This window comes from Solea solea, chromosome 5 (assembly GCF_958295425.1).
Source record: "Solea solea chromosome 5, fSolSol10.1, whole genome shotgun sequence".
NCBI lineage: Eukaryota > Metazoa > Chordata > Actinopteri > Pleuronectiformes > Soleidae > Solea > Solea solea.
Window position 1 is genome coordinate 13,958,229 of NC_081138.1, and position 113,067 is coordinate 14,071,295.

The following is a 113,067-nucleotide window of genomic DNA, read 5'->3' on the forward strand; positions in this document are numbered from 1 at the left end:
ACTGTATGTCAAATCCAGAGAGTAGTCTCTGCTGCCCCTGGTGGTGGTAAAACAAATATATGTATAACACATGAACTGGCACAGTCAGTTCATGCAAAGATACATGAAAAACAACATGATCACTTAAACCTTTAAAAAAACATTTACCACAGTGATGTGAAGAACTATACTTCATTGAAAGCATAAAGATGTCAAAACTGCATTATAATCTATCACAGTCGTATAATCCACCACCTCATGAGCAGAACGGCATACAGTGTTTCCTGTAATTGGAGAAGGTACTTGAGCAGATCATTTCAGGGACTGTCATAACTGTAAGGTCTTTGATTGGAAGAACCTAAGGGAGGAGAACAGGAGTCACACCGTGACCTCTGATTTAATCTGAGCTCCTGAGAAAATTTCTCTTACTGCTGAGACTTGTGCATCCCTGGTGACTGAATCCAGACTGCACACCGTTTTGCACACCTGACGCTCTGACAAGAGCATGCAACAACCAGGTCGGCTGAGGCTGAGGCCATGGCTGGAGGAGCAGATTCATTCTGGAAGGTATCCTGGTGTGAGCTGGCTGGACCAGGTAGACTCCTAAATCTCATCCTTATCTCCCCCATACACAAGCTCACACATGAACCTACCAGCTGTCAATGTACCTAGATGCAAAAAGCTTATATACCTTTGGCAACAATGTAACCTGTCAAACACTGTTTTATCCTACAGTCAGCACAAATCTTCCAGATCCCATGGACCCATGCTGCTCGTCATGGCTGGAGTATTGATCGTGATGCTACACTCTTCAGGAGCTGGGCCATGCACACTGGTAAGATAAACACACAAATAACAATTGTGACTAAATACATCTTTGCCCCATAAATTGCACTTTAAAACATCAAAAAAGAAACAATGCATTATCAATAATATGTTAAAATAATATCAACAACAGTGGAGCATTATTTTCTCGATTAATCGAGTAATCGTTTGATCCATAAAATGTCAGAAAATGTTGATCAGTGGGTGGGAAAAAAAATGATGTTCCCAAATGTCACATTTTGTCCACAAACCAAAATGATTCAGTTTTAATGATTTCTTTGTTATATGGAGCAAAAAAAACAGAAAATGTTGACATGTAGAAAGCTGAAAAATCTTGTTTTAATTCTTTAAAAAAAACACTCAAACGAATGCTGTTGATAGTCAAATATAGACAATTAATTTAGTCAATTAATCAAGTAATTGTTTCAGCCCAACATCCTTCTCGCCAAATTAGTTTCGAGTGATGAGCAGACATGATTGTATTGTTATGCATTACTTTGCCACATTCACATAATCATAGTTTGCAACCTTAGAAATCATCATAAATAAGATAAATGGTAGATAATAACAGATGTCTGTAAAAGAACAATAATAATCTCAGTGGAATAAATGTAACTTCCCTCAGTGACAGTTGAACAATGAATACATTGATGATTTAAACTGGAACAAACTTTGTCACAAATGAATGTGACAAAGCTGCAACACATTTTCAGAACCTGTAAACGTATTTGTAAAAAAAAAAAAAAATATTGAGTATATATCTTCCTAATCAGTCAGTGACTGCTTCGTATCAGCTTGATACGGCAGCTGCTCTTGAGTCCCAATTTTGATATGTTGATCTGTTTTTCAAACAATTGTTTTACATATCTGATATACACATTACCAGTCAAAAGTTTGGACACACTAAATGGAAAAGGTGTGTCCAAACTTTTGACTGGTAGGGTATAATATGTCGTATATATGTCGGAAATCTGCATTTACATTGATTAACGCTCACCATAGAGCGAGCATTACAACTGACCCTAAAATGATGAGTCGGCCAAAATGGAAGTGAAAGTGGTGCAATTATGAAATCCTTGCTCTCAAGGCTTAAAAGGCAGGAAACCTCAGCATGAGTCCACTGGTCTGACCCTCGTCCTCCATTGCACAGCTCAAAAAAAAAAAGAGTCATGTGATTATAGTTAGAGTGCTCACATCATTCGCCACGTCCTATTTTTAAGGAAGCAAGTCAGGGGAATGCCTCATCTGTCTGCTCACATTGTAATGCACAGGTCTGATTCATATCTGTTAGGAACGGGGAATACACCGCTTGGACCCAAATGCACGAGACAGGAGGCACGATGACTTTATTTCAAGAGTCTTTATTCTCCTCTTGAAAAGGCAGGCGAAAACAAAATCACTTAGAATATACGAGATAAAATCAAAATCACTTCTTTACAGAAGGAAAAAACTAAACTAGACTATGCTAGGAGAAAACAAAAATCACTTTTTAACAGAAGGAGAACAAACAAGACTGGACTTGACACTTGCACTAGAGCGAAACAAACTTGACTTAGACCTAACGTGAACTCTAGGAGCATAAACGACGCACTGGCAAAAGACAAAGGAACTGGGGACACTATATAGGGAGGAGGGAATCAAGGGCAGGTGCCAGTGATTACATAAGGATCACCAGGTGAAGTGCATGAGGGAATTAGGGGAGATGTGTCAAAACAACTGAGGAAACTACGAGACAGGAAGAAATGACATTTACCAAAATAAAAGTGGAAGTGAAAATCAAACCCACACCAAAAGTGACATGAACTTGTGACGACAAAAACACTAACAAAGCTGACCCTTCGTGACAATATCTCATTTATTCCCACATGCGAATGAGGCCTAAATATGATCGGATGATATCTGTATCCATGTGGGTTTTTTTTTCGTGCCTACACTGTCATGGATCATATCTGATTTGTGCCACTTGTGAGGAAAAGATCAGAATTTACACTGCAATGCACATGCAGTGTAAATGCAGCCTTTCAGATGTGGGCAGGTACCCTGTGTGCCTGTAAGGCGACACGGAGGGAAGAGACGATGCTATGATGCTCTTGGAATGAGAACGGCTTGGATTTTTAGCAAAATCACATCACGCAGGAAAGCGGCAGTTCATTGGCTGTGAATGTGCAGGGAAAACATGTTGGTGAACAGTGATGATACTCTGTCTGTTGTCTGTCCACGCATCGTTTCTACTGCTTATTCTCTGAGGGTCGAGGTTCAACCTGGACAGTTCTCTTAATAAGCCCTGTCTACAAATGTCTTTGGACTGTGGGGGAAAAAAACAAATGATATTAACAACAAAAGCAAAACATTGTAGTAATAATAATATGAAAGAATCATCGTTGAAAAGTAACGTTGCCACAAAGTGAGACAGTCTTTTACGACTGTGAGGCTTCATGAGTAAAACATGCCCCTAGTTTTCTTGATAGTCCTTATGTGTAAATGATCCACAACGGATCTTTTCAAGCTCCAGTGATTTTTATGGAAATCACACTTAGAAGACAGTCTGAGGTCCACATCACAGTGCAGTGCTAAATATGAGACAGGACTCAGCAGTGGAGGATGAAGTCACATGACTGTGAAGTTGATGATGGATGAGCTGCCACTGATATCTCAGTAAAACTGGACCATGGACTCATGGAAATCCCTCTTGATGCAGTTATTAAGTTTAAAAAAAAAATATCCTTAAACACAGGGATGGAAACGTGCCCACTTTTGCAACAAGTTAGGTGTAAACAAAGCAGCTGAAATACAAAAGTGTACCATTGTTGGGTGTGAGGTGCAATAAAGCTGATCAAACAGGTTACATTCTTGTTGGTTGGAAGATTGTCTGTGAATATTAGAAGCAAAAGGTTAGTTATTCATCAAAAACTGACTGCATTCACCAGAGTTCCTTCCAAAATATGACTGAAAGTTCATTTAAACATCAGAAGCAAGAATCCACCCCTGCAATATGTATCTGGTTACCACAGTGACGGCCAACAAACATTCAGACACACAAATGGAAAAAAAAATTAAAAATTTGAGGTAAAAAAAACATACAATACAAGCTGTGTGACTCCAGTGTGACAGCAATTCATATTTATTTGCATTTCACGTTGCTGACAGTTACTGTATTTGGGCTGCAGTTCACAGTATACTGGATGTTTTGTGATCTTACATGTTGTTTATGTTACTATTCATAAAATGTATATCAAGGATCCTGATTTGTTGTTGAATAGAATTTTGTTTGTATGTTTCCCCAAATTACATCACTGGAAATCTGGGTACCAAAATGTCCAAGCTGTTAAAAATGACAAAGAGTCAAAAGAAAAACACATGCTTCCAGATGAGTGTTTGTCTCCTTGCTTGTTTGCTGTAGGACGGTACCGTCCGGGCAAAGACAAGCCGGATCCCAAGACATGGAAAGCAAATTTCCGCTGTGCTTTGAATTCTCTGCCCGACATCTGTGAGCTGAGGGAGCACAGCAGGAAGAGAGGCATCAATGCCTTCCGAGTCTACAGGATGCTGCCCAGCACTCAAACACACAGACGCAGGAGAGGTAGGACACGCGCAGACAACCTCTGCGTCACTACACACATTTTAAAATGCACAGTATACTCGAGCACCTCACAGTGACCGCGCTGTCCTGTCCTGTCCTGTCCTGTCCTGTCCTGTCCTCTGCTCTCTCAGCACTGCGCATCAGCAGGCCCAGAGCGAGACAGGCGAGTTTAGGGGATGACACATACATGATGATGAACACTTGGCATCCCACAACAACAGAAGCCAATTCGGACACGACACTGAAGGTTGACACTCCTGCAGAGCAAACATTCAGCAGCACTCAAACGCATGGTGAGGTTTGTCGAAGGATGTTGTCTCTAGTCGTACTCGAGTAGTTATTCTATTATGTTGTGCTGTTGTGCAGGGATGTGGGAGGTCAAACCAGAGGAGCAGGAACAGAACGAGGCCGTATTTAAGGTATTAAACATTTGGACGTTTAAGCTACTGACTGACCACAGTTCATTTAATTTTTCTGACCAGATTTCCCTTTTCTGTCACAGTTAATGGACCACTTAAACAGCACTGATCTCTGGAACCAAACCGGGGAACAGAAGAAATGGAGAACACACACACTGTGGGACCACTGGCACTGTATGTCTTTGGTACATGAAATGCATGAACCAAGTAGAAAATAAAGCTGTCTTTAGTTTACGCTGATAGATAGAATACTTCCAATACTTTTTGAGGTTGGCAAGTAGACTGGCAACTACTTGTTGCTGTTTTTGTTCATCGAGCTAGTGGAAATGTTAAATATTACATGTCAATATTCTGGGGGAATTTTGATATAAATTGTTTAGAAGGATCTCAGTTCTTTTTGCACTGGCAGTTTCCAATTCTCTATACAGGTGCTCAATCGGACCTAAGTCACAATTTATTGCAGGTCAATTCAACACAATTCAATTCAGAAGTTATTATAGACCAAGTAAAGTGAGAATAATAAAAAATAACGTTTTATATTTTTATAATAATAGTCATGTTTTCTTTTCAAACTGGTTCACCCTTTGTGACACATTTTGTAAATGATTTAAATGTTGTGCTATTTACAATTTACGGTTTAAATCCTTTTTACACTTGTGTTTAAATGTTGTTTTCTCCCATGCAGGTGCTGGTGATGATAACCTGTACTCTCTGCACCCAGAGAACTACGGTGAGCTGTTGGGTTCAAACTGCTTCAAGGATCTTTCTGACTGGTCCTCCAACCAGCAAACACTGATGCCATAGCTTCAACACAACAGCTTGTCATTTGTACCATTATTGTCTCAAGCTTCCTGTCTAACCTGCAGCTGTTTTCCTCCTGCTGTTTAATCGCTGAGCTGAACATTGAGAGGGAAACAAGAGATGGCGAATAGACGGATATATGGTCGTTCCAGCCTATCGCTCAATTGTCCTCTGTGCTGACTGTGCTGCGATGAAGATCCTGTTCCAAGCCAAGCTCAGCACAGGGCGTCCTCATCATCACTGGGGTTCACTTTATGTATCGGCGCCCCAAACTCACTGAATTGAGACCAAGCTTCCACCACAGCTACAGAGTAAACAGATTCATGTCAGCGCAGGATCAGTTACTGCTGTAGTAGGTTTTACATACAGTAAAATACAGTGAAGACCTCAGAGGCAGGACGTGTCTCTGTGCTCGTGCTTTGTGTGAGGTTTAACGCTGACCCACAAGAAAAACCAACTTGCTGAGTTGTTGTTTTAGAGTTTCTCCTTTTATTTGTTTGCTCTATAGATTTACTGCACATATACACTCACAATATGTTGATGAAAGGCCAGAGGAACAGAGCACATTATCCACTGTTTTTAACTACTGTCAATTCTTCAGTGTGATGAAACAGATCTACTGTATAACGCGCCTTAAAGTTCCTTTTTAACTGCACGAAGCCACCGTTCCTCTGTTTGTGTGTTAATGCCTGTGACTCATGACGAGAAGCACTTAAATAAACTGTCATTTGTCAGAGGAACTTTACGTGGCCAGACTCATCCTGGAACTGTTCAAAGTACTAAATAAATGCTGGTTCACTTGACGACAGTGGGATCTTTTGAAATTTCATCTCCATGGTCTGATTGCAAAAAAACACTGCTGTTAAAAAGCTGCTGACAGGTTAATGGAGGCTATCGTCTTTCATTTGAAACTCTACACTGAACCAAGGTAGGTGCTTATTTTATTAAATACTTTAGCCCAGAACCACAACACCAAACATACTAATTTCTACACCAGATTTACCATGTGTGTCCGTGTTTAACATGATTTCTTTCTTTTTCTTAATGTCAGATAGTTTGGTAAATAATAATCAGATGATGATACATACAGCCCCATGCTCCTCCCACTCTTTTAGTTCACATTATTCATTCCACGACCCATGTGGCCTGACTTCACCTCCAGCAGCTACAGTTGCGACACACTCTTTAGGCATTAATACACATTGTATATTAATTATGTATGCAAGATAACTTTTATTTTTGACACTTTTAACTCTCAGTCGTTCTGGGTCTAAACCCAAAGTGAAATCATGGAACACACACACACACTCTCAGTCAAATGTTAACATTTAATATTTATTTCTCATCATTTATTCTGAAAAGAGAAGTCAGATAGATTTTCCTCAACGTGGTGACTACATGAATCAGGTAGATCTTCAGGAAAGAGGGAATTGCTCCAACCTCACCTTCCCTGTGAGGTTACATAGGGAGTTCAACCAAAATATGCATGAAGTAATACATAGAAACCATGGACCCATTGCATTTATGCCATGAATGTAAAATATAATCTATATTTTAAAAAGAAATCGCTGCAAGCCCCGTGACAGGATTCCCAATAGGAAATGAAAGTTTATAATAACATTCAAGCAGTCAAACAACACAGCCTGCTGGTCACATGATCATACTGCAATTTCTGTATGAGTGCACATTGAGTAAAACATTTAACCCAGAGCTTGAAAAACACACAATACACCAACTGGTCTATACATATTTTCTACACAGGAATTAATACAGAAACATTTAAACAAAAACATTATATTTTTGTGCCAATGTGTTAGAAAGATGAGTTACATCATTTATTATGTCAGTGAATGTGGGGGGGGGAGGGGGTGGGGCGGAATGGCTACCAGCAGTTTCAAGGCTGCAGATGACATCACAGATATATATATATATATATATATATACATACATATATATATATATATATATATATATATATATATATATATATATATATATATATATATATATATAGATACATATATATATAAAATTAACAATTACTTTTGCTTTGCGTGTTACCAACAAAGACTTCATTGTGGTGCGGTGAGCAGCTTACAACACTCGTTCTACACCTGCAGTCATTCATTCTGCTGCTGAATCACAGGAAGGATGCACATGGAGGACAAACAGTCATGTTGTGATTACAGGTGCAGGCCTGCTGGTTTGCTCGATACATCTGACCTCTCTGTTTAATTCTATTTTCAATGGAAGCTGGTTCAGAAACTGGACTGCGTTTAATAATACTAGAGGGCGAAAGGATGAAGCAGCCAGTCGATAAAAAGAGAGAACATTAACGTTAAGCTCACTACGGACATAAGCAACGACCAACATTTGAGCTGAAGAATCATACATTTTGTGACATTGCAAGACTTAAAAAAATAACAAAAAAACAAACAAACAGTGAAGCAATGCAATCACACACACCACTGTGACAGCGAGTGAGTTCAATGTCATTTTAAAACAGCTTAAAGTGAACAAACGTTTTTAAAGAAACATGGAACTACTAAAACCGCAAGAAGGGACAAAAACATTGCTGCCATATGACAACTAAAAAAAAAACAACTTTATGTTAAGAGAAATTATGCAAGTCATGGCAAGTTACAGCATGTATCACAAACTGCCCTGGTGGCAAAAAGGAACCCAAGTTTAATGTATTCAAAGGGGATCTAATGGACACACAGAATGTAAACTAACTGTTTCAAACCTGACCCCAGTGGAAATGTAGATACTTTCAAGTTTACTTCTTAATCTTAAAGCATTAAAAAGAAGACAGAAATACATATAAAAAAAATGTGAATATGTTTTTAAAGCACTAAGCTACAAATCAAAGTTGTAAAACAAATAATGGAAATGACATCAGAAGGCAGATTAGAAAGTTCATTGTTTATTAAAATTCTATAAGGTTTGATCTAAATGAATATTTAAAAAAAAAAAAAAAACAGTTGAAATCAATGCAAAATTCCTAAGCAAGTGTGAGTGTACAACGTATGGTCCAGTGTACTCTACGCATTTCAAGTTTATTACAAAACAGCGATTTTTAACCCTGAAAGCGACTCGGACAATCATGAGTGTTTTTCAGATTAAAAACAATGAACGTATCGCTTTTGCTCTGCCACCTGTTCTTTGATAAACCTCTGAGAATAAAGACAGAAACTGAATGTTCCAAATCTCCAGTGTGGCCCAGCCACCATGAGGTCCGTTTACAAATCAAATAATAAATACAGGCATCCAAATGAGCTACGACAGCAAATATTTTTGAAAATATTTTCCTCATGCATACACACAAGCATACATCTGACTGAGATTTATGAGCTTTCTAACCCCTCTTATCCACTATTAACAGTTACTCTTTACAGTGCAACAGCATGGCAGCAAATGGACAGCAGTGCTTTCATTAAAAAAAGGAATGGAAAATAAAAATAAAAATATATACAACATTATGGAAAAGCAGTTGTTTCATCTTTTGGTCCTGCATCCCATCATAGACAAAACTGCTTTTGGAAAATGCTTCCTCATATCAACAACAGTAGTTTCCACAAGACTGTGAAGGGCTGTGAGGGGACAGAAGGGGAACACGTGTTAACTTTGTCACTTTCCTCTTTGTTTCTCATGTTTGATACAATTGGCCTGAAGCTGTTCAAGCACCTGTAGAGTGACAGGACCCTAAATTGAAAACTGAAAGTAACCATGGCCATAGCAACCAAGAAAAATAACATGGCATATAAAGCAACATTGACCATTAGCAAGTCACTTGAGGCCAATGGAAAGCTCTGGCACGTCCCATATCAGTTCATGTTTTGAAAAAAAAGAATAAGTAAATTCTCAATTAAAAAAACATCCAAATTATTGTCATATCAAGAGGAGGACGAGTTCCTTCAGGAATGGATTCCAACAAATGAAACTTGAACATACTGTTGAGATTACAGTAAAACACCAGATATGCGCCGTTTCACCAGTTTCTTTTCAAAACCACACGTCAGGTTTTCTGCTGTGCAGAGCACGGGTGTAACGTCACATGCTTGAAGTGACAAACAAAAGCATGTGCTGTATCACAACTACAGGGTTAAAGCCACAGATCATTTCTTATGACCCAATGAGAAAGAAACACTTCTTGTTTTCTTGATACTGCTGGTTATTTATCAATGTTTGTTCCATGTTGCACTGCTCTGCACAACAAATATTTTTTATATATTCAAATAGCTCCACATTTAAAATCTGGAGGTAACTGTATCCCTTGAAAACAAACTTTATAAGTTAGAAAATGGCTTCCAAATATTTTACAATAGGCACGGAAATGTGGCTGTGGCTGAAATCTCAACTCGACAATAAGATGAATTAGCGTCTCTCACCCTGTTACAATTGAGAACCTTCCGAGCCTCCGTGTGAGTAGCCCCCTTTAGATTTCATCTGGGCCTGAACGAGGTCCACCTGCACATCATGGCAGAAGTGTTAGTTTACATTTGCACTGTTGGTTCAATATTTTGAAGACAGGACCAAAAACTTACTGATGCCAATCCTATGCCCATGTCCCCGGAGCCTACATGTGTCGTGTGAACAAAATTTGTTGGTTCTCCGATCATGGAGCGATCGATTCGTCGCCGTCGTTTCTGAAAATGAGTGGTCATCAACATTAGCCCCCAAAACAAACAATTTCTAATTCTGTTTCTAAAAAGTGTTAACTTGCACTTCCACTTCCATACAGAATATTCAATCAAAAAGGGCAACTGTTATACATTTTATCACACATAACCCTTTTTTTTCATAAGAAATTGTCTAAGAATAAATAAATAAATATATTAAATGGTATTTACACATCTTGAAACAACCTAATGTATTAATCTATACACATCAACAGCAGAACATTATTGCAATTGTACTGGACATGTCAGAAAAGGGGTTAAGGTTTGCAGATGTTCCATATTATCTCACATAAGACAAGTAGAGATTATCTAAAATAGTTGGGCTGAGTCATAAGGACCAATCAGGTTGCACTACAGACTGACAACACTCACTCAGTCATTCTTGTCCTCTCTATTTATACATTTCTTTCTTTTTGTGTTGTGGGCCTTTAGTGTCAGAATGTAGTTATGACTAAACTGAGAATCACTAAATAATATCAATCTGGGTCTTTACTTGTGTCCTGTAGAATAACATGACACAGGTCTTCCCGTGGAAATGTTCCAATGACTGAAACATTTGAGAAAAAAAAACATTCAAATTCCAAAGTGTATAGGACTGTGTGTGGTAGTTATACACTCAGTTAGGCCCGTAGCATGAAACAAAGTGAGAGAACCAGTTTGTCTCCCATATTAATTCAAATTAATTTCAAACTTACCGGTTGTGGCTGCTCTGCAATGCAGCAGCTGAAACAAACCCAGAACTCAGTCATTCTGAGGCTGACGAAGAAGCCGCAGCAGTTTCCTCTCTCAGTCCAGACGTCTCGTTGCGTGCGTCTTCCTGTTCAGCGTTATCAGAGCCCCAAACACGCAGGAAACTGATGACAGACACACGCCACTGGTTCCTCTGGGGTAAACACTGAGGCACTAGAGCTGCACTACAGGACAAAATGTGGAAGTTGTAGCTGGAAGAACAAAAAAATCTTAATGAAACACTGACTGTTGTCAGCTATTACGTCCCAGTGAGTAACCATCTACTCTTTTGTTACCATATAAATTGTGTAAAATGCATATATTATCATGTGACTAGTAATCTCTGTGTATTTGATAGCCACAGTTTCACTTGTTAGCATGCTGTCCATATTCCATAATAAAACATTGTAAGACCTTTTAATAAGTAACTCCATCGAGTCCCCAAGAAACTTTTCTTCCTTATAATTATAACAGGAATGCCAATAATTGATTGTGCAGTTTCAGACTATGATCAAGTGGAGACTCCAGGTGATGATGCAGTTCTATGACTCATGTAAAGCTGTGAGTACATGACACGGCAGTGTGGTAAGACATTTTGAATGTATCATTTCAGGGAATTTGACATTGGCAGCAGCAAGGGGGAAAAAACACATTATTAATGGAGGTGACAGGAAGATCAAATTCACTGCCAAATGCAAAGTGCTCGCTGACAAAGTAGAAAGTCTGGCTGTGGAGCTGACGGCACACAGCTGAGTTGACACAGAACGGCCACTTTGCATCCAGTGGCAGAGAAACAGCAGAGGTGCTTCGTGTCGATCGTAATGACTGTTGAAATCTTGAAAGAATATCAGACTCTAAACTCGGATTAAACCACGGTAATCGCTATTTACAAACAAGTGACGTTATGTAATTTAACACCGCTGCGGCAAACCCTGTAGTCCTCACACAGGGCGCCTGACCCAAAATCACAGCTGGATGCACATCAGCGTAGTTACGGGTGACGCCCAGGCGTTTACGACGTGATTTACAATGAATGGCTTTATAATAAAACTCCACCGATGTAACATTAACAGTGTCAGTTGCTAGCAGAGTTAGCTCGCATGCTAACGTTCACTAGCGCGCTAATGGCAGCAGCTCGTTGTTTTTTCACTGACAGCTAACTAACCAGGCTAACCAAGCCCTATTTCCGAAAGCCCGACTGAAAATGCTCATCAAAAACTGAATGTAAAACAAACAAACGCCTCCGTTTTTTGTTTAACCGCAACACAATAAACACATTTCAGAGGTTTATTGAACATTCAAGTAAACGAACTCACCAGATTACGGCCGGTTTGTCTGAGCAGAAAAAAAACGTACGACCGATTGAGAGCTAAAGGATGTCAAAAAAACCCGGAACTGCGCTGGCTGATTACGTCAGTTGGCTTCCGGTTCCACAGCGCGATAACTTCCGTGTTGACCCACGTTTTTTAGCAAGGAGGATAAAACAGCTCTTCTCCGTTATAACGTGCTTTTTTAAAGATACAAGATGAGACCATTAACCGACGAAGAGACAAAAACGATGTTTGAGAAGCTATCGAAATAGTGTGTGATCTTGAGTACATTTTTTTTCGACTGAGACTGAAATTGTAACAAAATGATTAGCATGCTGGTTTGTGAGCGTGTTTGTGTGAACTTCTCGTCTTCTCTCCACAACAGCATAGGTGAAAACATAAAACTACTGGTGGACAGACCTGACGGAGCCTACTGTTTCAGACTGCACAATGACCGTGTGTACTACATGAGGTAAATTACATTTAATAAAATGTATTTTTATATGTGTAGTTTGACTCTTATAAAAGATGTTCACGTGTCCTCATTTTCCTGTTTTTGCATAGTGAAAAAATTCTTAAGTTGGCCACAAACATCTCCCGGGACAAGCTCGTGTCGGTGGGAACGTGTTTTGGAAAGTTTACAAAGACTAACAAGTTCCGCCTGCATATCACAGCTCTGGATTTTCTTGCACCTTATGCAAAGGTGAGTCGGTGATTTTTAAACAAACTTTGCTCCCATTATTTGCAAACCATTGTTTTTTAGGAGGCACAAGACAAATGACAGCTGTTACTACAGCATGATTTCAGTTATTTTCGTTTAGAGTCAGTCTGTTGCACATTTGCTGATGGTCGTTCTAATTAAACAATAACCCAAATTAGTGCCCTTCAGTTTCCTGGAGCCTGTAGATATTTTGTCAAGAATAGAACTTGCTCCTGAAGACTGATTAATATTTTCAACTGTTCTCCGTCTGTGTATCCTAATTTTTCAATGGTGCAGGTCTCTTTTGTGTACCTTAATGTGATGCCACTGATGTTCCGCTTGAAATTGTTCATGTAGATGCTCAACTGCTTGTCATTGCAAACGTCTAATCAGCCGCTTGCATAGCAGCAACAAACATTCATGTAGTCATGGACACAATTACCTGCTGAAGTTCAAATGGAGCATTAGAATGGGAAAAAAAAGTGATTTCAGTGACTTTGGGTGTAATTTTCACCATTTGCACTTTTTGCATGTAAATGTAAACATATGAATAACTTGAAACTGCTGGTCATGTTTTCAGTTTAAGGTGTGGGTGAAGCCTGGAACAGAACAGTCTTTTCTTTATGGGAACCACGTGCTGAAATCTGGGCTTGGGAGAATCACTGAGAACACTGAACAGTACCAGGGAGTTGTTGTCTACTCCATGGCAGATGTGCCTCTGGTAAGTCCTGTAATTTCAATACTGTGTGGCTCACATGCTTGGATATAGCACTTAAGTCCTTGCTGAGGCCACAGGTTCTGTGACATTTACACAAATAAGTGACCAACATAAGGGCGTACTCTGCCTTTGTTAGAAGTACAATTTATTTAAACAGTCTCATCCCTGAATTGATGAAACCCATGTTTTACACTGCTGCACGTCTAAACCAGATTTGTATTTTCTTAGGGTTTTGGAGTTGCAGCCAAAACTACACAGGAGTGCCGGCGAGTGGACCCCCTGTCCATTGTGGTCTTCCACCAGGCTGATGTAGGAGAGTTCATTAGGAATGAAGACACATTAACATAAAGATGCATCAACTGGACTATCAAATCCCTCTGTTTTATTTACAACTTTTAAAATAAACAAGTCATTGAAATTCAGAACCGGATGAGGAGCTTTTCACATTTGAATGGCTGCATTTAAAGTCTGGTTTCATTGGCTCCTCATGCTTTGAAATCAAGCTAGGGACTGGAAAAAAACTTAAACATGACAGGATACTGCTAGAACACCACGAAGCATTTCTTTGTGACAGCCTCTTTCTAAGACCACCCTGATTTTGAGTTAATTTATCAGAAGGATAAATGCTTTTTTTTGTCTTTAAATGCCAAATAAACTCATGTCTTTGTATTTATTTGTCTTTGTGAGCTGCATTTATCAGAAACGTATCCGACATACCACCATTGCAAACAGAACTCTTCAACCAAATCCCTAATTTTAAGTTAACTGTACAGACAATGCAGTAAAAGAAATTACAGCTGAAAAATTAGATTTCACAAATGTCCTAGACCAGCTTTGACTTCTTCAGCGTTCTCCATCTGTCCTTCAGGTTGACGTTTGTTCGACCATTAAAGGTGTAATATCCCTTGATCCTACTCCAGTTCCCCTCTCCAAATTTTCTGACCCCTTCTATCAACATCTTTGTCTCACGGTCGCTCCACATCTGCAACAACAGAAAATGTTGTTAGCCATTTTATTTTGCTGCTGTGACACGAAATTCCGACACACATATACATGCCCTTTTAATTAAGTAACTGAGCAGAATGAAGTCCTTTTACACTTTAGCTGATTGTGCACGATGTCTTACTGCCAGAAATACAAATTCTTGGCATGCTTACCTTCCTGTGGCTTGAATTTGAAAGGGTGCTGTCATGTGATCCTTTGGGAAAAGCAAAATATATAACTATATTAATTTGTAAAATAAGTAATTAGAAGCAGTTATTTGAGGGGGGTGGGCGAAGTACCATTCTTCTTTCTGGAGGCGACAGGTGACTCTTCGTCGCTCCACCTTTCCTTACTTTCCTTTGCATTATTGAAAAGCTGTTTCCTAAAAGAAAAAAGAAGGCAACAGGATTTCTTTTCACTGATGAGCAATTGTCACAACATTATTGTGACAGCAAAACAAATGACTTAAATCACAATTTTATGTACGTTTGTATAGTGTACTAGGAATCATTTACATCTTGTGAGTAAATCTATTTTTGGTGAAAAAAAAGTTCTAGTTTAAAGTTAACTACCATTTTGAATGAGGAGAGTCTTTGTATTGAGTGGAGTCCTTGTGTGGCGTGGAGCTTGTCTGAGGGATGGGGTCCTGAATTGCACTGTGAGTGCCTTCCGATGACGAGTCCAGGTTGAACACGTCATCTGGATTGCTGCATACATAAAAATGGTCAACTGTTACCAATCTTTGAATCTTTTTATAATAAATAAATAAATAAATATGTATTTGAACTTACTCGCCGAGAGGATTGCCGGGCTGTTGATGCATTTTCTGTACTGGGGTTTTGATGAGGGAAGAGGAATCTTGTAGGTTTTCCTCGCCATCTGATGAAGTGACTATACCATGTGACTTGGAGGAGTTGCTGCATGATGAGAGTTGGGTCATCATTTCTGATAACATTACAACCTTATCTTAAAGAAGTCAAATTCAATAGCCATGCTTTCAATCTCACAAGGTAATAGTCAATGTTTTCTTGTTATGATCAAAAGAGAAAATTCTACATAAACTGATCTACATTTCAGCATTGTTTGGCTTGATTCTTGTGTCGGACGTCTCTTCCTGTGAAGGCACTCTGACCAATCAGTGGCCGGCAGTCTAGCGACGTCACGCATAGTACCTACTCGGTTTGCTTTGAACCTCGCAAGAGCAGGTACTAGTGGAAACACCATAAGTGTGAACTAACAAAGAAAAGCTTTCATCTACAAAGTGTAGAGTGAGTTTAAATTGACTTTAGCAGTGACAATATTGCAGTTCTGTCAGATCTGGTAACAAATATTCACTATGCTAGATCAATGCATTAAGGCAATAATTCAATAAAAATTAGCATTTCTTTAACTCTATAAATGCTTTTAGTTATGTTTTCTGCATCAGGTATCATTTTCACTCAAAAGCAAACACAATAATAAAAATTCTTATTCATTATGCTGAAGCTTAAAGCTTAAATGCAAAAGGAACTTTAAGGGGAAAGGTATCTGGAGTAAAAATGGCAAAACATTGTTATTTATACAAACCTGTGTTCTCACTGACATGGCTCAACATAACACAAGGATAAAAAAACTGTACGAGGTGATTTACCCTCTGAGTGAAGTGTAGGACTGGTCATGGTGTTTCCTCACACAAATTTGCTTGTTAGCTGCAGGAAGATCATCCTCACTGCTTGTTGAGGACTCCAAACTAGTTGCGGCTCTAGAAAAAAAAATTATAAAATCAATCAATATGAAAACAAACAAAAAATAACCATGCGACTTAAAACCTAGACCATACAATAACAGCACACAGTTAATTAATTAATGGATCAGTGACTTGTAACTGTAAGAGTAGTGCTCAATCCCACTCTGAATCCCAAACCTCAGTCTTTGCACTGTTTAGGTTTGGTGAGCAAGAAGGAGCACTGTAAGAAATGTGCACAGCACATTCAGCAAAGGTTACATAGTTTTATCATTTACCTGCTGCAATGACGCTTCACTCGTCTTTGGAGTTTCCATGAGGGTTTGGTAATCTCATTGTCTGTTAGTGGGCTCTGCGGGACTTGGTTATTGGATATAGTCGGTGACTGTGGTGACTCTTCTCTGATTTCATTCTCTTGCTCCAGAGAAGCTGTTGTGGACTGTGAGCTCACCTGGCTGTCTGGCTCAACCACCAGTTGTGCCACAGTGAAATGTCGCCTGTTCCTCCGAACTGCAGGTGACTCTGAGAGTGAACCAACCTGTGTGTGAGGTGCAGTGTCTGTTCGTGGTGGTTGCTCTGCTGGGGAAGCCTCCATCGGGCTCCCCGAGCCTCTCTGAAACAGCTTGTTCTGCTCCGAGTCCTCACCAATGTCTCCAATAGGACTAGGTGATAAGCGTAGAGAAATGTCTTCTCTTGCCTGCTCCTCTCTTTCCACCTCTTCCTCCAGCTGAGCAAATGTTCTTGTATCGGATCTTTTACTCAGAACATTGAAGGCTGCTTCAAGTCGGGTCCTCTGGATAATTTTATGTTTGCTGAAAGAATGACAGATACAGAAAAAGAGCTTGGACTGAGTTCTTCCATCTACAATAAGATGGGTTATTGTTTGCTCTATAATTTTCTTATAATTTTTATTGTTTGCTCTATAATTTTCTCCTAACAACAGTAGGCAGGCAATCTGATGATTGTGGCAAGAACTGGAAACAGAACACACACATATTCCTGCCAGATTTTCAAACGAAAGTGGTCTTTTTACTATTGACAGATATTGACGATTGATACTGATTGTATCCCTGTGATGAACAGACCTGAGACAATTTTGCTTTAGCAAATTTGGATTATAACAGTTACAATGTATCTTTGAAAAAAGAAAAAAAAGAAGTTATCGGAGTGAGAGAATGTGAATGCCTACCAGGGTACAAACAGGGCAGTGTCTGTTTGTAAACTAGAGGATGGGCCAGGTTCTTCTTGCTCATCAGGTCCAGCTGCATTGTCGTTCTCTCTCCTGAGTCTCTCAGCAATTAGTTTTTCTGCAGCCTAGTAGACATTAACAAATTAAAATGAGAACAAAGACATGAACTAAACCAATAAATCTAATGTAATACCTGTGGATTGGTTGAAAAATGTTTTCAGACAATGTTACAACAACATAGCGTCACACTGTTAAAATAATCGCCGAAGCATTTTTTGTCAAAATTGTTTTTTTTGCCTAAATCATCTCCTCATGACGCCGGCCACCTATGGTAAAATCGCCTACATCCTCAGTTGATCAGATCATGTGATTTTACCCCTTTAAGATAATGGCCTATGTCAAGTGTGTGACTTAAGCGGTGAAGTTTTTTGTGTTTCCTGAAAAACTTGAAAAAATAAGTTAGGCGATTATATTAACAGGGTGACAATAGGCATAATGTAGTCAACTATTGACTATGCTCCTAAACAGCTTCAGTTGTAATCTTATTAGCTTAAAAATACCATTCAAGCTACAATCACAACAAATATCTATCCATGTTTATCTAACACATAACACACCGTGTACAGAAAAGGAAATCCAAATGGGCAGAGCCTCTGGCAAAAGGACAACATTTCTTTCTTGAACTGGGGGAAGTTGATATGTTCGATGACTTCATGTGTTTTACTCCTCTGATTGATAAGACCCATAAATATAGCTTTCTGTGACACAAAGAAGAGAGTGTCAGTTCTGTGACATATGTAGCAAGTACACAAACAAACACAAAAATAAGACAAAGCACTCTACCAAGGCGGTCAGTTTCATACAGTGTCAATACAAACGAGGTCTTGAACAAAACATTTATAGAATATTTAGACAGAACTATCTACAGCAGTACAGCAGTTGTATGCATCTACATTAAAAAAGGCCACTGTAGTTTTGTTTGACTTCTCATTACCTGCTGATTATTTGCGGGTTCAACATCATACCTGCGGTGTTATCATTATTACTATTAAATATAAAGGTTGACATCATGTAATGCCAACTATTTATTTTTTATTGAAACTATGGAGCTATTGAGAGAAATTATGTCACTGAACTCACCTTGCCAACCATCGGTTTGGGAAAGTGTTTGGTCAGCATTTTCTTTGCTTTGTCAAAATTGTTGTTCTGAAGGAAAATCACCATGATCTAAAATGCAAAAAAAATAACAATAAGTTAAGTCAAATCCCTGTCTCCATGAACAAAAACACAACTTTTTGAAAATAAAGATGTTTACCATCTCTCTAATTGAACTGCATGCATTCTCAAAATCCTGCGGTGGGACACTGTAGTCCTGCCTGATACGTTCCAGCAAAATTAAGGCCGTTTCCAGAGGAGTTGTAGACTGGTCAGACACAGATGACACATCTGTAGACAAAGTAGAGCTCATTGAACCATGACTTGAAGACACAGTCTGTCAGCAGAACTAATGATTTAGGGAGAAGTATTTCTCTGTGTGATTTGTGTACTATATGGGTGGGAATCACAGGGTACGATGGGTGATACATGGTCCTTGATACCAATAACATCACAATACAACGACTCTGTGATAATCAATATATTGCAAGACAATCGCATAGCAATACATCACGATATCAGTCTAACTGAAGAAAACAAAACATCTGTAAAAAGTTAAAAGTGCAGGATTATTTATTCACTACATAGAGAACAAAGTCCATAAAGTCTATATATTGAATGTGGATGGGGCACAGAGCTCTCTCCGCCATTATCCTGCTGTAAACTCCCTCTTCTGAAGTAGTGACATCTGGCGAGTGAAACTGGCAGGGATCGTTGACTTTAGAACGCCTTCATTTATTAATTAAAATATCAATATTTGTCTCGTTATCGTACAAGGATTATTCGCACAAGGAAGGATGACAATATATCACTCAATTCATATTTAACTTCAAAAAGTTATTGGAAAACATATTATCAAGTACTTTTGATTCAACTGCACTGAAAATCAACAATTGAATTAAAGTTACTGAGATTATATGCCAACACATTAACCTGGCTCTCACCAAATTGTTCACCCTCATATATGCAGGAGAGGAAGCGCAGTACTTGAATCTTTGCCATGGTAGGAGTGCACGACATAGCATGGTCCAGGACCCCTATAACAAGACAAGAAAAACAAATAAGTAGCATACCTGTAAAGAAATGTGGCATACACACTCAAAACTGGCTCTAGACTCTGGAGTTCATTTAAATCAATTTATTTATAGACAATATGAAAAGAGTATATAATACAAAGTTATGCTTCAATTCAATATTCAACATGTAATAGATATTGAAAAAAAATGATGGAGTGCTGTCACACACTCACACACACTCCATAACAAAGATGAAAACATAAAGATATGAAATATTTCATTTCAACATGTAGGAGTTACATTTACATTTACAGAGGAAATACAACAAGCACAAATAGAAAAGTTTAAATTCAGCATTTGCAATTTGCATTGTTCCAAGGAGGAAAATGGTTAACTATTCTGTCCTTATATACACACAAACAGACTAGGGCTGCACAATACATCCAGGGATTCAGACAACGTGCAACAGAGAACCGAGAAGAGAACTGGTTAGCAATTGCAATTAGAAAACTGTGACAGAAGCTGTAGTAGGAATTTGCATTTGGTGTTTACACACACACTCATGTATAAATAATTGTGTTTCCAGATTTGCATTTATTTTATTCAACAATCCAGGTATAAGGATAGCTAGCACTAAATTAATTGTGGTGTTTTCAAAGGCACGGTATCAGGGAACCCAATAAAAAGCAACTACACTACAAATAGTTGCTTATTTCCCAATATTTAGTCTTTCTGATATTTGTCCCCCTTATATGGTGCATACCTAATACAGTGCAAGTGTTAATTGATTCTAAGTATTTTAAAGTGCTTTTTACTGTATGTGATGATCTGCAATCACAGCTGTGGTTACAATGAAAGTTCGTCATTAATTTTATAAGTCACTTCCACCATTAACGTGCACGATAAAATTCCAAATAATGCATACAATTGTTGTTTTATATACTCAGTCAGTTATTATTTAGAGCTCACATATTTCAAAACAAACACACACACACACACACACACACACACACACCAAAACAGTCCAGTAGCCAAAGTCTCATGAGCTAACAAAACAAAGCACAGCGGGCAACGAGCGAACGTGTGACAGTGAATCACTTACCGTCGAGTACATTTTTGATACTGCAGAAGTCCGTATACTGCTCCTTCTGCAGCGACTCTAGCGCTAGAAATGCATAATAATCCACTATCCAGCGATTAACGATAGTTTCAACAGCAGTTTGATGACATTCTAAACTGAGATCTGTAGTTTCCATTGCCGCCATATTCACACGGAAGCAGGCAAGCAGGGGGGAACTGAAGGGTTTTCTGAGCTACAGCGCGTTTGTTCCTCCCTGAGTGTTGTCTTTCAGGGAGAAGTGAAAGCGTAGCCGTGTTGCGCCACACAAACACAACAGTACATTATTTAGTTTACGTTATCAGTATTTGTATTATGAACTGGAACGACACGGGGTATGACCAGGACCAATGGAAACATGGGTGCTACTGCCTGCAAGTCTTCGCACAGAGAACAAAGCTGCCCACAGCAACTGGTGTTTATCGTAAAATAACTTGCAGATTGTACCAGAACAAAATTATTATACTGCCACTTACTGGACATATTGTGGATAGCACTGTTTTTGAAGATGTATTTGTTTATATTGTTCTTTTCATTAGGCTTTGTTCACTTACTCCTGGAAACGCAGTAGTATATTAAAGCTAATCATATTAATAATAATAAATTTTATTTATAATGCATTACATATAATATAATTACATTAAAATTAATCTCAGTGCTACAGGGATACAACTCACTTTTAAAGAAATAAAAAAGGCTAAAAGTGATTAAAAAAAAGAAGCATAAAACAATCAGAAGCCTGAGAGAAGAGAAATAGAGAAAAAGTCACCAAGGCTGTATTTTCCCATGAGCACTTCATGTTTAAATTGTATTGTTAGAGATTATTTTGTTTTTTATTTGCCATATTCCATGTCCCCCTCTGATCAATGGTCAATTAATTGCTGCAATTTATCAGAGGTCTTACATTTAAAACAAAAAAACAACCCAACTTGCTTCACAGTTGGCCCGGCCCCATTACGTGTCTCAAATGATGAAGGGGGCACAAATGCCACACTTAGTGCATCTTGTTTATTTGATGCTGCTGCCGCCATTTTTCCAGTTCCCCAATTTAAGATACTACATCTTGATATCCCAATTTCAAGTAATTACAAAACAATAGATTGGCAGCATATTGTATCAATGTGAAACCCACAGCCATATCAGAAACAAAGCACACAAGAAAAGGGCAGTGACTCACAATTTGAAGCTTTATTCAAGTTTATTATGCAAAAGAATGACATCAAAAGAAGACATAAGATTATGACATTAATTAAAAAAACTTGAATTAAAACATTCCATTTATATACTGTTAATATTAACCTCTATAGATTGTTTGTAAAGCTGAAGGGCTTTTGTTCTTGAAGAAACGCTCTATGAAATTAAACCTTTCTAATCTTTTCAAGGCAAAGTTTATGTTGTCTGTGATTTAACACCCAGTCTGTTCAGGAACACTCCTAAACATCATAAAACACTCTTCAACCTACATTTTCTGCACAATCTGTAACTAATACGTCAAAAGCCTTTGACAGAATAGTGTTATTGGTTTACAGTTTTGCACCATATACAGTTTTCTCTCCATGTTGATTGTTGTTTTTCTTGGTCATACTGATGAGTGGAGAATGACTCAGAATACATTTAGTGGTATTTACTATTTAGAAATGACCATTCATTAATGCTGCTGAATGTACATGTCCTGTGACGGAGTACCTATTTTAATTTTTAAGATTGGCTTCACAGTTTGGTCGTACTACAGAACCATCCTTTTATGAAGTAGTTGTACACATCAACTAAGCTTGAACAAGTATTTGTTCCCACTCAAAACAGTTACAATGATGTGCTGCTTTTCCTACAAATACAAGTTAAATATCAGCACTGTTACCTCAGACTTCAGATGTTTACTTGAATCGTTGTGTTTTTTGGACCAGGCCTCTGACTGGCTCTAAATGTAATGTTATCATTAATACCTGCAACTATTTTTTTTTTTTTTTTTTTTATAAATAACAGATGTTGCCTGATTTACTAAGATATTGGTGCAAAACATAATGGTATGATTTGTTCTGATTTATGAGAAGCCTTACAGTATAATACAATTGGTCTTATGCCTATGCTTTTTACGTGTTTGACTACTCATACATTACACAAAGTACACTAAGCATGTTAGGTTGAGGGACTTGCTAAATGAACCAGGCTGAATACAGACAAAGCACATTACAAGAAGAGGAAATTCATATTCTCAAATGAAAGAATTTAATAGTTACTGAAGTCATGGAGTTTCTAACGGAACAAAATGAAAAATAAAAGACCAACATGATTAAAAACCCATGACATCAATTAGCTTTCAGTGATGTGTCCCATAGTCACTTACTAGAGAAGTTTTACATTCTAATGACAGCATGCGTCTAAAAGCATCATTGCCATAGAGCGTCAGATATCATTATTTAGTGTAAACAGCAGAGAATTTCTTCTCCTGACAACCACAGGTGAGAACAAACAGTAGTATATTGTCCAACACACCATAAAAATGAAACATTGACAAGTCAGCCTAAGTCAGAGCTCGGCTTTAAATGTAATACTCCTCATTCAAAAAGCCACATTCACACACAGTGCAAACAGGTCCCTGACAAATGCAGAGGGAAAAACAGGAGACATTATTGTTACAAAGTAAGAAAAACACTTTCAGAAATATGGCAATAACGATATGATCTGTCAAGCTAATAAATTCACTTATCCAAATGATATTGAAGGCTTGAATGAGTGTACTCGTAACACCGGGAAAGTATATGCTACTGTCCTGAAAGGCCTCACAAGCATCTGCTGGGTGCCCATAGACTTTGTTTAGTGCTAAACTCTGTATAATTACCCTGGTGCTGCAGCCTCATTCAGCAAAGCAGTCCCTTTATAATTCTACAAACCAGCTGCACAATGGAGCTTGGCTATGCACACCAGAATGAGCTCACCACGAGCCGGAGGAGGTTTTACGTGTATTTTAAATTCTCTTGTAAATGTTGCACCTCTCAGTGGCCAAGGAACATACAAAGCCACAGTGCCTGTGATTTGGCTCGTTCTTGGGAGGTTTGTAAGGTTGTTTTTCAGGGTTTAAATGCTATGGAGTTTAATCAGATTGTTGTTGCATATGGATTCCTACTATACAAAGAAGTAGCCTTCAGTTTTCACATAAAGGAGAACTGTAGAGGAGTAAAGTTATTCAAACGTGATAAGATTCTGTCTTCCTAGCAACCAAGTTGTTAAACCAGAATCATTTAGTTATTAAAAAAAAGGGGGGTGGGCAAAAATGGGAGGCTTATAATTGTTGTGTGGGTCATCGATCACTTGTAAATAGTGAGGTGTGGAGCAGCATGTAAGAGCGGTGGAATGGCAAATTGACCACACATGATATATAATACAAAACTCTGACTCTCTCCCCATTTCTGTCAACTAATGAGTGGTCACAGTGATAAAAATGACACAATATTCAGCAGGTTGTCAAAAATGGGATTCATTTATACTGGCTTGAGTAACAGCAACTGAGAAATTTCAGCCCAAGGCAGAAAACACCGTGACAAAGGAGATGAACAGATAGGAAAAACCACTCAGCCCTCTTGAATAAGAATGAGGCTTGTGTTCACAGTAGCCTGTTCATCCATTTGAAGAAAAAGTCTAATTTTCTGGCAGAGGAGCAGACTGATTGAGCTGTCATACATGCAAATCAAGGCAGCACAGTTCAATTTCTGATGTCTGTGTTGCTTTATATCCAGAGTATTTCTCAAGTGCCATGAGAGTAGTGCGTTTCCTTCATTGTAATTCCATCGACTGATTCCAGCGCTAGTTTCAAGCCTTTTCCCATTCACTTGTCTGGGTCCAGTGATGATGGAGGATATGTTGCCGAGCTCTCAAAAATTCAAACACTGGTATTAAATCTCATGTGCGTAGTAGAAAAAAAAAAACCAAATGGATGAAGTTGTGTGTTGAAGGTGCATAATCTGAGTTCAAACAGCACCTTGCATGGTCTCACAAGGAATAAAACACTCCCTTGCATTACGGTCGACATGCTTTACCTAAAACCGCAAACAAACCATTAAAAAAAAAAAAACAATATCCCAGTTCTTCAGCATATTCGTGTAGACCAAAGGTGTTGGGTCTACATCAGCATGTAAGTCTGAATATATGAAACCTCAGTGGTGGTTGATTGGTTCACTGGTGCTCCACTGGGGCAGCCTGTCTCCCCGTCACCCCATAGTCTCAGGGAGCAGAGGTTTATCTTAGCCACAGTCATGGAGGGCGTACAACAAATCTTGCTTAGGAGGCAACCAAGTGTTGATGAGCTGGATCACTCACTGACATGCTCAGACAGCAAACTCCGATCCGCCGCGGCGACCATGGGTCAACAGCAACACGCGCCGCAGACGCAGGCCCGTGAACGGATTACACCACAGCAAAGAGGGCGGACCCCCGCACACAGCTTTCATTCCGTCCCATCTCACGTGACGCTCCCACGTGGGCTTCTCGTTTTTAAGACGTTCAATCTCCTGCAAAACATTGAAAACTGTAAATAAAAGACGCGTCATACTGATACTTTGTTTGACACTTTGTGAAGTATGAAATTAAACTGATTCATGCATTCATTTATACCTGAAGAGCCCAAGTGCTCGTCTGTCTTTCCTTTCACAGTCACAATCTCATCGCCACACACACACACACACACACAGACGCACACACACACACACACACACACACACACACACACACACACACACACACACACACACACACACACACACACACACACACACACACACACACACACACACACACACACACACACACACACACACACACACACACAGACGCACACAATTTGCTGAAAAAAGAAAGCTGGTAGGGCGCTGTTGATACTGACCGTCTCATCATTGCAGATGGAGTGGATTTGCGTACCAAACATTACAGCTGTGAAGGTGAGGAAAAGGATGGCTTCGAGACAAAGGAAGATCAGGAGCAGCACAGACACTCCTGGAGAGAATTCACTGCACTCTGTTTACAGAAAGAGAGTAAGAACAGCTTTAACAACTGAAATATGAACTTCATTTTAAAGAGGACATTTTTGGAGACTTTAGTAGTAATAGGCCACACAGAAACACAATGCAAATGGAAGTCCAATTGAGTTGTATGGGCTAAAAATCCAGAGAGTGTATTTCCTATTTTTTTGTCTTGCTCATGCTATAATGCTGCACATTGCCTAAGAATAAGACTGCATGTAATTCTTATGCAATCACTTCTATTTAATTTAAATGGAAACACAGCCTGGATTACTGGATTGGGAAATATTAACCTGCTCAGTCAGAGAATCATCCTATGGAGTACAAGAGAAGAGTACGAAGAATGAAATATCATCTTTGATTTCTACAGAGATCCACAGGGGAACAGGGAAAGATCAATTGCAGCTCTGTGATACTTATGCTGCACAACCTTACCTGACCCGTGCAGAGCAGCTTCTTCTTACAACAGGATGGGAATCAGTCACTTCCATGAGCAAACTTGTTTCTAAGTCAACAACTACATTTCTACTACATTCCCCGTTTGTGTTTTTGACTCCGAATCCTATTTTAGTCTTAAGTGCCACAGAGAAAGGCCTTACCATTCCACTGTACTTTAACACAGCTGAAGAAATGCATTCCACTGAGACCCAGGGCATGGGCCGAAATCATGGCTATGTACATCTGTGAAGAGAAAAACAGAGTTGATAATGAGAAATACAGTAGTGACAGAGAAAAGGCAAAAAAAGGAGGAGCCATTCTACTCTCATCTCAACTGGGTGGTTTGTATACACAGTGGTCGCACAGACTTCAGTATTTCTTTAATTAATATTAAATTAGTATATTTTTACGATGGTCTTTCTATGTATGCCTTGTACAGCTCAGCCGTGTGCAACAGCTTAACATTTGCACAAAAGTTTCCTGTAGACATCAAAAAGTGCTATAGAGTAGAGAAAGCTATTTAATTCAGACCAGTGCCCTTTACACTCGATCACTGGAGAGACTAAATTGCAGCTGGTTATTTCAACTTAAAATACAAGTGAGGATGATTCCAAACATTTATATTTTGAATCCTTATTTTAGAAATAAAGTCCCCTAACACTTGTGTACTCACAGTGAAAAGAACAAAGAATCTCTGATTCTTTTCTCCCACACAGTTATTGACCCAGGGACAGTGATGATCCATCTTCCGGATGCATCTTTTACAAATACTGCAGACAGGGGAGAGAAGGCGTTACTGCATAACACACTGGCTCATCAACTGTATTGCCATTTACACAAACACATTCCTCGTTTATTAAATCACATTTGAGATACTTAAAAGGTAAGGTGTGGTTGATTACATTTTGTCATTTATTTCCAAATAAACTTGGCGACAGCAGCTATAAGCCTTGCTTCTGTTTCCACTGCAGGGTGTGTGGGCTGTATAAATAAATCACATAGCTCCACTCTCAATGAATTGCACAGCATACCAGTGCGACACAGAAAATAAAGTGCAATAAAGGAGGACATCCAGCATTCCGTGTTATTTGTACTAGGCGAGTGGCCGTTTATAACAAGAAGAAAACAACTTTGTTTCAGGTAACGCTGCAGGTTACACAGGGACGCCACCATTTTTCCCTATTATCAGACAAACACAAGTTTGCCAAAAACTGGGACGGTATGGATAAGTCCTTTTGGTACTCTTCTCAATGTTTAACAGACATGAACTAGTCTGAAGTTGTTGGTGGAAACGGGGCTTTACAGACCTGCAATGATGTGCCCTCTCTGGCTTGATACTGCAGCACTTTGGGCACTTGTAGATGACCTCACCAGGCTTCAGCTGCAAGCTCTCCATATACTCCTTGGTTGCGTTTCCCTTCGGAACTGCCCCCTGAGACAAGCAGTCAAAGATAAAAGCTGTCACTGACAAATAAGAGTCAAACTGTGTCTTTGTAAATACAGCAATTTAGCAACCGTTTTTACCTCTCTATGTTTGTGAAAAACTGTTTTGAACTAAAGCATTGTAGCCTGGCAACCACCAACACTGCAACATTAAATGGACACATAAAATGTAGATCTTTAAGGTTCAGTTAAACCCTTAATGTTCACAGATAAGTGCACCACCCTTCTGTGTACTATTATGGGCTTTGCCATGGAGCAACAGTTAATGCTGGGCTGTTGGGTGAGACAGCAACATGTGGAGATGTGCAGACATGCACAGTATTTTGAGTTTGAACAGTTATCATTGCAGCTGCATCAAAAACAATTTTTGCCATAAATTTGCTGAATTCAGAGAGGAACAAACACAGTAACAATGCAGAATCATCGCTCTGGTGGAAGAAACTGAAAACTGAAAAATAGAAAAAAATAACCTCTGAACACTCAAAATTAACATTTAAACGATGCCGAGGGAGACAATGCTTATTGTCGGACACATATGCAATGGGCACAATAGCATTTACAGCTATTCAGATGTGGTGGAAAAGTAAAACGTTTTCTCGGAGTACAGAAAAAGGGTGCTTTACTTTCTTTAACGTCCTTACCGGGTCAGTCAACATAGTGCGCATATGTGAGGCCAATGCGAGCACAGCCAGGGAGTTGAAGGTGGCCCCATTCAGCAGGGAGTACCAGAAGTTCTTGGCGGGAAGCAGCATGACAAAGTTTACCACAAATTCAGCGTAAAGCACCAGGAACCAGGTCATGGCTGCACACACCATACCACAGCTGTCCTGAATGAACCATAGGGTGCGATTGCCTGCCGTGTGCCCCGCATGGGTACTCCCAACTATAACCCCGGCTGCCAGGCTTCCCGTCTCCACATCTGCACCTGCCGACAGCAGTGGGTGGTGCTGCTCCATATCCCGCAGTCGGTGATTCGAAGACTGCATCCTGGTCTAGAGAAAGGAGAAATGAGAGAAAACAAATTTTAGTCCATTTCCCAAGAATAAAAAAGGAAAAGATATACAGATAATTATTTCCATAATACCCATCATTTTGTAAATTTTGTTATAATTAAAATTTGGAAAGGTATACAAATGACAGGCAAAGCCTGCAGAATAATGTCTAAAGAGGGGAACTGAGTGCAGACAGACAAAGTTAGAGAGGATTTTAATTACATATAATTAAAAAAGGACACAATGATGAACATGACAATTAATGTCTCAAAGCCTTGAACAGACAACCAATAATTCAACTAACATTAGCATCCTTGTGTTACTCTCCCACAAGTGGGGTAGAAAATGTACAAGCAAATGTGATTCAACAAACGTAGTCCCAATGGACGTGAACAGCATCAAGTACAACTGTTCACACCACATAATTAAAATGTGCACTGATGCATCTCTCGTGACCACTTGGACGTCATTTCTGTTTGTCGGGACAAAATTGTGATTTGAACAAGACTGACTGTACAGATGTGTCTGCAGTCCATTTGTCTTTGGGAGTGACAGGTAGAAAGAGGAAACTGTCAAGAGCAGAGTGATGCAAGCTTTCCTCACACTGCTGTAACATGAAATAAGAGTTCAACAATTACACAAAAATTGATCAAATGAATGCAGAAATGTCCCAAAACCAACTCTGTTTTTGCGACGGGATCTATAGACAATGTGCTAAGCGCTGTCATTTGTGATCAGATCTCTCAGGAAGGATATGTAAATGGTGTCTTGTACTTAACTCATTGTGCCCCCAACTTTGAACCAAGCAGCTGTTGACACACCTCAAATGACACAAAAAGTGTATTCAAGTCAAGGTCACAAGAGAACTATGTCCATGGTTTCGAGATAAATCAATGGCCACCCAAGCGCTCTCTTCAGGAAACTGATCCTGCAGCTGCATGAGCTGCAATACAGGCTAATAATAATCTGTAGACCCAGTTATCTGCTGCTGGCAGGCTTCACTTGTGACTCTCTGAGACAAAGCAACACAAATAAAAACAATATTCACACTTCACGCTTTTAAAATGACATGAATCACGTGACACATCGCCCCTTAATTTGGTGAGAACACATGCGTTTTCTCACTATAAACTTGGATCTATACTAAGATCCATGTTTCCAACATCCTTTCACGCTTTGTGTATGCCTGCCAGGCAAACTTAGAGCTGATGCCAAAGAGGCTTTGTCCCAATGGCATGTGTATAACATATCCATGAACACCGACAACCAGGTGGATATGAAACATTTATAGCTGTCATATGTATGGTGGCCCTGATGGCTCAACACAAATACAGAAAGCACAACGGAAGTCAGCGTTTTTTGGTTTGTCAAGGGGGTGTTGGCCGGCAGGGCAGCCGGACCAAGAACAATCATAAGCCAACAGGTAGCGCTACAGATGCAATAGTGCATAGACAGTTTTCACCTAATTTCACTCCTTTGGGAACGTCTCCTGGACGGCTAGAGAAAGCTGATCATACACTCATCACAGTGAAGTTACATCGAAAAAACAACCCAACGCAAAACACGATGCTCAAACCTAACAGAGGGACTTCTTTGTTGTGAATGTTGTTTTGAGTATTTGCTTTGCATATTCTAACAACTCCCACAACAGTCGCCAACACCACTAACCTCTTTGACCACCTACACAAGAAAAACACCCACCAGCACTCTAGTCACTAGAGTCTAGTGTCTGAGACTGTGGAGGAGCCATAAAGATACAGTTGAGAGCTTAACTGTCAAAGGAGAAAGAGAGGGAGAAAGAGAGCAAGACATCACCGTTTCATTCAATAACATGACGGGGCAGGACATTTTTCAATGAAGGCTACAAAAAAGAATTGATTCATAATTATATTATATTATATATTATCAACGATAACGATCACTAAATATTTTGACAAATTTGACAATTGTTGAGATTTTCACACATTTCCTTTGTGGACCATAATTGATGAATAACATATCAATGGTATCAAACATCAATCAATAAAACAATGGACAGGTTTATTGAGAATGATAGTGACAATAAGTTGAGGCCCTGATTGAAAGATGGAAGTAGGGCGGAGCGATTTTATATAAATATCTAATTGCGATTAATTTGACTAAAATTGTAATTTTGATTTGCGATATGAGAGGGAATGGTAATGTTTACATAATTATTCTCATTTTCATTTCAATAACATGTTTAAAATTATAACTGTATGATATTTGTGCAGAACTATGTGAAACTATGTAAATTACCTAAAATGGTAATTTGACACAAAGTTTGGCTTTCAGAAATATTGCACTTCCTGCGAGAAGGCCATATTGTGATTTTGATTTGACAACACATTTTTAAAATAAATAAATAATTACCATTGTTTCTAAAGAGGGCAGAAAACTGCTCTCAGCTAATTTAAGAGATTGATTTCTCTGAGGTCAATAAAGGCAGGTCCATTAAAGCCACAGCAGCTGCTTTTCCAGCTGTCTGCACTGAACTGTCAGAGGGCACAAACACAAGAGCCACTGCCCCTCCACCCACCCACCCGCATCTCCCTCCTTCTCCTCTCTCCTCTAACACACACTACTAGCAGTCAGTTATACTGCTCAATTCACTGTGCTGGGTGACTCCACTGCAGAGTCGCCACTTACTTAAACCTCCTTCACAGTGAAATTAGCATGTATACTCAGGATTCATAAGCTCAGGTGAACCCACTTAAAAATGGCAGTCAACACCCATTGCCAGTGGCTGTTCTGTCCTATGGTGTTTTTGTTCAGTGTGCAGTGTGCGATGTCACAAGCATGCTGGAAACAAAACGAGTCAACAAAAAAACCACACCACCACCACCACCACCACCACCACGAATTTCATACAACATAGAACATGGTTATGATTTTGTATCTTTTACCTCTTGAGCCCTGATTTCGATCACTGTTAGAAAGATCTGATTGATTAAATTAAAATTATTGAGCACTGTCCAAAGTCTTAAAATTTAGGTTCGCCACAAACATTCATGGCCAACAGCTAAGAAACAATTGTGCATCATTGCTTGGGTCGTAAATGATGCAGGAATTTGTATCCCTGCCAGAAATTAAGCAGATAAAGAAAGAAAAGAAAGAAATTTGTGCATTCAAAAAACCTGTGTGCGTTGCTAAAGTGTTACCGGTGATTTAATGTAGTCACATTTCCAATGGCCAACATGATGTAATTCTTTCAGAAAATAATTTAAAAAAACAAATACTTGTGTAAGAACACTGAGCCTAATTAATGACAACAGAGTCCAAGTATACCAATATATAAATACCAAAGGTTAACTCACTCCCCACTCTCCAAATTCAATTCAATTTGTTCCACAAATTATGTATCAATTTATTCAGTGCCCCTTTCATCATCTATCCTTGAAGGCCTGTTTTTTCATTTGTGTAGATTAATGAGAGCTCTACACTTTTATCTCCATCATTTCTTTTCAAACCACTACTAAAACAAAACACAATGTAAAGGTTTGTGCAGAAATTGTTACTGCTAACATTGAACATTTTGGAGTACTAAAACAGCATGATTTCAAAGTTGTTCGTTTGAAACATGATGTTAAAATAAAATATTTATTTACAGAACCTTTATTTTGCGCAGGACGATTATCTGTAGCGGCTACAATTACACCAAAATGTTGACCATTCACTTGATTTGTGATAAATACAATATATGTATATACTTGAAAGAGGTCTATGCTCAGACTCAATCAATTACTGAATTATTTACATATTTATATATGTTCTGAATAACAGTTGATTTAAACATTTTAGACAGAATTCATGTACAGATAGTTGACTAATCGTCACTATTAACTGACTCACTGGGACATGGGAGACGTGCTACGAGCCTTCAGTTCTCCTGATAAAGTGGAGTGTTTGTGTGTTCATTAGGCGCTTGTAAAAGTAAGAGTATTAGCTTAAAGCAGCAACAGCTCTTCTGTTCTGGACTTTCTCCACTGTGACTCAGATTTGGAAAGAGTGAAAATCCTTCATAGACAAACTGATGACCAGGAAAGTCAAGGGGGACTGGGTTCTATTGACAAACAATGGACCAAACCGCCTGTACAATGTCACGCAGTTAAGACAACTGCTGGTTTGGGGCAGTAGATCCCCGAAACGAGCACTGACCAGGAAGAAAAAAAGCATGGGGAAGAAGAAAACCCAGCTCATTGATTAGCCAGGACCGAAAACGGAAATCCATTCCCTTGAGTTGGCATGTTCACCACAAAACCAAAAAATGGAGCAACACCAAATGTATGCAGTCTTGTGGTTTCTGTTTTTACTTTGGTGTTCAAACCTAATTTTTTTTCACAAGAAGCTGCCCAGAACGAGCAGCAGGCGAGGCAGAATGCTATCCTCACTTCCTCTCTTTGGATCGCTGGATAGGATTGCATTTCCCACTGTAAGCGAACTGCACCAGGGTTCACTTGCAAGCGAACCGAGACCAACTTTTACGGGCGGACCAGAGTTAGCTTGTTTGGTCTGCAACAGAGTTCAGATGAGCTTTCATACCTGCCCAAATGAAGCGGACTATCTGAGGAAATGAACTCTGTTCCGTTTAAAGCGGTTAACAGCTCTGGTGTGAAAGCACTCTTAGGAATGTCACTCTTCAACCTTTCAAGAAAGTTTACTGTTCGAGTTGAGTTGACTTACCTAATAGCTTTGCTCTTCACAATAGCATGATGTTTTGTAAACCTCCTGAACCAGCACTGAGGATGGAATACGAATGCAGACTGACATGTAGATCATCACCTGAAAAAGACAAATGAATTTAGTCTAATACAACTCAACAACAATTGACAGCTATAATGTTTATTGATTCAACCCCTTAAAAACCCTCTGAAACTAATAAATAACTTTGCAAACTACAGTTGATTAAACAACCATTATTACTATTAAACAACAAACTTTAGGAAAAGGAGGGTACTGCAGCAATGTTGCATTCCACAGCCAGTTTTTTACTTACAAAACTGGAAAATAAGCATAAGAATGGACAAACGCTTAGTTACCGCACATTACCACATTTTATATAATGGTGTTCCCCGCAGGCTGAATAAGACTGTGTGTTTGTGTTGCAAATGTTCCTCATTTCACTCCAAGAAAACACGCCATCATGATCCTGCAAGAACAGTCTACAAATAGTCTCTACTCTAATTAATTTGGTCTTTTTTAGTGACTATGCAGGTCACTAAAATAGAGTAGTGACACTGATGTGCTGCATCTATGGACATAACTGACAAATACTCTATTTATTATCTATCCCCATCTATTGATTTTCTTTGAGTGAATCTGTGATTGTCTTTTTATCGTTTTGAAGCCAAACAAACTGCACTGATGCTGTTGGCTGCTGTTGGCAGAAATATGCAAGTTGGTGATATGTATAAGGTTACCACACTTGAAATGAATATGTTTTGGAGCAGCGTAATATAACAGAAAATAAAATGTCATCACTAAAATATGATATGTGCACAGTATTGTCGCTGAAACAAGTATATGATTAAACAATTATTAATTGATTACTAAGTTAATCGTCAAATATTTTGATAATCGATTGACCTACTTGAGTGTTTTTGTCATTATCACAGCAAGTTTTCTGATTGTTTCAGCTTCTTAAATGTGAGTACTTACTGGTTTCTTTGCTCCATATAACAAAGGAAACATTGAAACTGAATCATTTTGGTTTGTGGACAAAACAAGACATTTCCAGGTTTTAAAAACACTAAACATTTTTTCAACCTTTTCTGACATGTTATGGACCAAATGATCACTTGATTAATCGAGAAAATACTCGACAGATTACTCGATGATGAAAACAATCCTTAATTGCAGCTCTACGCAATATACATTTAACAAAGACTGAACTGAGATGAACGTAGATCGTTCCTTTGCTGTAGTTTTGTTTGACCAATTGTTTTTGTTTTTATAGTTTTCTCCCACTATGGGGTCTAACACACTTTCCTGAAATCCCCCTCTTAATGAAATGCACTCATGTCTCATGTCATGACTTGATGAGAAAAGAACTGGTATGACAGATGCAATGAGAGACATTGTAGTTATGTTTACATATGGAAACATATGGAAATATATGGCAGGTCATATCGTCATCACAATATTCAACGTTACTGCATATGGCAAATGTTCCTAATACAGCACATATTATAATACTATAGTTGCAAGTAATTGCATTATAAATGTGCTATATTTGTATTTCTGTGTGGTAGCAGAAGATAATACTGTTTAAATTGTGTAAACCTTATACCCAATCAAAAGAAACCAACTCAAGAGATTAGTGAATGGGGTGATTTGAGATTAGAGCTTTCACAAACAATGACCCCATGAATCATCAGCGCCCTCTCGTTTATAAATTGCCATCTGTCTACATGTGAGGCTCGTTCCCTGACCTCACCGACCCACAGCAAGTGGGTGAGAACCAGACCTGGGTCTCCTTCCCCACTGCAATGATAACTGTAAAGGTCGTGACTGAAGCTGGACACACGATACACACAGAAACACGCGCACGCACGCACGCAATTATATGCGCGCACACACACACACATAGAGCAGATTGTCAGTCCAACACAACACTCTCAGTCGATCTGGATGATGATAAATCTCGCTTGCTCACTAGCCCTTTACGGAAGCTAACAGGTCTGCTCACATGCTAGCACTGCATGCGAGCGACGAACGGAGATTAAAAAAAGGATAAGCCCGTGACAGACGAACTACATACCTTAGTATTCCTAATTTATTTTGTTGCGGTCTTCTTTGTTAAACATTTGATGTCAAGTTTCAGCAAAACCTCAGCTCCTTTACCGCAGCAGTAACGGCAACACATCGCTCTAATGGACAGCGGCCACTAACGAGGGCGCTTCCGGGGTTGGTTTCGGGTTTCCCCGGTACTGTTCGTGACTCTCCGGAGAAATAATATTTTGTTAAACACTGCCACCCCTTGGAAAATCCCCTACTTACATTCACAAAAAAATGCGATAGTGTAATCTAATATAATTATTATCAGAAGTATTTCCACTGGTCAGATAAGTCCAATATTAATAGTTAAGATGGCAGCTCTATATTTTATTCAAGAAGCACATGTCTGGATTTATGATGGATGTATGAGCTTCCAATAATTTCAATCTAAACTGTTTTTTCCTGTGTATGTAAATAAAAACTACAATGTATAGTGCACTTGCAATTACATAAATATTACATATTTAAGTCATCACACATTGTTTTAGGTCCATAAGTCCTCCATGCATCACTGTTAAACTACAGCAAAAGTGGATTTGGACATCCCCAATATTTGAGTTGAATGTTCCTTCTTGTAGCACCTTGTCCCCAGCAGAGAGCAGCAGGACCTGGTAACACATTCTACTGTCACGTGTTTCTCAAGAGAGGATTACAGAGTCAAGACAAAGCAGCTTGGCCCTTCCCTGCCCTGTGTCTGCAGCTGCGCAGTGAAAGCTCAGGGACTCTGCCCTCTCCTGCTCTAGTTCAGAGACAGTATCAGCTGTCTGTTTGAAAGCTAGGGAGAGAAAAAAAAATACCCAGCAATCCTCTAAAGCAGCTTAAAGGCTGAATCAGGGGACTGAAGCCATTTCCAGATCTCACACTCTCTCTCTCACTCTCTCTCTCTCTCTCCCTCTTTCTCTCTCTCCATTATGGCTGGATGAGCATCTGACTGTCAAACGAGCAACCACTGCAACAACATGTTAACTGTCTGCTGCATCGTTCTTAAGGCCATCCACACCTTGTGTACCCTCAACCCACCAAACATCCCCAAACACAAAAAACATTAGAGACTGCAAATACCATCGGAGACAAGCTGAGTTATTTCATTTGATCTATTGATGTAATCAGGACACTTGCATCCAATTATATAATGAATGATAAGTGCTCATGCAACAAAAAAAAAAAATCTCACGCTGAGGGCCTTGGATTCCCATGCGCATTATTATTTTTTAAGCGTTCCCCCAATCACACTTTATGGACATGCTGAGGTTTGCAGTGAAATGAAGTGAAGCAAAGAGAGGAAGGAGAGAGAGGTTTGTGTTGGTGCAGGAATTAAGGAGAGAAGAATACAGAAATGTGTCTGTGGTTTGAGGCTGTATTATTTCACGCTGGCCTGGGAACAAAGCCACAGCTGGGCCGTCCCACTTGTTGGCAATTTCCGGAGCAGATCTAAATAATGTTTTTTATAAGATTTTATGGGTGTTTATAACTGTTTTAGTATTACCTCACTCATTAAAACCTGAGCAAAACACTTCATCTTGATGAGAAGCATACATTTGTTATGAATATAAATATAATTGGTGCAGTAATATTACTGACACAAGGGTGTAGCCTCCTTTGCCCAACATTATAATGACAAATTATACAATGAAGCTATGAAAACAACACTCAGGTTATATGAGGGATTATGTCTTGGCTAGGAGAGCTTTGTGTCTCAATTAGTGAGCTTTGCATCTTCAAACAGAGCCTGGCTAGTGGCTACCCCTACATGTTACCTTGTTACATGGCACAGCGCCCCCCGCCACCCTCATGTGGAGGATAAAGTGGTAGAATATGGATGGATGGATGGACAAATCTAACTATACAAAGCTCAGCTGTGTTGAACCAGGCCTGAGCTACTTTGATTGACTCATGTGATGGCATAGGTCATAAGAAGGCATATGCAATGTTTGGAATTATATGGGATAATTACACATAGAAAATATGATTCTGCTAATCTCAAAGATTATACTTTATATTAGCACACTGAATACTTAACAAACATGATATCTAGACATCCCTAGATATATGATTTGTCTTTTTTTTTTATCTTTATTGTTATTAGTAAAAAGATAGAAATAGAAATTGAATTCTGAATGTAGCCATTGTCAGTGACACTGAGTCCAACCATCACATGACCCAATGCTCTTTAAGGTCTAATTCTGTTAATGCACACTCACACACACTGTGGTGATTGTACACAACCATCTGTCTGCAGTGTAAAAAAAAAAAAAAAAAAAAAAAGTTAAAACTGTCCCTCAACAACTAAAGTGACAGAAAATCTGAGCTGACATTTTACTGTTTTGACCTTTGTGACTCTTGTCGTCAGTGGTATGAAGAGTGACAGAGACCCAAGCCATGATGGAATGGCCTCTAACCTTGCACAGGCTTATCCTACGCCTCGCATATGCAAATCCAACCTAGAAGCCTTTTACAGCGGATTTTCTCAGAAGGACAATCTGTTGGCTGTGCTAAACCTGCAAGAGTAAAACAGACAAGGACCCGGACCTCTCCCCTCCTCCTGCCGCCAAACTGTGCTGTCTGTGTATGTTTGGTAGCTGAGTGCACCTAACAAAACGCCTAACTGGTAAACGATGACATTTACAAAAACAAGATTACATCCAGATTATGGCCACTAATGTAGCTAATGTAACATATACTGTATATCTATTTATGTACATTTCCACCTAAATATAGCCTATTCACTACTCCTGTTGGATCTCTGGAGTTTAGCTTGATGTGACAGTAAGAGGTAAGCCTTGACCTAACAGATGCCACCGCTAATTTTGGCTCATCTCAGTTTAGCTGGCAAGTGTACTATATACTGCAACACACCAAAGAGGCTTTAAATGCCTTCAGTTTCAGTTCATTCTTTCTGACACCTTTCTGAGTAAATACATTGTTCAGAAAGGTTATTGATACACCTGATTTGATTTTAACTCATGAAGTTCCTCATGAAGTGACACTTCCTGAACATCCAGTTGTGTCAGATGGAAATGTTGTTATGGAAACCCGAAATCACATGACCGGTAAGGTCATGTGATTTCGGGTTTCCATAACAACATTTCCATCTGACACAACTTGCTAAATTTAGGAAGCCCTTTGACTTTTGCTGCTAAATATAAGATTCATGCCATTTAAAAAAAATACACAACACGTTCCTTGTTACATGTATTGAACAAACTGAAACAAATCAGTTAAATATTGTTGTGACATACCTAACGTGACATATGTCACAATAAGAGAAAATGATAATCTGCTCAGGTAATTCAGGCAAATCTATTATATTTAGTTGATATATATTATTTTGTTTAATTCAAATCATAAATGCAAAATTATTTTACAAAAATCAAATCGTTCATATAACTGCATTAGGAAAGTAATTTTTCACCTATCATTAAAAAATAAACAGACATGGTACATTTTTATAGCATATAACAGAAGAGGACGCAAGGGATATGGCAAGATGGAGGCAGATGATCCGCTGTGAAGGTAGCTCAGATGAAGACCTACAAGACCCTGGCTGCGCTGGGCTGGGTGTCAACTTGAAGATTAGAAAACTCTTGCCAAGAGACAAAGAGGATCTTTTGATGCCAGGGTGTAGAAAGATAAATGCATGGCCATTGTAAAGTGGTATTGCAACAGATGTGTTACCCTGATCTTATCCTACTGTGCAGTCGACCTTTAAGACAAAGCTCGATGCTGGAGCAAATCAGACAAAACATTTGTGGAAGTAACCAGCAACTCACAAAAGTTATCAAATGTAATGTAATGTCTTATTTGTTTAGCCCCGAGTGTTTTTGATTTGCATGTAGTCACAAATAGCATGCATCCAAATATATTTTGGTTTTTGTGTGGATTTGTTTACTGCATCTGTAAGACGGCAGATGTAGGTGCAGATAAGCACACACGTACACTAATGCTCCTCTCGCAACTCTCTATTAAAAGGCAAGCTTAGCTTACCTTAAAAGCCCTTACATAAACTTTGTATTGATTGTGGAAAATGTGATGCAGCACCCACTGAGGGTGGAATGGAGAGAGGTGATAGGTGGTATTACATTAGGTTTGTGTTACTGTAAGGAGTCATACTGTAAGGGGCCATACCAGAAATGCATTATGTCACCGACAAGCTCCCACAAAGATATTTTGATGAGAACGTGTGTAAGTCAAGGTTGAATGGAGATCCTCTTTGGTTTGGACCTTTCATGAAGTTGCGGCATGACCCACGGCTGCATGCTGTGCTGTGTAAGAGACCACACAGTGGATGAGGTCCATCAATAATTCAACAAAGACAGACTTCCTCTTTCTCTGGTTCTCTCCCCCTCTCTTTCCTCTGCTTCTCTTTCTAACTGACTGAATCTTTCTCATACTGCAAACACCGTCGCTCTCTGTTCTCCCTGTACTACCCGTCCAAAAACCACTTAAAACAAGCTAAAAACCACCTTTAAATCTAAATCTGGGGCCCAGTCAAGTCATATCTGGCTTTTCTTTTTTTTTCTATATATCTGTAGACAAGACATCAAGTCAGCTTTTGTGAGCAAACAGGAACTATTCTTTTATTAACTTTCCAGTTGCTACAGGAGACTGCCCTCCATGTGGAACAAATCCAACATCCCTTTTAGTGAAACAGATCAATTTCTGTGCAGGCATTTGGTATCAGCACCAGCCCAGAACCAAACAGTGTGGGCCTTATCTAGAAGGGAAGAGGAAATGTAAGAGTAAAGTGCAGTCATTGAAGGAGATAAAGCAGAATGTTACAAGTCTGGTGGCTTTTTCCCTTTTTCTCTGTGGAGCTCCCCCTATACTTTCATACATATTTTTACACCATAAACATCCATCCATTACTTGTCAACACTTATCCTCACTGTTGTAAAAACTCCCTGCTGACACTCCACCCTCCAGTTCCCTATCACGGCCATGTGCATTTGTTTTTGGATGCATCTGTATTTTTCAATTTTCGCCATTGGGCAAAAGGCGGTTTGATGTTTACTGTGTGTGGCCCCTCACTCGGTCAGACAGTGGTTTCCCTTTTTCTCGCATTTCTCACGAGACCTTCAGCCCTGATCTTGCAAGGCTGCTTTTCTGCTAACAGACCGTACGGGGAGTGGAGGCAACCCACAATCTCCCTGCAACAAGACATTAAACACCGCACTGACTCTGAAGCTGTTAAATTAGGAGAAAAAGACTGCATAATTCTGCTTTAACTGGAGTTATCTGTATGGGCTGATGGGGGTGACAAGAGTTCCCTGATGTGTTTGCTCAGGATATGCTTGCACTTGGAAAACATGAAAACATCTTTGTCTGTCTGCCCCTTTGACCATTTATATGACATAAAATGTATGTGAGTTTTAGTGTGATCCATTTCCTGCTTAAAACCATTGAGTCCATTTGATGGAAATGGCTGAGAGCAAGACGACAACCTCCATTTAAAGCTACATTAGTAGGCACTACGCTCCTAATCCCAGGACCTTTAGGAACCTGCTAATCCAGATTATGGTATGTAGATCATTTAATAGCATCAAATGTCAACTCCCCTTTAAGTTATTTTTTCTCTCCTTTGATTTCCTCTTCACTGACGCATACCTCGGAATATGTTTGCTCCTCTTGTTAATTCTCTTTGCTCTTGGCATTGTCACACATGTATCAGACAAGCACATGTTTATTTGGTGTATTATGCTACAATCTGGGCCACATGGATGGTGTAGTGGTTAGCTCTCTTGCATTTGCAGCAGGAAGACCCAGGTTTGAGCACAAGGGCCTTTCTGCATGGAGTTTGCATATTTTCCCTGCGTGTTTGTGGGTTTTCTCTGGGTTCTCCGGTTTCCTCCCACAAAACATGCAATATGGGGATTATATTCCTCTCTGAACTGTGTTTGCCATGACAACTCTTGCAGCAATCAGAGCACTGCATGTCACTTTGATGTCAAGATTCTTATTATAGAAATGCAGACAAGTGGCCCTTTTCCTGTACTGTACATCATCAGCCATGCACATAAAAAAAGACTCGATGAAAGAATCCAGATCCAGAGATGACACAGGTGAATTTTGCACATGTTTTTAGAATATCACGCCTCAGAGTTGAATTTTCACAAAACATATACCGCATCAATAAATTTGCATTTGGATTTTGGAAGTCCATTAATTAAAATGACGATTTCAAAACAAAGTCAATTTCACTATGCAATAAATAAAAAAAGACACTTACTTTTAAAAGACCACCAGGCTTCATCTAATCAGTCACATTGTTTTATGCAGTGAATCCAATTTCCTTTCATGATTTTGTCTATTAACAACTATCGGTGAAGTTGTGTAGGATTAAATACAACATGAGAAATAATGAGCCTGACTGGTGATGATTCATTACACATCAGTAACTGAATACCTTGTGAAGAAATAACTGCTAATAAGACTGCTTGGCAAGAGGTGAACAGTTGCCGTGGAAACATTCAAAAGGGAAGCGAGATCTCAACAAAGCATCTGACTCAGCCCCAATATTTGCTTGAATGCTGACATCACATATGCAGTTCATGGTACAAGAAGAGCAGAGGCATTAGGATTAAAACAACTGAAATGAGTTGAAATGGAATTATAGCTCGATGCTACAAGTGTGTAGAAAATATATAAATAAATCCTGATGTTAGAGCAGATGAAACGCAACGTGGTCAGCCTCTGCCTCAGTTACTTGGGAAACCAGACCATTCAGTACATTAGCTTTACACTGCAGATCATTAGGCCTCTTTGCTTCAATAATGCAAAAAGAGCAAACCATGCAGGCAAACACCACACAGCTTTACTGTCACCTCAACACAGCAGGAGTCAACTGAGTAAACAACACATTATCCAACCAGTGCTGTGTGTGTGTGTGTGTGTGTGTGTGCGTGTGTGCGCCTGTGCGCCTGTGAGTGTTTGCAGAAAGTGACATCCTGTGCGCAGGCAGGTGTTTATCTAATTGACATGCATATATATGCAAAACACAGAGGAAATCAATGGGAGAGCTGTCACTTATGCACTTGCCTGACACATTTCATGACACATTTTAACAGGTACTGACAAATGAAATGACATCATTACACCAATCCTTGCTGCCCTTCCCTGGACACCTGTCAGTTATTTTAGATATTTTATGATTGTATTGCTCGTTTGTTTAAAGCTTTGAATGGTCAGGATCTTGACTATATTCATGAATTGCTGTTTCTTTATGATCCTCCAGAAGGGCCTTACCATACATTGTATATTAAAAGTGGACATAGTAATCCAGTTTGCTTTGGTGAAGCCAAGCAACTAGGGGCAGTTGGTGCTTGCAAAAAAAGGCAGTTCTGTAAATGATGTTATGTATGTGAATATCTGGTTGCAAAACCTTAACATGCACCAACTATCTCCAGGCTTCATAATGGGAGTTCAGATTCTTATGTGCTGTCACGGCTGGTTGCTCTACTGGTGGCTCTAAACTGATGGCTCCAAAATCCTGCCTTATCTTTGCCAATGGTTTGATGTTTAGGTCAATCAGCTGTAAACTCAGTATCTCAGTAATTTAAATCTCTTCTTAGGAGTTGGTATTTGCTTTATTTATTGTATATTTATTATTGGAGAGAAAATGGATCTGTAACCAGAAGATTGCCAGTTCAAATCCTGGGACAAGTCAAGGGTTGCGGTGCCCTTGAGCAAGGTGCCCAACCCCCATGTCTCCCTGGGTGCTGATGTGTGCTGCCCACTGTGTGTTTATTAGTGGTGTATCATAAGAATGGGTTAAAGGCAAAAGTAAAATTCACTATCACTGTGCAAACATACATGTTAATGCTATACTACTGTTTATTATTTATTTTCTACTCTCCTAATTAAATCAAATAAAGTAACATGTAATCATGAGGCGAGCGATGACAACAGTTGCTGCTGCATTTTAAACTCCAAACTAAACTCTGCTGACCAGAGCCTTAAAAATCACAACTAGATCTTGGGTTCAAATGTTTGTGGAAATGTAAAAACATCCATTTCGTGCTGACAAATGTCAGAGTGTGGTTGCAGTTAGGAGGTTATGTTCGTGATAGGCGTCACAGCCCCTGCCCGCATTAAGCGCAGATCAGCCAATGACAGGAAGCGTTAACTCTGCGATCAAACCAATGAAAGTGAAGCTGTTGTGTTTTCCGTCTGCCTGCTTTTCTCCGCCTGCCGCTGAATGCCTCCGTTTTGTGCGCGCGTGTGACTCAAGAAGGCGCTTTAACGCCGCATCATCGATTGGGTGCTGAAGTGGACAGCTCCTCACACTGATTCATTAACCAAACAAAAACACGGCGCTCCTCGTGAGGGCTCTGAGGCTTCAAATCTCCCCCTTTTCAACTCTAAACGAAGATCTCCGTTTTCATCCTGTCAAATTTTGGACTTATTTTGTGCTGCTGACGAGAGAGGGGCCGATGTTTTGACACCTGTAGCTGAATCTCCTTCTCTCTCTCTATCTCCCTCTCCCTCTCATCCTTTCGCATGCGTCCTGCAGGAGAGGTGCACTGGCGCTGTTTGATCTGTGTGGAGTGGAGAGGCGCAAAGGTAGCCTAAAGCCATTTACGAACGCATTAATTTCTAAGCCGCTCTCGGTGAGCGCCTGCACACAGGAAAGAGCATGGATAGAGAGGAATTTGCTCTGACTGGTGCGCTGAGGGTATTTGTATTGCTGGGAATGTAGAGCTGTGGAAACTAAACTAAGGACAGCGTCTGAAGCACCGCTTACCCCACTAACAGCTCGATATTTCTCTTCAAGCCGTTTTAGTTATTATTTCATAAACCCGTGAAGATACAAGTATTAGTTTTTTTTTATCAGCAATGGGGAAAGAGGAGTGTAAAACAATGCTGGACGCCTTGAACAAAGTGACCGCCTGCTATAGGCATTTGGTCATCGCCCTAGGAAGCACCTCGGACTCGCAGAACCTACGGGAGGAGCTGAAGAGGACCCGCAAAAAGGCCCAGGAGCTGGCCGTGGCCAACAGGACTAAGCTGACCTCTCTGCTTAAAGACAAGAGCATCAGCAAAGATGACCGGGCCGAGTACGAGCGCCTCTGGGTGCTGTTCTCCAGCAGCATGGATCTGCTGGAGGTGGACATGAAAAGGTCCCTGGAGATAGGGCAGGATTTCCCCCTCAAGGTGCCTACGAGGCACCTCATCCAGACGGGTATGACCGGCGGCACCACCGCCGTGGCGGCCCGGGCCATGAGTGTGCAGAACATGAAGTATGAGCTGGACAGCAACATCGACACGACGGACCTCCGGGAGCTGCAGTCCGAGATCTGCCAGGTGAGCCAGATGATGGAGGAGATGGAGATGAAGGTGCAGGTAGCGCCGTGGGCCGTGGAGGCGAAGCAGGAGGCGGGCGCGGAGCTCAAGTCCAACATGAGTGTGGGCAACTCCTCCGTGGGTGTCATCTCCATCTGCGAGGACGAGCCCAAAGAAGAAGACGGTGGAGGCAACAGGGACACTGGCTTTGCATCCATCTGCGCCGTGGTCGGATTCTTTATCATCGTTACTGTCGCTGTGGTTCTAGGATATCTGGTCATCAACATGTCCTGAACCACACTGTGACCAACAAACAGCCCACACTGAAGACAGACACCCTGCGAGGCTGCCCACGGTCCTGGGAGCGTCACCGTGGGTAAGAGAGCCTGCAGCTCCACACGAGAGAGAAGCAGCTTTTTATGGACACGTTATTGAATTAATCTTTCTCGGATTTGTGAATGTAACAATGGAATCGAGGAGTTGCACTAGATTAAGGGTAGAACAGCAACTTAGTGTTTCACTCTTAGACAGTGGCGTGCACAGATATTTTACGGGGCAGGGGCTCAAGTTAAAAAGGGCACACTCATTATTACTCCTGCCCGGCATCTTGGGTATGCAGTGTGTAAAGAGTCTGTCATACTCAGCCTGTGTGATGTGAAGTGAGGCTACCAGACTGGACACAGGAAGGGGGTTTGGGGTGTGGGATTAGGGCTGGGGGGTAGACAGAAGGGAACAGACTTGATGACCTGGGTTAATGCAGATGTTTCATAGGCCATCTCCACAAATGACTGTTGTCTTGCAGAAATTACAAGCTAATGATATGGGCCACATGAAAACCACCAGAGGTCTGTCTGTGCGTGTCTATTTTCTGAGCGAACAAAGTATTCTGTGGGACCAAAAGGGAGCAGACTTTTTTAGGGGATGGGGGTGGAAGACACAACATTACGTGACAGTGTCTGGCCATCAGGATGATATAAACAAAGCGTAATCCAAGTGGATTAGTGGAGGAGCTCAAGCATAAATGCAGCCTCCTGTTAAGCATTCCCCCTCAAAGTTCTGCTGATTGATGCACTTAATTTATGATTTTATTCCAGCTGAGGTGATTGTGATCAAAGGAGCTGAGGAATCACAGAGTCAGAGAGATGTAAAAGTTCAAACTTTAGAGTTGACTTCACAGTTAACCTTTGCTCTTCACATCACATGGGCTGAATGTGAACAGAACAGCATTGTCCTGTTAACACAGTTGGACTACATTATAAAAGCCTGTACAGGCAGATTGTGGTCTAGGCTAGAAGCAGACATCCCGTCTCAATGTGCTCCATGAGAGTCTTGGGTCATAAGAGATGTGCACAGTCTTTTAAAAATGTTCACTCCAAGCATCTTCATGTTCCTTTACAGGGTTTTTTTTTCTTGCAGTCAGAATGTATATATTGCAACATGAGAACAGAGGGTTTGTATGTGTCAGATAATGTACAGATACAATCAGGTATATTTATGATAATAAAACTTTGAAACACACTTGAAAACACGCTTTGAGGAAATAATTCTGCAAGTGACACAAGTACAAGTCAAAGCAGCAGAAATTAATTAAGTTATGTTTGATTGTGCATGGGGTTCGGAACATTTGTTCAGATTTAAAGCTCATGTTGGGGCTAATACTATACGGAGGATTAGATGTAACCACCCCATGGTTAAAGTAGTGTTTTAAAATGGAAAGGAAACAGAAATACCTTAACTCCTTAATGGTTTTAGTTGTAAGAGTCTTTGAAGGTAATCCTGAAATAGGTGAACTGAAAGCTGCCAAAACCAAAGGCCTCGGCATAGATGTTAGGCATCGTTCTGTTCATGAACACAGGCGGGTCCAGAAGAACTAATACAGAACATCCACTCAATACAGGTTGTTTTATGATTTCACCAAATTTTATTTTCATTTACGTTTATGTTAGTTCTTCCAGTGCCATTTTCGGGACTTCTCAAAATGAAGGAATCTTTAAAAATGTACTGTTTTATCTCACCCCTATAAATCAGACTGAGCTCATGAATAAATCCATGTCTATTATGGTTGATGGTACAGATGTGGCAGACATCATCGATTCAGTTCTTTAAAATTGTTCTCAATGTCAAGTCTGTTGTAATTACACAAAAGTTGTAATGGTCTAGGCTAGACCATTACATAGTTTGTGTTGATTACTTGAGCTGACACTAAAGATCACCTCCCGATGTTTTTGTAACTAAAGGTTCTCTTGTAAATACACCCCTGGTATTTACAAACCATTCAGCCTTAGTTACTGGCTGTGGAAGTACATCTCACGGGATCAAATTTAATTATAGTTATCCTCCTGCTCTAAGCAAAGGCCTGACTCCTTGTGGGAGCAATGGATTCTCTGCAGCACAATTAAATATTTCTTTAAAAAAAGAAAACAAGTTGTAGGTTATGATAGCATCACCTGAGTGATTTGTTCGTTCTTTTTCAATTGCATTTTATCTCTTCATCTGAAGATACATCTCTTCTCAGCCTCTTAAGTTTAAAAAAGAATGGCAAAAACATTAAGTTGTAAAGAGCTAAATCAATTTCCAAAAGCTCTGATGTCCCAGAATGGAGAGGATTCTTTGGCAAAAATCTCAGACATCCTGTTTATCCTTGTTGTCAAATCACACAGGCACTAACCTCTCTGAGTCATGAACCACTTGCATTTACAACAGACCTGCATTGTCATCCAGAGATCCAAAAATATAAAGGGGATTAATTAAACATGGGGGAGACTGAAATAGAGTCTCTACACTTTCAAATTCCCCCCTCACATTTGCTCATGCAACATTTCAGTCATGCTGAAAAGATTTTGCTACAATCTCTGTTACGCAAGCCACTTCTCAAAATAGCCACAGCATCAAAGTTTACAGAGTACGTGCTTCATTGGGTCTAAAAGGGTACTCTTTACAGGTGAGTAAACCTTTCTCAACAGTTCTTTGAGGGAAGTGACTCAAACTTTAATGAACCACACTCTTGTCCCCTGGAAACAAATAACTGGACCACTGAGAGGGCACCCTACGCACTTGGCAGAGGCAGATCGCTGCATCACCACCTCATCTGGATGAAGACAAGTGTGTTTTCCAGGCTGATGGTTTCCATAGAAACTCTCAACAGACTCTCCATCGTAAATAGCACAGATTAAGCAGTGTTATTTCAACTCACCTCCCTTCTGGCATCACTGTCTCCCCCCCCCCCCCCCCTCTATCTCTCTCCCTCTCTTAAACCCACACACACGTACACGCGCGCACACACACACACACACACACACACATTTTGTGGAATATTCTCACCGAGGGTAATCATAGACAAAATGTGTTTCCTTGACCCACAACTGCATAAATAATCCTAACCAAGGTACCCAATCCCCAATGACCACAAGCGCATGGAGTACAGGGGGCCCTGTACTCCTAGTGCCAGTCCCAAGCTTGGATATATGGGCCGGTTGCGTCAGGAAGGTCATCCGGTGTAATTAAATGTGCGCATGATCCGCCATGGCGACCCCTAGGGGGAGCAGGCAAAAAACAAAAGAGAAAAACACTTTCAATTTGCAAAATTAAATTACATTCCTAAGCACAAACCTTACAACTCAGTACAGACCAGCTCAAACTCACAAAGGCCTCTGTGTAATCTTGGCAACCATAATTTGTCTACAGAGTGTTCCTCATTATATCTTATAACGCAGTCCACCACAAGGTCGACTCTAGGTATCAGCAGAGGAAGGTGCCAGACCTCTTGACCTGACGTCTCTCCCCTCTCCCCCTTTTCTTTCAGTTGTCCTCCTTTTCAACTTAACTCATCACTGACTCCAGAATCTCCACCTTCGGTCGTCTCACCTTACAAATCTCCGCGACATGACATGTACAACCACCAGTCACCTTATTAGGTTCACAGGAGACCTCATACAGTGGCTGGTGAGTGTACTCTATCACAACCCATAATAAGCTGTAGCACAAAACATGAATAAATGAAATATATTTAAATTTGAATGATAAATGTGTTAAATAAACTCTGTAAAGAGAAGACAGGATACAACTATCTCTCATGAGGTATTAATTTGCCACAGTCACAGCTGTAAGCAGGGATGACACCCTAAGGAGAAAGGGTTGAAACCCCGCAGAGGAACATGCGCCGTGAAATGGACCACATTTAACACATCAGCTGCTAGCTGCAGGTGTCGTCGCGCTTATCTCCCACATGATATGTTTGGTAACAACCTTGTAATACAATGATTACAAGCTGAATTAAAAATAAGAGTGTTGAGAAAAACAATATATAAAGAAGAAATTTCATATTTATTGCCATGTTAACATTTCACAAAGGAGGCCGGTGGGCAGTGGCAGCATTTCTTTGTAAGAGTTGTTAACAGCTTTGACAAAATGCACATTACTACAAATCCTGATTGAATTCTTACATTTCTTTATATAAATAAAACCCAACAGTTAACACCATAGGACCCAAGTGAACCAAATCAAAAATAAGTAAACCCTAAAACCAAACACAGTAAGGCACAAAAGCACAAGTATCCAGACAATGTGCCCATCTCTCCAGGGTCATTATTCTTAGAACATCCTGGTAAGGACAAAAGAGTTTAAAATGCGACTAATAATATAGGTTTTCTGAAATGATTCTGCTGCTACACAATTTGCTATATTCAGCTTATTCAAGCTTATTGCACGTGTCGCCTGCAATAGCAGAAAACATCACACGAGTGAGACAACTCTGTACTGAGGCTGGATAGTCAGACGCACATTTATTGATCCCACATAGGAGAAATTCAGAAACCAAAGCTGTTGCAGCAAATTTGAAAGCGTGATTTCGCTCAAAAGGACGGCACAACCATCTGCCGTTTCATTTTACAGCACTCCCTGAAAAGCAGGTTGATGATGCCAATGCAAAATGTGTGCACGCTGCCAGGTGAAGACAACAATGTTCAGCACAAGCATACAGTCAAAAAGCCACATGGATTCTAATATGACTTTTTTATTTTTATTTGTTTTTTAATGTTGCATGGCCACATAACGGCTAAATTAGACTATTAATGAAACTAAAGATTTAGGACAGTGTCACAGACTCTCGGAACATCAGAATTGGCCATCACATTTCTGAGTCCTCAGAGTGCTGTAGAAAAAAAAAATAATAATTTGATCTTCAGTCCGGTAATCTAAAACATCAATGTGGATGCTGTGAATTCAATGTACACTTTATGGACAAATGTATTTGGCTACACCTGTTAAGTATGAAATTCAGGTGTTTGAATCAGGCTTTGGGATAGACCCCTAATCTCCAATGACGGACAATCAACATGTCAGCATACCAAGACATTTTGGACAAGGCTATGCTTCCAACAGTTTAAGGGAGGCCCTTCTCTTTTCCAACATGATTGTGCCCCAGTGCATAAAGCAAGGACTATAAACACATGGTTTGACAAGTTTGGTGTAGAAAACCTTTTGGGATGAACTGGAACAGAGATTGTGAGCCAGACCTTCTCATTCAACATCATAAAAGTACTGTATGTGCATTGACTTATAGTCCCTGTTGGTCTAATAGGGTGTCCAAATACCTTTGTCCATATAGTGTATCACAATAAAATATTTAATATTTAATTTGTGTTATTTCAAGTTTTTATATATATATATTATATACATATATTTTATATGTGCACAGAGGAGTTTAAGTCAAAGTCAAAGCTGACTTTGAGGGTCATGTGACAAGGGTGGGATGATAACTGGAAGCACGTGGTCGTATTTAGGCTGGATGGTGATCTGAAGCGCTAAACTATTTGAACTCATGACCACAATGCGGTGTAGTGCAGGTTCTTCCTCTGGCTTGTCCAGCTGAATGTCCTCTGAGCCGTCCAATGGGTACAGCTTGTCACCTAGAAAGACAGGAGAGCCCAGCAAACAGAATAAAATAAGAAAAAAAGCAGACCAATAATAACACTTCATCAGATAATAAAGCAAAACATTATGTCATTTCAGTCCGGTTCACTGTTAGTAATGAATGATGTGGAGTAGGTGAAAAACACAATCACCTGGAAGCAGTGAGATGTAGTGGTCATCTTTTAAGAAAACTACAGGCAGCCAGTGCTCGCAGCCCTTTATGGCACGCTGGCTGGCAAAGACATGAAGGTCACTAAGGAGGGGGAAGCGACACAGGCGGCTAAACTCATAGAACTGTGGCGGCGGGATCCACAACTCCTGTGCCTGGGAGCTCTGCAGGACCTCTGACGGTGTGGACCACTGAAACACAGAGAGGCAGGAAGCCAGAACTTGAATATGTTCATTTATTTTACACAATGAAAAGATGTATATCTAGATTTGCTGTGATATGGGTTTTAAAATATTATGTAAACTTCATTACAGAAAAAAAAGTATCAGTATCCACTCCCGGTATCCTTTACCTGATAATGCACGATTTCCCTCTGGTCCTGCAGAGTGTGCGGGGCCTCCTGCAGGCAGCAGATGAAGAAGGCTGTGTCAAACCTCTTACCACCGTACTTGCCCGCTGGGGTCAGCCAGTTGCTCCATTCATGTAAAGCCCAGATGTTGGGCAGCACCTCCAGCTCTCTGCACATCCGGATGAAATTGGAGGGGTTCTGGTTCACCAGAGCTCTCCACTTAGTGAGGTCACTACTGCTCAGCACGTTTGTTTGACAGGGAGGCGCTTGGTCGTTGTAACGTCTGTCCTTTAAACTTTCCAACAAACTTCCCACTTCCATTTTAGACAGAACCAGCAGAACACCGCTCTCCTCAAACGTCTCCCTCAGGGCGCAGATCCTGAAGGCGACCTCTCCAGGGATAGGAGAGCCCAGTTTCATTCGGTTTGTGGCGAAGATGGGAGGTCTGCTCTCCGGCGCTTGTTCGACACTTCTCAAGCCAAAGTCTGAAACGTTCTTGAAAGACGAGAAAATGTCCAGCCACTCACTGGAAAAGTCCGAGGCGTCCACCACACCCCCGGGAAACACATAGGCACTGGGCATAAATCGGCTTTTTCCGCTGCGTTTGAGCAACAACACCTCATAATCAAAGGAGGAGTGCAGCAGGTGTGACACCGCGCAGCTGCGGTCAGCCAGCGGGGAAGCTGAAGCGGCTTTCTGCAGCGACCCTGACGACTGACTGCCCGCAACGAGCTGGCGGCCTGCGGCTAAAATGAGAGTAGCCGCCTCCTTCCAGCGCGTTAGACTGGTGGTGTTCATCCTCAAAGTCTTCACAGTAGCTACTGTCCATCTCAAAACATCCGGTCTCCAACTTGTAGGTCAGTGTTCTCCGTGTTTTTTCCGAGCAGAAAAATGATTACCGCCACCAACTGGTATGGAGTAGAAACTTCTTCTTCTTCGGCTTTGAAGTGCATTACCGCCCCCTTCTGAACTGGAGGAGTGTGGATCAGAATGGTTATATCCTCACACTATGTCACCCTCATACTGCTGTGAATGACACACATGTGAGTATTTCCGTGTATCTTATATCCCCGCACGAGCAGACATAAGGCTCTTCATACCTCACTAGTGTAAGCACTTGTCCAGAATTTATGGACAATGCAGTTTTTATTACATCTCAAAGTTGATACTTTTTTTTTTGATTAAAAAGTGCAAATATGAGACATTTAACTTGAAATTTCCTCTATACTGTACAGTAAAATGTCCAATGTCCAGTACACTACTAGATATCAATGTGCTGAACACAACTTTTTCATTCTTATTCAGAACTTTTAGAGAACTCTCTCTGCAGTTGCTCAAACTCCAGTTATTAGGTCTCTAAAACACAGACGTGCTTTCAAATGTGCCCCCAGAGACACGGCGCTCTCAGTGTTTTATTTTGAAAACCGGATGTTAATGTCCTGTTAAACACCTATTTATTATTTTTTTTAAATAACCTACTTAGCCAGATCTGATCCTTGAAATTACATCTTTCTCCTTTTTATTTCACCAGCTCATCCCTGGATTGTTGTGGTGGAAGTTTGTAGGTTGAGATTAACACAAGCTGCTATCGCCCCCTACAGACTGAATTACCTAGATGTCACTCTTACTGTTCCCAGTTGGCATTTTTAATCATTATTCAAACATGATAGCTTTTGTCCATGACTGCTTTATTGTCACTCTCTGCTCTTTTCCTGAATGATTTGTTTAAACATTTCTTATTCCTTCATGAAATATTTTAAACCGTGGGCCCTAAAACGGTTTCATTTTACATTACTTTACATTAATACATTTTTACCGATATGTAGATGCATTTATTTCCATTTATTTCAGTTAAGATGTAACAACTGATCGAAAAACCAGGATTTACATTTTGCTTTCACTTGTTTCCAAAGGATACCCAAATTATAAGCATATATATTTTCAATATGAGCGCTTTTTAAAAAAAAAAAAAGTTATTTATTTGTGTTGTGTAGATAATGATTAGCAATGCAGAGAGATGAGAAGTATCACAGCCTTTAAGCAAGACAAAGCTTAAATTTGCACATATCAGTTCAGCCTCTCCCAAACAGAGATTTCGACCAGTTCTTATACTGCCATGAACACGGCCCCCTGTGAGTGTGCATGTTTCCAGCTCTGTGTGTGTGTTGCATTAGCTTGTGCGTGAGTGTGTGTCTGAATGTGTGCGTTGACAAGCAGATGGAGCCGGTGCTTGGGTCAACATGACCCACTATTCCTTGTAAAAACATATCGCAAAACTGTTCTTGGAAGCCAAGCTGGAAACCTCCTATTGATAATCACAGCAAAAAAGGTAATTGTACCCTTAGCTTATGATACTAGACAAACATTAATGCTGTCCAAAAACTCTTGAACAACAGTTCAGTTTATCCCCCTAATAGTATCACTGTCAAACACTTGTCGAGAACTCTGTTCTTTAGTTTACTTAAGTTACCTTATATTGCTGCAATACTGTCTTGCTGATTCCCTGACCTTTTGACCTTTTCTTAGGATCATTTCCTTCCACACTGAAAGTGCAGAGACTTACAAGTCTGATTGTGTGACTTCAAATGCACTTGGTCAGATCCTAAGCACCAGGGAATGTGTCTGAAACTTGTGCTCTGCCATTGGTCATAAGTTCTTGTCCTCAGGGTGACTGAGTTCATATGTTCTTGCCTCAGCTGCAGATTACCGGCAAGCGGGAACTGCATTCACCACAGGAAGTCCTGTATTTATCATCAGTGGGTTAGACAGGGAAATGACCATAAATAAATGTCATTCTCACATAACTTATAGAAGAAACTTTGTGTCTTTCTTGTTTTTGTCAAAGGATATGACCAAAATCTTCTCATTTGGAACATGGTGCAGCTCATTCCCACCCTGGTCCTTGCACTATGTAAGTATGGTGAGTGGTTGGGAACACTAACTAGCAGTACACCTGCAACTAGGTACCTATTGGATGATACCAGCTGTCAGTTAAACCGGTGTCAACCTGAAGACTACATAACTTTAAAAAAAAAAGTGGTTTATGGATTTAAGCCAAAAAAAAATTAGCTTTTGCCTGTGTTATTGCCACAACAACAGCACATCCAGGAAAAGTGTGAAGGGTGTACAGTTTATTGAAGCTGAAGCTCCCTCACAAGCAGAATCAACACCCTGAAGACATTTCATTCCATGAGACTTGATGCTGACGTGAGAATTTGTACTGTATTTATTGAAAAAATATTGGATTAATAAAATGTACCCATTGTAACAGGGAAAGAACAGCGTAGAAGGGGAATGTGGCACACACACACTTAAAAACACAGATGTGCATGGACTCACATGCAGGGGTGTCACATAGCTGTATCAAAGAAGCATTGTTGAAGAAGTCTGGTGACTTTGGAGTGGATAAAGTGTTTGGAGTGGATAAAACACTGTTGATTGATTTGCAAAATTGTATGCCACTGTTTTCTTTGTGCATGTACTGTCGTTTGAAAAATTTAAAAACCCTAACCCTCATGTCTTCACCCACCTCCCTTTAATCCAGGAGACCCAATCAGATCTTGGAACCTCCTATCAGAGGGGCGTACTCAGGTTTTCATTTGCATCAGACATTCCTCCTGTCCCTCACTTGACCGAGCTCAGTACCAATGAGGAGACTTCATATCATTGTACCTGGAGTTGGAAAACGAACAAAGATTCAACGTACGTGGAGCATCAAGTGATTTTAGGCCGAGTAACATGTAAGTGAGAAATCTTCTGAAATATTTAATCTAGTCTAATCAAAACGTTCTATTTCGAGTAGGTCAGATGACTGACTCTGACTCTAAAATGCAACTTTTCATTACACTCAAGACTTAACAGTTTTGAATGTGTATGAAGGGATGTAAAAGCACTTCACACATTCATGCCTATGTATGCGCAACGATGTTGTAAATATATTCTTGTCACAATTTGTATTGTGAATTTGGACACAGAGGTTTGTAAACTTTAAAAAGGGGTTCTGCATATGCATCGTTCGGGAAACACTGAGAGGAAATAAAAACCTAAAATCAACCATTTAAATACACATATCTTACGTTTTTGAATTTTCAAAAATGTTGGTTTGAGACTTATTCATAGAAGGTTATATAACTGATAGTCTTTTAGTTTGCTACCTGAGGCCAATCTGGAAGTAAGAATATAGTGAATTTAAATTAAATCTACCTGAATCTACTTTCTTGTGATCTACAACATGGGTAAACATTTCCATGCGCAGTTTATGATTCTTCACGAGAGTATGATGTCATTTTGGTTCCATTGATAGAGCTCATAATGTATAAGTGGACACCAGTGAGAAGGACAGCTAGTATTTGTTATTTTTACTGTCTATATGGCAGTGGTGTCCAAACTATGGCCCGAGGGCCAATCACGGCCCATGGTGAGATGTTGTGCAACCCACAGCTTCAGTCAAAAAAACACCTCTGGTCACATGTCACCCCCATTAGCTCAGCAGGTAAGGTGTTGCACTTTGAAACCAACAATCCTTCTGTGACAGACAGCTATATGCACTCATCTCATAGTATGTTATTTGACTCCAGATGTGGAAAGAAAGGCTATTTTTCTTTTCATTTTTTAATGAAATCATATTCTTATAAAACATGTGAGCATGTGTGCTTCTTTTGGCCACTAGCAGAGAGAAATGGAGAGGAAGGAGTCGCAGAATGGCTCCACTGGCCCCAGCATGGATTCTCCTGCTAAGGACAAGCAGGCTGTGAAGGCCGCTGTGCTTCAAAAAGATGTGAGTGTGTGTATTTACATGTGTGGGTGATCCTGAGAACGACTTTAGTGCTAGACTGGATCCCTCCAGTCGTACCTTTTCACAAAGATGGGGGTTGGACAAACGCTGGGCAGTGCCACCACAATCATCTCTACATAATTAGCTCCACAATGATCCACTATGATGTGCTGTCCAGGCCTCTCAGGCCCGTTTAGCCCTGAGGTGAATGGACACATCTGTTTTGTGGGGGAAAAAAGGAACACATTCAAATTTCATTTAATTTGACCTTAATTAAAAACCTGCAATTCAGTTGAGGGAGACCTTCATTTTCATTGATGCTGAACGTGAACAAACAAAACAGATACAAAAAAACAACAGTGTGGATGATGGTCAAAACTTTTCACTGTGTGTTATGAGTTATATAAAAAACGATGCATGTGACAAATAAAACTCTTGAACTTGAACCCTCCTGTAAGTCTTTTATAGTGTTCGAATGAATTTAATTGAATTCAATTAAATTCATTTGAATTGAACTGAATTAAACCCATTAACCCAACGATCTCATGTTGCCCGGGAACGTTCCTGTTCTGCACACAGGAAGTGATTTGTTTCATGTCAAGACAGACAGAGGCAACAGCAACATTGTGCTAGTGAAATGAGAGGGCTACAAACAGGTTGGAGTACGACAAAAGATACACAAAGATGCATTGCATACTCCGAAATGAACGACGCAGCCTACAAATAATGGTACATCACACCAAACAGAGGCAGAATAACATCAACCAAAATCACCAAAAGTTGTGCGCTGCACCTTTAAGGTTTGCAACACGGTTTGCAATGCTCACATTATTTCAATGTGAGCATGAAATAATGTACTTCCTGTTTGTTCTGTGTGTGTTTGGTCAGGTTGGTCTGCTGAGTGGCATCGGTTTTATTGTGGGGAGTATGATCGGCTCAGGCATCTTCATTTCTCCCAAGGCTGTTCTCCTGTATAGTGGAGCTGTGGGACCGTGCCTCCTCACCTGGGCTGCCTGTGGCGTGATTTCCACTATGGGTGAGAACCTCATCCAAAAGCATCACAGTGATGGTCCTACAATGCATGAGGTTGAAACTAAAATCATGGCTTGTTGATGTGGGACACTAAAGCTCTGACTTGACTCTATGTCAAGCTTAAAAAAACCAAGATTGTCTCCCACCTCCTTCAACAAAACGTGACCGACCTTATTGCTGTGTGAACACTAATACGCCTCGGAGCTTTCCACATTGTTTACAGCTTCATCGTCTGTAGCAATGGAGTGAATAAAAGTAGCTAATTATGCTCATGTATGTTGTCGTATGATGTTCCCACATGCATCATTTCACAATTGTTCTTGATGTTTAACATCCAGTTGCTGTGGAAAACACAGTGTCGGCATCAGGAAGCATCACAAATTTCACCCAGAATTCACACAATGTATAATGGGGGATAGGAATAAGGTGGACAGAGGAAAATAGATGATAGAGCACGAGTGAATGACAGCGGGTGTCTGAGTCTGCAGGTGACGTCTGAGAACTTCCACTTTTTCAAAGACTTACATGATGCCAGTCAAATCTCAAGGCTTCACCTCGGGACTTCATTTTGCAACTTGAAGACAATGTCCACTTATCACACATGGTGTATGGGTGTTCCCCATTCAGACACAAACAACAGATTTATGAGTCTATGTGAATTTATGGGGCTTTAAAGTAAAGTCCGTAGAGTGTGACTGCTGCTGTAAATTCAGATAACTGTTAAACTTTACCAGGTGTGTTTTTGGATTTATTGATGACTCTTCATTATGGTCACTGCACATGTTTGGTTGACAAATTTGGCAAAACATTAACACACATAAAATGTGAAATGTGTTTCACAATGGTAATCTTTATCTTTATAAGGCTACACAGATTACGGATAATGTTATGGACAAAACGTTGTAAAATGCTACATGACTGGCTTCTATATATATATCTATATATATACATATATATGTATATATATATATATATGTAGTTTGCTTTGAGTAAATGTGTCAGAGAACCAAATGTTTTTTGTTGTTCTTAACCTTTCTTTTGAATCTTTCACTAGAAGAAATGATCAAACTTAACTAGTCCGTCTCTCTTCATGTGTTTGTCGACACAGGGGCACTGTGCTACGCTGAGCTTGGCACCATGATCACCAAATCCGGCGCAGATTATTCATATTTAATGGAGGCTTTTGGCCCCATTTTAGCCTACCTCTACTCCTGGACCACTGTCATTGTGTTGAGGCCTTCGGCCTTTGCCATCATCACACTGAGCTTTGCAGAATATGCCTCCACTCCTTTCTACCCTGGCTGCACTCCTCCCCTCATTATTACCAAGTGTCTGGCTGCAGCAGCTATATGTAAGTTGAAGTTAATGTTTAAGTCAGTAAACTGCACATAGCACTCATTATGGATGTAATTGATCATGTATTTAGTATTAAAACTGAACTGGCTACAAAAGGTGGATGTGGGTCAGTGGAAGATCATGTTGTCCTTCAACTGGAAGGGCAGGGATTCGATCCATGGCTCCACTATATTCTACTGTATGCAAGACAATTAACCTCAATTTGCTCCTGGCAGCTGTGCCGGCAATGTGTGGGTGGGTGGGACAGATGTGTGATAGAAAAAGCACTGCATATATACTCCCTGGCCAATTCTGTCGGTATACAGTATGTGTACCGTATAAATGATGCTTGGTTTGAACTTCAGCATTCAGTCTTGACCATGTCTAGGTGTACCTAAAGAAGTGGTTGATTAGTGTAGATGCACTTTATGAAATGTTTGTGATATTGTAGTAGCACTCATTTGTGGCAGAAGATGGGTGGATGGATGATTAACAGAAACTCTGTGAACTTCTGTTAACCATCAAAAAGTAAACAGCAAACTGACCTCAAAGCTATTTTGCTAATTTAAATTTATTTTGCCTTACATTAATGATCATTAATGATCATAACAGCTCAACATGGAACCTTTGTAATTGTTTAAGTTCCAAAGGTGTTCTTCTTTTTTTATCTGCCATTTATTTCTAATGTCTAACTTATAATTTATTGTTTTCTTCTCAGGTGTCGTCGTCTCAGTCAACTGTTTTAGTGCTAGACTGGCGAGATATGTGCAGAATTTCTTTACTGCAGCTAAACTTTTAATCATTTTTATCATAACGGGGGCTGGAATTGTTCTGTTAGCTCAAGGTGGGTTTTATTGTCCTTTCAGTGTATTGTATGTTATTTGATTGGATTTAAAAAAATATGTTTTTAACACATTACATTTTCTTTTTCTTTTTCAGGAAATACTGAGAATTTTTCAAATGCATTCAGTGACACACCGCCGTCTTTTGGAGCAATTGGTCTTGCGTTTTATAACGGGTTATGGGCCTTTGATGGATGGTAATAGTTAATGTTCTCCTCTTTAACCTGATGTGCAGGATTAACTCTGCTCCTCTATAAAGTGATGTATTTATGAGTTGAACTGTGACCTAAAATCGTCAGGTGTCAGTCTTTCAGATGCTCTTTGCCCTTTCTCCAAGCTTTTGGATTCAACCTTCATGTTACCTTAAGAAAATGATATATTCCACACAATGCAGCTGCAGGAACGGGATAGCTAAATTCCCTTAGACCAGATAACATGTTTTGTGAGCTGACCGATGATATCAATCACAATGCTTCTCAATTTAAAGCCCTGTGCACAACGTTTCATGTTCACGCCATTGTTTTCTCAGGAACCAACTGAATTTTATCACAGAGGAAGTGAAAGACCCATACAGGTAAGACTGAAACTCACTGTAGAAGGTGATTCGTTTTTAAAGACTCCCTCAAGATAATTATTAACTTTTGTTCATACTTAAATGTAATACTTAAACTCTTAAGTGGCAAAATACACAACTTGTTTCCCTCTTAAATTGTGTTTTGTGGATTACTCTCAGGAACTTGCCACTGGCCATTATTATTGGGATCCCCTTGGTTTCTGTGTGCTATGTAATGGTCAACATTGCTTACTTCACTGTCATGACCTCCACTGAAGTGCTGGTGTCTCCAGCTGTTGCTGTGGTAAGGAGATGAAGTCATTTAATTATAGTCACTGTCACCAGAGAAATGCATATTTTACAGTTTAGGGGTGAGATGGTACATATAATATATTTTTTGGTATTACCAGATGACTGGGGAAGTGCAGCTTAAGTTGTGAGGGATACAGCCAAGAATAGGTTTGGTGTTCTGGACAGAAGAAAGAAGATCAGGAAATGAGTGGTGGAATGAGGAACTACAGCAAGTGTAGTGGTAGTAATTACAGAGGTAGTAAGTTGATCAATCACAGTCAGTGAGTAGCAGTCCAAGTTCATGCCAAGAAAAACTAGTAAATAGAAGTATAGAAAAGACTAGAAGGAGTTGGATTGCGTCTTTGTGGATCTAGAGAAAGCTTACGACCCGGCACCAAGAGAGGAACTGTGGGGAGTGGCAGAGCAGTATGTGAGGGTGGTGCAGGACATGTATGGGGACAGTGAGACAGTGTTGAGGTGTGCAGTTGGAGTGGGTTGGAGTACATCAGGGATCAGATCAGGGCCCTTTCTTGTTTGCAATGGTGATGGACAGGTTGACAGATGAAGTCAGGCTGGAGTCTCCGTGGATTATGTTGTTTGCAGATGATATTGTAATCTGCAGTGAGAGCATGGGACAGGTGGTAGAGAGCCTGGAGAGGTGGAGGTATGCACTGGAGAGAAGAGGAATGAAGGTTAGCAGGGCAAGACAGAATAACTGTGTCCGAATGACAGTGAGACAGGTGATACGGCGAAGATGCAATGAGCAGAGTTAGTAAAAGTGGATAAGTGTACCTGGGGTCAACCATCCAAAGCAATGGACAGTGCACAAGAGATGAAGAGGAGAGTGCAGGCAGGGTAGAGTGGTTGGAGATCTTGTGTTATCATGTGCCCTATCTGTGTGTGTGTGTAAATGAAATTTATGAGCGCATGTATTTCTGACCATCTGCCTGTGTTATTTACTATTTCAATCTCTTGCTCGAGCCTATGCTCCCTCGCGCCTCCAGCCCATTATAACCCCTGAAACTGCCTCGCAGTGTGCTACCTTATTTAATGAATCTAATTTGTGTTGTACACCTGATGACAATTGTGCTCCTAGTGCCGATGCGCGTTTTTAAATTCCTTTCCTTATGTATGAATATCCTGGATTCTGTTTCCCCTTTTAAAACCAAGCGTACTTCACAGCCACGGGTAAATGACTCCAGCCGTGCTCTCCGACGCGTATGTCGACAAGCTGAGAGAAGATGGAAAAAAAGACAAGCTCCACATCTCTCATCAAATTCTGCATGATTGCCTTTCAGTCTACCAGAGAGCTGTTAAAGTTGCTAAAATGGAGCATTTGTCTAGTCTAGTTTCCAATAACAGCCCCAGGGTTCTGTTCAACCTTTTCAACTCCCTTGTAAATCCATGTGATATCTCCCCTGTGGTGCATCTCCTACTCTCTGCGACAACTTCCAAAAAGTTTGATTGACAAAATGTCTTCTCTTCAGCTGGTGACCTTCACCACCATCACCTCTGTTAACTCATGCCACCTTTGACCTTTGTTTGCCAATCTGTCCTTGATCATTTTGAGCCAATATTCCTTTCCACACTCTCTGACACAGTTATGCATTTGTGGGCGACATGCTGTCCTTGGGCCAACTGTACGTGTTTTAATAAACACTATTCTTAGATCAGGGTGTGTTTCAGCTGCTTTTAAACACTCTGCTGTACAACCTCTTATCAAAATGTGAAACCTGGACCCCCCCTTCGCAGTGGCAGCTTTGGAATGCCCTGCCCTGGCACATCAGATGTGCCCGTTAATGTGACTCTTTAAATCTTCTTTAAAATTCTACTTGGCATTTAACCTGGGTTGAGCTGGACTTTCATGTTTGTTTGTTTGTTTGCTTTTATGTGCTTTTATTATGTTCTGTGACATTTTTAAACGTTTTCTGTTTTTATGCTTTCTATTTTTATGGCTTTTTATTGGTGTTCTTCCTGTACGGCACTTGAGATTGAGGTGAGGGTCAGGGTTGACGTGTGACAGAAGGGTAGTAGCAAAAGTGCAAGAGAAGGTCTACAAGACGGTGGTGAGACCTGCTATGATGATTGGCTTGGAGACAGTGGCACTGTCTGAAAGACGGGAGGCGGAGCTTGCGGTGGTAGAGCTGAAGATGCTGAGGTTTCTTTTCGGAGCGTATAGTCGAGGGACAACTCGGGTTGAACCGTTTGGAAATAAAGTAAGACAGGCAATGTTGAGATGGTTTGTTCATGTGCAGAGGCTGAATAGTGATTGTATTGTATTGCAGGGCAGCAAGAAAAGAGGACAACCACAGAGGTTCATGGATGTTGTTAAAAAAGATATGAAAACAGTTGGTGTAACAGAAGCGGACACAAGGGATAGAACAGGATAGAGGCAGATGATCCCATGTGGTGACCCCTAAAGAGAGAAGCCGAGAAATTAAAAGCAGTATCTAAGCAATTGAGTGCATATATAATTAGATTTCATGATTTGCATACATTACATAAACATTACTTTTTATATGTGTATATGTGTAATATGAAAGTAATTAACTAATGTAAGTAATACATTAGCAGTGTCTTGTCTTCCTAGTCCATTGTTAAGTATGTGGTTTGTACATTTTAGACGTTTGGGGACAGAGTCTTTTATCCTCTGTCTTGGATCGTTCCACTTTTTGTTGTCTTCTCTACAATTGGTACTGCCAATGGATCCTGCTTCAGTGGTGCCAGGTAAGACAACCATCCTATTATCAGATAAGATATGATAAAGACATGTTTTTTTTTTATTATTATTGGTAATATAATTGTTATTAGTGGTGGGAAAACATAAGAGAGGTGGGTTAAGAAAAATTGCAAATGACACAAGAACAAATTAAACATGAAAGAAAAAAACATATGTCTGTCTTTCTCCTCCCACAGACTGACGTATGTATCTGGTAGAGAGGGTCACATGGTGAAAATTTTATCCTATATCAGTCCAAAGTACTGTACACCATTACCTGCTCTCATACTGAATGTGAGTCCTGCACATTTAATGACCATCTGTCTTTTTAATGTTAGAATTTCTACTTGGTGTCTGTGTTGATTTTGTTTGCCTCACAAGCCCACTGTTGTGCACTCATTTGTTGTGTATCATTTTATGTCACAATTCACTAAAATTACTTAAACAACAAAAGTAATGTTATGCTGAAGAGTTTTTTATGTCAGGTTCTTTGCACAAAATAGCAAAAAAAAATAGAACTGAGCAATAGAAATATAATCAGGAAACAGTCATAAACACAGAATAGCTTATTTTGTGAATTAACAACTCGACAAAGCACCATAAGAGAGCACATACCGCTTGTACTCTATCCTGAAAGGCTTCAACAATGGTTTAAAGAAATCCTGAATCTGGATTCATGTCTCGATCACCACATTCTAATATTTTCTGTCTTGGGCCATAACCATGTTTACATCCACAGAAGATTTCCTCCCCGACCATCTTTATTTCTTTGTGTGTGTCTGTTGTTGGGTGTGGATACACCCTTCTGCTCCTCCACAAGTGACGTTCCTAATGGAAAAATTAAGTTCCTTAAATTAGAATTTTACCTTTTGAGTGATGCTGCTCACAGATAGATATGTAAACAAATTACAGAAATCATGAATAAAAAAAACACAACTTCCTTGGGGACATAAAATGTAAATGTAAAACATTTCTTTGTTTCTTTTTCCCACTATTATGTGTACCTATTTTTGTGTGTTTTAGGGTGTTTTGGCTATGTTCTACCTTATCCCAGCCGACATTAACACCCTTATAAACTACTTCAGCTTTGCTCAGTGGATGTTTTATGGTCTGACAACACTGGGACTCATAGTGATGCGATTCACAAGGAAGGAGCTCCACAGACCAGTGAAGGTGAGGCTTTTTTAACAAGGCACAGTTTCACTTCTATTTTCCGTTCTTTTTCCGACATACTGTACAGACAGCGAGACATACTTAGATATTAAAACAAAACCCTATGAAGGTGAGACAACATGCTACCCATAAGTGTGTTTGTAGTCGCTTTAATCTCTATTGTGTAACTTCAGTCGCCAAAACACAGCTACTGTTGCTACCACCCCAGACTTTCTCACGTGAGTCTGCAGAGCTTTCTGAAAAGACAACTTTGGGTCAATATTCCAATGATTCTGTGCGGGGTATGTTCCTAAAAGTAAAGTATCTGGTATAATTCCTGACCCTAAAGTTTGCTGCCGTCTCACTTTACTAACGTCGTGAAGTGAAACACCACAGACATACAGACTTAAAATGAACTTTTTATATGTACTTTAGGCAAAGGCTTTTTGTCATGAAGACTTCAATTAAGAAATTATAGTGGAAAAGTGGAGAGAGAAAGGGAGGGAGTTATCTTACACACTCACCCTTTAAATGTAATTAAAAAAAATTATTTAAAAAAAATTCTGTTTCCTTGTGTGAAAAGTAAAATCTAAACTCTTTGTGATAACTTCAAGGTGCCAGTTGTCCTAGCGGGCCTGATGGTGCTGGTGTCTGGCTACTTAGTCCTGGCCCCCATCATTGATAAGCCAGAAGTGGAATATATCTACTGTGCAGTGTTCATGTTCAGTGGATTTCTACTCTACTACCCTTTTGTTCACCGTAAGGTTGAATGGGCACGCAAACTCATGAGTAAGTTTATTTTTCATTTTTACTGAAATTCAGGAGGCAAGTTGCAGAATACAAGTCACTGAAATACTTTGTTTGCCTCTTGACCACTGGTAGAAAGTGAAATGGGAAATATGTTCAAAAGGTACAACCGATTACGAAACAGATAGACCTTTTTACACCAACGCGGCACAGGCATGGTTCTACTGTCCACACCAACCTTTTAACAGTTTTGGTTCAGAACCTATACATACTTTTTTATAGGTTTTGCAAGTTTTTAACAGAACGAAAGTGTGTAAAAAAAAAAAAAAAAAGTGTTTACTTCTACTCAAATTAGCAACACCCACCATTGATAACACAAGATTGTGGAACTTTGGTTCAGCTTAACTGCTGTGAATATGGATTGGTTTAGTGAGAGTACCAAGGTTCTGATTGGAACTAGAGCCTGGACAGGAAGTGTGCCAGTGCTTGCTAGTGTGACAGTGGTAACAGTGTGAGGTTGTGCTGATGCCATGATGGACCATGGTGGAAAAGTGACATTTGACGTGCTTTCTCCTGTAGGGCCCATTACTATTTATCTCCAGCTGCTGATGGAGGTAGTTCCTCCAGAGAAAACGGAATGAAAATGGACAGAAGAGAAAACCACGATGACTTCTGCTGCTTGTCACGATTCACATTGTGCCTGGTTCTGGAAACAGGCCAATCCAACGCCTGGGGTCAGAGGAGAATCAGGGTCAACAAAAAAGTAGCTGGTGTGTCGTATTGTGTTTGTGGACTGGTGTGACAAGTCATTTCTGCTGATATGTTGTTGTTTTTTTAACATGACAGCCTGAATGACCATGTTCTGGTGAAATCTTTATGAAATCACTACAACTGTTTGTAGTTTGATAGGATTTTACTTCCACTGCTCTGACATCAATACTTGAACACTCACGAGAAAGTGGAGTCTATGACAACAATGCCAATCATGATATTTATCCGCACTTGAAAGGGGAATGGTGTTAAATACGATAAAGATGCGAGAATTTGAAAAAAAAAATACACAAGCGTTTCAGAAACATGTTTATTTCCTTAAATAATATTTGCATATAGAACACGTGTGCTTCCTTGTTTTCCATTTGTTTTACGAAATTTATAGTTTATATTTTATATTGTCATTTTCAGCCTTTTCGACTTTGTACTCTCCATCACCTTTGTACGGAACCTTGTACAGTTTTGAAATGCACTCCATACGCCACAAGAAAAAGAAATAAATAAATAACATAAAACAGGAAATAAACACTATGTGATTCCAGCATATAGCTCTGCCTATAAATTGCATGTGCTTGGCACTTTAGGAAACTGATAATGAATGTATTATTCAAATAAATACTCTTAGAAAGCAGAGAACATCACATTGATTGCAATCACTGCAGGATTCAGAACAGTGCGATTGAATAAAATCACAAAAAAATGGCAGAGCCTCTGGATATTACTCTTGTCCAGCACTCTGTGGGAGTTGGGTCTTTGTTGCCCTTTAGAGGCACTTCACACATTAGGTTTTCCCGATGTACAATCCTTCGAGTGCAAGTGAAGATTTTCTCCAGTAGGTGCCAGTAAATGTTACTGTAATTGGCTTCACTGAATGAGAGGATTCTCAGAAGAGCTGCTCACTCACTTCTGCCAAATTACACTGGAACTGTCTGTAGAAGCAGCGTGTGGGTTGTGTAGCCAGACGTGCTTGGCTCAGTTTTAATGTGCATGGTGTTTTCAGTAAAGAAAGCTGTTGTCTCTCAACAGGTCCCACGTGAAGACTAAATCAGTTTTTTTCCCCACAAATTCCAGGACTCTGCTGGCACTAATCCGATCAAAGATGAGATTTTTTACACATTGCCGTAAAGATGAGCACTTACATCCTGTTTCATCACTCTTTAATAGGCACTGGGTCCCAGGAAGAACATTCATCATTTGGTTAGTGGGCAAAGGAAAGTGATATTGTTCAGAATGTATTAAAATTGTTTTTATGTTTTATCGGAGCCGCAGATGATGCAAAACAATGCTGCGTTCAGTGTCAGCTGTGTTTTAAGATTTGATTTTGTGGTTTTGTCACATCTAAAGTAACATTTCTAAAAGTATCAACAGGAAAAGTCTGACTCTGTTGTTTAATGTACTATTACACGAAGTAGCTTGTTAATACTAGATGTATTGTTAAACAAGTCAAGGTGGAGCCACTTTCACAACTTAAATGATGTCTTCATAAAGTTAAGTACCTTATATCTGTGGTTCTAAACCAGCTATTAAAAGCATCATTCTGGAATAAAATATTGGATAATTGGACCATCTAAAAATGTTGAGGGGAAATGTCTTTGCATTGAAATGCAAATAACTCAGAGAGGGCTGAATTGTGCCAAATCGTCTCAATCTGACACTGGGTTTGGGCTGTTGTAGGCCAAATGTATAACCATAACACATTTTTACTTGTCAGAATACAACATTTTAATCTGAAAAGCAACTAGGAATATACTAGGGTGAAATAAACATGTAGTGAGGGAAACTACTAGCAACATAAAAATAAACATTTTACTTAAAAAAGTTAATGTGTGATGTTAAAAAAAATGTTTTCAATTGTCTTCTTTAAATGTACTGTGGAAGTACAATCTACACTGTAGATTGATTGAACTCAATGATAGGAATATGCACATTCTGTGCATATTCTCATGGATTAACACACACACACACAGGCAGAGTGTGTGTGTGTGTGAGAGAGAGAGAGAGAGAGAGAGAGATCTCATCATCTCATTAATAGATAGACAGCTCTGATGAGAACCCATCTGCATATCATTTTAATCACATTACTGTGCTTTTCCAATCAGTTACTGCATTAGCATTTGGTTTAGATCCTCTCAATCACTCAGTGACCTTCCCAAAAAACTGTATGTATAATGTGTCACTAATGAACATATGCTGCAAATAAAGTCTGTGATTGTTCTCATTGTTTTGGGAGGATCAGATAGTGTTCCAGACTTCAGGGAGTGAAATGCATTAATATCAGTTGGATTTTTTTCCCTTACTGGCAGCTGAAGGTTTTTACTGTATCTGCACTGTTTGCTGCACCAGAAAAAAGTTTCAGATTTAACTGTAGAACTACTCAGATCGCCGATGTTGGCTCCTGTGAGTAAAGTCAGAGGGAAAAAGAATGTTTTTTTGAAGTCCAAACAGCGACGACAAATCACTTTATCAACCAGCAGAGGAGCCTTTTGTCAGCATGACCTGTTTCCTCCATTGGAGGGCACACTTGAATAAGCAGTGACTGCAGAGTGAGCCACAGCCATTTCACATCCACTGCGATCCTTTTTGCAGAAGAGGATCCTCTTACAGGCGTGTTTCGCACATTTGAGGCTCCCTTTTGAATGATTTTCCAAACTATGTCACACTCTATCCGTGATCCAAACCACCTGGCACCTTGAATTGCCTTTCTCCCTCTTCCTGCAGTCTACCAAAGTTGCTCACTGATAAAAAAAAAAAAATGCATTTCTCTGTTAAAGCAGCTCCAGGAGTGGATGAGCTGAGCCCAAGGTGCTGAGACTGCTGCTGATAAATTCTTAATAACATGAGATGACCTCTGTTTTATCTGTCAGCTTAAAGGGGTTTTACAATTAAAATGACTTCTGCAATGACTAGTTCATCACTCAGTGCAGAGAAAATTAATTAACCTGGATATTGGAGGGTTTTGTTTTTACTATCATCCCTCTTTTCTCTTTTTGTAATAATTCACATCGTCACATCACACGTTTTCTCCTCATCAAACTCTCTCCTGCCTTTGTTTCAATTATTCTCTCTCTGTCTCTCACTGCACTCTTAAACACATACTCTTTGGCTCTTATGATAGATTTTCTCTGTATTTACTTTGATCTCTCCTCCAACAACCTCGCATTGTTAACTTTTGAGGGATAATTCAGGTTTTTCCAAGTGTGGTTGCGTGAGCTAATAATTCGTTGCCATTTCCAGACACTTAACTTAGACACTGCTCAAGTGTACGATATCTTACGTTTGCAGTGTCCTCGCCATGATCAAGTCTTTACTGGCTTTCCCAAGTCCATAGAGAAAATCAGCAATTACATCACAACACACAGGAGTTGTTGATCCACTGCTGCCTCCATAAGTACGTTCAAATGTGATCTATTTTGAAAAAATATTTAACAAAAAACCTTTTCAGATAAAATCAATCTGAGTCCAGACAAGTGTTGGAGCTCCGTTTGCTTAATATGCCAAAGGCGACCCAGGGCGAAAGGCAGGGTACATCATGGAGCGGTCACCAGTCCATCGCAGGGTAAACATACAGAGACAAACAACCATTCACTGTCACATTCACACCTACAGTCACTTTAGAGTGTCCTATTAACACCTGCATGTTTTTTTTGTGGGACTGTGGGAGGAAATCAGAGAATCTGGAGAAAACACACCCACACACACGGGCAGAACATGCAAATAGAAGGGCCCGAAACTGGATGCAAATTGACCAGCTTCTTCTTGCTGTGAGGCTAAATTCCAGTTACCAGCTGGAAAAGACTAATAAAATAGCTAACATATTCTTAAGATATCTTGACTTAATCACGCATAAATTTTATTAGGCAAGCCTTTTGTAAATTGGCTAAATTTGTTTTTCTTCTGTCCCTGCTGGCAGCCATGTTATTAATGAGACCGAGTATCTGATTCCTAGGCTGAGTCACTGAAATGGTGGCACACCAGCAAGTGTGTCAATATCTCATACAACCACACTTTTAAAAACTAGTATATGAACTATCTCTTTATTGGATCAACTTATCAATCCATAGCTGATGCCATCTCACCGAGACTCGGGTGAAACTACAGTTCATACAGTTTATAAATTTTTTGTCCTCTGAGTGTCATATAGAATAGTAAATACAAGTTAAGGTATTTATGTGTTTGTGTCACCAAATTTGCATGCACACGTGTGCGTAACAACTCCGTGGGTGAAAATGTGAGCGATCAAGAGTGGAATTCAACATGTAAAAAAGCGCTGCTTGCTAATTATGTTGCTGTGCATGCTGCGCTCTTGCACTCACTGTAGTTTCTGGCTGTTTAGCAGTGCTTTGATCAGCGGGCTGCTTCCTGGCTTCCGCAGCCTGATGCACGGGTGGCTTCACTACAGAGACTGCACACAGTCAGTGGCTGAACTGTTGTGTGTGTGTGTGTGTTTATGAATATATGTGGGAAAAGAGCAAGAAAGGTGACAGAGAAAGAAGTGCACAGGCAGGCATTGGTAAAAAAAACAAAAAAAAAAAACATTTGAGGGGGGAATATTTTGTTTTGGAGGAGGCGTTTTGCCTTAACTGCTTTTAGTGGCTGCCTGGCAGGAACCTGTCTGATGTTTATCCTGCCTGTGTACTTCTAAACCTTGCCTACAGCCACTGCTGCTTCACAGCTCAGTTATGATCTCTCAGGTTCCTGTCATAAATGGTTTTCCTCGCCTGCCATTGAGGATTTGTGCAGCAGAAAATGCCACAATGAATAATAATAAAACAGCATTTGTACAATAACATCAAGCCATTTTGTTCAATCAGCACAAAACAGGTGGAATACAGTATATGCAGCAAAGGAGAATGGGATGAGAGACTGACCTTGAAATAATTTAAGAGGGGTCACATCAGCTGTCTTCCAGGCCCGCTCAGATTTTATTATTGGAGTTTTATTTTTGTAAACATTAGTAGCCCTAAGTCATCGATTCATATCACATATTCTGTCAAAAAAAGACAATTTCCCTCCAATCCATAACATAGTTTTCACACTTATCTCGTTAAATTGGGTTATCCTGTTTTCTGACATACCCACCGAGAGCAAAGAAGCTGTGACATGTTGCTTGACCTCCAGTCAATAACAACCGGCATGTCTATCTGGGGATGACATTAAAAGATAAGAAAGACTTTCATTTATGGACAAATGTGTTCACATAGATTTCCCATACAATCTATTTACAGCACGCAGAAGAGAGCCCACCTCTCAGAGAAGACACCATGAATCAACACTCTTTATCGACACGTGGTGTAATACAGCTGCGTATCCAGCATATACAACACATGATGGATGGGATTTGTCACTAGAAATAGAGGTGTTATTTCTGCATGAGTATAGAGAGGTAACATTTTGGATATTGGCACTGTACTGGGTTGCCCTAAACATAGATACAAAACAGATTCTCACCTTTTCACCTATGATAGATTTATATGATGTTTGACAATTTATTAGAGCCTCTACTTCTTTGATGTGAGCCAACTGCCCCTGTGGCAGAAACTATGTTTAAAGAACAGGGCTTCAAGGAGCAGTTGGTATAAGAATATTTCTTTTTTATTTGCATCTCTATAGCGCTGTGGTGCTGTCCCGCAGTGTGAGGAGTAAAGCCTGCAAAATATCCCTCTCTTCTTATCCCTCTGTGAATAAAAGAGGGGTCAAGAGACAGCCAATGTAAGCTGTCATGCTGGATCTGATAGGAAATACAGGCTGTATACATATCAAAGATACCCCTCATGACAGCACTCAGCATACGATTACATTATTCCTGGCATCTTCAGTGAGCTAAATTCACTAACCCGTGTTTGATCAAGTGTCTAATTAATTCCTTAAGTTCTCGTGTTTATTGCAGGGGAGGGGGTATCGGTATGTAAGTGGAGGGGATCTGTCTTTGAAGTGTTCTGCAAATCTCTAGAGGACAACCGAGCCTGAGGCTGGACTTTTGGAGAGAACCAACCACCACTTTTCCAATGCGGGGACAGAACGGGCTTCTTTCCACGGTCATGTTTACTTCACTGAATTACACCCATCAGAAATAAAAATGTCATTAGGTGACTTTAATGTCAACAAAGAAACCATGAGCAACTATGGTGGAATTCTTGGTCCCGTACTGAAACATGGACTCTTAACAAGACTCTGCAGTCTTCTGCGATACACCCCTCCCTGTGCCTGACTAGCTAATGAACCTTCAGTTATCTATCTTCATTCCACCCAGAGCCTACTTGTCCTTCCCTGCAGAGAGAAGCCATTTCTTGGCAGGTGTTACTGAGGGGAATCCAAACCTCCTGGCTCTAAAGTAAAGCACTGCATTTTTCTGAAAGTCGTTTTGAGGTGAAAAACAAAATTCACTGATGCTATTTCTTGTTGGTGCAGACAGCACTGTCAATATTTGTGAGCATGAAGCAACCCCATTCCCAAGCTGCAAACCAGACAGCTATGGCTGTAGTCGTTTGTCAAGTCAGCAAAATACAACATTTTGGCTTCCTAAACAAAACTGCACGCTCATTTTTAAACAACCATTTTGAACCAAACATTTAGAAATCTCACAAGATAACCCATTACTTGGTTTCGCTTTACAGCCAAAACCTGCTTATTGTGTCATTTTAGTTAACATGTTGGGTTGAACTACTACAATTAAAAATCAAAATCATATGCAAATTAGGTTATTCATCTAAACCACTCTGTGCAGTTCAGCAGCCAACCAAAGACAAAAGAGTCACTGTTTCCTCCTCCAGCACACACAGATGCACACATAAGAGGAAGTGTTTGATCAATCGAGAACAAAAAGTCAAATTAAATAAATATTTGGGAGGTGGCTGTGTAATAATAGGTCTCCATTTTGCAATGATATCAAGCCGAAAGATAATGCCAATGTATTATTGCAACTCTACAAGACATAATAGTGACTAAAAGCAGCTACTCTGACTTGTCAAAACACAAAAGGCTTGTGACTATAAGACATAATGGCTCTGGACTATATAGTTGTCCTACTAAGGTATGTGTTATGACACATTACTTTGTAATGCACGTCACAAAACAGGAAGGACTTAGCCCGGGTGGTGAGAACTGCACAGGGGATTGTGGGCCGCCGTCTGCCTGATCTGGACTCTGTTTACACCGCACGACTCCAGAGGAGGGCCAGACGGATAGCAAAAGACCCCACCCACCCGGGCAACGCTCTTTTTGCACCACTTCCATCAGGAAAACGGTACAGGATCATCACATCCTCCACCAAAAGACTCAGAGACAGCTTCCCCAGAGCTGTGAAATCAATTTTCTATTTGTTATTTTCTTTTCATTTCAATGTGTGCTGAGAGTCTCGGGAGGAAAATTTGTTATGCTTGCATAATAACAATAAAGAATCTTGAATCTTGAATCTTGAATCTTGAATCTTGAATCTTAAATGTAAACTATGCAGAGGTGGGTAGAGTAGACAAAAAAATTACCCAAGTAAAAGTACTGTTCCTTTAAGATAATAATTACTCAAGTAGAAGTATGAAAATAATTACTGTACAATTATTATTAATAATAATAATTGTTAATAATAAGTACAAAAGTACAAAAGTATGCAGTGAAAAGACTACTCAAGTACTCAAGAAAAGTACTGAGTTTCTTCTGATTTATTTTTGAAATATTCAAAGCAACACAAAATACAAAAAAGACACAACATAATATAAAACAGCAATGTTCAAATTAATGTTAAATAATAATATTTTAAATAAAACAATAAATATGATCTTTATAATACAATAAGTAACCCTTGAACTAAAACAATAATATATTAACTATTTGTAATATAATTTATTTTATATATATTATATTAAATACGTCACACTTTAACTACAATACAATACACAATAAATTAGCTGACAGCTGAGCTAAAACAACTGATAGCTGAAACCCAGCGTCCGGAGTGTACAACAGAAACACGGAGACTGGGGAGACCAGAAACCAGAAACCAGAGACCAGAGCCTCGGTGTTGGACACAGTAAACAACGAGCCGCTGGTGTGTTTTAAGTCCACTTGGAGCCCAAATCTGAGGCTAACAGCTGAGAGGCTAACAGCTGGTGCCGCTAGTCAACTGGCTGCATTTAATTGGCAAGATTTTGTCAGCCATAGCCAACAGGGAGAGAAATAGATCGCACATGTAATAAAAAAAAAGAAGATATTATTAAAAAATAAAGTAACGACCGCCACTGAGCCAAATGGAACGGCGTAAAAGTACCGTTCTTTCTTCAAATATATACTGAAGTAAATGTAAAAGTATGTTGAAATAAAACTACTCAAGTATTTGTAACCTCTGAAACTATGTGTTGGATAAGTGATTTGGATCTGGTAATTTTGGTGATAGATGCAATAAATCTATCATAAATTGGGTCTAGTGGACAGCACTCTTGCCTTTGCGGCAAGAAGACCAGGTCGGAACAAGGGCCTTTCTGCATGGAGTTTGCATGTTTTCTCCGGGTTCTCAGGTTTCCTCCTACAGCACAGGACTGACAGACGTGCAGTAGGTGTCACACGTACAGAAACAAAGTTCACCAGATTACGGACAAATCCTACGTTCCATGTACAGGCCCCTTTACTATTAAGTTAGACACTTAATTATGTTCTCAATTTTATTTTAGATTTTGCCCACCAATATACACCCTGTGGCCCACAGTTTCAAATAAAAAACTAATTTCCCTTCTCCTTTTTTCTTGTGGCCTTTCTGCATGGAGTTTGCATGTTCTCCCCGTGTGTGCGTGGGTTCTCTCCGGGTACTCCGGCTTCCTCCCACAGTCCAAAAACATGCAATGTGGGGATAGGTAAATTGGACACTCCAAATTGACCATAGGAGTGAGTGTGAGAGTGAATGGTTGTTTGTCTCTATCTGTGTGTGGCCCTGCGATGGACTGGCGAACTGTCCAGGGTGTACCCCGCCTATCGCCCGATGTAGCTGAGATTGGCACAGCACCCCCCGCGACCCTCTGGTTGAGGATAAAGCGGTAGATGATGACTGACTGACTGACTTTTTTCTTGTGATTTGGGCCATACATTTCCATTTACAGCACAAAAAGTTGGTCTTTTCCATGAAAGATTCAAGTTTTTATATGCCGGAATTTCATATTCATAAAGCTCTGCAAAATCAATAGCCTTAATATGATATGATACCTTCCCCTTTTTTCCAACGTTTATTTTAAACAAGTAAATGAGCCCTTTTCCGAGAGCATGTTTGTTACAACTTGTGTGTTATTGCATGTGTTTTTAAATAACTCACATGATATCATTCGACGACCACCCCAAATAAATAAATAAATAAATAAATACATACAGTAAGTAAATCTACCACGAACCATCCGTGGGGTATTTGCCAGGAACATTGCTGCTCCGTTTCACTATCAGACTCTGCTTTTGTCTGGATCATACCATATTAATTATAGAACTCATGCACTTCAATGCTTTGAAAACAATGCTTTGGAGTGTACAACGTACCTACTTTCAACAGTATCAAGCAAGTACAACGCTTAAAATTATTACATTTGTACTGTTTTGTTTTTTATCACAATTAATTTCACTCATACGCTTCCGCTTCACTTTAGACTGTGCACGCCCCCGCTCTGTGGCAGTGGTTTGTCCCGTTGCTTCAGCTGATTGGCCCAGAGGATTCCCCTGGTGGCTCCGTCCGTCTGAGGCTCTGACTGCTCCGCTACCCTAATGTCGATTTGAACTGTGTAATTTTGACGGGGTTCGTGCCGCTCCTTTCGGCATTTATCCCTGTGTACAGAGAAAGTCGGAAGGATAATCCGGCCGGGGTATCTACTGTGTACTTGTCACAACCAGGGGATCTAAAGGCAAATACGAGGCCCTCGCTCCATCCCCGGATTCACCTGCTTCAAGGAGAGCCTCACACGGAAGACCGTCATGGGGGATACGGGGAGCGAGGGCAGCAAGCCACCGAGTAACGTTAACGTCATGCCGCCGCGGTGCCCTTGTGGATTCTGGGGGTAAGACGTATCCCCTTGTTTTAAATACTTTAGTTCTATAACGACTGCTAGCACAGTTGCTAGCCTCTAGTGTTAGCAGCTCAAAGAGGGATGAGCTGCTTTTCTTAGTACCCCCTCCCCTTTGTTTTGTAGCATTAGCTACGAGCTAACACCAACTGGCTTCGGTGAACTTCTCCCTGAGGAGTAGACGAGAATAATGTGACAGGTGTGACTGCGCTAATTAAGACCATAAAGTCCTGATTTTAGAAATGGAGCAGCTGGTTTAAAGTAACACTCTGAGGTGTTTGTCAAACCGTAAAGTGGACTGGGGAGGACACCATGTAGTCTAGGGCAAAGTAAGCACTGATAGATGAGCCAGTTCAGATTGGCTGAAATGCAGATAATAAAGTATGTGTTAATTGACAGTATATGGGTGTAAGGTTTCCTTAGCGCATTTGTCCTCATGTGAATTGTATTTGTTCATCAAATGTAGTGGTAATCACCAGCTCTAAGATACATACATTATTATATTAGTCTTTGGTGTAACCATACAATCGTATCTCAATATGTTACTTATTAGCTCTAATTATTATTATTATTTTGAATGTAGTGTAAAACTTTTGGGGATTTTTGTTATGGTTGATGTTGTTATTTTGTTACAGGTTATTTGAGGAGTAGAAATCACTTCTGAAACATGTGTGAGTGCTTTATATGTTTTTGTTCATGATCCAACTTGTTTGTATCTATCTCACTTCTGTAGTGCAGTGTTATTGTTGCCTCCATTTGTCTTGACATAAAACTAGTCACTTCCTGTGCGCAGCATGGGAATGTCACTGGTTGACATGAGATCTAAAGACTGGTGTATATACTGAGAAACACAGTGTGTGTGAAGCTGATTGGCGCAGTCAGCATTGTCTGAACTTGTGTGACAATGTTTGAATGCAATAGACTTTGGTTTGTATTTCAAAGTTATGCACTACAGTTTTTTAGGTCCAGTGTGTAAAAATGTGCTAGACTGCAGAACAAACAAATGACTCCTTCACCCAACCCTCCATTTCCAACACCCTTAAGGAAACTATTGTGGCCTTTCCATACCAGCAAGGATGCAATTTTTCTTCATTTGTGCAGGAAACATGGAAGCACAGAATATTTAATTTCTGCCAATAAGCTCTACTACATGTTACACATGTTTGTTCAAATATTTTTTGATCCAAAGTTGTGGTGCATACTTTTTTAATTATAATTAAGTGTTTCATTCAAAATAAGCAGTAATGCTTATATATGTGCCCCCCCCGTGTTTCTCAGTATAGCATAGTGTTTTGTGTTTTGAATGTCATGTCCCTGATGATCATGTACATTGCACAGGAAGTAATTAGTTTTAGGTGAAGGCAAGGAGGAAGCACAACTGCTGTTCTCTGCTAGCAAATCAAGATGTGTGCAACAGGTTGGAGTGTGGTTGAAAACAGCAAGGAGCGCCCCTGAAATGTTCCAGAAGTGAATTCTGCAGCTTAAAAAAATGAACCTTGGTGTTCTGCAGTCAATGACAATAGGTTGTATGGCTGTGTGGAATGATCTAAACCTAATATACTTAGTAGAAATGAATTTTTTTTTACCTTTTCTTGCCTTTTTATTGCCTGAGTAGCCAATACCATGTCTTTGCAAACTAGTTGTCATTACCAGATACTTCTATATCTTCCTGAATGTTTACCAAATAGTATGCTATAAATATTTACCATGTGTGAGTCTGGGATGTGGCTGTAAATAATTGTGGCTCCGTAGACTCTAATTCTGATTTGAACAGCACTCTAATGTCACATGATTCTAGTATAGATTACAAAGGAGGTTAGTAGTTTTCTGAGGAGCTGTCTTGAATTGTAAGGTTTTCTACTCTGTGTAAAACCTGTCATATCTAAAGCTTGTCCATGTGACAGAAGTTGCCTCCTTTTTGGCTGCATCTGTGCTATGTGAAATAATCTACAGCAATGATATAGCCCAGGGGTGCTCACACTTTATCAGCATGCGAGCTACTTAAATGTCCTATAAAATGACCAAGTCAAAATGATCTACCTACTACAAAAATGCAAAACATATATTTATTTATAAATGTATTGAGAATTCTTTATATGTACAATGTATGTTGATGTACCTTGCATAACCACATGAGCCCATATTGCACAACACAACACAATGAACTATGTACATTTTTTGTCATTACCTGACTTTACTCTGATGACTTGCACTGAATGGAGTCAGCCAGGGATGCATAGTCCGGACAGTAGCTGCTGACAGCCAGCCTCAAGCACACCAAATGATCATCAAACGCACTTAGAAAATGTCATTGTGGAAAAAAAAGTCCTCCTCCCATTCCGTATGAAAGTGATAAGTTTTTGTCTTTTTACTTGGTCCAGCTCCCCCACTCATTTAATACCCTTTCTTAAGTTTAAGAGAAAAAAACTAGGGCTAAAAATTGGAGGTAACTCGCTAGTTATCTTGTTAGTTTTGCTGCTGCACTTAGCGCCGTTGTTTGCGCATGCGCAGTGACCTAAGTGTCAGAAAAAGTCAGATGTCATCTGACTGGCTGCCCTGTATATCAATCAAGTGACGGGATGGAAAAGCCTATGGATTGATTGGCCTATGGACTTGGTTAGTGAGTGATTACAAGTTGTTATACATGATGCACTGTCATATTGTGTGACCTGACATACTCAGCATTGTCCACTAGTGATTGGATTGCCTTACACTAATGCTAATGCTAAATCTCAACATCTGTACAACCCAGTAATCTTAGTGGTCTCTCAGCCTTGGTAATTGGCTAATTTACAGCTGGGTTTTAGTTATCACAAATGCACGTTTATTGTTTCTCACTTTGAGTTAAGATTCCTGTTACCATCTAAGGCTACGTTTACATGATGACGGTCTGAACAGAAGACGCAAAAGTTTTTGGGAGGAAATCTGCATGCATACGCTGACGCAAAAGTGTGTGGAATTCGATTGGGTATGCATGCCAGGCGGCTAGGTGGCGCTGTGATTCACTGTCACACAACACCGCCATGTATGAGTGCATGCGCAGAATCTTCCTTCCTTTCCGCAAAAAGCAAAACAGATTACAGATCCTTCTCTGTTCAGTAATATTATCTGTATATAACCTGTACATTTCGTGGAAAGACTCCTGTACGTTTATTAGAGCTGCCAGAGCAGCTTGAAGGTCCGTCCCATGGAAATAGTCCGACATGTTTGTTTATTTCCCTGTAATGGCACATGTATGTGACGTAAACGCGTACGTGATGTGAGCAGATCTTAGCAGAGTTTTGCATCTTGACAGTGTAGATGGTTACACTACGGCGGAGCGTATTCATGTTTTCCACTCTGGAGTGTGGTTTCAGATTTTTAAGCGCCGTCACTGTCTAAATGAAAGGCACTTCCGATAAAATATTTTGTAGTTTTTACCCGCAAGCGTCCTCGTGTGAACAGGGTCTAAGCCTATATACCTTATTTACTGTAGAAACGTGAAAGTAGACGTCTGCAATTATTTGTGTGACTTGAGAGACGGATGATGCAAAGATACAGAATTAGACAATCACAATTAAAATGTGATCAAGCTATTTACAACAAATTAAACTGAACTTGGCTCACTTTCTGTAGCCTGCCCTGAATGAACTCAAACTTTACCCAGTTTGAGTTCTGTTTATTTTGGGTCCCTCAAAGGGACTTATACCTGGTGCTTGCTTCAGCGTAATCAGACGCATCAAGGGAGAGAGAGACTGTTGCAGAGGCATCATTGTCCTTAGGTTCTGTGTCTTTGTCTCAGACAAATGACTTCTAATGGCCGTTTTAATGCTGTTCTAAAGGCTGAAACTGCATTCTTCTGCCACACTTGAGAATCTCCAGCGCCAGTTCAGCTAAAATTTTGAAGTCGGGGAACATTTCTCCGAGGTAAGTGATCAAAAGTCGGCAATTCGGGATCCTGCAAGCACTCGCTCCATCGGGTGGAAATCCCACAGCATCTGCTCCCTCTGTACCAGTGGCAAAGCTGCACCTCTCTGTGACACGTAGTGGTCACATACGCGCTCCAAGGCCTCCAGTCCATAGCTCTTCAATGTACTGTCAGAGCCCGGATAGCGAGAGGCATTGAGTAAGGTGTCGAGGTCAGAGATAAAGCCCAAATATTCTGAGGGTAATCTTTTTTGCATCGATGTAGTTATCTCCATGATATACTCGCTGAAAATGGAGAAGGCCTACGTGTCTACCTGTGTGAATGGCGGGTCTATTACAGGTCAGTGGCGCCTTACCGGCACTATCATATTTATTTACAGGATTATGGTTGATACTGTTATAGGTGATGGTGTTCACGGTTATTGTGACCAAAATGATCACGGTTATCAATATTATCACGGTATTGTTAGATGTGTTCAAAAGGTTCCAAAAGTACTGAACACACACACTGAAATCTTTTAACCAAGTTTTATTTAAAAAAATATATTTTATATTATATGATTATTATTATCATTATTATTATTAATAATTATCATCTGACTGACTGACACACACACACACAGGTCCTCACTCTGTGTCGGATAATAATTAAGTAGCAGCGATCGTACACAGCATAAAAATAAAATAAAAAAACACAGAAACAAACACATTTTGGTCTGCTACGGTATGTGTCGTCTGCACACTACTCGCTTTCGCGAGACAAACCATGACGTGGCGGGAATTTTACCGCGGTTTATCGTCATACCGGTAATCGTTACATCCCTAGTTGTGTCTGAATTATTTGAAGTTATGGTAGATTGCCCTTAGTGTTTAATCTGTCAAAATGATGGATAGCCTTCAGATCAGGCTAGGATTCGCACCAGCACAGCAGGCCCGAGATCTTCATGTGCAGGATAAAGCGATAGAAGACCACCTGGTACCAGAGAAGTGGCAATGCTATGAAATCCTCGTAAAACTTTGAAGGTGGTTTAAGCAGCCACAGGTAAAACCAAAGCCCATTATGATTCAGTGTTATTAGTGGTCTGAGTTGGTGATTTCACAATTAATTGCGGTATTAAACGCTACGGTATATTAATTGTAACATTTCTTAACGTAATGTGTGTTTGTGTCCCATTTTTATAGGAGTTAATTTGTAATAACCATTATTTTGAACTTTGGCGTATCCTCCATGGCCTTGTTCTTGACAAAATAGAAATTGCACTGATCGACAATAATTCTGAAACCCATTATCTCCAAAATCTGTGCTAGCTGACAAATCATCTCATGGTACATAGGGCTGTCACGGTATTCTTTTTTTCCTCATTGTACCCATTTTTTAAATAGCTATTGATACTGCTGTGCAATTAATATGACACTGATTTAGTTCAAAGCTTCACTGAGTTTCCCTGATGCACCGTTGCATGGTCACTGCTTTCTATGATTAGAGGTGTTTGCAGTATTATACTTGCATATAAAATAAAAAGTTCTACCATTGTGACATAAGCTGTCATCCTTTTGTGATCAGGTGCTGTTGCTGTGCACTATAGCTGCAGCTCTCACAGACCAAATCATGTTACTTAAGACTAGTCAAACTGTGGAGACTCTCATAAAACAGTCAATTCTGAGCACAATTAAATCATAAAGTTAGGAGTCACATTGAGGATGGTGCAGAGAAACATCTGTCATCTCTGCTTGATTTGACAGGAGATGCAGTGCTGTCACCACCAGCAAACTAACCCATCCGCTTAGCTGATAACGGTGCTTGACAGCAAAAAAAAAAAAAAGCTCTATGAATGATAGATTATCATAGACGGGTATCACTAAAAAAAGCAGGAAAAGGTGTGAAGCTATTTGCTGTGGGGGACCATTGTGTTGGGGAACTGCCATCATCTCCCTTGAGAGTACATCTGTCATAGTTTTCCTTTTTCCTTTTTTTTTGGTGCGATAGCGAATCTGACTTGTTGGGTGGGACAAGACGGCGTAACTGAGGTATAGAAATAACCACCTTAATTGTAAAGTGAATTTTTTCCTGTTAATTATTAAACGCCCTACATGTCATATTCAAACAGAAGATATACTTTTTGATAAAAGCAAATATGTTATAATGTCCATTGTGAAGCCAGATGCTACATGTGAAATGAAATGATTTTTAAAGATGTAAACTTGCTTTTCTAATGATTTAATATTAACACAAAACAAATCTGCAGTATATCAGGGAATGAAGATTGCTGTTGCAAAGGCTATAGAGAATTGCTATGTCCTGTCAGTAATAATGTAGTCGACTGTTTCATTAAAAAGTTATTTTGCTATGTAGTGTAGTGCTGTGTATTTGTTAGATGTCTCAATTGCCTAACTGGCAGAGATTGCACTGCAGAAATAATAAGCTACTCCTCATTCCCAGTATTCCAGTTTTTTTTTTTTTAATGACATTTTAAAGAGCAGCTACTATGAGGGACAACATGACCCTTCGTTTCCTGGCATTCTTTTGTATTTATGTCACTGTATATATAGCTCTTAGTTGAGGATGTCATTTTCGTTGATTGTGTAAATATTTGTTCAGTTAAAACTGGTTTGTATTGGTTTTCAAGTGCCCTTTTTATTCCTAATTTAAAAAAAAACAAAACTTAATTGAACAAAGTCTGTTAATGTATTTCATTAATTAATTTTACTTGATTATATTTGATCTTGTATCTATATTTCCGAATTTTATCTTAATTTCGGTGATCATGGTGTTAGTAGTTCGTAGAACTTTATTCCTTTAACAATTTATCTCGCCTCCAAACCTTTGCTCCTTCATATCACTCAAACAGAATTTCTAAGGCAACTGAGCTCATCCCCCTGTTTGTTCCAGTCTGACACTCATTAGTAATAGCAGTGGGCCAAGCATGAAACACTCACAAGCATGTAGTTGTCTCCGCTCTGCATGTATTTTCTCACTCTATTTAGTTTCATGATTAATGTGTGATTAGATTACCTCTACTTTGTAAGGTTGACAACTGGATATGTTTATCCAGTGAAGACTTTCCTCCCTGCTTGTGTCTCATGATGAGATTTCTCCTCTACCCTCACAGAACCTCCTGCTCTGATTTTGTTTTTCCCCACTACCACACACGGTAGTCTGACAGACAGCCCCCAGGTTGACTGCAGCTGACCCAACATTTAGAAATGAGGCAAAGGTGTGCAATGAAGCGCCCAAAAATAAATAGAATGTGACTGATAGCAGTGACCGTCATGGTCAGTTTGTAGCCATTTCCTATCAGGGCTTAGGAGGAAATGAGAGGAGCCCATTTAGAGGGCAGCCAGAGGCATGTGTGGTGAAGGAGTTGTGTCAATGAAACTGCAAGTTTATAATGTATTTAGTTAATGACAACAGCTAATGTTTGTGTCTGGGATGGGTATGAATATTCGATTATTGAATTGTGTGTTTATTATAAAAAGTCAATCAGTTAAGGCAAACCTAATGTTATCAATCACTGCAATGATTGAAAAAAAATCGTTCTCCAATAACTATCTAATTTGTGGTGCATTAATTATCAGAAGGTGGCAGCAGCAAGCAGTTGGTTAGTAGACTGCCTGTGCGCAGGAATGATGACAATTGTGAGGTTTCTGAAAGGGTAACTAAACCTCCTCTTTTGAGGCTAATTCTGCCCAATGCCAAATTTTGAAAAATGCCAAGAAGTGGGCCGGGAGGTTCTTGTTGTTTTTCTAAAATGGTTTGAAAGCCTTGCAGTGATTGTACAAAAGGGGACAAAATAGTGGACTATAGATATAGATATATGTGTGTGTGTGTAAATTAGGGCTGAAGCAACTACTCGATTAATCGGTTATTAATTGTCAACTATGTTGACAGTCTATTAATCGGTTTGAGTGTTTTTAAGGACTTTAATTTTTCCGATTTTTCCGCCTCTTAAATGTGAATATTTTTGGGTTTCGCCAAGAAATCATTAAAACAGAATAGTTTTTGTTTTTTGGACAAAACAAGACATTTCAGAACATCATCCTTTCTAGGTTTTCATTTTCTGACATTTTCTGACCAAATGATTACTCGATTAATCGAGAAAATAATCATTTGTTGCAGCCCTAGTGTAAATGGGCAGGGAGATGAGAGCACAAAACACATTTAGGAGAATCACTGTGTAAAACGAAGAGATATTGAAAATATTGTGTAGTTTAAATTATATTCTTTAGGTTTCTACTTGGATTTTTTATATTAATAGCCCTGCAATGGTTAAAAGATATTCATGTGGTCATAACAAAAGTCACATTTCAGTTAAATCAGTTGACTTAAATCATTGTAGACCTTGACATTCCTCTAGCATGAATTCAGTGTTTACAAGAGTGAGAATTGCAGTCATACTTGTTGTCTTTACCTGGATCCTGAAAATGAAAGTAAGTCTCTGACTCAGACTGATGGAAGCGTGTTACTCTTCTTGCATGGATACCCATCAGCAAAATACACGTACTTCTCATTCTCCATTTATTTGGAACTCTGAATAGCGATTTGGAAGTGTATGACTTTTGTTTTTCATTGAGTGCATTTCTCTGTCTTCTCTTTTCAACAGGTCGAGCAAAACTATGAATCTTTGCTCAAAATGTTTTGCAGGTAAGTTCTTAATCTGCTGTGTTTATTTGCTCGACTGATCTTGTGTCTAACTTTGGCCAGTGTGAGTCCTGGTGGTGCTTGTGACTGGAGATGGGTCTGTCCACTGCAGAGACCTTGCAATTTTGTTGGAATTAGTTTGACTACCATAATGAAGTTAGCTACTTCTACTCTTTCTATCCATATATAAGGAGAGCGATGTTTCCTCTTTTATAAATGCTCTTTCACAACCTTCCTGTGTGGGTCTTTTGCACATCTTTCAGAATTCAGAATATTTTGTCCTTTTTCACCTTTTTAGTTCATTTTCTGACGAAATCGGTGCTATAGGTGAGCGTTTCAAACTACATATAATTCAAACAGTTCTGTCAGTGTACGTGCCCAACTTAACAAACAAAATAACCTTACTCCAGTATATAGTTGCTTATAAATACAGTACACACAAATGTCACAGCATTCATTTTTTTTTATAGACATTCAGAAGAAGCAGCCAGACACTGACTGTGCCCCAAAGGCCTCATCAAGTTCCAGCAGCAGCCAAGCAGACATCTTCTGTAATGAAACAAACGGCAGCATTAGTCAGTCAATGATGTCGCTGCCTAAGACGTCAGAGGAGCCTTCACCAGGAGGCGTGGGAGTGACATCTCTACCTTCTCAGGATGGTAAGACAGCAGTAAATTAGTGAGTCTCTTCAGCGCAGATAGTAGTGGGCCAAGGCCTTTATTATTTCGAGAGTGACGTGTGCCATTGTTCATGATAATCTTCCATTTCTGTTAGCATGGATAGTTGAGCACTTCCACTTTAAAATGCCTGCATATATGGATATTGAAAATTGTGCAATGTGGACAGAAGCAGAGTATTGTAGCCTCTAGTGGGCTGTATGTTTCTGCAGTGCCCCTATTTTGGCTATATTTGTCCTCATGGCACAGATAGTGAAAATGATAGGGAAGGGTATCCATTCACAAGTAAAGGTTTTAAGAGGACACCTACAAGTGTCAGGGCATCAGTCATCACTGCAGTGACAAGGTTATTTGCAGACACCGATGCAGGACAGGACAATAAAGTGGCCAACAAAAGGATGTGTGGAGCTTGTGAAAAATCTGTCGACATGAACTTAGTTCTATGTTAGAGGGAATTTTTTTTTAGTAATATACAGAAGTACTTGACAGAACAATGCATGGAACTGACTTGTATTTCACATGGTAAGGGTCAGACTACGTTCATATTTGTTTATCAATGTGCGATTAATATATCGGCCTAAGCTGCAGTTTTAGACTAATGCGGTTATGTTGGTACCTGGAAAAGTCAGTGACTAATATGTATAATTGTGAACATGATGATTTGCATACTCATGTCGCAGCAGATGTAGATATAAATGTACTTTGTGAGCATAAAAATCGTTGTCAAAGGCGTCGGTGTAAGAGTCAAGGGGGGAGGAGCCTATTTAGCCTGCTGTTGTAGTCAGTCATATTGGCAGATCGGCAGATACCAATATCGTGCCGATAATATTGTGCATCCCTGATTGTAATATTGTCATTATTATGAACAATGCATTTAGTATCACGTATCATTGCAAACAGTAACAAATAAGTAAAGAAAGACTCCTCCTTACCTTCATCAGACCAGTTCAGTGGTTGTCATGCCAACTGTGTACTTGGTGCCTGCACACTACATACATACTGTAGGGATCAGGTATGCAGTCAACTGTCTACTTGCTGGTTTCAGTCTTCACATATGCGTATCGCAGTCTCCTTGTCACACATATCCATCACAGTCATTGTGGGGAAAAACCCAAGATTTCATACTCTCTAAAACATGGTCTTTTGATCCTCTTACCATGTGAAAAGAGTATCCATCCAAGTATCCAAGCAACCAGCAGAGACCTGTTTCACAGCTCGTGTCCTCAGGCTGTTACATATATACCCTGTGTGACTTTCAAAATAACCTGTTTTTAACCTATTCAGTTGGGATTTACTAGTTCATGATTTCATGCTCTTTTCAATTACATGCTTTGGATTTGATATGATTTATTTTGGTCAGTTTTACACCAATCAGATACTGCATTAAACATGTAACTGTCTTTAATGTTGTTGCAGAGCAGTATTTGAAGTAAATTATACTTAACCATCTCTAATGACACTTAAAACTTACATTGAGCTTTCAATTATTCATAGTAAAACACAGTAATCAGCCACAACTTTATAATCGGTTACCTTTTAATGACGTGGTTTATCGGTGTGAATCAATAAAGCAAGATGCTTTTAATTTTACATTTGTATGAGAGATGTTGCAATAAAGATTTAATATCCTTATGCCTGCTCTTTTTCCCCATTTCCTTTTTTTCTTTTGCTCTACGTTCGCCCCTTTCTCTCACTATATCTTTCTATCATAAGTATCCAGCACAGACCCATTCTTCGGGGCACTCTCTTCTCCCACAAAGCGCTCCTGTGAGTCAGGTATGCCTCAGCTCTACAATGTCCATCATTATGTTTTACACTATGTGGGACTCATTTACATCAGCAGCATTGAACTGAGACAAAATGGGAGGTTTCATTTTTCTTTCAGGGGAGATGGCTGACAGGAGCATGTCAGGGAAACATGGTTATGAGGAGTATCTGCACAGAACTATACCCGAGACGTATGATATAGAAATACAAATTGTAAAGCTCATACTGAAAGGAGTAATGTAACTCAGTGGTTAGCTCAGTCACATCAGGTAGAAGTTGTGTATGTGTGATGCAAAACCGATGCTGCAGGAACATGCAGACTGGAATATGCCTTTATTTGCATTTAGCATCATTAGCTTTTATTACTATAATCATTATCAGAATATGGTCAGAATATGCTGACCATGTTAAATAGTAGTCTGTTTATTTCCTTTCACTGTGCTTTCACCTTGTTAGGTGACACAGTGTGCTGAACACATGCACATGAATTTAGGGTTAACTGCAGAGTAGGCGAGATGATGCTACGGTGCTATGAACATGTTGATCCCTTGCCTGATGCAGAGGGATCATGGTAGCACCATACCTTAACACATGTGCACACAGCATCATTTTTAACATTTTGCTGTGGCCTCCTTTTACGGTCTCTGTAAATCTAATTCAGTCTTTTACTTTACCAGTTAACAGCCTCTTACACTCTAAAATAAAACTGTGTTAAGTTTATAGTAGACTTTAGAAGACTATTCTAATTTTAGACCAAAAAAAAAATAAATAAATGCCAGTTGTTGACTTGGTTAAATTTGATGTTTTGACCTGTGCAAATTGGCCACAGAGATTTACCTCGGTAACAAAAGCCTGGGGAAGAAGAAACCTTTTTTTTTTTCACAACATGCATTTACACATGTATAGACACACACACACACACACTAAGATCGATGGAGCAGGCTACGGGGATCTGGCTGCCTCAGCTTGGCCTAGTTCTCAGAGATTTATTGAGCGCTGATCTGCATTTGGCCGGGCCAGGGAAAAAGTCTGCAGGATTGATGAGAAAAGCGAAGTTGAAATTCCAGCAGACCACTAGAAATGTTCTGTGCTCTTCCTATTCAGTTGCCAGATTGAATTTAATCTAATGCAAGATAATCATTAACTTCTAAAGCTTCTAAAGGTGTTTTTGTCCCAGTCTGTATATATTCTCTTGCAGTTACAAACATCACTAAATTACAGGTAATGTCTTCATACATGAAATGTAAGTTATTATAGAGACTATTATTTGAGACCTTACCTGATGTTTTTCAGGCAAAGCTACACTATAGGACACACAGGAGATGAATACCTTTTGAAGTAATATGCAAATCGGGGAGTAATAAATGCTGTAATTGTTGTTTGATGCAAATATATGGACAGACGACTTTTTAAAACACTTAGTAGGAGATTGATTAACTTTTGTATTTTTTGACAACAGAATACTTGATTTCTTAATTTTCTTAGTCTGTGTAAAAGGCTTTAATTTTTGTTGATGCCCTGTCTTGACATTTGGGATCAATATGAACGTAAATGTTTTTGGAAGAAATCCTGAAAGTACACATGTTGAAAACAGTGATGTGGATACAGCAGCTTTAAGGGTTTTTGTGTGCTTATATTTGTCTCCAGGTTCAGAGTCAGAAAGTGATGCCCCACCTGAGAAGCGAGCAAGAGTGGGTGTGGTGCCAGAGAGACAGGGGTCTTCATCGTCATCGTCTTCTTCATCATCATCCTCTTCCTCGTCTCGTGGTGGCTCCAAACAGCGGAACCGCAAACGTTGCCATCGCTGCCAAACCAAACTGGAACTGGTACAACAAGAGTTGGGTTCCTGTCGCTGTGGTACGATCACACACCTATGTGCACTGACATACATTAGAACACACTGTGAGACCAAAGAAGAGCCATAGCATACATGTTAAATAGTGGCAGCCATTATAAAGGACAATGTGTACCTTGTGTTGTATTGGATTAATTTGGCAGTGGTCAGTACTGGCCTCATAAATAAATGGAGGGTAACATAGTCATAGCCTTTTGAGATAGATTCAAATACGTTCATGTGTTACGTGTGCTTGTGTTTGTGGTGTCGACAGTAATGTCAATGACCTTGAGCCTTTGCTAGCCTTGGGGGACCATTACAGAAAGCCTGAATGGTTCACATCACACATAAAACATAATCCAATTACCACAAACACTAATGCAGTTTAAACCAATACTTGGTTTGCTAATCAACTTGTTTGCATACAAATTGAAGTACTTAAAAAGTCACAGCTCTTCGCTGCTTAAAGACCATCTGCTTAAAACCACACACTAATTTCTAAATTGGAAATTGACTTGCCTTTTTTCCCCCACCAGGCAATGCTTTAGTGCATGGGCCATCCATCCTTAATAGCCCAGTGGTTACTATGAAAACATGCTTTTTGCAGAATGAAGGGGAATTGCTGGCAATTACAGTGATTTCTGACTGTTGCAGTAATTGCAGATTACTATGCTAATGGCTGTACAGAATGTAAGCCAAGAAGGTCGGATAATGAGTTGATGGCACAAACACTTTTCAAATTGTACATGGGGAAGAAAAGATAGCTCTTGCAAAGTATCTGATCCAATGTTGTCGCACTCGGTAGACTTCTGGTATTGCACTGCTTTGTTTACATGTGCAATATATCTTCATTCTGAAAAGATTTGGTCCTGTTGGAATTTACGATTCCATCATTTTACTATTTGGACATGAGCAGAAGAATAAGAAGCTTCACTTCTGCTTCCATAGTTAACAAACGCTGCATGTGTCTGCTCGTCGTATATATCTGTCACATTTTCCTCCTCTTCCCTGTCTGTGACTTTTTTGTCTGTTCATTACTATTTTTTGGAGTGGAATTTTCAATCTTTTTCCAGAAGTTACAAAACGGAAGTATGTCACATTTACGTGGATCAGACTCGTGATAGCTTCAAACCAGGAAGTCATGGTCGGACCGACTGTTTATATGAACACTGATCTGAATGATGGTTGGCATATACCAGCCCTCTCGTTCGAAAAAGAATATCGAATCAGAGATTTCAGATTGGCATGTTAACATGACATTTTTATTCTAATTGGGCTTTTATTCTGGCTATAGACTAAAATACCACATTCTTGATCATACATGAATGTACTCTGTCATCAGCACTACGTGGAGCCTGCCAGTTTAGCTGACGTTGCAGTTTTACAGTGTTTTTACACTTTGTAGCCACTGCCACAATAGTCACACTGGTTAACATATAATAACTTTTTTCTACTTCTGGTTAAACTGTTATTTCATTTATAGCAGCGTTAGTTGAGCTTTGATTAACTCGCCACTTCTGTTGGTCACAAACACAGACGAACACACACATAAAAACACTGACAAGGGCCGGGCAATAATATAATAATAATAATAATATATATTGCAATATCATTTTTGAATGTCTGAATGGGGCTGATGATGATTAAACTGATTGCACAGTGGTATATTAATAATATTGATCCCCTATAAACCTTGCTTTCACTACCATTAAGGACAATTGCATTCACCAAGTAAGTCCATCTATCTATGACAAATCTATTTCATCCTGAACTTGTAGGATGTAATTTTCTTTGTGGAAAATAGGTGGCGGTATTCTGAATTTTCTGTAGGTAAATGGTACATTGTAATCACATAATGGCTGTGCTGGTTGATCTAGCCAGCATATGGAATGTTGTGCTATGGTGAAAACCCCAAATAGTCAACTGCATTGACTAGTTTTAATTTAATTTAATTTCTGCACAACATTTATATTCTTTAGTGACAGTTTGTGGTGGTTTCATGAAATTTTATGTATATTTTTTTTTTCTATAGAAATATGTTTGACTTGGCCAAATTAAAAATATGATATAAATTCAGTCTTTTTTTACATTGTTACCTTTATGTAGAATAAATACAGACAGCTTTAGTAGGACTTGGTAACAACATTAATGAACACTCATGGGTTTCTTTATTATTATCCAAAAGCATTTCCATTTACTACATTTCCTTCCAGCCCGTTGTTTTTGCCTAACGCTTAAGTGACACAGCATTGGCAGGAGTTTGTGGAGGCCTGTTAAGGCTCAATCGTAAAGTCTCTGGCTTATCAGTAGAAGACATTCAATTTAGGCCAAGTGGTGAAATTGAAATGTTTTATTGCCTAATTATTTCTCAAATTATGAATAAATGAATCTCAGATCAAGTAAGGTTTTCTGTTTTTAGTAAACTCAAATGTTATTCAACTTTCTCACTACACTCCCTTTGTGTGCAATGTAATCGCATAGGTTTTAATTACATAGCAACCAGCTGTCAAACTGGGCTTTTCATAGCTGCTCATTGAACGCCTGCAGTGTTATTATGTGTATTAATGAATTAATTTAAGCCAATGAGTGCTAACAAGCCTCTCTGAGCCTAACGAGCCTCCACCAGTGGCAGGCTCTTCTGTTACGAGCGCTGCAGTACAGACAGTTGAAGAGAGAAATGAGTGTTGTCTGTCTTTGTGTAATGGAGTCAAAAGAGGAAGCAATCACAGATACTAAGTTTTCTGGTAATAACAGGTTTACAAAGACATGTAAAGACAATAACTATTATCTGCCCTTGGTCATTTCTAAAGACTGAAGATGGTCGTTTTTTTTCTTCAAAAAGTTTTTTTTAAGAATAAATGGCTACAAGAATATACATTGACCTATGATATGAAAAGAAGAAAGAAAAATCTACTCCATCTGACTCACTAGGGTGGGGAGAGAAAGGGCTGTAGTTGCTCATGTCTCCCTAACTTAGCTCAATTTACCTGTAAGAGAGATCTTACAGCAACTGAAATATCTCTGAAAATGACTAAGATCCTTGGTTTTATTCAGTTCATACGGTTCAGTAGTGTTCAAGTACTGAATCCAGAATGCTGTTTAACCAGGGTCCCACCCCTTGGATTTGGCAGCAGTTTAATCTAAGGGAGGTTGCTATTGCTGGTTTCTTTAGCTGCAGTAACATTTGAACATTCAATGAACATGTCGCATTAACTGCTCTGTCTCTCGTGCATTCAAACCCCCTCACCCATCCTCCAGGTTATGTCTTCTGTATGCTCCATCGGCTCCCAGAGCAACACGAGTGTCTGTTTGACCATCTGGGCCGAGGTCGTCAGGAGGCTGTTCTAAAGATGGTCAAGCTCGACCGCAAAGTGGGCCGCTCATGCCAGCGCATCGGGGAGGAATGCTCCTGAAAAATCTCAGTGATCAGACGGTGTCTAAGCGCTGTTGGGGATTTTTTTTTTTCTATTTTGTTTTTCAGCATTTCCACAGGTTTTTTGGATACAAACCTCCACTGTTTTCTCTTCTTTCTTTTTTTAAACCCCACTGTTTCCCATGTCCTGGTTGTTTTTGGCTTCTGTTGGCTTGATTTTTGTCCCTACTGCTAAGATGCCTTTTGAAAAATACTCATACCCAGGAATGAAAGAACATTTAAGAGCTAAGTAAATACTTTCTTCACATTTTTGCGAGCTCCTGACTCCACATATGTATGAGAATGAATGAAAGGATGATGATGATGAGACGAAATGCAAAGGTTTGCCCTGGAAACCAGTTTGAGACAGAACTCTTTACCTCAAAAAAAGATTAAAAAAAAAAAACAACCACAAAGAATGATGAAGAGGAGGAGTAAGGGATGAATACCTTTTGTGTACACTTGCTTTGGCGCTGTTTAGAGACCGTTCTTTACCTCAAAGTCTGACAGAGCTGCTTTCTACTCTGTGCCAAGCATGGACCTTGCGAAGCAAACCAAGCTCGCCAGCCTCACTTTAAGTCAGTGTCTTACCCCCTGGCTGTCCTTCACCACTTACTTATAAACCTTTAGAATTACAAACCCCTGTTAAATCATCCACCTCAGGATATCAAAGCCCACTGTTGCCCCTTCTCCCACCACTTTCTCTTTTTCACTGATCTAAGATTGCTGTGAAGTTGTTTCTGCCATTGTGGACAATGAAACTGCACTGATGCTGTAAATCCAAATTCAGAAGTCTCAGTGTGAACTCAACACACACTGATTGTGGGATTTGTGCTAGTTGTCCTTGGATTGCACACTGATCTCTTTAACGTTGAGATGTTATTGATCGAGACAATTTGTTGAGCATTTTTCTCTGTCTTCCTCTTTGTCTCTTCCGTATCACCCCACCACATGAAGGCATTTTCTCTTCACAGCCATACTCCTTTCCAGCAACCAGTGGATCATGTGTGCTGGATGTGTACATGTATGATTGTACACATTCTCACACCAGTATAATAATGCACACACTTTTACGTTCTGCTATGTGCTCACTGTAGTTCAGTTTGAGCACAAGCGGGCAGAATCAAAGGTTGCTCTACACTTCAGTTTTAGCAGAATTTCTCTCAGTTGAGGTCTCTCTTAAAGTCTCAGCCCTTTATTTCAATTATCCTCATTGTTTAAGGTAATTTTTCCATAGTTTGGAAACAGGACTTACTATTATTTGAGTTTCATTTTTCTTGCTTGTCCTTTTTCTTTCCTATACCCAATGCTTTAATTTTCTGCTAGCATGATGAGCTAACCTGCACCCTGCATTTGACTATCCTTTTCTCATCTTTTCCCTTATTGATTGCTTTGCTTTTTCCTCTTATTACCTTCTCTGTCTTTCTTTGTGTTGCTGAAAATGGAGTAACATATGAGCAGAGTTAGTCATACAATAATTACTGTCAAAATGTTTTCCTGGTGGACTGTGGAGGGAATGAACATAAAATGCTATTAAAGGAAACGTTTATTTAACCCTTTTTGCATTTCATATTTAGTTACACTGTAGTGTAGAGCTGCATTTGTTGTTTGTAATGTCACAAAATGGGAAGATGAATGTGGAAAATGATGTGCTTTTGTTTTCCATTGCATTACCCTTTGCTTCCCCTTTCCAAGTTTTTCTTTTACAGAGAAAGAATAAATTGGATTAGACAAAGTATGCTCTGGTGTAGTTATTGACAGGACAGATGGGAAGATTAAGGGTTGTTTGGGAGAATTTAGCAGATTTCTTCTTTTTTTTTTCTCCACTCAGTTTGATTTTGTCATTTTACTAGATGATGCCAGTTTAAATCTGCAAAAATGTGTTAATTTCTGATGGCAGGAGTGATTCTCGTAGCACAGTTAAACATACTATATTTATATGTATATACGCACACACAAACACACAACAGTAGGTGACTGGTCGTAAAGTTGCGGTTTTGACTTTGTCATTCCACAAAGCCACTGAAAGTTTAAAAAACATTTGAATACATTACAGATGGTACAGAGACGTAAATATTTGTACTATAGTACAAAGATGTACTAAGAAGTACCATAGTACACCGTAAAGATGTACTATGATACAGTGATCAGCCATAACAATATAACATGTAACTTGTTTGTGCCCTGAATTTAAATAACTTTATTGTTAACCATTTGTAATGTATTTAAATCTTAATTAAAACTTTCAGTGGCTTTGTGGAGTGACATACATTGGAAGGCAACGTAGTGAAATCCAGACACATGAATTGTAATTACTATTTTCAGAAACCAAATTTTCTTTTTTCTTTTTTACATGCAGTACACATTTCCCTGCTTTTGATTTACCGCCACACTGAGGGTTCCTCTAATCTTTTAAGTCCCTCTTTGAGTCCTCTCTTTGTTTTGGATGTTAGTGTCTGTACTCTTTTGTGTTCTATGTTGTCTTGATTGTATCCTGACACACAGAATGAAGCACAGTGCCAGAATCGGGTGGCAACAGCAAGGAACATGGGATCTGTATTTGCTGGAGGATGCTTAGTGTTAGAGAGGGATTTGGGGGATAAGATGCTGTGGCCAGTGGTAAGTAATCTCCTTACAGCTCAACAAACAAGAAAGCCTGCCAGCCTCACTGCCTTCGATGGCAACCGTCTCCATCCTTGTATCGAATAAGCTTTTGTTAAATGTATTGTCTGTCTTTTCTACGTACTATATGTGCCTTCATGATTCAACTGTTATTACTTTCTCGAGCTCTCCGTCTCTCTTCGGACACGCACTCGCGCTTCTGCTCGAGCGTGACAGTGAACAGGTGTCGATTGTGTTAATTCGTATCTCAAAAAGCAGGCACTAGTCTGAATCTGATGCTACAGGGTGAAGAATCTCGGGGTATGCAGTGAATGCTCCGGAAGATAGTGCCGTCTAAAATAAGCGCCAGATAAGTTTTCATTATCTGATGTGTCATATGATGTTTTCCAGGCAACGCCCGATCTATTGGAAAAGTCACTTATTAGCCTTATTAAACCAGATGCGGGCTTGTCATTATGGAGGCATGTCTCTAATTACACTGAATGCAATTACATTCGTCTAAGTGCAGATGAGACTGCTCCCTCTGATTATGGAAGTAATTGACACCTACACGATGACATGACTGGTGTCAGATATTATTAACAGGATTTGTACTCGAATCTAATATTTGTAATTATGAGAAGTGTTATCCTTCACACTGTTAAAGAATAAAATCTTTTGTAAGGTTCCACCTGTTTTGGAGAAGGTTTAACACATATTAAAGCTCACTGTTTTTGTTGCCTGCAACTTCAGCTTTGCTCCCCCCTCCCCCCCACTATGAGCTTTTGTCACTTTGTACAACAGACAAACAGGAAGAACATATGCTTAGGCGACAGAAACAACATTCATACCAACAAACACACAGAAAAAACAAAGAAAACAAGTGAAGGAAATAAAACGTTGCTGTTTTAGTTCAATCTTGCAGTGTTAGCTTTAATAAGCCCATTAATGTTAGTGACTGGCTGGTGGATATACTTTTTGAAAATAAATTAATGTCGATAAATGTGTAATGTTAACTTAAAAAGTGATGTTAATATCTTGTTTCTGGTGCCCCCGAGTGGCATAAAAAAACCTGTATTCCCTAACATTTAATCACTACAAACGCAAAATAACTTTGTACAAGAGGAGCACATTTAGAACTCTGATCACTTTGTTTTCAATTGATATTGGAAGTTTTATTCGCTAAAATCATATACACAAACAACATAAGACAACAGTAGAATGCATACTAAAGATAAAGAACATGGCACAGTTTAGGCATACGTTTATTGGTTAGTTGATTCAACTGGAGCTAGCGTTGACTAGTTCCTTTATTCTATGTTTCAAAGAGATGAGACTGACACTGGCGATTGTTCCAGGATCTGGGAAATAACTTTCAGTGTTATTACCACACACATATATTAATATTCCCTGAGGGTGACTATATCCCCACACGTAAAACGGATAATCCCATCTCATATCACAGCTAATGACGGCAGTGCCATTCATTATCATCCTAACCATCTTTAACCACCATGTGTTGTCACTATGTTGCAGCAGCCTCACACAGGCTTGCTGCTGACATTTGATCAGGTTTAAGAGGAAATTAGCAGCCACAGGGGGAGATGTAATCCCAGTATAGCCGTTACTGCCAGTCGGACATTTTTTCCCCCTATGTGGCCTTTAAGGAAAAGGCTGACTGCACACTTCACTTAGTGGCATAATTCAACAGTGTGAGATAAACATGTGGAAGGGATGATAATTTAATTTAAGTATTAAGTATTCCAGACAGTGGGTGTAAATTTGACCTGTAATTCTGGAGCCAGTTATGGATGATGAGCGAGAGAAAGTTTCATGTTTCTAATTTCCAGTTCATGTTCACACTGATATCACGTTGTTGTTTTTTTTAAAACCACTTAGTCATAAAAATATAGGCAACCTATATTTTCTTGATATAGTGTGTGTTTTGTTACTGGTTCATCTAAATGATGGATAAATATGTAGCTGTAATTTATTATTTCTTTAAAATATTAAAAAGGTTTAAAGTGTGTTAAATTCACACATGAAAAGTTTTCTTTGTATTGTATTTCAACACATTTAGCATAAAAAACATAATCAAAGGGCCTGACTTTTACCAGGTCCAAAACTACAAGACCTTGCAGTTCTATAGCATCTTTCATTATACTTCCACAGCCTCGTAAATGCTGACGTCTTTCTAACTTGTAATTCAGGATTTCCCAAAATCCCTGATGAAGTTGTCAGCATTATCACCTTAGACCATAGCAAGTGTTGTGAAGGCTTTTATCAGTACAAAACATTATGGATGAATGCTGATGTGTGGTTATCCTGCAGTGGTCTGTGGCAGCACTGCATGTGTCCCCTCAGGGTGGTCACTTAAAGCTCTCTGGAGCCATACCTGGACTGTCCGCTTGCATCCCAGCAGTTAACAACGTGGACACATTTTTCAACTTCAGTTGCATAGTAATCATAGTAAAGGAAGGCACCTATCACAAGACACGTTATGCACACTCAGCCCACAAGTCTTAAAGGTACAGTGAGTAAAACTGAAGTGAGTCTTCACTTAGCATCAAGACTCAGATGATAGTTCATTGATGGCTATTATGAAAACATTGGCATCCTCCTAAAGCTGACCTGGCTACTATAAATATAATAGACTCATTCTAGAGTAATGAAAAACAAGAATTCATACAATCAGGTGATTGTATGCTGAAGTAAAAATGAAGTAATTAAGTGAGTAAGTGGTGAAATGGTGGCTAAATGCAAAATTTAGCTGACTTCCTTTTGGGTCAGTGTTCATGTTTGTAGACGTGTTCAGGGTTGGCCTCTTGTGTCATGTATGAAGTTCAATGTGCAGCAAAGTTACAGGCGAATGGCCATCATTTGATGGCTGCCATGGCCACGCCCCTTTTGAATCTGGCGTGACCATGGCACAGAGGGATCATTTCACCCATGGAAAAGAAAAGCCTTCACCCTTTGTCTACCACCAATGATGGAAACGGATGAACTGACTCATGAATCATGGGTTCTTGTTTTGCTCATACTTCTTCCTGAAGAGAATTAATGTTGTCGTCTTTGTTCACAATGTTTGCAGCATCCATTCAATGTTGATTTTTCACCGCACAACCAGGCACTACAGCACATGACGGCAACTTATTTTTACCTCAACAACACTTAACTTATGATTGTGCAGTCATTGTTTACTCAGTAAAGCCTTCATTATGTGGCTGCCTGGGTGGCCACTATTATTGACTTCCTGTTGCTCAGTTCTCTTGACAGAAGCCTGACTGGACAGCGCTCTCTTTCTTTCTCATATACCATGTCTACTGTCTCAGAGTTTCTTTCCTACTAAGTTGTGGGATGCTCTGCTCTACCTCTACCATTGGTGTTGTTTACTTGGCCGCTTTCTTATACTTAGAGGTTGAATGAAGTCGAGTCCTGTTTGATCCGAAGAAGCAGCTTTGACAGCTGCATCATTGTTTAGAAGCAAATTCTGTCAACTTCTGGTTTTTGTTTGCCCAAGGCTAATACTCTCTCTTGTAGAGAGTACAGAATTCACTATGTGGTGAATGATCTTGCTGCGGGGATCTGACCGAAGCAGGATTTTCTGGGATTTTCTTACCAAACAAAACTAGACAGTACTGGATCATACTGTACCATATACATTCATATATATATATTATTTTTTAGGCATTTTCTTTAACTGTATAATAGTTCAGCTTCCTTTCATTTCATTATGCAAACTGTTCCACAAAGTCCCTCCACAAAATGAAATGCATATGCTCTTCAAACTAATATGGACATAGCCTTTCTTTAAATTATACTATCCTCCTAGGTTATGCCCATCTTCTCTGTCAATGAATACATTTTGAATGTTACCTGGAAGTAAGTGATTCTTTGCTTCTTTGAGCAGTTCTAAATGGAATCCAAATCCATAACCTGAAGACAATGGGTCTTCAGAAACAGTATAAGCTTGTGTGTCACATCTTTACTATAGCTGAGGTAATTACCACAGACAGCAGCACACACTTGCTATTGAATCATTTAGTATAATCTAATGCAAAGTAACCAGCACTGTTTTTAGCACCTTAGTCTAAGGCTTCAACCTTCAGGCGTGCATAGAGTTTTCTGGTCAGTTTTCTTTTTTCCATGTTAAACCAGCAGCCAATTCACACCTGGCTGCTGCAGCTGAGTCTCAGTCCTGTTAGTGTGTGAGCAGAGCGCCTGGGGACACCACTCCTCAGGAACAGCTGCTGAAAGAACAGATAATGTTTCTCTGTCACTTTCTCTGCCGAGCACAGACTACAGCACCATGGCCTTCGATGAAAGGCCAGTTTTCTTCTTTTTAACTGTTAATGTGCCGAAAAACACTCATTTAAGTATGTATACTGACGGACATAGACAAGAGAGATGCACTCTGTCTGAATCCATCCATCCTTCTCAGAACAAGACAATCAACGCTTCTTACATTTCTTTGTAATTTTTGGATGGTTTGGTTTTATCTCTTTTTTGTAAGAGAGACATTTTATTCAAATAATTTCACTATAACTCCATCCTTCCTTCTTTCAACTTCTTCGCAGTAGAGCTCCAAGCTTCAATTAAAGTTAACTATTGATGTGGCATTGTGATTTACATCATTACATTATATCAAATTTGACTCATTACAAATGTGATGGGGGTTTTTTTACAGTCAAAAATAAATGAAATACTTTGCTAAAAATAATATGTACATGAAAACAACATGACATAGCCTCTGACCAAATGTATCTATAGGCAAAACATATCTCCGTCGGAGAGAAAACCATTCGATCAACACATGACAATCATTTGTTTTCCTTCTTCATAAGTTCTCCTGCTGCTGTAATTTATGTAATTATTCTCCTGTTCTGTTGCACACACACACACACACACACACACGCGTCATTACCTAAATGACATGTCAATGGCATGTAATTGCCTCCGCAATATTGTTTGTGAACTTTCAACCAATATAGCTCATTAAACTCAAAGTGAATAAAAGGGCAGGAGTAATGGGGATGGAATGAGGACGTGAAGGGTTTGCAAAGAAAAGCTCCACTCGTCTGTCACGGAGCCCTGACAACACAATCTCTCAGACCCCTCCCACCTCACTCCGTGATTCCATTACCCGGGCAGCGATAAAATTTCCCAATGACACCCAGCACCATCGCATCTGCAAGAGGCGCAGACAGAAACATAAATTTAATGTACCAGTGGCGTATAGCGCCTAATTGTTAATTGTTGTAATATCACATTACAGCCAGCGGGTGATAACAGTGTGCAGTGGTGTGTATGTGTGAAGACAGGATTGAGTGCGGAGGAAGAGGGGAAATCAAATTTATTTATCCAGAGAGATTCATGATGGTGGACAAATCAGTCCAGATTGGGTTTCAGAAAGGCAGCCGCCACTGTATGTTTGGGTATACTGTATGTAGAATGTGCTCTGTGTGTCTTAATTAGCCTCTGACGACAGATCTCGGTTCAAACCCATAGTTTTGAGAACATGTGTTAAGGGCGTTTTTGGTTTAAGGGCTAGAATTAGGGCTAGTGAATGCATGAATGCGTCTATGAATGTCCTCACAAATACACGTATTTGTGTGTGTATAAAGATTCACTTTACAGAGAAAGCCTGTCCAAAATATTGCCTTACTTTAAGTAGCTTGTTATTGAAAACATTATAAAGTACCTGCAAAGAAAATCCTCATGAAACTGAGCAGTGTTCATAGAATATATGTGATCAAATTAAAGTATACACTTTCAGATTCTCATAAACCTTGATCGATCCGAGGGAATATCGTGAGCATGCACGCTTGCTGCACCACCGTACAGTAACACATTTAGTTCTTCACTCTCATCATCGCCTATACTGCTGTTTTCCCCTGCAATACATGTCTGGTCTTTGTTCAAGAGACAGACAGCCAGACCAAAACCAAATCTAAATCAGGAGCTTGTATTCAAACTGTGCAAACCTGTAAATTAAACAGTTTTAAAGTTATAGGGACTATATACTTTGTGTCAATCAGAAATCGTTAATCCAAGCAAACACAGAGCAGATGTGGAGTTCCTTCACATGCAAGTTTATCAGAAAGTCAGGATATCAGGTCTTAAATAATCGCTCTGGCTGTTTCCATACTTGCATAAAGCCCCCTGGGGTCATTATGAGGGTCAGATATATTCAGTCCGTCAAGTTCTGCGATTTATCGCTTGATCTCCATGGATTCAAAGTGCACAGTGAACTCTGATGGCTTGAAATTGGCACTGACACCATTCATTTTTGCAGAAGCTTCCCCTGCCAATATGTCAGCGTAAACAAAATAAGTCACATGATGCCTGGAGCTCTGCAGAAGCTTAATGGCTCACTCAAAGTCTCCATCACCTGTTGTCATCCTTGCTGCTCCTCTGCTGGTGTCACTTGGTTTTCTTGCTCCTGCTGGACCTGTTGTCATGACAGCGTCATGAGCAGGGATGAGCAGTATTTCCGACACATGTATTTAAAATGCTTATTTCCAATACCGAATATGTAGTTATTGAGATGACAAAAATGCCTTCATGTTTAGTAACAAAATACTTCAATCTCTTATTTTTGTATTTTTAAAATACTGTAAAAAGAACACAAAAGGTCTATTTTAATGTTAAGTGTTCTTTGTAGAAGTGAGGTTAGTTATCCTGTGAGTGTTAACTGCTAAGTCTCGCGGTTGAAGTGCAATTATGCATTATTTGTACCCTAATTTAACAGCTTTGGAGTCATTTTGATGGTTAAGTAGCTTGTTACAGAGTCTCCACTCCCCTTACCATCTGTTAGCGGGAAACCAACCTTGAAAGATCAGGGTCGTTGTCCTGGAGTCCTCAGAATCCGGAGGTCTCACGAGAAACACAAATTGCCTCACGGCACTACACACACACACCCTAGCCGCGTTCCAGCTATAAGATCAAGACAGTGATAGCGTTATTTTAGGCTACGGGAGAAGGCAAGAAGGGAGAAGTTCTGGCTCATATTCTGGGCTATTTAAGCTTCTTTTTGTTGGAAATATCCTCTGATAAGATTGTGCTATATTGACTGTACTGACACAATATTTACAGATTCGGGGAGTATTTTAAGAATACAAAAATACAGCATTTTACTTAGATACATGGTGTGGCTGTTGTGTTTTTGTTCATACATTTATTAGTTGGGTATTTGGTAGTGGTATTTAATTTAAAAATACATTTTGATGTATTTTTGCCCATGCATGATCGTGAGAAGCTCGAGGCTGAGTGGGTAGCACCAGGGTCAGGCATGGTCTTTCCGTCTTGCTCTCCTCCTGATTCATGTTATTTTCCAAATAAAAACCCATTAGTTTTTCCACATTTCTTTTTTTTTTTTTTTATGTGCCAGCAGCGCATTAATTCCACAAGACGGAACAAATAAAACTCCTACTTTTATCACCCTAAAACACAATAATTAAATAACTGAGGTAGGAAGGTTCAAATGCAGACACACATGGCTTGACTATTGTTGTAACGTGTTTATAAGCCTTAACATTTTCAACCCGACCGCTGCGGTTCATGCCGAATGCTGCAGCCATGTCCTCATGAAAATAGAACATATTGAACCACGCTAAAAAAAACCCTTTCAATACATCTGTAATTTACTTGTACAGTACAAAACATCCAGAACCTTCCGGTAATTTGGGACTGGTTTACTTTGTGTTCCCAGAATCAAACCCAAGCAAGGTGAAATAGCTTTTCATTTCTATGCCTCCCATTCAGGTTTCTGAATAATTCAAGTCTGTTAAACAGTTCATTTGAATCATGGCTTAAATCCCTGTTGTTTTTAAATGGTTTTAATATGGCTTTGTAATGCTCTCAGCTTTCTTTTTATTGCCTTTCAAATTTCATTTGATGTAATTTTAAAGTCTTCCCAGTGCCTTATTTTAATGTATTTCATGCCTTTGTAGAGCACTTTGAATCGCCTGGTGTTGTATAAATAGACTTGCCCTACCTTGACCAAGCTCATTGTCTTTTTTAAGTCTTTTTGCCTTTAGCCCCACTTTGCCTTTTGTACTTTTACTGCAGGTGAACATTTTGCTCCCATGTTGGATGTTTGAAATCTAAACTCCTCCTTATTCCTAATCCTGAATTTAAGGCTAAAAGAGTGAAGTCTGCCTCCTATTATTTTTTCGTACCATAAAAACCATTACACACAAATAGTTTAAACAAACATTAATGATGTAGAAAATAAAAGATTTATTAAAATTCTATCTTGTGATTGATTGTGATTATATAATGTGAAAGCACAGTATGCATTTAGAATATCTTTATCTGTCTCAGGTTTATAAAAATACAAGTATTTGATTGTATTTATATAGTAAATAAAACAATTTGGAAACCACAATAATTTAAATTGGTAAGATTATATGGACCAATAATGTCTACAGAAAATATGTATGGCAATCCACTTTATTTTACATTTCAGCAAGGCCATGAACTGCCTATTGTGATCTTTTGAGCTGAATTAACTATGATTAATTAAATGTTACATCATGTTAAAATTGGTGTCTTTTTGAATGTACCGTTTCCCATAACACTCAAAAATAACCTTGTGTACATGTGGGTGGACGACTGTAGAAACGTAATTGCCCTTCAAGGATTCAAAAAAGATTTCTGTTTCTTCATTATCTATCACCATATTCCGTATCTCCGTTTTCATTTTCTGCATTTTCTTCTGCCTGCACTGTATTTCATTAAATTAAATCTCGACACAGAAATCTTGCCGTAAACTAATTAGACATACGATCCAATGGGGCATATGTTCCTGTGATTCTTCATACAATAGATGGTAAAACTAATTTAAACCCTTGCTGCTATACGGCTCCTAATGCTTACATACAAGATGAAAAGCATCCACAAGGTTGCAACTGGAATGAATAATGAATAATGAATATGTTTTTATAAAAACAATCCACAAATGAGGTTAAAAATGGCAGAATATGGACACGTCACATAAGAGTTCTGTAGCTGCATACATCTACCTATCAGTGGAATACTGATGCATTTTGATCAGCTCTCTAATACAATCACAGAGGTGCATATAATTATCACGTGTCATGTATGTTGGACATGGTCATTTCAATTCAGGGATTTTCGCTTTTCAAAATAGTCTGCAAAATAGGAGGCCGACGTGCGTCCTGCTTTCATCAGAAAAAAAGTAAATCCTACAGAGGACTTAATAGCACCATGAAGCCAAATTGTAATCCAAAAGAAAGAATTGTTTCCAAGTCACATGCAACAAGAACAGTAATATGTGGCCTATAATTGGCAGAACACATTTCTGGGCTCGCTGGTGCCCACATAATTTAAGGAGAGAAAGAGAGAGCACACAACAACTTATTCAAAAGCAACACCGGCTCCCACTGGGCTCATCTCGCCTTCTCTCCAGACCTAATTGGAGAAAGAGATGCCACACTGTGATTGCTATTGGACATCAACACTCCAAGTCAATTCTCATCATTCTACCACAGCTGATCAACGCCTGAATGGAAAGGTCTCATCTGATTCGTGTTTATTTATTGTAGTGCTCAATTAAAACATAGTATAGCTACTGTCTCTTGGGTTGTTTTAGATGAGATGTATTCATTTGCTCCCTCCACCCCGCTGTTTTTATCCACGTAGCTATGCTCTTTGTTTAAGGCATGTCTGTTTTGTTTACTTCAAATAAGTGCTTGAAGAACATTTAATTGCAAAAAAAGTGTTATTGTCTCTTAGGGAAAGTCTAAACCGTTCTCCTTATGTTGTCCTCACACACCTACACACACACACATGAAAACAAGTAGCAAAGCGTAGGGGAAAAAAGCACATGTAATTCAATACAGGTACAATAAACAGCTATATCAATATTGACAGAGGTCAATTAATAGATTCTATAAAAGTTAAATGAACATGGAGTCATGCAGGGGAAGCTGCAGGCTTTTTTAGCCATTTCAGGAATGACAAGATTGTTTGGATCCACTTTATTCATCACTATGACTATGATGAGAGCTTTGGCGTTTTTACAGACGCTCAATGTGTCCAAAGAATGAATACTGGACTCCCTGCAATTGAATTCATGCTTTCCTTTTGTGGTTTTAATTGAAAAGCTTTAGAAACGAATGGAGTTGTGTGCCTTGCCATCTGGCAGCAAACAGACGCTCTTGTGGGTGAACTGTGAATATTTTGGTGATCAGTGACTTCATTGTTTCTCTACTATAAGTTACTGTGTAAACAATTATAGTAGATAAAACACCCTGCACGAGCGGAGCAGCTTACTCATAAACACCAGTTTCACTTTTAATTTAGTGTCTGTCACCTGTTAGGTGAACACATCAGAGTGTCACACAGAGAAAGTAAACATGTGTCCTGGTCATAGCTCAGTTCCCATCTCACAGCAGATAGTCTCTCCTGCTGGGCTGCTCACGGCGCTGTCACTCAGCCAGAGGAAAGTTTTAGCAGCATTGTTACCTAAATTAAAAAGTCAGCACCACATAGGCCTCTCAGGGTTTTGTAACATAATGTGTTGACTGACTTTCCGGGGGCACATCTTGTAGAATTATACCTGCTTATAGCGTCACCTGATTAACGCTGTCATGTTCAGCATGTTAGCATGTTGACATTACTGACTCCTGTTGTTGTTGGAGGCTCTTTGGCACCGACTCACTGGGAGGAGTCAAAGTCTTCTAAAGATCCACAATGTAAGCTTTAGTGAAGTTGGAGGTGAAGTCTGTGGAGATACAATAGCTCCTTTTTAATAATATAATCAGTTAGACATCACATTTATGTCTGTGTCTCTTGTCCTATGTCATATCTGCCACTTTGTCACTTTGTGGGATAATTAACACTGAATAATCATAGAACAGAGTGACAACTTTTTATAATGACCTTTTCTTCCTGCCTTTGCAATTTTCTTTTTTCTCTCATTAGTTAAGTAGTTCCCACTCTTAGATGTTGGTGTGTGTTATTGTGTGTGTTTTTTTCTTTCTTGTGTTTTCCGTTAGTGGATGTTGATCCCTTCTATGGTGTTACATTTCTTGTCCCTGCAAGTTTTGGCCTGTTTTGGACTGCCTTGCTTGCTTTGACCCTGGATTGCCTCACCATCATAAGCCTTGTTTGCCTTCTTTAATAAATCGCTGAACCTCATTGTCGCATGTTTCTGGCACCAGTCGTGACAAATATGGGTTTGGGATATTTTACAGAAATTGTTGTCCTCACTTGACCACAGTTTTTACACCCGTGCCAACAACAGCAGACAACCCCAATATCTCCATTTGTGTTATTTCCTAAAAAGGTGCAGTTTCAGGAAAGACATTCATGTCTAACAGACACTCTGGGCAATCCACCAGCTTTAGCTCTGACTGTCTGGGAGATAACCTGCCTTTCTCTGAGGTAATTGACTGTGGAGATGACAATTGCAAGGGATGTCATTGACTTGACTACCATCAATAGAGGCATTTTGCACAAGTACGTCTCCACTAGTAACCACACACACACACAAGGGGTGCTGGTGACTGCACATCTAAGATAAAGAAATGCAGAGACAGGCACTTTGTGCCAGGTCATTATTTATCCATGCAATAGTGTGATACATATACAGCACTTGATGTAGGAGTAGCCATGCTGCTTTGGGGGCACTGTAGCTTCCCAGGCCGTGACTGAGTTAACACTGCTAGTGGTTTATCTGTGAGGTCAGAGGATGAAGACTGATGTGTCTCCCTGCTGATGATTGTCTGTGTGAATTCGGCTTTGTGGACACAGCCTGTGGGCTATTGTCTTTCTCAGGATACTCTGCACATGAGTGCATTGTTGTGCGGATGGCGGTGTCACCGGACTAGACGGCTGCATGAATACATACCTAATCAAAGCACCTGTCCAGGGTGTACACTGCTTTTGCCCTGGGATTGGCACCAATGCACCAGTGTCCCCCGGCGACCCACCGGTGGAGGATAAAGCGGCAAAGGATGAAGAAATCAATCAGTTTCTCTTCTCTCTTTTCTGTGCTGCACTTTTTATTTTGCACGATGCAAAGAGCTCGTCCTCAACATGCCACAGAACATGGAGTCCCCCTCTTCTGTTTGTTGCCTTCTGCTCCTCTGAGAGCTGACTGGCCTGCATGGGGATACCGAGCATCAGAATGAATCAGTAATTGAATTGGAGTGGAGTGTGTACCGCTTGTTTGTTGTCAGGGAACAAAGGCAGAGTAAGATGGCATCAGAGAAGGGGCAGAAGTGAGGGCATAGGTAGGAAAAGAGGTGACAGTTTTGGTAGCACTTACTCCTCTGCTGTCAGTGAGGAAAGAAACAAAAGTACTTGTGGTTTCTCCAACACTATATTTGAGCTAGGACATCCAAGATATGAGGATCTGCACTTTTTTGTGTTTGTGCATAAGCCAATTAACTCTGGATTCTTAACAGCAGTAACGACAACCAGCTGCTGAGCAATCACAGCTATCACAGAGCAAGTCAAGTTCAAAATGAGGGACTTCCACAGTAACTGCATTTTGTCTCTGGTGAGTTAGGAACATTCCTGATGCTGGTACAAATTTTGCAGGACTAATTAATATATCGTACCCTAATGGATGCTACTGTGATTGCCTACCTTGTATAACTTGTGGTAAAAAAAAATCCTCCATAAAATCAGTTATATAGACACATTAGCCTTTTTTGAGAGAGTAATAGACAAGGAATAAATGATCCTCATTCCTGAAGATTATTGTTTAAATCCCTGTTCTTACTCTATTTGTTGACAATAATCAACAGAAACCAGTGCTGGGTACAGTTGCAGACATAAGTGGAGGATAACTGCCTCAGCCACAGAATAAACAACACAGCAGCAGGAAGCTTTTCATGTCCCCAAGGGTTCAGGTAAGAATACTAGGAACTGTATTATTTTTGTTGTTAATAGCTAAGAATCTATGTGTTGTTGCTTGTTAGTGGCTGCAGTAGAAAAGAGACCCACGGGTACATGGGGGGGAGACAAAGATTGGCTGGAAACATTAATAAAAATTTGTCAAACCACTGTCTGAGAGAAGACACAATTAGTCCCATCAACAAATAAGAAGATCTAAGTTCAAGCCCCGGTTGAAACATGCCTTTCTTGCATGTTCTCCCCGTGTATGTGTGGGTTTTCTCCAGGTTTTCCTCCCACAGTTCAAAAACATGCAATATGGGGATTAGGTAAATTGGTCACTCTAAATTGATCATAGGTGTGAATGTGAGAGTGAATGGTTGTTTGTCTCTGTGTGTGGCCCTGTGTTGGACTGGTGAACTGTCCAGGTTGTAGCCCGCCTAAATGCTTACTGTGTCTTTAATACTGTAGAACACTGGTTCTCAAAGTTTTTATACCATCTGAGAAAACTCTAGTAGTATCACCATAATGGCCAACATTAAAACACAGTGGTATAAATAGGCCTACAATTCAGGTACAGACATTTCACAGGAGGCACAGTCGCACTGTCCAGCAAGCTTGTATTTGAACTGGCACCTGTAAGGTGCAGCTTTTCTCTCACAACAAAAAAAAATCTCATATCAAAATCAAGATAAATCTTGCGTGTGTCTCCTGTGACCATATAAGAATGGATCTGTCTTCAATGGCACGTTATCCACCAGATAAATGAACATATGAGAACGCTGAGAAGTGTATTATTATTATTATGAAACTGCAGTGCGTCAGAGGACAGCAGTGGTTTCTAATGATCCTGAGGACGGTGCTTTCACTTGGAGCACAGCTGCTGCCTCATCCTCCTCGTCCTCTCACATGCTTCAGATGCTACCTTATGTCTCTTACAAGTGCCTTGAAAATAAACAATTTTGATTTTGAAAATTATAATATTACACTATTTTATAAATGTACAAAAACAAGTAACAATAACAACTGTTCTGTGAAGATCCTAAGTGCTATTATTAATCAATGTGTTGGTGTTCCCTGGTTTCCTCCCACAGTCTAAAAACACGCAGCTTTGGGGATTAGGCAAATTGGACACTCTAAATTAGCTGGGTGTGAGAGTGAATGGCTGTTTGTCTCTATGTGGCCCTGTGATGGACTGCTAATCTGCCTTTTGCCCTATGTCTGCTGGGATTGGCAGGAGGATATTGGAGGATAAAGTGGTTGAAAATGAATGAATGAATGAATGAATGAATCTCACACGCACACGGATTGAAATGTTAGCAAGCAAGCACTTAATGTCTCTATTTAGCCAGTTTAAACAGCTTCCTAGAAAAACTTAATATCTATGTTAATTCTCGGCCCTGGTGACTTTTTTGTGAAAAGGAAATAACCTGAGGTCTTAAAGTGTGATGAACTTAAACTTGGGTGATATTCTTTTTAATCACACTATGCAAAGCAGTGTGTGTGTGTGTGTGTGTGTGTGTGATACAGAACCTCATCCCATCAAAGACGGAGAGATGTGCACACTCATAAAAACTCAAATTCCAGCATATGGCATCTTGCTGCTACATTTATGGATGAACTGGACAATCGCTGAAGTGAGCGAGTGAGTGAGTGAGAGAGAGGGAGAGAGATTACCCAAAAGAAGGCAAACAACAAAATTAATAATTTATTACCAGCAAACAGGATTGGAAAGGAATGAAGTATTTGATCCCCCAGTTGGGGTTTCGTAGCAAATTGAGCTGGCAAATTACCTCCTTCTAATACTTAAATTTGGAGTCAAGGAGAGCGTAAGGAGGGGGAGGCATTACAGCTGAGCTTATTCCACTGTTGCATTAATGATAGTGTTTGCCGGTGGCCAAACACACAGAGGGAGCTGTGCATTAGGAGCAAAGAGAGGATAATAGTGTGGAGAATTATTAGACAGATCCTAGTAGTCTGTGTTTGAGTCAGTTCTTTAGTCTTATTACACACTGCAGGGCGGTGGGGGTGGGGATTCTAACAAGTGATACTGCATAACACAATGACTGTAATTACTTATACCACTCAAACGGAGGCATTAGTCATTAAAACACACGCTGTGCACCCCACTTTCTTCATTTTCCTCTCCCGCTTGATTGTTTCCTCCTGTTCATTTTCTGTCTGTCTGTCCTCCTTTCCGCCGCTTTCCCCCGCTTCCTCTCCTCTCCTCACGCTCGTCACCTCGTCTCTCCATCTCTTTCCTCTCTTCCTTATTAGAGTGGTAGTGGCTGGGTAATGAGGATCAGTGTTGTTTTAAACATGAAATTGTGAGAAGGCCCAGCGGGCCGGAATCAATAAGAGCCATTACCTCTCTCCTCTCTAATGATGCAGCAGCCCCCCCACCCCCCCCACCAATTTTTTCTTTGCACACCTCCCCTTGTCTCTGCCCATTTCTACACACTATCCAATATCGGATGGGAGGAGGTTATGAATTATCGAATCCCAAGGGCAATGTGCCTCGCCGCCAATTACCCAGTGAAAAATGACCCTTTCTTGGACATAAGTGTGTGTGTTTGCATGCCGATGTGTATGTGTATGGGGGTAGGTGGAGGCTTTAACATTGACCAGCTGAGGCCTGCACAAGAAGGGAAGTTCAACATATCCGGGATGTCTCCGCACGGTTGCTGGTAATTTCACTTATAGCTTATAACAAATGCAATCTCACTGTTGGTCACATGTTGGTCACAGTTAAACACATGATCTGGATAGTTGTTGTGGGTCATATAGGCTTGTGATATCACTGTCCCATCACTAGGACTATAAACTATAAAAAAAATGCACATTATTAAGTGTATTGTTTTATTCTCAGTGTGAGAACAATAGTTATATGGTTTGATGTCCTCCATATGTTGGAGGTCGGGGAGGTATACGCAGAGGTACACACTCCTGCTCAGGAGCTTGACCTCTGCAGTAATGAGGTTCACCCATATAAGAACCTGTCTGTGGAAGCTAAAAGGAGTTTGTCATTTACTGAACATTCTTGCATTGCAGAGATTCAGACACATGATGCCACTTGCTCAGAGAAATGATTGGTCAGTAGGTGTAGGTCGTTCCCTGTGCTACTCTGGTCTCTCAAACACAACCTTCTCTGACGCAGGGCAGGTGTTGCCATGGCATAGCACTGTTTACCATAGCAATTTACTCCAACAAATGAATTACCATCATAAGCTGAATCACCCAGGGTTAGAAGTCATGCACCATTCATGTAGCCACAAACCAGGATTCGGTATCATTACTCCTCGTTTCCAAATTGGTCACTCTAAATTGTCCATAGGTGTGAATGTGAGAGTGAATGGTTGTTTGTGGCCCTGCGATGGACTGGCCAACTGTCCAGGGTGTACCCCGCCTATCGCCCTATGTCATCGACCCTCCGGTGGAGGATAAAGCCGTAGATAATGGATGAATGGATGAATGGATGGATTCCCTGTTTCCTGTTTTTTTTTTTTTATTATACTGTCACCAGTTGCTCACACGGAATACCGTTCTACTGTAAAAAATTATATTCACAAGAACTATGTCACGAAGCGTCAGCTGTGTTTTTGTCTTGTTTAGTTCAGTTATTGTGTTAGTTTAGGTTTAAAGTCACGTTAAGTTCATGCCACTTGTGGCGTGGGTTTGATTTTCCCTTCCCCTTTTATTTTGGTAAATGTCATGTCTTCCTGTCTCGTAGTTTCCTCAGTTGTTTTGACACATCTCCCCTAATTCCCTCATGCACTTCACCTGGTGATCCTTTAGTAATCACTCGCACCTGCCCTTGATTCCCTCTCCCCTATATAGTGTCCCCAGTTCTCTTGTCATTTGCCAGTGCGTCGTTTATGTGAACAAGAAAACACGTCCGAGCCCGAGCCTGCGTCGCCTTCTTGTAAGCTCAAAAGCTAAATTTAGTCCAGTTTAGTTTCTCCTTTGGTGAAGAAGTGATTTTGTTTTTGCCTGCTGTTTTCAAGAGGAAAATAAAGACTCTTGAAATCATTCATCGTGCCTCCAAATTAGGCTAGAATAATTCATGTCAAACCCCCACATTAAGTGCCAATGACAGAACGAGTGTGCTGTTTCACTCATTTCAGCCCAGGGCATGTTATTAGTGGATGTAATCTCATCTTTTCAGGTAAATCCAGATTTGATTTTCCACTGAATAAATGGTTCGCTTGTAACATTAGACACAGAAAATACACTAAATGAAGATTATCTCTAGTGACTTATTTAGCGGCGTACTCACTCTACCTGGCTAACTATTTAGCAGTTCCACTCAGTGAATGACGTTCTGTATAGAGTTGCTGCCTTGTTATGGTTTTGTAATCACAGTAAAACCAAACACAAATACATCTTAAATAAAAGAAGATTAAATAGAAGCCAAAAAAACCCAAATAACCTGGACTCTGCTTGCTCTCATCAACTGAACAAGCCACAAAATAAATTAGAATTTCGCCTATTGTCAATCTGTGTGCCTCTCTGCTACCGCTCATGCCCCAGTTTGCTAGATGTTTTAGGTTTACAGGAACAAGCAGACGTGCTGCATTTCTTGGTGCCCTGTATTCTTTGTCTGGCCGGACAGATATGGATGATACCCTTTTGTGTCATTGTGAGCGGTTCCTTTCACTGTTTAATTGCTCATTCATGTCGCTCAGTTCTGATTTTGGATATCGGGTCTCTGGGGCATGTGTACATTTTCATTATCTTGCCCTTTTAAAATGTCATTTTCGTCGTGGACCGTGACATTTTGGAGCGTAAACCATCTACACCAGTGTTTATCAAACCTGGTCTTGGGAGACCGCTGCCCTGCATGCTTTGGGAATGTTTCCCTGCACCAACACACTTGATTCAAATGAATGGCTCGTTATAAAGCTTTTGTAGAGCTGGATGACAAGCTGGCCATCAGGTGTGTTGGAGCAGGGAAACAAGGATCGTCATGCAGGTATGGTAACACTTTCCCACTCCTTTGACATCATTGTATATTATTCTATCATATTATATTCTTTGTAGGTCAATTTGTAATATGAGCTTTTTGACTTTGTTACCTCTCTGGGCTGTTGTCAGAAATACTGGCTCACTGATACCAGTACGTGAAATCTCAACAAAAAAATTGATCCATTTAGAGAAATGTGGAAGGGAAAATAACACTTGAACATCCTGGTATTAGTCAGCATTGTTAGGGTCACAGTGTGCTATCCTGTTAGGTTTAGGGGGTCTTTCCTGGTGACTGCGCATTAAACAATGTGATTCTCAACTTTCACTCACAATATGAATAAGAATGACACCAGATGTCCTGGATACAGGTGATGTCATTTGGAGCCACAGCCTGTGTTGTGGTGATCAGAGAGTGGAGTTCTGCCCCTACACCTTCCAAACCAAAAAACACTTGAGCTTAGCCTTCTTTGTATCTGTTAACGTGGTGGTAGTGGGGTTTATGACCCCATTCTGCTGTCGGTGACCAGGGGCAATGTTTTGGCTTATGACAGAACTTTTCAAATAGTGGGGCGCGGTGAGAGAGGCAGGGCGGGGCAACTCATCCAGTGGTTTATACAGATAGATAAATAAATAAATACATAAATAAATATTATCAGGTTCTCCATAGTATTTCAATTCAGGCGGGGCATGAAAAATGTCTGTCCTCCGGGGGGGGGGCATGACAGAAAATAATTGAGAACCGCTGGCTTATGTGGAGCTGTTATAGCTGCATGTCGACCAAGCAGTACATTGCAATTTTGTAAACCCTGATCTGGCTTGTGCTGAGCGGACGTACAGTTTG

The 113,067-nt window shown here is 39.8% G+C and overlaps 9 protein-coding genes across 11 annotated transcripts; 5 read left to right on the top strand and 4 right to left on the bottom strand.

Annotated features, from left to right (window-relative positions):
• Positions 1-458: 458 nt before the first annotated feature.
• On the top strand, positions 459-6,229 carry irf1a (interferon regulatory factor 1a). The gene is made up of 7 exons (XM_058629979.1): positions 459-574; positions 715-814; positions 4,205-4,384; positions 4,516-4,677; positions 4,751-4,803; positions 4,887-4,977; positions 5,489-6,229. Exons 1-7 carry the CDS (start codon positions 485-487, stop codon positions 5,605-5,607), a joined length of 795 nt encoding a protein of 264 aa, XP_058485962.1. The 5' UTR covers positions 459-484; the 3' UTR covers positions 5,608-6,229.
• Positions 6,230-8,509: 2,280 nt separating this feature from the next.
• LOC131459572 (CDC42 small effector protein 2-like) lies at positions 8,510-12,434 on the bottom strand. Of its 2 annotated transcripts, none has more exons than XM_058629550.1 (5): positions 12,332-12,434; positions 10,982-11,227; positions 10,152-10,253; positions 9,996-10,074; positions 8,510-9,197 (listed from the first exon to the last, which is right to left on the bottom strand). In XM_058629550.1, exons 2-4 carry the CDS (start codon positions 11,033-11,035, stop codon positions 10,000-10,002), a joined length of 231 nt encoding a protein of 76 aa, XP_058485533.1. In that variant the 5' UTR covers positions 11,036-11,227; positions 12,332-12,434; the 3' UTR covers positions 8,510-9,197; positions 9,996-9,999. The 2 variants fall into 2 exon arrangements, with proteins under 2 accessions (XP_058485533.1, XP_058485534.1); XM_058629551.1 differs by having other exon boundaries at positions 10,982-11,200; positions 12,332-12,428.
• A 12-nt stretch (positions 12,435-12,446) lies between these two features.
• On the top strand, positions 12,447-14,412 carry nip7 (NIP7 nucleolar pre-rRNA processing protein). Its single transcript, XM_058629549.1, has 5 exons — positions 12,447-12,596; positions 12,711-12,797; positions 12,890-13,028; positions 13,606-13,746; positions 13,972-14,412. Exons 1-5 carry the CDS (start codon positions 12,541-12,543, stop codon positions 14,089-14,091), a joined length of 543 nt encoding a protein of 180 aa, XP_058485532.1. The 5' UTR covers positions 12,447-12,540; the 3' UTR covers positions 14,092-14,412.
• On the bottom strand, positions 14,094-21,290 carry terfa (telomeric repeat binding factor a). Its single transcript, XM_058629548.1, has 13 exons — positions 20,913-21,290; positions 19,739-19,831; positions 18,955-19,085; positions 18,780-18,866; positions 18,257-18,397; positions 17,640-17,764; positions 16,729-17,262; positions 16,358-16,468; positions 15,519-15,644; positions 15,300-15,434; positions 15,027-15,109; positions 14,901-14,941; positions 14,094-14,725 (listed from the first exon to the last, which is right to left on the bottom strand). The coding sequence occupies exons 1-13, from the start codon at positions 21,073-21,075 to the stop codon at positions 14,567-14,569; spliced, it is 1,929 nt and encodes a 642-aa protein (XP_058485531.1). The 5' UTR covers positions 21,076-21,290; the 3' UTR covers positions 14,094-14,566.
• A 1,587-nt stretch (positions 21,291-22,877) lies between these two features.
• Positions 22,878-35,741, bottom strand: zdhhc7 (zinc finger DHHC-type palmitoyltransferase 7). The gene is made up of 8 exons (XM_058630034.1): positions 35,591-35,741; positions 33,514-33,612; positions 28,462-28,812; positions 27,685-27,809; positions 27,051-27,147; positions 26,539-26,620; positions 25,804-25,934; positions 22,878-25,432 (listed from the first exon to the last, which is right to left on the bottom strand). The coding sequence occupies exons 3-8, from the start codon at positions 28,804-28,806 to the stop codon at positions 25,250-25,252; spliced, it is 963 nt and encodes a 320-aa protein (XP_058486017.1). The 5' UTR covers positions 28,807-28,812; positions 33,514-33,612; positions 35,591-35,741; the 3' UTR covers positions 22,878-25,249.
• Positions 35,742-43,813: 8,072 nt separating this feature from the next.
• si:ch73-167i17.6 (regulator of G-protein signaling 9-binding protein) lies at positions 43,814-46,835 on the top strand. The gene has a single exon (XM_058629767.1). It carries the CDS (start codon positions 44,440-44,442, stop codon positions 45,178-45,180), a length of 741 nt encoding a protein of 246 aa, XP_058485750.1. The 5' UTR covers positions 43,814-44,439; the 3' UTR covers positions 45,181-46,835.
• A 3,610-nt stretch (positions 46,836-50,445) lies between these two features.
• nudt19 (nudix (nucleoside diphosphate linked moiety X)-type motif 19) lies at positions 50,446-52,159 on the bottom strand. Its single transcript, XM_058629958.1, has 3 exons — positions 51,318-52,159; positions 50,949-51,156; positions 50,446-50,792 (listed from the first exon to the last, which is right to left on the bottom strand). The coding sequence occupies exons 1-3, from the start codon at positions 52,110-52,112 to the stop codon at positions 50,599-50,601; spliced, it is 1,197 nt and encodes a 398-aa protein (XP_058485941.1). The 5' UTR covers positions 52,113-52,159; the 3' UTR covers positions 50,446-50,598.
• On the top strand, positions 52,155-67,316 carry slc7a9 (solute carrier family 7 member 9). 2 transcript variants are annotated; one of them, XM_058629955.1, is made up of 15 exons: positions 52,155-52,357; positions 54,160-54,225; positions 54,859-55,054; positions 55,984-56,091; positions 56,977-57,124; positions 58,229-58,471; positions 59,174-59,299; positions 59,395-59,494; positions 59,827-59,871; positions 60,031-60,154; positions 62,765-62,868; positions 63,058-63,154; positions 63,884-64,033; positions 64,627-64,801; positions 65,339-67,316. In XM_058629955.1, exons 4-15 carry the CDS (start codon positions 55,993-55,995, stop codon positions 65,398-65,400), a joined length of 1,473 nt encoding a protein of 490 aa, XP_058485938.1. In that variant the 5' UTR covers positions 52,155-52,357; positions 54,160-54,225; positions 54,859-55,054; positions 55,984-55,992; the 3' UTR covers positions 65,401-67,316. The 2 variants fall into 2 exon arrangements, with proteins under 2 accessions (XP_058485938.1, XP_058485940.1); XM_058629957.1 differs by having other exon boundaries at positions 55,987-56,091.
• Positions 67,317-75,193: 7,877 nt separating this feature from the next.
• On the top strand, positions 75,194-93,528 carry LOC131459471 (AN1-type zinc finger protein 3-like). The gene is made up of 6 exons (XM_058629341.1): positions 75,194-75,549; positions 84,063-84,103; positions 84,571-84,759; positions 86,491-86,553; positions 88,192-88,401; positions 91,637-93,528. The coding sequence occupies exons 1-6, from the start codon at positions 75,467-75,469 to the stop codon at positions 91,789-91,791; spliced, it is 741 nt and encodes a 246-aa protein (XP_058485324.1). The 5' UTR covers positions 75,194-75,466; the 3' UTR covers positions 91,792-93,528.
• Positions 93,529-113,067: the final 19,539 nt, after the last annotated feature.

Excerpts from the sequence above, each read along its gene's own strand:
- irf1a (XM_058629979.1), top strand. The coding sequence starts at position 485 with ATGCAACAACCAGGTCGGCTGAGGCTGAGGCCATGGCTGGAGGAGCAG. Across the intron at positions 4,678-4,750 it reads CAGCAGCACTCAAACGCATG|GGATGTGGGAGGTCAAACCA; the intron begins GTGAGGTTTGTC and ends GCTGTTGTGCAG. Across the intron at positions 4,804-4,886 it reads AGAACGAGGCCGTATTTAAG|TTAATGGACCACTTAAACAG; the intron begins GTATTAAACATT and ends TTTCTGTCACAG.
- LOC131459572 (XM_058629550.1), bottom strand. The coding sequence starts at position 11,035 with ATGACTGAGTTCTGGGTTTGTTTCAGCTGCTGCATTGCAGAGCAGCCA. Across the intron at positions 10,254-10,981 it reads TTGCAGAGCAGCCACAACCG|AAACGACGGCGACGAATCGA; the intron begins GTAAGTTTGAAA and ends ACTCATTTTCAG. Across the intron at positions 10,075-10,151 it reads TGGGCATAGGATTGGCATCA|GTGGACCTCGTTCAGGCCCA; the intron begins GTAAGTTTTTGG and ends CATGATGTGCAG.
- nip7 (XM_058629549.1), top strand. The coding sequence starts at position 12,541 with ATGAGACCATTAACCGACGAAGAGACAAAAACGATGTTTGAGAAGCTA. Across the intron at positions 13,029-13,605 it reads TTCTTGCACCTTATGCAAAG|TTTAAGGTGTGGGTGAAGCC; the intron begins GTGAGTCGGTGA and ends TCATGTTTTCAG. Across the intron at positions 13,747-13,971 it reads CCATGGCAGATGTGCCTCTG|GGTTTTGGAGTTGCAGCCAA; the intron begins GTAAGTCCTGTA and ends GTATTTTCTTAG.
- terfa (XM_058629548.1), bottom strand. The coding sequence starts at position 21,075 with ATGGCGGCAATGGAAACTACAGATCTCAGTTTAGAATGTCATCAAACT. Across the intron at positions 19,086-19,738 it reads ATATGAGGGTGAACAATTTG|ATGTGTCATCTGTGTCTGAC; the intron begins GTGAGAGCCAGG and ends CTTTGTCTACAG. Across the intron at positions 14,942-15,026 it reads CGCCTCCAGAAAGAAGAATG|GATCACATGACAGCACCCTT; the intron begins GTACTTCGCCCA and ends CTTTTCCCAAAG.
- zdhhc7 (XM_058630034.1), bottom strand. The coding sequence starts at position 28,806 with ATGCAGTCTTCGAATCACCGACTGCGGGATATGGAGCAGCACCACCCA. Across the intron at positions 27,810-28,461 it reads GCACTATGTTGACTGACCCG|GGGGCAGTTCCGAAGGGAAA; the intron begins GTAAGGACGTTA and ends TGCTTGTCTCAG. Across the intron at positions 25,935-26,538 it reads TGTTAAAGTACAGTGGAATG|AGTGCAGTGAATTCTCTCCA; the intron begins GTAAGGCCTTTC and ends TTCTGTAAACAG.
- si:ch73-167i17.6 (XM_058629767.1), top strand. The coding sequence starts at position 44,440 with ATGGGGAAAGAGGAGTGTAAAACAATGCTGGACGCCTTGAACAAAGTG.
- nudt19 (XM_058629958.1), bottom strand. The coding sequence starts at position 52,112 with ATGAACACCACCAGTCTAACGCGCTGGAAGGAGGCGGCTACTCTCATT. Across the intron at positions 51,157-51,317 it reads GGGAAATCGTGCATTATCAG|TGGTCCACACCGTCAGAGGT; the intron begins GTAAAGGATACC and ends TCTGTGTTTCAG. Across the intron at positions 50,793-50,948 it reads CTACATCTCACTGCTTCCAG|GTGACAAGCTGTACCCATTG; the intron begins GTGATTGTGTTT and ends CTGTCTTTCTAG.
- slc7a9 (XM_058629955.1), top strand. The coding sequence starts at position 55,993 with ATGGAGAGGAAGGAGTCGCAGAATGGCTCCACTGGCCCCAGCATGGAT. Across the intron at positions 59,300-59,394 it reads AATTGTTCTGTTAGCTCAAG|GAAATACTGAGAATTTTTCA; the intron begins GTGGGTTTTATT and ends TTTCTTTTTCAG. Across the intron at positions 59,495-59,826 it reads TTATGGGCCTTTGATGGATG|GAACCAACTGAATTTTATCA; the intron begins GTAATAGTTAAT and ends TTGTTTTCTCAG.
- LOC131459471 (XM_058629341.1), top strand. The coding sequence starts at position 75,467 with ATGGGGGATACGGGGAGCGAGGGCAGCAAGCCACCGAGTAACGTTAAC. Across the intron at positions 75,550-84,062 it reads TGCCCTTGTGGATTCTGGGG|GTCGAGCAAAACTATGAATC; the intron begins GTAAGACGTATC and ends TCTTTTCAACAG. Across the intron at positions 88,402-91,636 it reads GTTGGGTTCCTGTCGCTGTG|GTTATGTCTTCTGTATGCTC; the intron begins GTACGATCACAC and ends CCCATCCTCCAG.